This window comes from Puma concolor, chromosome B1 (assembly GCF_028749965.1).
Source record: "Puma concolor isolate L17-30 chromosome B1, mPumCon1.1.hap2, whole genome shotgun sequence".
Classification (NCBI taxonomy): domain Eukaryota; kingdom Metazoa; phylum Chordata; class Mammalia; order Carnivora; family Felidae; genus Puma; species Puma concolor.
In genome coordinates this window covers 26,956,488-27,100,666 of record NC_141670.1, presented here as the reverse complement: position 1 = coordinate 27,100,666, position 144,179 = coordinate 26,956,488, and the positions used below count along the sequence as shown (strand labels likewise).

General features: G+C 44.9%; 1 protein-coding gene and 1 long non-coding RNA gene across 4 annotated transcripts; one reads left to right on the top strand and one right to left on the bottom strand.

Annotated features, from left to right (window-relative positions):
• Nucleotides 1-23,123: 23,123 nt before the first annotated feature.
• LOC147581519 (uncharacterized) lies at nt 23,124-143,409 on the bottom strand. 3 transcript variants are annotated; one of them, XR_015249990.1, is made up of 7 exons: nt 143,030-143,409; nt 131,646-131,764; nt 123,207-123,313; nt 80,700-80,847; nt 36,025-36,174; nt 35,173-35,272; nt 23,124-24,322 (listed from the first exon to the last, which is right to left on the bottom strand). XR_015249990.1 is itself a non-coding variant. In XM_086703349.1 (4 exons), the coding sequence occupies exons 1-3, from the start codon at nt 88,245-88,247 to the stop codon at nt 36,025-36,027; spliced, it is 342 nt and encodes a 113-aa protein (XP_086559475.1). In that variant the 5' UTR covers nt 88,248-88,359; the 3' UTR covers nt 33,468-35,272. The 3 variants fall into 3 exon arrangements, 1 of the variants encoding a protein (XP_086559475.1); XR_015249989.1 differs by lacking the exons at nt 123,207-123,313; nt 131,646-131,764; nt 143,030-143,409 and adding an exon at nt 88,204-88,359; XM_086703349.1 differs by lacking the exons at nt 23,124-24,322; nt 123,207-123,313; nt 131,646-131,764; nt 143,030-143,409 and adding an exon at nt 88,204-88,359 and having other exon boundaries at nt 33,468-35,272.
• LOC147581520 (uncharacterized) lies at nt 85,304-96,445 on the top strand. Its single transcript, XR_015249991.1, has 2 exons — nt 85,304-85,754; nt 95,534-96,445. It is a non-coding gene; the product is annotated as an uncharacterized LOC147581520 (long non-coding RNA).
• Nucleotides 143,410-144,179: the final 770 nt, after the last annotated feature.

Genomic DNA, 144,179 nt, shown 5'->3' with positions numbered 1-144,179 from the left:
GTTGAAATATGTCAGCCAGAGAGCGACACATATCATATGATTTCTCTCATATGTGGGATTTAAGAAACAAAACAAGTGAACCAAGAAAACAAGAGGCAAACCATAAGACAGATTCTCTGCTATAGAGAACAAATTGATAGTTACCAGAGGGGAGGTAGATGGGGGAGGGGGGGAATGGATGAAATAGGTGATGGAGATTAGGAATACATTTATCATGATGATCACTGAGTAATGTATAGAATTGTTGAATCACTGTATTTAATACCTGAAATGAATATAATACTGTATGTTAACTATACTGGAATTAAAATAAAATTTTTAAAAAGTTACACACACACACACACACACACACACACACACACAAGGCAAGGTCTTCCACAAGACTGCCCTTACTTCGGATGCCAGTCGCAGGTGTGGTTCTCAAGCTACCTGCACTTCTGTCTGACTGGGCTACAAGTTTGGAGCTTCCCATAATGTTTTCCAGATTGTTGGTTTGCTAGAACAACTCACAGAATGTGGGTAAGTGCTATGCTTCCTCTCGCTGTTTCATTCTAAAGGATACCAATGAGCAGCCAGATGGAGAGGCACGGGATGAGCTCTAAAAGTGCCCCCAGAGCAGGAGGTTCTGTCCCTGTGGAGTCAGGGCACATCACCCTCCCAGTGAACATCAATATGTTCACTACCAGGAAGCCTCCTTGAGCTTTGGTGTGCAGAGCTTTTACTGGGGTTTCATGACATAAGCATCATTGATTATATCGTTAACTACGTGATTGACCTCCATCTCCAGTCCCTCTCTGCTCCCTGGTGATCGGGGGTTAGGGCTGAATGTGCCAACCCTCTAATGACATGCCTGATCTTTCTGGTATGGCAGCCGCTTCTTGAAACTATTTAAGGTCCCACCCGAGTCACCCTATTGGCTTAAACTTAGGTATGTTCAAAGAGAGCTTATTATAAATAACAAAATGCACCCCTATCACTCAAAATATTCAAGATTTTTAAAGCTCTGTGCTAGGAACTTGGAACAAAGACCAGATATATATTTTTTTACTATATCGCATGTATCCACATCCTCCCAAACTTGGCCTCCCAAACACAGTTCCTTAGAGTCTCATCTTCCCATCCCCCACCATGTACAGGGGTAGAGCAATTTGGCAGATTCAAATGCAGGCTGCACAGCCGCTCAGCTCATTAAAAAAGATGTTCTCCTCACCTTCATAGGAAGAGCCTCTGGGTTCCAATTCGGTCTAGCCCCCTGAGCAACTCTTTTTCTCTCTGGATGTGTGTAGGAAATGTGGCTCCCGGCCAGCCTGGTCCCACCTGTAACTTGCTCATTCCAAGTAACGCAGTTCAGAGAGACATATGTCTCTCAGTTAATAATACCTAACTTTTGTTTACTGCATTGCAACTTTCAAAATACTTTTATGTTTCTACCATAGGCCCCTCAACAAGCAACCTTGTGAAGTGAGTAGGGAGGAAAATAATGATTAGCATAGGATCCATTCAAAAACCACTCGGTGTGTACCACGGATGTGCCTGGCATTGTTGGAGCCACCGAGGGACAAAGAGAAATGAAATTTGGTTCCTGCTCTCATCGGATTGGGGAACCATTGTTCACATAAATGGAATGACTTGCTCAAAGCCGTGTGGGTCTTTTGGCTCTTTTCTCATTGCTCTTTCTATCACAGCGTGCAGGAATCTTTGAGGAGAAGAGTCCCCAGGCTAGCCTGGCAGCAGGCAGGGTGTGCTTCTCTAGGACGCACGGGGCGGGGTGCAAGGTGTCCTTGAACCTTAGGTTAATGTACCGTGGCTGCTGTAACAAATAGCCGCAAACCTGGATGCTTAAACCAACAGAAATGTGTCTTTTCACAGTCTGAAATCACTAGCTGAAAAAATAAAATCACCGTTCTTTGTCTCTTCCAGCTTCTAGCAGTATTCCCTGACTGTGGCCTCGTCCTCCAGTCTTCAGGGCCAACATCGATGAATCGCTCCCTACTCCGTCTTCACACCACCCTCTCTCGTGTGCGTGTGTGCACGTGTGGTGTGCGTGAAATTTTCCTCTGCTTCTCTCTTGTAAACACATTTAGAACAGCATTTAGGGTGCCTATGGGTAATCCATGGTAATCTTCCTCACCCATCTCAAGGTGCTCGATCGCAGGTGCAAAGAGACTTTTTCTATAGGTTCCAGGGAGGGTCGGGGACCATTCTTCAGTCTACTACACACCTGCTACCAAAGTACACTTTGAGAAGAGACTGTGAACATTTACGTTTTCATCTCCAGAGGAATCCTACTTGCCGGCCAGAATGCTGGACTTAGAGGGAGTGCAGAGAATCCAGTACAATGGAGGTCCAGGGAAGGAAAGGTCTTTCACAGTTTCCTTGTGCAGAGCTAATAACTATGGAAGGATCTGGTCTATTCGCCTTTCAGTCTAGGGCTTTTTTTGCAAAAACATTTCCCACGGAAATCAGAAATGGGCACTCTGTACCTACAGGCCTCCTCTCCTCTGCTATCATTCCCCTCTTGGGCCTCTCTTGATAGGCCTGTTATGACTGTATACGGGAGGAGAAAATTTTCCTGCACCCTTCTTGGTTCTTTGGCTGGTCTAATAATTACATTTAATGTGGGACAAATTAACAGGAGAAAACAAATTTAATTACATATGTATGGGGGTCTCCTAAGAAAATGAGACCCATAGGCAGTCAGGCAATAATGCTTATACACTGTTCTGAGCTAAGGAGAAGGGGGTAGGGGTTTGGGACTTCAAAGAGGAGGCAGACAGTTCACAGGAAGTTGGAAAGAGCACATGTTTGGTAAACAAAGAGTTGCCATGCCACTCAGAGACAATGAGACGCAGAGGAATTTGACCTCCAGATTCTGCGGAGCTGAGCTCCCCGAAAGCTTTCCACACCTTGCCGGTATTCTTTGTAGTTATCTCTGGTGATAGATCTCTTCTTGGACCCGGACTCTATTTAAATTCTTTTAGGCAGTTAAGGGAGAGGCTAAAGTGGTTCTTCCATCTGTTGGATCTTGATCGCTTTCAGCTCAGAACAGTCCACTTGCCAAAACGGCACATTTTAGGGAGATAGGTTCCTTCGAACCCTATCACTCACTTGCTTCCTCAACCACTGTTGCTACAGGAGGGACCTTAGGAGGCGAGGTAGGCTGTTCCAGCCTGGTGTGGGAGCAGAGAGGGACAGGGCAGAAGCTGTTCATCCGGCAGGAGGAAAAATCCTGGTTCTGGTCCCAGTAGACCACTGTCAACCGTTCCTTCCTGCCTCCACCTCTGAGCAGAACTCCAGCAGAACTTTCCAGGTGATCTATCTCAGGGCTGCCAAGGCTGACGAGCAGCTGGAGCAAAGGCACTGCCACATCTCATTAGAGCCAGGCGCCAAGGTTAGGTCTCTGCGAATGCTGAAACAGAGGAGCCTTTGAAGTGGAAATTCCGAACTGCTGAAGGGTCTTGGTTGTTTAAAAGATTTCCACCTAGTGACTGATTAGATGGAAGTTCTGGAAGTTTCACGTCACACAGCATAAATGCCAAGTACTAGGGGGCTTGCCTAGAAGGACACACATATTAGAAAGAAACCTCACCTTCCCCAAACTAGCTACTCCTGCAGATGTCTGGCCATTCTCTGTCACCCAGGCTGCAAGCCTGGGAGTCCTCTTCCTTTCACTATCACTCCTAATATCGAACCGGTTGGCACATCTTAGAAACTTGGTCTCTGCAATTCAGCTTACAGCAGTCCCTCCCTTTCATCTTCACCACCCTACTTGTGGCCCTCTTGGCTTCTCCCTTCTTTCTTTTAATCATAAAAGTAACATATACTCGTTTCAGAAGGGGCCAAGAGCCAAGGAACCAATAAATACAGCTCTAGGAGCTAGAAAAGACAGGAAACCAATTGTCCCCTGGCACCACCTAGATTTTGGTCCAGTGAAACAGATTTTGGACTTCTGACCTCCAGAACTGCAAGAGAATAAATGCCTGTGGTTTTGAGCCATACAATTTGTGGTAATTTGTTACAGCAACCATAGGAAACTCATACAGGCTGTTTCCAGCTGTTTGGATTTATAAATATTTTATTACCTTTTACCTCTTGACAAGAACCCCTGACTCCAATCTCCCCTAGCTTCAGCCTGTCCCACATGGCCATTCCTCTGCTCTAGGACCTTTAAGGAGTCCCCAGTTCTGGAAAACGAAATCTAAATTCTTTAGGTAGAAGGCCCTCCGTGCACTAGCCTTAACCCACTTTTTTTTAGCCTTAAAATTGATTATGCTATGACCACCCCCACTCTTAGCACAGATACTTCCTATATTCAATACTTGGCTTAGAAGATTTTCTATACACGAAACGCCTTCCCTAGCCCATCTATGTCAATGGTATTTGAAGCTCCAGCTCAGATGGAAAATCTCCCAAAAAGGACCCTCTCTATCCTCAGCCGACCCTCAACAAGGTGTGGTCTTTGCCTTCTTTGAACATGCATAACACTTTGCATCTCTCTTGTGGTAAATATCAGTTCTACCTTGTGTTGGAGTTGTGTATTTATACATTAGGTACCTAGCATTTAAATGATTAGCTGACTTACTTGTTCATTAAATATCTGTTGAATTGAATTGACATATGAGCCTTGCTACAGAATGAGGCTTATTTCCTGTTTGTGTTACAACTTGATACCCATGGTGAGATGGAAACACCACTGATTTTCATAATGGAAGATGGACATAAGAAAGGAGGACAGAGGAAATGACTGGGCTTACATCATGCTTCATTTTTCAAGTCTCATCCCTGTGTTGTGCCTTGAGAGATTCTAGAATAAATATGATAGTAGTTCATGAGTAAAGAAAGGACTTGAGAATATTTGTTGACCCCAAATTCGGGATGATTCCCCACTATGATTTGTCATGGAAAATGCTCATGCCATCTCAGGCTGCACTCACAGGGGTCAAGTTCAGAACAAGAGGGGATTGTCCCATAGTGCTTTCGGACACATCTACGGTAGGTTGGATCAATGTGGTCACTGTTTCCCAGACCTGGATCAGCACCAGAATAACCTGCGAAGCTGTTTGAAAAACGCAGGTTTCTGGATTCCACCTTCAAGAAATTCTGAATGAACAGGTTAGGGAAGAACTGAGGGATATGCATCTTAACTAGCACAAATTGCTTGGGGCTCACTAGGCTAAACCAATCTTTAAGGTTGTTTCTAATTCTGGAATTCTATTATTCAGAGTGTTCGGTTTCTGGTTCCATGGTCTCCAGCTCCCGGCTTACTGCCTCTGCTGGTTCTCATTATTGTTAGACTCGAGTTTGGGTCTCCTGATGCTCTACCTATGGGAAAGAGGACACCACTGGATTGGCCAGGAGGTAAGATTTGGGGTTTTAGCTAGCTGGTTATTTTAGTGTCAGTCACTTAAGGCAGCAAGCCTCAGTTTCCCCAATAGTAATGAGGGCTATAACTCACAAGCCTCAGCAACTCAGTTTATCCTCTAGAGATGAATGAAATGGACCTAGGATATTATCCCAGCAGAGGACCCACCAAAGAAAAACAAATATGCGAGGGTTGTATTAGATGATCTTGAGTACCTGAAGATGAGCAGATCCCAGGTGGCAGTGACACAGATAGAACTGGGATCTTGTCAGAGCTGGTTGTGTATTCTAGAAGGAGGCCTGAAAAGAAGTTGTGCTGCCCATAACCCCTTCATCACCCTAGAGGCAGAAGCAGTGTTAGTTGTGGGAGAAGGAAGCCAGCTTCTCTGGCTCTCTTGCTCTGTCCGTTCTGATTTCGGAGGTTTACGGCCGCCTTCTCGATAAAGAAGGCCACTGGAGCTTTAAAAGCCCAATCCAGACAGATGACCAAGAGAAAGGAGTTATTTTTTAGCCTTAACACTATTTGTTTATCGTGTGTCCATTGTCGTTAACCCCTAAGAGTGAAAGCAGACTGGGTCATTTCATTTTCCGTTATCTAGTTTATGATGTCGTTAAAATTAATCGAGTGTTCATCTCAGCATATAACGAGTGGGCCATGTGGAGGAGGCAGTGCTCCTGGAAGATCACTGGTGGCAGGTCTGAGTGTGTCCTCCCCTTCGGCACAGAACAGCCCGGGCCCTGCTCCCATGAAGGTCATGCAACCTGAGCTAGGACCGTTGTGTAGTTACAACGGTCACTACCTGCACACTGTTTCTTGGTAGAAGACACCTCAGGACTGAAGCACTGCTTGGAGTCAGAGAGGAGGAGAGAGCAAGACAATTTGCACACTTATTTCTTCTGGATTTAAGAGAAAGTGGAGAGCTTCTGTTTGGGACGATGGCAATGTTTGGGAAGTGGGTGGTGGTGATGGCTGCACAATATTGCTGAATGTACTTAATGCCACTGAATTGTACATTTAAAAATGGCTGAAAGTTCATGGGTAAGTTTTAGATTATGTATATTTCACATATGTATAGTTTACCATTTTTTTTTTTAAAGAAGTGGGTTGGCTTATCCATAGACTAGTCCAATCATTGGGCGGGAGATAGTTAACACTTGCCACCTTCCCTCTTGGTTTCAAATGGCACACTGAATGGGTGACCTTCTGTCCCTTCTGTGGGGTTGACTTATCTTGGGAGCAGTGACAAAAGCTGCCTTTTATTGTAGGAACCATACAGGTGTTTATGCCCATTCTAATTCTGGACCAAATGGAAATTCTCTAATTCATAATACCTAAATATGTTTTAAAAATATGCTTGAACTCCTTTTATCCTCCAAAAGATGGACCTAAGAGTTTGTCTCTGGAGTAGACCATCGTACTTCACCCGTGGAAATGATAAACAGTTCGTCCCATTTAGTATAGGTACACAATACATTTTTTTTTGAATGCCAACTCCCTCTACCCTGCCCGCCCCCCCCCCCCCTTTTTCTCTTCCCAAACTGAATACTTCAATGCAGAGCTAGAAAAGGTAAAGGCTTTGGATTTATGACCCAGGCTCATGCCATCTTTGGGACTATGAATGTCTTCACCGGCCAGAATTCAGAAACACATAGAATCAGAAGGTTGGGAGAGGACTGGATGGGCAGATTCACCACCCGTGTGATGCCTGCCAAATGGTCACAGTCTTTGGTCAGACACATGCAGAATGGCTTTTCTCTTTGATAAAGGTCATACCCTGTGACCATTACTCACCCTGTCTCTCTAGAGAGTCCTTCAAAGTTTTAGACATAAACATATTTTTAAAGTATCTTCCACTCATCCAGAGGCTTATAGTTCTGCTGGCTCTGGATTGGGTTCAGATTGCATTATTTTACTGTTCCCGGAAGCCTTTTTTGAATTCAGAAATTTCAGTTCAATTCACGTTTTCTACTTGTAATTTCTAGCTGGAAATTATACACAGAAGCTGAGTTCACCTGCCCTCGCTCCTGGAGCTTGCTGGTTGTTTCCAGGGCCTTCCTCATTATTCAAAACACTACTCATTCCCATGAATACCAAAAGCAATACTTGATGGTTGTGAAAGATTTTCATCCTCACAGGTCATGAAATGGAACAGAATACTTTCTGTTTATCACCTACACTAAGGATTTACGATTGCCTAAGTGTTATATTTCTAGACACTATATTCTGAAGGAAAGCATACTGCCCTGAGGTAAGGACAACTTCTTTATTCATATTGAAAATGACAGCAAGTAAAGGGAAAGAATTTTTTAAAAAATCCCACTTTTGGTATGTTCAGAATGAAAATCATATTAAAATAAGACCTTTAGAGTGCCTCCTTTCACTGTTCACTTGGGAAGATACTTCACAGACGGTACAGATATTCTGAAATGTTGCCTTGTCTGAAATGTTTTATCTGTAGTTTTAGAAGAGCAAAGGGTATGACATATGGAAAGGAGAAACCAGCCATGGGAAGGCATGGCTAGGGACAGAGACAGGAATGTAAATTATATAACTGATTCTCACCTCAGAAGATTTCTGGTCAGTTTCTAGCCGTGGAGTCTCACACTCGAGTACAGGAGGGAGCTTGCATATGGGGCAGTTAAGGGCAGATGTGATTCGCTGATGGTGACGTAGACCTGCAAACTTTGTAAGGCCCAGCCCTTGACCAAAGCCACATTGTTTTTAGGTAATCATGGTTGGCAAGGATTGAACTGTGTCCCCCGCACCCCAAATTCATATATTGAAATCCTAGCCCCCAGTATCTTAGAATATGACTTTATTTGGACATAAGGTCATTACAAATGTAATTAGTTAAAATGAGGTCATTCTGGAATAGGCCCCTAATTCAATATGACTGGTGTCCTTATACAAGGTGGAAATTTGGGCACAGAGACAGACATGCACGGAGGGAAGATGATGTGAAGACACAGGTGGAATCCCATCTACCAGGAACACCAAAGATTGCCAGTAAACCATCAGAAGCTAGGAGAGGAGCACGAAACAGATCCTTCTATTAAAAACAAGACAACGGCACCAAATGGAGTTGCTTACGTTAAGCCCCACATCACCAAACCAAGACTTAACTTTATTACAGTTTTGGCTCTCCAGAAATGGAATCTTAAATCAGTCGATCACAAATTGCTTAATGAGCATTAGTTAGGTAACATGATAGATCCCTGTCACCCCCTAAAACCTTGCAATAACCAGCCTGTTTTTGCCTGGTATAACTTCCTTGTTCCTGCTCCCTTCTGCCTAGAAAAGTCTTTCCTTTCGGATAGTTGCTCAGACCTGCTTTCTGTCTGTTAGACTGGGTGCTGCCTGATTCATGACTTGGTGAATAAAGCCAATAAGATCTTTAAAATTTATTCAGCCTAAGGGTTCCTGGGTGGCTCAGTGGGTTGAGCATCTGACTTTGGCTCAGGTCATGATCTTGCAGTTTGTGAGTTCGAGCCCCACATCAGGGTCTGTGCTGACAGCCCAGAGCCTAGAGCCTGCTTCTCCCTCTCATGTTCTCCCCACTCATGTTCTGTCTTTCTCTCAAAAATAAGCAAACATTAAAAAACAATAAAATAAAATTTGTCCAGTTGAATTTTGTTTTTTAATACCACACAGCACTCAGACGGAACCAACTCTATCCACACTTTGATCTCAGACATCTAGCCACCTAAGTTGTGAGAAAATAAGCTTCTATTGTTGAGGCCACCCAAGTTGTGGCACTTTGTGGTGGTGACCTGAGCTGACTAATGGTCAACCTGAAGGCACCCAGTGTGTGCCTTGTTTTGCAAAGAGTCGTAGAGGCCGCAACACCTAAAGGTGCAATTTTATTTTCAAAACATTTATGATTAGAAACGTTTCTTCTTCTTTTTTTAATTGTTTAATGTTTATTTATTTCTGAGAGAGAGAGAGAGAGAAAGAGGCACAGAAAGAGAGAGAGAGACACAGAATCCAAAGCAGAATCCAGCTCCGAGCCGTCGAGCCCAACGTGGGGCTCGAACTCGCCAACTGTGAGATCATGACCTGAACCGAAGTCGGACACTTAACTGACTGAGCCACCCAGGCACCCCAGAAATGTTTTTTAATATCTTGATTTCTAGCCTATTGCTCATGGACACTCCTCATGAGCCCATGTAGATTTTTATATAATTCGTAAGGTCTTTCTCTACTCCTGATTCCTTGAAAACTTTCCAAAGACTTGAGAATCTTGATATCTCAATGCTATCACCTTAAAATACCACATCTAAGATTCCTTAACACGTGTTCCACTTTGGGCATCCCTTTCTGCCCACCTTCCTTCTACCTTGAAGAGCTCCTTGCCCACCTGTGTCATTTTTAAAAGTCTGTATGTCTCTGGGGTTATACCGGACAGGTCCATGGGCACTTCCACAGGCAGCTGGAGGTGGGCTCTCTGCTTATGTGGTCCCGGTTGTTGGAAGAGGTCTGGTGTAATTCTGGGGCCTCTAGTGAGGTGACAGGGCAACAGGCACCCCACATTTATTATTTCCAGATCACGTTTGCTCTCAGGGAAGCCGCGGATTCCCTTCTCCCATCCCACTTCCAAATCTCCAACTGCAACTGCATTCTAAATCTGTATGTTTTTGCATTTTGCTCTCATAGCCTGAGCTGATACATCTTTGAAGTTGTCATTTCTTTCCCAAACAGTTTTGACGAGGAACAAGTTACAAATTTCATATTTAGAAATTTATGTTTCTGTGTGTACGCGTATTCACTAAGTTGGCAATTATTAGGCTAATAAGTTTGTTCCTATGATCAGTCTGCTGAGCTATACTCTGACTTTTTGAGTTTTGGGGCCAGAGTTTTCTGAGGTAAAGACATGGGCAATGACGCCTCTGTTACCTGGAGGTGGCAGGTCTCATCATGACACTCTTAGGTCATCGGTGTGACCCAAACAGAACTACAAGTCAGTTCTCCTAAGAGCATGGAAAAGTCATGCAGACTCTTGAAAAGGCATCGAAGCAGAAATTGCAAGGCACTGAATGTCATGTGGTAACATGTTCCAAAGTCTTTCTCACACAGGAGTGACCCTTCCCTTCGCCATCTCTCCCGCACAGCAGGGCAGGTGGACAAACAGACTAAGAACAAGGCCAGTCTGCCCCAGCCCTTCCTGCAATTCACACCCATGGGTCCCTCTCTGGGCCTTTTACTCTCGGGCTGACATTATCATCATATTGATTCATTTAGCATCTCCTGGATTTTTTCCACATGTCGTTTTCACTCTTATTTAAATTGGTGGTCTTCAGGGGCCCCTGGGTGGCTCAGTCAGTTAAGCATCCAACTTTGGCTCAGGTCATGATCTCATAGTCCATGAGTTCAACCCCTGCTTCGGGCTCTGTGCTGACAGCTCAGAACCTGGAGCCTGCTTCCGATTCTGTGTCTCTCTCTTTCTGCTCCTCCCCTGTTTCTCTCTCTCTCAAAAATAAATAAACATTAAAAAAATAAAAAATAAATAAATCAGTGGTCTTCAGACTTTTGACTGTTTATACCACGCACAAAAACGGATAAGCAGAGAGAGAGAAAGTTTTAAAATATGTAGATACTATTGAAGTATATGTGTTATCCATTATAAAATATACATCAAAATTTTAAAAGTTTGAGACAAAGGTCATATTTATAATCTCTTTCTGTGTATATATAATTTTTTTAATGTTTATTGATTTTTGAGAGAGAGAGAAAGGCAGGCACATGAGCAGGGGAGGAGCAGAGAGAGAGAGACAGGATCTGAAGCACGCTCTGAGCTGAGAGTGGAGAGCCAAGTCGATGTGGGGCTTCAACTCACGAACTGCGGGATCATAACCCAAGCCAAAGTCAGACGCTTAACCAAAGGAGCCACCCAGGCACCCCTTCTATATATATTTAAGGTACTTTATTGACAAATTAACAAAACTTTGCCCTCACTCTATAACTTATTAATAATAGCTTTTGATGAGAATGGTATGATTAAATATATTGCATTATTTTAAAATAAAATGATTTAGTACTTGTGATACACCAATTTTAATTCAGGTTATAGGTATAGTTCTCTCTCTCTCTCTCTCTGTCTCTCTCTCTGTCTCTCTCTTTTTTGGCTTTATTGCTTATAGCAGCTGAAAAAGACACACAGAACCAGATGGAAGAAATGGCTGTTTAAAGGCTCATTTTCATTCCATTCCACTGGTTATGCGAAGGTTTTTGTTTAAATTCTGCTAGTAAATTTTATCTTCTCCGACGTCAGTTGGTGGCTCTTCCTAAATCATCACAAGTTATTTCACTTTTATGCTTTTAATCAATAGGTTCAAAATCCACTAAAACTCTTGGAGAATTTTCAACAGATTTTTGATAGTCTCTCCAAGTGTACTGATATGGGGGTTTTTATGGGTGACACACAGATTTTTTTTTTTCAGGTAAAAACAAAATCACATAGACTTGGAGATGTTTCCAAATATCCCCTTTCAAATTGTTCTTTTCATAACACACGTCTCCTCAAAGAGAACTTTCTACCAGATTGACCAATGTCTTTTCAAATCCAGTAGGTAATATCTGATTTTTAAAATACCCCATGATGTGGGCAGATGAAGAATTCCCTTGGGGAGTGGGGAAAAGGATCAGCTCTCCCATGGTCTTGATATTCTCGTGCTTGCATTATTATTACCTTCAATTGGCTATTTGGGTTGTTGGGACATTTCTAGGCAAGCTTTCTGTGGTAAAGACATAGGCAATTCCTTGAAAGTGTCGTTTTAAGCCACTTATTCACTTTGTGAGGATAAGTTTACTTAAGTCTAGATGACATGATCCACAAATCCATGTAGCCAGGGACATGTCTCTCTCAGTGACCTGCCAGGTTGGGACTGTCATCAACCTCCTCAATCAAAGAGTCTCCATTCTTCTCTGAGGATATTGGGGATACCACGGGGGCTCCATGACCGGGTTTGAGACATACAGACTAAGTGAGGGTACCAATTCCAACATGCATATCAGTGTTGGTTAGGTTAATCTTCTTTATTTTTTAAATAAAACTAAATATACATGAAAGTTCTAACCTTTTCTACTGCATCCCAGTGGATCAATGCTGGACACCTCATTTTGGAGATCACTAATCTAGATCAACACAATAAAATCACAGGACCCAGAGAAACTCAGAAACCTTCTTATTGGGAAGGGTGGCTGGAACGGCTATAAAATGCTCTGATATATTTTTTTTTACATTCTGCTGTATTGTTTACAGTCACTTTGGGAAACACAGGGCGAAATGGATCACCATTGTCCAGTGAAGGAAACCCACAGCAAGGCATCCGGGGCACGTCCAGGAGTGTGCATTACTGGGACCATCTCTGTTATATGACCCTGAATCACTAATTGAGCTTTTGTTCCATTTTCACAAAGCTGTGCTGTCCTTCCCTTATGGCTCCAGTGGGGCTTCTAAAGATACGCCAGAATATCCAATAGCAAACCGTTAGCAACTGTATCAGACTCATTTGTTAGGATTTGTTTTTGGTCAATTAAAAAAATCGCTTTCCAAAGCTCTCACAAAGGCTTTTGCAGAGCTCGTAAAGGTAATGTTCAAACTGTCTCTAATGATTCCTTGACTATGATTAAGCAAAGCAAACAAAATGAAACAAAAATCTCTTTATTTCCCAGAACCCTGGGAATATCACAAATGCTGATGAGGTTCCATAAGGTTGGGAGTGATTATTATGCTTTATTTTTCTACACACACACACACACACACACACACACACACCCATGCACTGATTTGTTTCCGAGTGATTTGCAAGGATATTAAAAAAATCATTTGGTAAATATATGTGCTAGTGTGAGTGGGTAGAAGTTATTAGTTTTAAATACTTTATGTTATATGAATTGAAAGGAACAAGCCTCTCAACTAAAATGAATTTTTAAAAAGTGATACTGTAGAGGGGTGCCTGGGTGGCTCAGTCGGGTTTTGGCTCAGGTCATGATCTCAAGGTTCGTGAGTTTGAGCTCCGCATCTGGCTCTGTGCTGACAGCTTGGGATTCTCTCTCTCTCCCTCTCTCTCTGCCCCTCCCCTGCTTGTGTGCACGGGCGATCTCTGTCACTCTCTCTCAAAATAAGTAAATAAAGTTAAAAAAAACAAAGTGATACTGTAGAAACAAGCGTGGTCCCAGAAACTCCCGTATCAGTGTCACCTGGTGAGGTCCTCCCCCCAAATTCTGATGTAAGAGAGCAGTAACACAGCCCCTAGAGGTGATTCTCATGGGCACTGAAGCTTAAGAACCACTGCTTTCGGCTGTGCATCAACTGGGATAAAGATACCAATCCCGGTGGGCACACGGATCTGCCACACCAAGGAACAATCACTTCTTTCTTCCAGATCCATTCATGGCTTCTGTTCATGTCAGAATACCTTCCGAGACTTGGCAGTTATACAACAATGAATCCGTTTCCTCCAGATTCTTGGCTGTCACTCTCCTGACCTGCCACCTATGTCACATTCCATTAGGTTCTGAGAATGAGGCATGAGCACTTGTCACAGATTGACGCATATTGGGGCAGAAACCTGATAGGATAGGATAGGTTGAGCCAAAGAAAGAAAGAAAGAAAGAAAGAAAGATGAATCAAAATACAACTTTCCTAGAAAACCTTCTCAAACAAAACCAACTCTGTGACACAACACTTTGGGGAAAGTTTGGTCACTGATGGAGGTGAAGTCTAACAGGTCTGTTCTCTCTCTATCAGAGCAATGAGGACAATGATAGCTGGTTCAGAACCCAGTTTCTGTGACATGTGTATCTCAGCGTCTGTTCTGTAGAACACGAATCCTACCGATGCTGCAGGAACAAAGGGTCTCATGGTTAAAATCTTTTCTTGGACGTTTTAAATTATTTTTTTAAACTTTCTGTTTTGAAATAATTACAGAGTCACAGGAAGTTTCAAACTGGGACAAGTAATCCCATGTATCCTTCACCCAGTTTCCCTCATAAATACGTTTATATAGCTGTAGTGCAATGCCAACCAGGAAATTGACATTGGAACACTGTTATTAACCAGACTATAGGCCTTATTCACTGTTTCACTTTTTACATGCATTTATTTATTTGTGTGTGTGTGTGTGTGTGTGTGTGTGTGTGTGTAGTTCTATGTAATTTTATGACCTGTATAGATTTGTGTAACCATGACCACAATCAAGATACAGAACTCTTCCCTCAGTGCCAAGGGACTCTCTTATGCTATCCCTTGGTATTCATACACCACCCCCCAGCCCCCGCCATCTTTCCTCTGGAAACCACTGATCTGTTCTTTACCTTTACAATTTTGTCATTTCAAGAATGTTATATAAATGGAATCACACAGCCTGTAACCTTTTGAGATTGCCTTTCTTTCACTCAGCATAATAAATCTTAAGTTTGGTCTAGGTTGTTGCATGTATCAATAGTTTGCTCTCTTACATTGCTGAGTAATTAATATTCCATGGGAGGGACGATTAGTTTAACCATTCACCCAGTGAAGAATATCTGGGTTGTTCCCAGTTTGGGGCTGTGGATAAAGATGCTATGAACATTTGAGCACAGGTTTTTGTACAGACGTAAATTTCCATTTCTCCAAGATAAATGCCCCCAAATGTAATTGTTTGGTTGTATGGTAGTTGTGTGTTTAATTATAAAAGAAATGGCTGGCGTCCCATTTTATATGCTCACAAGGGAATTAGGAGACGTCCCGTGTCTCTGCGCTTTCTCCAACATTATTGTTTTTATTTTAGCTCTTCTAATAGGTATGTAGTGACATCTCATTGTGATTTTCATCTGCAGTTCCCTAATGGCTAATGATGTTGAACATCCTTTTTATGTGCTTATTATTCATCTGTATCTCGTCTTTGGTGAAATGTCTGTTCGCGTCTTTTGTTCATTTTATGCTTGCATTTTTGTTTTGCTTTATTACTGTTGAGTTTCAGAGTTCTTTATGTTTCTAGGCCCAGTCCTTTGTCAGGCATGTGCTTTGCAAATATTTTCTCTCAGGCTGTAGGTTGCCTTTTCTTTCTCTTAACTGGGTCTTTTGCAGCACAAAAGCTTTCAGTTTGATAAGGTCCAACTTACTTTTTCTTTTATGGATTAGGCTTCTGGTGTCATGTCCAATAACCTTTCACCTGGCCCTCTGTCCTGAAGGTTTTATCTTATGTGTTCTGAAAGTTTTATAGTTTTGTTTTTACATTTAAATCTGCTCAAATACAGTATAGAGTCATAGTTTTACATTTAGGCCCGTGATTCCTGTGGAGTTAATTGCTGTATAAGGCGTGAGATTGAGGTCAAGGTTCATCCTCAATGCTTTTTAACATTTTAAGGGCTGACGTTCTGTAATGACAGACATTTATTTTTAGATTTAAGTTGAGTTCCCCATACTTGGCCATCTACTCATGCAGCAAATATTTGTTGGGACACTTTCCGGGTGCAGGCACAGGTACATGCCCGGTCTCTGTTCTTTAGTAACTGTTTGCATACGCACAGTTTGCACAACATGCTCACGACTGTATTTTGTGGAAATCCTTCGGGAATTTCTACTCGAGACAGCAGACTCAGAGACTCAGTCAGATACCGGTGTAAGCAATGAGAGATGCAAAATTGAAAGAGCGCCCGGGGAAGAGGCAGCCTCCCTGAGAAAGCTGGACTCGAGAGCCAGAAGAGTAGAAAAAAAAGTGAGGACTCGGGAGGTGGGGAGAGAGCGCCAGGGACAAGGCACCTTGTGGCGGACTGTGTTGTCTGCACCCGCCCCCTCCTTCGCGTCTGAAGATATCAGGTGCCTTTTCTTTCCTTACTTGCTGGACTCTTCAACGTTAATGTCCGGCTCCAACCAGCTACGTCATAGATATATGAGTAAGTGTATGTATGTATACACAGTTGATCCTTGAACAGCACTGGGGGCGGGGCTCTAACCCTCTGGCAGTTCAAAAATCAGCCTATAACTTTTGACTCTCCCCCAAACTTAACTACCAAGTGCCTACTGTTGACAGGAAGCCTCATCAATGACATTGACGGTCTGTTAACACACATTTTGTATGCTATATGAATTATGTACTGTATTCTTACAATAAAGCTAGAGAAAAGAAAATGTTATTAAGATAACCATAAGAAAGACAAAATACATTTGCAGTACTGGATGCATTTATTGAGAAAAATCCTCATATTAGTGGCCTCGTGCTGTTCAAACCCATGTTGTTCAAGAGTCAACGGTGTATATACATATATGTAGGTGTATATGTGTATAACTAATATGTATATGTATATTTGTAAGTGTGTGCATATATACATATATATATATACATATATGTGTGACACATGTAATATACATATACATATACAGTAAAACCTTGGTTTGCAAGCATAATTCATTCCGGAAATGTGCTTGTCATCCAAAGCACTTGTATATCAAAGTGAATTTCAAGAACTGTTGGCTCAAGACACATGAAAAGATGCTCAATGTTGCTCCTCATCAAGGAAATACAAATCAAAACCACACACAGATACCACCTCACGCCAGAGTGGCCAAAATGAACAAATCAGGAGACTACAGATGCTGGAGAGGATGTGGAGAAACGGGAACCCTCTTGCACTGTTGGTGGGAATGCAAACTGGTGCAGCCGCTCTGGAAAACAGTGTGGAGGTGCCTCAAAAAATTAAAAATAGATCTACCCTACGACCCAGCAAGAGCACTGCTAGGAATTTACCCAAGGGATACAGGAGTGCTGATGCCATAGGGGCACTTGTATCCCAATGTTGATAGCAGCACTTTCGACAATAGCCAAATCATGGAAAGAGCCCAAATGTCCATCAACTGACGAATGGATAAAGAAGTTGTGGTTTATATATACAATGGAATACTACTTGACAATGAGAAAGAATGAAATCGTGCCATTTGTAGCAATGTGGATGGAACTGGAGGGTATTATGCTACGTGAAATAAGTCAGGCAGAGAAAGACAGATACCATATGTTTTCACTCATATGTGGATCCTGAGAAACTTAACAGAAGACCATGGGGGAAGCGAAGGGGGACAAATAGTTACAAACAGAGGGAAAGAGGCAAACCATAAGAGACTCTTAAATACAGAGAACAAACTGAGGGTTGATGGGGGGTGGGGGAGAAGGGAAAATGTGTGATGGGCATTGAGGAGGGCACCTGTTGGGATGAGCACTGGGTATTGTATGGAAGCCAATTTGACAATACACTATATTAAAAAAAAAAAAAAAAAGAACTCTTGGCTGAGTCGTGATCATGTGACATTGGGCGTCACATACTGCCCATATTGCAAGACATGGCTCATTTATCAAGTTAAAGTTTATTAGAGATGTTTGCTCATCTTGTGGAACACTTGCAGAACAAGTGACTCACAATCCAAGGTTTGACTGTATATATTACATATACACACAGTTAAACATCACCTTTAACGTACAATTGTTTCCTAGTCCGTATCAGTTTGGAGGTAAAAACCTATGGTCCCAGCCACCCTCACAACAGATTTATCTGGCATTTCCAGATGCCTCACATCCTTTCCCATCATTATAGAAGTGCTCATGCGTTGCCCTGTGCTCCCCGGTCCTTCCTGATGACTCTAAGAATGACGTCTGTATTCTTTCCTGTTCCCGCTCTCAGTGGCGACATCTTACGTGGATGCATGGACGTCGGTGTCAAGGGGGCTGCTGATGTCACCGGCTCCACTCTGCCCCCACCGGAAGCACTCGTGTCCCTGCTACTGTCCTGCCTCCAGTGCAGAAAGCATTTCCAATGCACTATAGCTGTGAGCACTTTCTCTGTTTTTTTTCCTTCTCTTTTTCTCTAAGATGTGGGCATTGGTCCATGGGCCCGGCCTGAAGTACGGCGTCCGATATTCAGTCACCTTGTTCTCTGACCTTGACTCATGGTCTAAAAACCAAAGTGTGTCCTTGCTTGTCTTCCTGAGGCACATCAGCCCCTCTTATAAATATGTTTCCTGTGGGTCCTCCTGTCATTTAGAAATGCTCTTACTTGTCTGAATCATAGTTCTGGTTCTAGTCATTTACAAGAGAACTGGCTGTTCCCAATTTACAAGAAGGTAAATTCTGGAAGTAAGTCGGGAAGCCAGTTCTTTAGAATGAGGGCCTCACATCCCATAGTTACAGAATTATACATCATGGCAAAGTTCCCAGGCCCATCCACAAAAAAACCTACTTATCCAAAATGTAGCTGAACCGAGGTAATAAAGCTATATGCAGTTTAACCATGCTTGGTAATGTGTTTCCATTGGAATGCGTGTCTTGTACCAACTGGGAAGCCAAGAAGGCAGAGTGAAATAAATCTTAAATTTGAGTCTATCTTGTTGTTGGGGATTTTGTAGCCTGTAAAACAGGATCCCGAGGGTGTTGAAATGTTGGATGTAGATGTTCATGGAGTCATTTATCAAATCCTGGGAGCTTCCAAAAGAATGTGCAAAATTATAATTTGGTTCTATGGAAGGAAAGCCTCAATTTAATACCGTCTACCAAAGCACTGCCACATCTATCATCTTGGAATGAGGTTGAAGTCCCAGAATCAGAGCGGATGAAGGCACAGCTCTAGGGGGTGGCGCCATGTTCTGGAACACGCCCAGAAATTGATGGGCAGAAATGCAGGTGGGACTCTGGCAGGGATAGCATACTGTTGGCCACCTGGTTTGGGAAGCGGTTTTAATCCATTTTGATTACAACTACATCATGCTCTCTGTTCCTAACAGATGGCTTTCTCTTATCAATTTGCCCACTCCCCATTTCTCTGTGCAAGAGCGTCTTTATCATACACTGAACAAGAGAACAGGCCAATAAACAATCTAAGGAAAAATAGCATTAGAGAGAGATTTCTTTAAAACCTAGCAGATGGCAAAGAAGCTTCTTGACCACGGGGAGGAAAGTAATGGACGGAACACCTACTATGTGCTGGGCATTGTGCTATGTCTTTTCACACGAGTATCTTTATCATCTTCCTAAAAATCACAGCACATGGACATTATTATCCTTATCTAGTTGTTGGAAACTGAAGCCTGAGGGGTTATGTTAGACCGAGAACCTTGGACCAATTGTGAGGATTCAAACACAACTTCTGGCTCTAGAGTGAGGCTCTTTCTCCAGCTCTACACCTCCTACCATTGGAATAGAGTATTTCACAGTCCTAGAAACAACTACATGTTACTCACTGGTTTTCAACCTGTAAAAAAAAAAAAAAAAAAGAGAGAGAGAGAGAGAGAAAGAAAGAAAGAAATTATTCAAGAGCAAGGATGCCCCCATTTCTTCTTAACTATATTTAATACAGGGCAGGTGGTAAGTGTGCAAAGTAGATTTGGCATTCAGTGGCTTAGCCTGACCCTGCTGGTCAGGCTGAATGAGAAGCCATAGTTTTCAGAGAGTCATGGCAGACACAGGGCTCCTTTGACATGGACCCCAAGCTAGCCAACGCTAAGGAGAAAGGAGCCCACCCACTTGTTTGACTATGTGGAGTGCCAGGCTCAGTGCCAGGAAGAAGAGAAGATTATATGTATTATTTGATAATAGAAACGGGGGAAAAACAAAAACAAAAGCAAGCCGGTGTTACAGAGAAAGCGTTTTGAGCTTTTTGGATTACAAAACAAAGGAGCTGTAACGTTCACCAAACTTAAATCTAGCCACAAAATCACATTGAAGCCAGTATACAGAAAAGAGTTGTATTTCCAGTGAGAAGACACACACACACACACACACACACACACACACACATCCAATTTTTTTTTTCCAATTCAGCCTCTTCAGTACCGGCTCCTCCTGCTGCCTGAGCTGCGTTAGACTCTCCCCTAGTGGAAGGCTGGGGCATCGCAGCCCTGAGGATCATCTGATTCAGAACAATAGAAAGGGCTCAGGATTTCCATTTCAAAATGTTTCTTTAGTTGGAATTGAGTGAAGACTGATGGATTTTTATGGAGTGGGGGAGACAGTAGAACTCTTTATACGCCCCCCAGGCTTATGCTCAGGAAATCCTAATGGAGCGCATGTTCTGGGAAGTACAGACAGATACTCTGCACAACCTCATTCATGCCTGTGCACACATCAGTTTCTCCCCATCCTTCACCACCAGTGGGACCCAACAACAAAATGTATCCCAGGGTGTGGCAGAGACAGCACACAGCGTAGACCTGCTGAGCTCTGACTCGGTTGGGTGGGTAGAATTCCATCTTGGCATCTTCATTTCCTTTCCGCTTGAGGGTTGACCTTGGTTTGCACTCAAAGGGCTGCTGACAAGATCTGTCAGGTGACAGTTTGCTCTGGTCCCTTCTCATTTTACTAACAGGCGGGCAACCCAAGCCAAACATGAGGAGGCTGCTTGCCCCAAGTCACGGTAGAAGGTTGAGCATATGATGGCTATGAGAAAGAATGGGACACAGTCATGGCTGCCAGCCTGGCCGTGGAGAAACCCTCAAAGGGAAGCGGCTGTCTCTCCCCTGGTGTGCTGGAAGGAGCAAAAGGTACAGGTCAGTCCGCTGGCCAAACCCAATTGTCTCTGGAGCTGTGCAACTCACTGGCTCTATGGACCCCTTCCAGAACACCAAACACCCTCAAGAAGGAATGGAAGAATGAAATGCACTTTCCAGGCTGCAAACTCTTTCTTTATGTCACAGACCTCAGGACAGGTCACCCATGTAAATTCAAAAGCAGTGGAGCTTTTAATATCAGAAAAGAAGAAAATGACTGCAGAGAAAAGGCCATTTGAGTAATAGTTGAAAATCTTCTGGGGAGTATCTATCCTCTTTAACTTGTTGGCACGGGGGGGCAGGGGGGGACAGAAGGTACAAAGAAAGTCATCACATAGTGGTCTGATAGAATTCCCAGATCCCACAGACAGAAAAAGTCTTAGGACATAGGTATTTGTGCAATATCAATACTGAAAGAAAGTTGATAATGCATTTCCGGCGCTGAAGGTTGGTAATTTGCCAATATAGAATTTGAATGTTCTGAAATTAGCACTTTAGCTTGGGTACAGCAGGGGCCACAGCTCTCCTGGAGCTGGAGATACAGTGGGTCACAGGAGCAGAGAGGCCTTGTCTCTCCAAGACGCTGGGGGCAGGGGTTAGCCCGGGGGCCCACCGCATCCAAATGGCTCTCCTCCTGAGTGGGGGGTGAGGAGGCAGGAAAGGCCCGAAGCCTCGTGGGTGAGGGCTCCCCAGGGTCCTTGTGGCAGAGACGAACTTGTGCCCACACTTGAGACACTGCAGAATCCGGAAAGCAAAGTCGAGCAGGAAGTTAAGGCCGGTGAAGCAGACAAGAGCATCTGAAGGGACCTGGGCATGAGCTGGTCTGGAGATGAATGGGCAGCCAGTGTTGGTCAAGCTCATGGACCAGGCATTAGAGCCAGGCCTGGCTCGGGTGAGTCAGCAGCAGCCGTCCCTTGGGGGAGCTGGCAGTATGTGAACCAATGAGGCATTTCAAAAAGTTCCACCCCTAAACTGTGGAGGTTTTGGCCAAACCTTGCTCAGGTCTGTCAAGGGTAGTGTACCTGAAGGAGTCCCCTACTGATTTTGGTCCTGGTTAGGTGTTTGCAGCATCCTTAAGTTAAGTCAATTACAGAGATGACCCCAAGAGCCAGTTTCATTCTTTTCTTGCCCCGTGCTGTTCCCCTAAATCCAGGCCGAATGGACACCTTGCAAATACCGTAAGAGGAGGTACGTGAATTTGGGTGGGTCCAGTTGCTGCCGTGGAATCTGTTTTGTTGAGCCATCAGGGATTCATTCTGATTGGGTTGGTTGGGTGGTAAATCAGTTAACCAGAACCCGAGAAGAGGAGAGAGCTTTGTAAAACCCACCCGGTACTAACACTTGGCACTAAACACTGGGGAAGTTCCCATCTCTCTCCAGGGGGTTCCTAACAGGTAATCTCTCCATTGCCCCTTCCCCGCCCCCTGCCACCATTTCACGGGCTAGAGGATAACAATGCACGTGTGCAAGCTCCCAGAATGCAGGGGCCGTGTGATGAAATCCTTTACGGCCAACACAGCATTGTCTCATACGGTAGCCACCAACCACATGTGGCTTTTTTTTTTTTTTTAACGTTCATTTATTTTTGAGAGAGAGAGAGAGAGAGAGAGACAGAGCATGAGCGGGGGAGGGGCAGAGAGACAGGGAGACACAGAATCTGAAACAGGCTCCAGGCTCTGAGCTGTCCGCACAGAGCCCGATGCGGGGCTCGAAGTCAGGAGCGGCGAGATCATGATGTAGGCTGAAGTCGGACGCTTAACCGACTGAGCCACCTAGGTGCCCGCGCATGTGGCTTTTAAGTACTTCAGAGTGGCTACTCAGAATTGAGATGTGCTGAATTCAAAGGCTTAAGATGAAAGTATCATGTAAAATATCTCATTAGTATGATTTTATATCAAGTACATGTTGAAGGGATAATGTTTTGGTTAAATAAAATCAATTATTAAAATTGATTTTTTTTCTATTCCCTTTTACTTCTTAGAGAATAGACTTTCTGTTTTAGAGCAATTTTAGGTTCACAACAAAATTGAGGAGAAAGTTCCTAACTACTTCCTGTCCCCACACACAACCGTTTCCCCCACTATGGCTACCCCACACCAGAATGGTACGTTTGTTACCGTTGATGAACTCACAGTAACTTTGTTAACACCCAAAGTTCATATTCCTTCACCTCTTTTTTTAAAAAAAGTTTATTTATTTTGAGAGAGAGAGGGAGAGATTGCTGGTGGGGGAGGGGGAGAGAGAGAGGGAGAAAGAGAGAGAGGGAGAGAGAGAGAGAGAGAGAGAGAGAGAGAATTCCAAGCAGGCTCTGTGCTGTCTGCACAGAGCCCAACGTGGTGCTCAATCTCACAAACAGTGAGATCATGACCTGCGTGGAGATCAGGAGTCAGATGCCCGACCAACTGATTCACCCAGGCGCCCCCTTTAACCTCTTAATGTGGCTACTTAAAAACTTAAAACTCCATTTGATGCATTACATTTCTGTTTTGTTTTTTTTTTTTTAAGTTTCTTTATTTATTTTGAGAGAGAGACAGCATGAGCTGGGGACAGAGGGAGAGTGGGAGAATCCCAAGCAGAGCCTGATGCGGGGCTCGAACCCATGAAACCGTGAGATCGTGACCTGAGCTGAAACCAAGAATCTGACGCTTGACTGGCTGAGCCACCCAGGCGCCCCTGATGCATTACGTTTCCTTTGGGTAACATTGTTTTATAACTTTTCAGGTGGCAAATCTAAAACAAAAAGTTTTCTATATGTTGGATGATCAGCCCACACCTCTACATGAATAAACTGATCTCAGAACTTTTGAGACCTTAACATAATTAAAAGCTGACCTTTGTCCCTTCTTTTTACAGCTAATTAGGAAGGAAATGACTCAGGAAGATCTCCACATACTCTATCAACTGAAAGTCTTGTCTCACACCCAGACTGACTTTCAACCCATTTTCTGACATTTGACCACCCATCAGCAGCTTGCTGTGGCTCACTGAACTGAGACAGGAATCCTCTGGAAAGCAGAGGAGCCCGTCTCAGGAATCTCTGCCGGCCTCTAGCTCCTGGCCCTGTTCCCTCAAAAGGTCAGTTTCAATCTCTAAGTCCCACAGGCCATGCACTAGAGTGACCTCTCCTCTTCCTCCCCTCAGGGGCCTGGTCGGCCAGAGAGAGTCCGAGAGAAGGTAGCGGTTGGAGTTGTTATTCTTCCTTGGCTCCCGTGAAACCTCACTGAATACTTATCTTGAAGATTGTTTTTCCTACATTGCTTTCTGCTTGGCTGGAGTTACATGGAAGACTGTGCCATTAGCAAATTGGCTTTCCACACCTCACAAACCAACTCATGTACTTACTCCCAGCGCGCACACAATACCTGCTCTAATTTCCAAAGTTGGCCGGCACTTCAGGCCCGAATCGGTGTGAGCCTCTGTCCAAGGCCTGGTAAGAAGGGCCCGTTTGCCTAAGAGGATTAAACAGAGCACAGTCAGCCAGGCATCCAGGAGACCATTTAATGACTTCGGCTCTAATCTCACACTGGTGCAGGCCTTGTCAGCCACCAGCGGTCGTGACTGGGTTTCTTTCTGACTGCTGTGTCTCTCCTCGCCCTTCACGAACTCCATTTTTATTCTTCTGCAGAATCCCCACCCCCCCTTCCTCAGAGCTCACATTCTGCTTCTCTCATCTATAGGGTTGGGCTTCTCAGTGACCCCCTTCAGAGCCTACTGAAATTTCAGACAGGAGGTAGAACTGTAGCACAGGCTCGCGTCATCACGTTGGACGAATTTGCCTAAACGGAACATCCACCTTCACAAAAGAAACATCTACTTGGCTGGAGAAAACAGAGTCAATGTCTGGGTTTGTGAGCCATCTCAGTCCCCAGCTTTTCTGTGACTTGGAAAACCCAGCAACCTACAGTCCACCTCTTGATTCTGAGTCAATATTCTCCCACCCAGTGCTTTGAACACCGACTCTGACCCAGAGGTCAGGCTCAAGAGTCAGTTTTCCCACAGTGCCCCTCTGTATTGTTGAGATCATTTAATGGTTTCTTTCTTGTGTTATAGGGCTGTCTTTCCCCCTCCGGTCAGGGAGAGGTTAGACAGTGTGTCAGTTGCAAGAAAGAAAATCCCAAGGAACATATCAGTATTTAATTTAAGATTTTTGCATTAGATTTATTAGTAAAACCCACCTGCTGTTTTTGTGAGTTCTGTGTGTGCATGATTCACCATCACTGCCAAGCTTTGGTATCAGGACTATGCTGGCTTTAGAGGAGAGGACTTTGGAAGCATTTGCTTTCCTTTCCCAGAAAAGTTCTTAAAGTATTAGAACGCTCTATGTCTTAAAGATTTAAAATAATTCTCATGTGAAACTATGTGGGCCTGGCAGCCAGACAATGTCTCAGCTTCATATACTCTTTAGGTTTTCACATTCGTTTGCTTAAGGTTGAACATAGAATTTTCTTTAGATTTCCTCCATCTTTGCGTTCCTTCCTGATTCTCCTTTCCAATTTTCTGTATTTGCATTTTGTCCTTCCATCTAGGGGAAGGGGGCTATTAAGGGTTTATCTATTTTGTTTAAAAAGCATTCTATTTCAGATTCTTTTTTTTTTTCTGCCAACTATCTAAGTTTCCAAAATTTACTCATTTCAACTCTCATCATTATTCATTCCTTCCTTTTGCTTTCTGTAATTACCTTGTGCTCTTTTTCAAACGTCTTGAGTTGAATAATGAATTCATTGTTTCAATTATTATTTTTTTATTTAGTAATGCTGAGTGCTTAAGCCTACAAATTTTCCTTGAAGCACTGCTTGCTTTAATCATATCCTTAGGTTATGAAGCATAGCTTTCACATTTATTTATAATTACCATTGTTTAGGTTTTCTGCACAAATGTTCTGGGCTTCCTGCTCTGAATACCTTCCTACTTCAAGTTTTTGGCTTTCCTCTCTTTTGTGGTGAGCAGGGCTGGGGTGGGGGTCTTAGAAGGCCCTGGTAGCTCTGGCCTAGGGTTCCATCCTAGGACCCCCACATGTCCCTACCACTCGGAAGTGGCAAACTTTAGAACACCACTATAGAAATGGCCTTCTTTCTTCTGTGTTCTCTCCAGGAATTTAAACTTAATGGCCCCCAGTCCAGCACTCTTGGTCGGGTTTTATGGAGTTCTTTTATTTACTTTGAGGGACTTCGGTATCCTGCTTTAGATCTGGAGAGTCAATATTTATCGAGTGACAAGTGCTGGTCTGATTGTTAGTCTTCCTTCCTCTTGTTACTCTGACTCAGACAGTTCCAGAGAGTCTCCAGAACGGTTTGGGGGTTGTAAGATATCATTTCCAGAAAGGGAAAGAGACAGGCAGCATTTTATTCCATCATCTGTTGTCAGATGTATCAGTTCTTCATTTGTCGAAGAATACCTGTGAAGTTTTCTAGACTCTTGAGGCTCATATTAAACCTAAGCTTGATTTCCACGTGACCACTTTCATGAATAGAAAAAGAATGCTCTCATCTTAAACGTTTCCTCAGTACTAGCTGATTTTTCATCTCGTAAGTCATATTTAGCCTCTATGCCTTTTACTTTCCATTAAGCAAGTAGAGTTTAACGGCCTGATTTATTCTGTTGAAAACATGGGGCACTGAGGGCTGGTAATAAAAGGGGGGATAGCTGACTTCTGCCCTTGCCCAAGGGGAGTACCCAGACTCCAGGCTTTTGTAGACTTGACTTTGAAAATGTGCTTAGTTTCTCCTGTGATTGCCTGAGGCTGTCTAAAGGGGTCCAGCCACAACAGCTAAATGAGGAAGGTCATTAGGTATGTCGATGTGCCTATTGTCTGGACTCTTTTTTAAACCTGCACAAATTGCTTTGGTCGGCAATGAGCCTGAGTAAGAGGGGCTATTGGTCTTTGGGTCATGCCGTTCCTATGACTTCCCTGGATAAGACAACCTTCAAAGGAAGAAAATAAAAAGCTAATCATAAATCACACTGGAAGGTTTACATAAAACCACAGAATCATCAGATGGAGTAGAGTGTGTCTCAGTCAGAGTTTTGCTTGGGGCCCACTAACTCATCAAGGTTTACGCCTCCCTCACCCTCTGCTGGATGCCATAGGCTTTCTGTGAGCAGCTGGGAGATTGAGGCCAACTCTGCATTCAGGGAAGCCAAAGGCAGTGCCAGGTAAGCGGGTTGACACTTTTCAGCCACCTGCCTTATGTTATGATGCTTCAAAATGCCTGCAGGCAAGAGATCCATTTCCTATGCTGGGTCAGGCTTTTCAAACAAACAATCCTCCTGAAAAAAGAGTTGGCAGGCTCTCCTTTAGGGATGTGGCAAATGCAAGAATTTTGGCCCTCTCTCCACACAGCTTTGGGTTATGTTATGTCTTTGAATTTTGCCGTTATTTCTAGCACTTTCTGAAAGAAGACAGTATAGCCAGGATATCTTCCAAGACAGATGGCTCTTCTATTTACTTTTGCAAAGGAGGGTGTAGAAAACAGAGAAAAGGCGATTAGAGAGATGATGGTAGGGATGCGTGATCTCCAAAGAATCTGGTGATTGTGTGAAGCGAGAGTTCAGGCTTAAGACATTAAATGCATGGACAAGGACTTTACGTACATTGCTTCCTGAAACATGGTACCGAGACACTATATGACTTTCATCCTGCAAGGTTTGTCAAGCTCCAGTGGCCCGGCCACAGGAGAAAATGCCTGGGCCTTCACAAATCACAGAATCGAGTAGACCTTCACCTAGAAAACTGTGACCCCAGTGGGTTGTATCTTTAATGTAAGCATGAGTTAGAGATATGCTAGCCCCTTCCCCACCACCAGCACTCCCCAAACAGCAAGGCATATTGCCTTCCTTCAATCTTAGCACTTGAGGAAGGAAACAAAATCTCCGCCTTGATTATTCATAAACACAAGACCATTGTGTAATTTTCCAGCTTCAAATCACACTACCTGAGTAGTCCCGAGAAACTCAAGTTGAAAATGGGTGGGGCACTTCTGGCCTGGAAACAGCCCTAGTCTCATGGCACTAGGAAAAGTGAAGCCTCTCAGATTTATCTCGAAGAATTTCCATTGAGAAAACTTTCAAAAAACATGAGCTCACCAGCACAGATCACAAAACTCACAAAGATACCAGGCTCCACAAGCATAATACCACTGGGGCAGAAAAAACAACAGATGGGATTCAGCTTCTGAAAGGTCTCAGATATTAGATTATCAGCCAAGGAATATAAAACAAGTAGTTTAAACTACACCTAAAGGAAAAACATCGAGGGTCTGTATTAGTTTTCCAGGGCCTCCATAACAAGGTACTACATACTTGGAGGCTTAAACAATAGATATTTATTTGCTCACAGTGCTAGAGGCTAGAAATCCAAGATCAAGGTGTCAGTAGGATTAACTTCTTCTGAGGGGTCTCTCCTGGACTTGTAGATGGCCATCTTCTCGCTGACTGCACATAGTCTTTCCTCTGTGTATGTCTCTGTCCTAATCTCCTCTTCTCATAAGGGCACGAGTCATTTTGGATTAGAACCCATCCCCATGATCTCATTTAACCTTAATTGCCTCTGTCAAGGGCTCATCCCCAGAGGCGCTGGGTGGCTCAGTCAGTTGGGTGTCCAACTCCTGATTTTGGCTCAGGTCATGATCTCACGGTTGTGAGTACAAGCTCCACGTTGGGCCCTGTGCTGTCAGCACAGAGCCTGCTTGGGATTCTCTCTCTCTCTCTCTCTCTCTCTCTGCTCCTTCCCTGTTTGTGTGCACTCTCTCTCTCTCAAAATAAGTAAATAAACTTAAAAAAAAGAATAAAGCGCCCACCTCCAAATACACTCGGCCCATTCTGAGGCACTGGGGGTTAGGATTTAGATAGATTAATGTTGAGGAGACACATTTCAGCCCATAACCGGCTGTATTCATATAGGCGAGGGACAAAAAAAATTACAAAAATTTTCAAGCAGATTTGAGAAACTATCCACCCAGAACTTCTAGAAATGAAAAACATTATGACGGTTTCTGTAAGCCTCAATGGATGGTTTCAGAGAGGCTTAGCACAGCTGAAGGAATGATTAGAAAACTGGAAGGCAGACCAGCAGTTTGTCTATTTCACAGAGAAATAAAGAGAAATGATCAGAATTGACAAAAGACTCCAAACCTCAGAATTAAGCATCTCAAGGAACCCAAGCAGGATTTGCAAAAGAGGGAAAAAGAGAAAGAAAGAAGGAAATGTACACCCAGATAGGGCTAAAACCCGAAAGCCAGGGAAAATCTAGAGAGCAGGCAAAGATCGATTACTTACAAAGGAATAACAGATTTACAACTGACTTCTTCATAGCAACCATGGGTGCTGGAAGACAGTGGAAACATTTTTAATATGCTGGGAGAAAGTAGCTACCAATCTCAAACCACACGTACAGGGAAAATACCGTTCAAGAACAAGAATGAAGTAAAGGCATTTTGGGGCAAGAAAAAACAGTCTGTGATGAAAAGAAATTCCAAGGACTTGTTTGAAGTGGAGGGAAGTTATCTTGTGTATAAATATTGAGAGGAAAAATGGCATAATGAGCCAAGAAAGTGGCAAATGTATGAGTGAATCCAAAAAATATTGACTGTATAAAACAATGGCAATAGAAATGAAATACACAGGACCAATAGCAGAGAAATTGGAAGGGATAACTGGGTTAAAGTGCTCTAATGTCACTAGAATGTGCAGAAGGAAGGAAACTTATTAATTAAATTTAGAATATAAGTGAAGCATGCTTGTCAACAGTCCTGGATAAGCTCTAGAAGAGAAGTACATTTATAACTTACAAAGTAGTAGGAATAAATGAGAGGAAATCAGCCTCAAAGAAGACGAAATATGAGAGGAGATGTGGAGATAGTTATGGAACACAACATAAGATAAAGAAAGAAAATATTTCAGTGATTCTGTTTAAATGAAGACCCACTAAATGCCTCTGTTAAAAGTCAAAGATGGGGGTACCTGGTGACTCAGCTGGTTAAGAATATGACTCCAGCTCAGGTCATGATCTCACGGCTCCTGAGTTCGAGCCCCAAGTTGAGCTCTGTGCTGACAGTCAAAGCCTGCAGCCTGCTTCAGATTCTGTGTCTCTCTGTCTCTCTGCCCCTCTCCCACTCGAGCTCTGTCTCTCTCTCTCAAAAATAAATAACATTAAAAAAAATTAAAAGTCAAAGATGGCAGACTGGATTTAAAATATCTAGTTAAAAGCTCTTTTAACAAGAAACACAGCTAAAACATAAGGATCAAAAGGTTCGAAGCACAGAATGAAAAAAGATACAAGAGAAAAATCTAAAGCATTTCTGTGTTGATGACTTTAATTTCCTGTTTGGAACTTTGTTAATTCTGTTATTCCTCTTTTAACCTCTTAAATTAGATGTTTAACCTATTAATTTTTACCCTTTCTTCTTTCTTTTTTTTTTAAACTATGAAGTTCAGTGTACTTTATTTATTATTTATTTATTTTAACATTTATTTATTTCTGAGAGACACACAGAGAGAGAGTGTGTGTGTGTGTGTGTGTGTGAGCAGGGAAGGGGCAGAAAGAGAAGGAGACACATAATCCAAAGCAGGCTTCAGGCTCTGAGCTGTCAGCACAAAGCCAGATGTGGTGCTTGAACCCATGAACTGCAAGATCATGACCTGAGTCGAAGTTGGATGCTTAATGGACTGAGCCACTCAGGTGCCCCTTATTTATTTATTTTTGAGAGAGAGAGAGAGAGAGAGAGAGAGAGAGAGCGAGCATGAGTGAGTGAGGGGCAGAGAGAGAGGGAGAGAGAGAGAATTCCCATGGGGGAGAGAGAGAGAGAGAGAGAGAGAGAGAGAGAGAGAGAGAGAGAGGAGTGCAGAGCTGGGCTCGAGCTCACCTGAAGCATGGTTCAAGGTCATGAACTGTGAGATCATGACCCGACCTGAAGCCGAAGTCGGATGCTTAACCTACTGAGCCACCCAGGTGCCCCAGCCTTTCTTCTTTTTTAATATAGGAACTTAAAACTGTAAACTTCCCTCCTAAATAGCATGTCAAGTTATAGCCTATACATCTGGGGGAGGGGAAAAGGATTATTATTTTTTTTTTTACTATATACCACTTTGCATTGAAAAATATTTAATGGCATGGAGATACACTTTTAGTAATGTGTTGTTAAATATCAAAACCAAATAAAGTGTGAACATGATTCAATTATCCCAAAAAAGATACAGCTGTATGTATTTGTGTCATACATGTATAGATACAGGACGAGAAGGAAACAGAGTAAATTATAAGCAGCAGTGAACTCAGGGTGGCAGGGCTCCAGCATTTTTAGTTTTCCCTCTACTTTTCTGTAATCCTTTTGTACCTTTCTGTATTTCCATAATGCAAATGAATTATTTTTATAACCAGAGAGGTTTACAAAAGAGGAAAAACAACCAATACACGAAGCAGGATGCTAGAGGGAGAAACGGTCTGTTCGTGTTGTCCCGAATAAGCACTATTGGATTTCCCGTTAGAGTCCCAGCCTCACGGACACGAGCAGACAACCGGGAGAGAATCAATGTGCCCTGGGACACTGGGTGGCTAAGAGCTGACCCGTGTCCGGTTTTGTGATCTCATGTGCCTCGTGCTGTGCTACATGCAGCCTCGTCCTCTTCTCCCTCAGAGACAAGATGTGAGGGTGGAATGGTCAAGAGTCTATAATCCGCATTCGAGACTGGGGTTTCAAAAGAGAAACAACAAATGCTCCGGGAATCTGAATGTTTCATGTGGCACATACACAATTTTTGAGCTACATTTGCTCTTCTGGGCTGTCTACTAGAGAGAAGGAAAAGTAAATGGCTTTTCTGATGAAATGCCAAGAGAAGGCTCTGATGACATTAGAAAAGATCTCCCTCGTTTATCCACTCATTGTTGACTTGGAGGATAGGTCTCCCCATCTTCAGAAGCAAGAACAATGCTTAATTCCTCTGACGTCCCAAGACGAGAAATGATATATCGCCAGAAAGGTTATTACTGAAACATGGCATTTTCTATCAGTTGCGGGTCTGAGTCAGTCCATCCATCCGTCCAATCATTCATCCATCCATTCGTTCATCCATCCATCCATTCGTCCAACTATCCACTCAGCCTAATGAATATACATATAAAAACAATTATGCATTATGCATAGTAATGCTGCAGGGAAGGGAATAAGATATTATCCTTGCCCTTGAGAGCCTCATGAGCAAACAAAGAGAACTATGTACAGAACTAATTATAATGCAAGTTAGACTAAGTGCTAGTGTTTATCATCTGTATGTGAAATGCTGAGGGGAGACAATATAAAAGCATAAGTTATTTCCCCTGCCTTAACGTGATGGACAATCTCACATTCTACATAGAGAATGTAACCCGAGAGACAGTTCCATAACAAATCCTGATGATATTCCCTTGAGTGACCCTGGACTCAGAGTTCAAGGAGCGCAAGCTAGGAGAAAGACATTCCCAGGTCCAGAGATGTGCTCTCCTCCAGGTCCTCTGAGGCAACAATGGTAGGTCTCTGTGAAAATGTGCGTCTCCTCTGTGTGTGGGCAAGTCTGCTGGCACAGGGTTTTACAAGCTGTTTCCATCAGCTTCTTACCTGCTCAACTGAGATTCCCAGGCCTCACGAGACCTATTGCTTAACCAAGATACAGCTCAGTTGCACTGAGGACTGACAAGACTGGCATTCAAGGCGGTAACATGAGCAGGTGGATGCCCTAACTGCCCCAGGAACCCATTTTCCAGACCAACTCTGCCCCAAAGAACTTTCTGCAATGATGGAAGGACATTGTGCAATACTGCGGCCACCAGCCCATGTGGTCCGTGAGTACTTGAAATGTGGCCAGTGAGACTCCAGGATGAAATTCTTAATTTTATTTCATTTTAATTTTAATACGTTGAATTCAAATTAAAATGCCTTAATTGTGATTAATTCAAATTGAAATCGTGGCTGCTGGCTTGGAAGGCAAAGGAGTTCTGGATTATGGAGCTCAAGGACATGTGAGGGAAAGAGGTTTCCTTAAGCTAATGGGCGCCCTGGTGAGTCACAGAATCACTCAGCTACCCAAGTGGGTCAGACTGGACCTTGACTTTCAGCAGTCGGATGGGCTCATGCCACAGGGTTCAGCTTCTCCATCCCCTCTCCGCTTCCACCAACAACTGCAATCTGGTGGTTTCAAGAATTTTTAGTCTGATGAAACAAAGGACTCACAAGACCACTGAATCCAAATGCCATCAACCTAAATGCTGTCCTCTACTCGTGCCACTGCTGGATTCTAAAGATTAGGATGCCTTCAATGGCACAGCAATAAAGCCTACAATGGGGCCCAAGAATCCAAATTACTAAAAAAAAAATGGATCGGGACTCCTGGGTGGCTCAGTCGGTTGGGTGTCTGACTTCGGCTCAGGTCACGATCTCACGGTTTGATTCGTGAGTTCGAGCCCCACATCAGGCTCTGGGCTGACAGCTCAGAGCCTGGATCCTGCTTCGATTCTGTGTCTCCCTCCCCTGCCCCCTCCTCCCTCCCACTCACACTCTGTCTCTAACTTTCTCTCTCAAAAATAAATAAACTTAAAAAAAATTGATCTAGGTACTTCTCCTGTGCCTTTAGAAACCACGTTGGCTCACGTCAGAAGAAGTGATACAGTATAGAACGTATTACAGTGGGAGCATTTACTTACACAACAAATATTTATTGAGAACACAATATGAAGAAGATATGAGTGTAGGTTAGGGAAACTGCAGTGAACAGGACAGGCCAGACTGCTGTCCTACGGTCTAGTGGGAGACAAAAATAACCATTAGCAAATAAAGAGATGATTTCAAGTAGAGGACGTTTGTTGACGTGTGGAAAACAAACTGTGTAAGGAGAAGAGGGGACCGGGTTTAAGAGCTGCTTTAAACTTGTGTGGTCATATAAGGTCTGTCTCCGGACGTGATGCTGAAGCCGAGACCTAATCAGTGCTGCGTTCATTATGTGGTGGTCTGAGGGAAAAGCATTCCCGGCAGAAGGAATAGCAACATGCAAAGTTCCTGAGATAGAAACAAGCCAGGGCTGTTGGAGGGCAAAGGGAAAGGAAGGCGAGAGGACAGAAGAGATCCAGAGGTTGGATCCTGGGGTGTCTAACATTAACAGGGAAATCAGGAAGAGAGTAGGAGAAAGCAATAGTGTGACAGGAGGAAAACTGAGAAAACGAGGTATCACGGGACCCCAGAGAAAAAAAACTTTAAGGAGGAGGGAGGAGTCAACTGTGACAATAGCTGCCGTTGTTTTTGTTTTTCTTTTTTGTAAGATGGATCAAAGAATGGACTTCTGGGTTAAGTAAGAGGAGGTCAGTGGTCCCACTCTCATGGGGGTAGGGGTGAAGAAGGTGGCTGGGAGAGAGTGGGAAGTGAGAAGATAGAGATGGTGATAACATGTAATTTTGGAGGAATTTTACTATAAGGGGAAACAGATGAGCCATGGTTGGATGGGAATTAAGGTCAGGGAAGTTTTTGTTTCATTTCTTTAAAATGTTTTATTTATTCTTGACAGAGAGAGAGAGAGAGCGTGAGCGGGGGAGGACCAGAGCAAGACAGGGACACAGAATCCAAAGCAGGCTCCAGGCTCCGAGCTGCTGCCACCACAGAGCCTGACGCGGGGCTCGAACTCACAAGCTGAGAGATCATGACCTGAGCCGAAGTCCGACGCTCAACCGACTGAGCCACCCAGGCAGCCCTGTTTCATTTTTGTTTTCAACATGAGCCATTTCAAGTCAGAGGTACATATCAGTGGGAATGATACTGGAGTAAGAAGGATTTTGATGGTGCAAAATGATAAGCAATTCCCACTGTCCTATGAGAAATGAGTCTGCGGTCCCCTGGAGAACCCTTCCTCGCCCAGGAGTCAGACAGTGAGAACTGCCTCTGTGAACACTCTTGAGTTTCCACGTATGAAAACAAAGGCTTTTAGTTGGATTGGACAATGGGAGTGTGGCCACTAACAGCTGACATCGTGGTCTTTTAACAACTCTTGGGGTGTGATATCATCAGTTGGCATGAATCTTACCACCCAGGGAGGCATACCACTCATGATATGGCCCCTGGAGGAGTGGGAAACACTGAGGGACTCCCCGACCCTGGTGCTCCCTTGAGTGAGAGCCAAACATAGTGCAGTCTCCTGGGACATCCACCTGCTACTACAACCTAGTGCCCGTGCTGTGCCCCTCCCGAGATGACATGGGCGGGTCAGAGGTTTAGGATCGTTGGCTTGCTCAGCCGGGATCAGCCTCCTTTTACCTTTATCACCCGTTGTCCTTTTTTGCCCTTACCAATCAGTCCCTTTTAGGCAGTGGACACTCAGGAGGCACCAGGAACTCGGTGTGGGAGGGCTGGTTCCTTCCTCCACCTCTGTCTTTCTCCTGAATTGCTCTGCCGTAGGTGGTCGAAAGGAAATGCGTGAGTGGAGATGAAACCCGTCGCACTCTACACATCAATAAGATACGTTGCTACAGAGTCTGGCCCATGAGATGGTTTCTCTAAAAGGGATAGAATATTTCTGCTTTCCCCACAAACCCCGAAACATAGGATTTTTCAACAAGTGCCTCCAAAGACCTGGTCATGAACTTGGCAGAGCAAATGGCTACCCTCCAGACCCTAACAGTGGGCAAGGGACTCAGATCCACCTGTAGAGTCCAGTTTGCCAGGAATCAACGCATATTTAAAAAAAGGCTGCTTCTGGGGCGCCTGGGTGCCTCAGACGGTTGAGCGTCCAACTTCAGCTCAGGTGATGATCTCACAGTCCGTGAGTTTGAGCCCCGCGTCCGGCTCTGTGCTGACAGCTCGGAGCCCGGAGCCTGTTTCGGATTCTGTGTCTCCCTCTCTCTCTGACCCTCCTCTGCTCATGCTCTGTCTCTCTCTGTCTCAAAAATAAATAAACATTTTAAAAAATTGAAAAATAAATAAAGGCTGCTTTTTAAACGGCATGACAGGTTGTACCTCCAGCCCTCCTTGAACAACTGCCTCATCCTTCCCAACCAAACTGCCAGCGATCCATGCTGGTGAGGGCACCCTCCCATATCAGGGTGTCTGGGCTGAGAAACGCATGTGCGGGTACTGTTCTAGAATAACTTAGAGGGCTACAACACTCAGAGCCAGGCATGGTTAAAATGAAGCTTACTTACTCAACACAGAGAGCTTTGGTGATCGCTGTTACTGGAGGAAGCCATTTGGGCAAATACTAGAAAGCACAGCTGTGGGGTGCCCTGCAGCGAAACTGCCTTCTCTTTGCTTTCACGGGAGCTTGTGTCTGAATGAGAGAGCTCCACTGGCCGCTGGGGGACAATAGAAAGAAAGATCAGATGTCACCATGTAAGCATTAAATAACCTGTGACTCCAGGAAATACCACTGAGGCAGGAAGTCCGAGGAACAGCCCTGAGCTGGCAGGTTCCGGACTGAAACCTTGCCGGGTCTTTTTTTTTTTCTTCCCCTTTTTTAATTCTTGAGGGACTGGGCTAAAGGCATTGTTTTGGAATTGCAGAGCAATTGATGTAATAATTCATAAGCAATATCAATTGAAATAGTGATTTGGCCATGGTTTGTGAGTCATAATAGAATAATAACATTGTACCCATCACACAAATAATTATGAATGGGAAAAAGCTTGACAAGGACAGAACATTTAAATCCGAATGAGCAAAGTAATAGAAGCAGGACGTTCTGGAAGGGTGCATTTGGCCTCTGCATGTTCTCATTGAAACGGACTTGCTCCTACCCCTTCAGCTCAATGTAAAACCTCGTGATGATGGTTGACCAGGACACCTGGGAAAGACTCAGCAAAGAGAACTTGGGGACAGTCACATCCTGCTTCCAGCACAAAGATCTGAGGGAACGTGTGAGGTGTTCTCAGGGAAGGAAACAGTCACTAGGCGGCTTGCTTAGCGAATGCGTTCAGCTACCATGGAATTTCTAAACCACTTTGCTTTAAACGGCCTTTTTGTATCCAGAGAGGACCCGTATGTGGCAGAAATGGTGAGGTTGATCTTCAGTAGCTGCCCTCCCCTTTGCCGTCCCTTCCCCCTCCTATAACTAGCACGCTCCTAAGCGCTCGTGCCTTTGATGAAGCAGAGGGGCCCTTTGAAAAGCAGGACTGGTTTGGGCTAGCAGCCTGGGCTTGAGACCCAACACCATGGACTGGTTGTGCGACCTTGAGTAAGTTATTTCACATCTCCGGGCTCAAGTTTACTCATCTGAGCAGATCTCCCAAAGGTGCCTGTGCATTAGGGACAGGGGGGTTGTGGGGGGCGCCTGGGTGGCTCAGTCGGTTAAGCATCCAACTTTGGGTCAGGTCGTGATTTCACACTTTGTGCGTTCGAGCCCCACGTCGGGCTCTTTGTTGTTAGTGCAGAGCTTGCTTTGGATCTTCTGTCCCTCTCTCTCTGCCCCTCCTTTGCTCACCCTTGCTCTCTCTGTCTCTCTTTCAAAAATAAATAAATAAACATTAAAAAAAAAAGGGACAGGTGAGTTGGGTAACCAATGTTGAACACAAAGGCATGAATACCTGATCCTGACTTCCAAAGCCTGTGCCCACTGGGAGGCCTCTTAGGCAGGTGCATTCAAATGGTGACCAAGTCTTTTCTACTTGGACATAAGGTCATCCTTGGCTCCAGATTCCTGGGTGCACTTTGTGTGATTGTTTGGGACACCTCATCTTGTCCATACGCCCTTTGAAGAGCCAGCGAGGAATCCAGAAACTGGATTTACTGAGGGCCACAGAGAGTGGACCTAGATTCTCCAAGAGCCCCCTCTCACTAGGAGTATGGGGCTCCCTCCAATGGCGAGGGGCCTCCTTCAGATATTTGGACTTAGCAGGGCCAATGCTCATACCCAACCTAAGTACTTTTGCTCTGTTCCCTTGTACACAAAAGGCACAGGTATCCCCCCAGGACTCGCATCGGGGGAAAAAACAACTAATTAATATAATTTGACTTTGCCTGGTCCTTGATGGCTGATTGATTGATTGACACTAGTGCTTTTTGAGTCACAACGGCAACAAACAAACAAAGAAACAAAGATGAATGACGTGCGAAGGTCGTATTTTCGTAAATGCTTATGAGCAAGTTGGAGGGGATACAAAGGGAAATCATGCTTTATACTCAGATGCATCCCTTCCCTTGTGCTGCCAGAACATGCTACAGTAAATTGGGTGGCTTGAATCGGCAGAAATGTATCCTCTCGCAGATCTGGAAGCCAGAGGTCTGAAATCAAGAGGCAGCAGGGCCATGCCTCCTCCAGAGGCCCTCCGGGAGACTCCTTCCTTGCCCTGTACCTCAGCTTCTGGTGGGCCCACGCATTCCTTGGCTCCCGGCAAAATACCTCCAATCTGTGCCCCCCTCTTCACATGGCCCTCTCTCTCAGTGTCCCTCTGTGTGCCGACCTCCTTCTCCTTTCTCTTACAAGGGCATCAGTCATTGGACTTAGGGCCCTCCCTAAAGCCAGGATGCTCTCAAGATCCGTAACTAATTATATCTGCAAAGACCCTATATCCTCAAGGTCAGAATCAGACCTATAAATAGAGAAGAAACTGATGGCTGTCAGAGGGAAGGAGGTGGTGTGGTGATGGGCAAAATGGCCACGGGGAGAGGGAGCTGGGGGCTTCCAGTCATGGAATGAATGTCACAAGAATAAAAGGTACAGCACAGGGAATATGGTCAGTGGTACCGTAACAGCACGGTGTGGTGACATATGGTGGCTACACTTGTGGGGAGCACAGCATAATGTATACATGTGGAATTGCTATGTTGAACGCCTGAAGTTAATGTAACATCGTGCGTCAACTATACTCAAATTAAGAAAAAAAATACAAAATAAGTCTTGAATTCTACTCCTGAAACCAATGCTACACTCCATGTTAACTAACGTGAATATGATTTTAAAAGATCTGGGGGGCACCTGGGTGGCTTGGTTGGTTAAGTGTTGGACTTCGGCTCAGGTCATGATCTCGCAGTCCGTGAGTTCGAGCCCCGCGTCGGGCTCTGTGCGGACAGCTCGGAGCCTGGAGCCTGATTTGGATTCTGGGTCTCCCTCTCTCTCTCTGCCCCTCCCCTGTTCGTGCTCTCTATCTCTCTCTCTCTCTCAAAAATAAATAAACATTTTAAAAAATCAAAATAAATAAATAAATAAATAAATAAATAAATAAATAAATAAAATTTTTGTTTAAAAAAATAGAAAATAGGGTTACGTCCTGAGGTTCAGAGTGGACACGACTTTTGGGAGAACACTATGGAACATGCTGCATGAGGGGACATATAAGTTAGTAAGAGAGATAAGACAATGGTGATTGGTTAACATACAAGGCAAAACATATGTTCTTTGAAAGACTTGTAAGGAAGGAGTTATGGGCATAAAAAGGAAAAGATGTTGGGGTGCCTGGGTGGCTCAGTGGGTTGAGCATCTGACCCTTGGTTTCGGCTCAGGTCACGATCTCACGGGTTCATGGGTTTGAGCCCCACAGCAGGCTGTGTGCTGGCAGCGTGGGGCCTGCTTGGAATTCTCTCTCTCCCTCTCTCTCTCTCTGCCCCTCCCCGGCTCGGTCTGTCTCTCAGAAAAATAAATAAATAAATAAAACGTAAAAAAAATTAAAAAAAAAAAAAAGGAAAAGATGTTCCCATTCCGCAGATCTGGAGGAAACTGGTAGATAAAGTAATTGAAGAAATAGGCCTGGTCGGAGGAGAGACATCTTATAAGGTAGGACATTTCTGGAAGGGGAGAAAGCCTAAGTACAAAAACAGAGAAAACGAGGGTTGCTCAGGAACTGTGGGATTCTACTTACGGTATTATTTTGAATAATCATTGGCCACTTTATATGTGACATGCACCTTGATCACACGTGCCCAGCACAGTGCTCTGCACACACGGGTCAGTTAATATTTATTGACCGGTAACATGGAAAAGCTTAACTCCGCCTCTCCAACCGAAATTCTTGAATTGGTAAGCTAAGCTCTGTGGTCCCACGTGCTATTTTTCACCAACAGGCACTAAATAACATAATCAATGTAACGATGACAATAAAACTAATTCAGACAGACAGCTAATTAAAGTTGAGCCAAGAAGGGTAACATGGCCCTCATTACTGAATTGACTAATTGTTTTCTCGATTCCTGGAACAAATTCCCCCTTTGCCGTCCTATCATGCAACAAACTGAGGGTTTACAGCGTGCAAGGGACTGACTAGGGAAATCAGCAATGAACAGCATAGACCGGTCCCTGTTCTGTCCCAGTCACAGGTGAACATGTAACCCAAACGCTCATATGTCATCCGCCAGTGACTGCAACAGGAGGTCCCGTGTCTTTTCATACCCAGATTATGATGACTCTGGCTTCCCACCTGTCGACTTCCCAAGGCCCTCGTTCAACAGATATTCCCGAACAGTCGTGAGGTTGCCTACTTTGGTTTGCTGACTGCCAATGCTGGAGGCCAGAAACCCAGGGACTTGAACTCTTCGCCTGACTCCTAACTGCTGCTTCCAGATTGCCCTGCGTGCAGGAGGAGGAGCCGGGGGCCATGGCCCGCTCTGCCTAAGTCATCCTAGCTTTCTGCAGAGACTGCCCTCTGCTACCAGGATCCCGCTGTCCCAGGCATGGTCCAGTCTCTGTTTAGCATCTGAGATGCCCACAGGCTTAAGCCTCTGCCTGGTCACTTGATGGTTTAAGCTCCGTCTCCTGCACTTGCGCTCGGCCTCCTCTGGGTGCATCTGTCACTTCTCCGCTCTCATTGGCAGGTGCTATCCATCACATGGCACTGAGAGGACAATATATCAGAATCTCAGGGAACCACAGGATGCAAGGGATTTCATTACTTGTTCCAGCTGCTTCGTCTTACAGAGGTTAAAAGATTTTTTCCAAGGCCATACATATAACTGTATAATTTTATTGATACTTAACTTTATTATCAGTCTCTTGTATAACCACCCTTGAGCTGATGTGAAAAGAGCACCGCAAACCGCGTGGCCTCAACAACATAAGTGGGTCCTCTTACATTTCTGGAGACTGGAAGCCTGAGGTCAAGGCGTCAGCAGAATCGGCTTCTTCTGTGACTGTGAGGGAGAGTCTGTCCCACACCTCTCCCCTAGCATCTGTGGTGTCCTTGGCTGGTAGATGACGCTTCATCCTGATGCTTGCCCTCGTCTTCACGTGGCGTTCTCCCTACGTGTACATCTGTGTCCAAATTCACCCTTTGTATGAGGCCACCAGTCAGATGAGATCAGGAGTCCACCCTACTCTGGGGTGACTTCGTCTAACCAGTTACAGACACAGGGACCCTATTCCCCAACTAGGTCAGCTCCGAGATACCGGGAGTCAGGACCTCAACAGCTGAATTTTAGGGGATGCGATTCAACCTCTAACATCTGTCCTCACTCAGATCAAAGGACAGCGGGTGTGGACAGTCCTCTCCACATGTGATCAGAGTCTGTCAAGATAAAAAGATCATGAGTTCATGGAAGCCCACACAACTGTTTTGTGGCAGAGGTGCCCTGTGTTTACCTTAAAACATGTGTCTGGGGCGCCTGGGTGGCTCAGTCGGTTAAGCATCTGGCTTCGGCTCAGGTTATGATCTCACGGTTCCGGGGTTTGAACCCCGCGTCGGGCTCTGTGCTGACAGCTCAGAGCCCGGAGCCCGCTTCGGATTCTGTGTCTCCCTCTCTCTCTGCCCCTCGCCTACTTGCACTCTGCTTCTCTCTCTCTCTCAAAACTAAAGAAACATTAAAAAAAAAAAAAATGTGTCAACCTTCCAGGCAAACTCCATCTTCTTTCTGTCGTTTAAACTAGTCTGCATCAAAAACGTGTACAGAGGGCTCAGCAGCACCTCTCTGGAAATACAGGTTGTCTAAGTGCAGAGGGTGCAGTCAGAACCCCGAGCCCTTTCAGGGGGCACGGCCAACGTAGACACTGTCTGTGGCTGGCCACTTCATTCCAGCCTCGCATTCAGAGCCTCCCCCAGAAGCCGCTGACATTTATTTAGAAACTAATTGCGCTGCGGTTTGGGACCCGAAATGGAAAAAGATCAGTTCACATTGCAATCCATCTTGCAATGAAATGGCTGCTGTGGCACCAGAAGAAAATCGTTCCATGAAGTCAAAGGCAAACCTCAATTCAAAGGACAGAAAGGCCAGAGCCCTGAGCTGAGGGGCTCCGTGTCTCAGCCATGCCTGCTTTTTAATAGCACTGCCATCACCATGGCATTCAGCTCCTGCGCCCGTAAAGCCCCCTTTCTCTCCATCTCTTTCCCATAACAGATACTTCTAATTATCTGTAAACACTTTTAACCACAGCTACATTCTATTCTCAGACTGGTTTGGCCCTCCTTTTCTGAGAAAGCGGTGCCTCCCCCTCTGCCATTCGGGGCTGTCTCCATCCTCAGAACCATGACCGCCTTTAAAATCTGGACCCCCTCATCCAACGCCCAGGAGAAGAGCTCATAGGACACCCGTTTGGCTGCACGCACACATATTCCTGGATTTCCCCCCCGGGGAGTGTAGTAGGAATGCAGAGTCTTGGGCTCTACCCAGACCTGCGGAACCAGAATCTGCATCTTAGATGCACTGTGAGTGGAATACACACTAAATTCTAGAAGTATGCTCTCGCAGGATTAGGGCTGGGTGCAGGCCCTCCATAGCTAATTGTCAAGCCGGTAAATGACTCCTTCTTATCTCTCTGGCACATATTTCGTCCTCACTTGGCTGGCTGCAAACCATCATTAGCATTCATTATTTGTCTCCCCAGACCCACTGAGTTCTCTACAAAACAATCAATATTTTAATATGACTCAGAGGATGGTCAATCTGAATTTCTGAATTGAACATAAACACTGGATTTTCTGCTGTTTTGGACTCTCTGTGTCATTGTTATAACAGCTCTAGTACACTGGGCACATATAGAAAGTTAAATGCAAACTTTCTATATTTTTAAAATTGAGGATTAGAGAATGTTAACTGTGAAAGGGAACTTAGGGATCACTAAGGTCAACCTCCTCACTTGACAGATGAGGAAACCAAGTCACGGTAGAGTCTTGGCCTTAGACAAGTTCACGTGTCCCAGAGGGTCAGGAACCTACACCTTCGGGCTCCAGTGTGTGGGTTCTGGGCCAACGGATTCATGCTGCTCTGGGCTGGTGAGCAGACTGCATTTATCTGGCCTGGTGGCCTCTCACCTCCAGCCAAGCGGAGAGGACTGGATGCTGAACAGGGCTTCTTGTGCTGTATCCTACCCTCTAAGCTCCACTCCGAGCTCCCTGATGCACAAGTGGAGAGTGAATGAAACGAGAGCCTTCATTGTGTGTTCTCGCTATCATAATAAAATCCTGCTTAAGGTGTCTGCAACCTGTCCCAGGTACAAGGGACCCTAGGGGGGAGCATTCTGATTAGACATCCAGAAACACTGAGAGGACCCACCACCTCCAGATCACTCCATCCTTTGTGAAAGAACCAGACTTCAGATATGGCTTTGCCTCTCCATCTTCCGTGTTTTCACAACACCGAAAAGCCACCAGCAGTGGGGACACTTGGGAATCAAGCTCCCAGGCTCTGAGTAGTTAACTCACTGGACTAAATAGAGGGCAAGGACTATGGGGTCTTCCTGAATGTCATTGCCCTTGGGCACGTCGAACTCTCTAAGTCTACAGCTCCCCAAAAGCCATTGTTGCCTCATCACCACCAGCCTCACATCCACCCCCATGATTCATTGAGTGCCTGCCCAGACCAAGCCTGGGCTAGCTGTTCTCTGTCTGTTTCTAATACCCATTAGCTTTATTCACTGATAAGCATCCTGAGGCCCAGAGGCTGAGCGATCTTTATCCCGACGAAATCAAGTGAAAATATACATTGGGGAGGAGGCAGAGATCGTGAAGTATGAAGCCTAAGAAGTACGTGAAAGGCAGAAAGGAGCATCTCCAGGTTGACCTAGAGATGGCCCAGGAATAAATATGTAATATTTATATCATGTCTTCCAATAAATATTTATTTAAATCCTTATGTATTTTATTTAACTTAAGTAAATAAAATAAAAATAGGGGTGCCTGGGTGGCTCAGTGAGTTAAGTCTCTGACTTCGGCTCAGAACATGATCTCACAGTTTGTGGGTTTGAGCCCCATGTCAGTCTCTGGGCTGACAGCTTGGAGCCTGGAGCCTGCTTCAAATTCTGTCTGTCTGTCTCTCTCTCTCTCTCTCTGCCCATCCCTTGCTGGCGTGCACTCTCTCTCTCTCTCTCTCTCTCTCAAAAATAAACATTTAAAAGAATTTTTTAAAAAGTAAATAAAAATAAATGTGTTGAATACTAACTAGCTGGAGCTCATTCACGCACACAACACGAATCTCGTATGTATAGACATATATCTCATATCTCATATATATTTCATATGTAAAAATAAACCCATGTATGTATATTTATATGCACACATAATCTCTAGGACTATGGGTCTGATCTGCTCACATTCCCTAAGGATATTTTTCTTGGGCTGTGTTTCCTTATTGGCATTCCCGTGAGCCTAGAAGTTTGAAGTGGATGTCAGGAAAGTTCATTTGCCCAGAGAAAAGTACTTACTAACAAAAACCAAACCAATGCCATCTGTAGTGAGTCGGTCTGTCCATGGGGTGGTGGTGTTAGTACAACTGACGCGGGAGGGAACAAGATCAGGGCACAGAGACATGTCCATCGAGCTGATTGTGGACTAATAAATCTATGCCACCTTCACCGACTCCCATCCCCATGTCCGACAGATGCCTGGCCTTGGCCTCAGGGATGTTGGAGATTCCATAAACAGAGCTTCCCAGCTCCTAGACGAGCCCAGCTGGAGGCTTGGAAGCAGCCCAAGTAAAGGGAGCCATGAAAAGCCATGAGGAGGGCCGGTCACGTCAAGTGGGCTTGAGCGGAATGCTCCCACGGTGCCCGGACACCCCTCTGTGGTCCCCGGCTGGTGGGGTTTGTCTTCCGCAGGCACTGATCGCCGCAGGAAGCATTCCAGCCGACACACCACGCCTGGCACGGAGACTCCTGCAGTCCTTAGCCTCCCTGGCAAGCTTCTTCTGCCTTTTCAGCACCCACCAGCTTCCACTGGGCTGAGTCTGTAGAGACAGGACCCAGGTCGATGAAAGAGCTCCGCGTATTGGAAACATTCCCAAACCCCGCTCTTTGTGAGCAATGGCTGCTAAAGTCTGAACCACGCTGAAATAGATACTCCCTCTCTGCAGGATCTTGGAGGAAAAAAAAGATGCTACGAAAATAATTCACTACTAAAACCTTCCCTGGGGCCACAGTCTTGTTTTCTAGTTTTATGAAGTTCCATTTCCATGGAAAAAGTACCCCGTGTCTTCACCACAAAGAAGGGAAAAGCCACGTTGGTTGACTCTGTCTGCTATGGGCCAGGCACTCTACATTATCATGTTCCGCTCATCAGAGACCCTGCCCTTTAAGATTTCAGAGAGGAGAGTCAGGCTCTGAAAGGCACCTGCCTGAGGTCACACGTGTGTCAGACACAGAGGTGGTGCAAACCCCGATCTCTTCGGTTTCCTTCACTCTATTGCCCACTAGGTAGATGCTAACAATTGGCTTTTGAATGAAAAGTGGTAACAATTATATAATAACACGCCTGCACATTTGGGTGGCCCTTTCCAGTACGCAAATGCTTTTCAGTTGCCCGAGACCTGCTCAGACAAATCCTAGTACTGAGGTGCACCCCCTTACGCGCCGCGTCTCTTCCTCTCTCCTCTCACCAGCCCCAAGCGTTGGGTAACCCCACTGGAGCTGGTCCTTGCTGCCCAACCCACTGTAAGCCTGTTGGTTGATTGCTGGCAGTGGCTGCCACCGATGTCCCTGCCCTCGGGGCTCCCAGGGTCATGGATCCCGGGTGGACCCAGCGTGATGGGGCACTAGAAGGAGGCTGCTCCATGTAAGTAAATTTGGCCTGTCTCTCAGTTTTATCCAGGGCCAGACTTGGCTGATCTGAGCAAAACGTCAGGGGTGAGGGCACTCCCCAGTCTTCCTTTCTTACCTGCCAACAAAGGTGGTCTTTTGGTTAAAGCTCTTAACTTTAGAAAAAAGTCTGTGTAACTCCGAAGTTAAATTGGACCCAAGAATGAATTGGATCTTCTTCGAAGAGGAGCCAGAAATCTAATAAGCTCTGGGGTACCTTGAATTTGTTATGTAACAGTTAATTATAACGGCTGATATTTTTTGAGTTCTTACTGCAGACCAAGCTCTCTTCTACGTGCTTCACTCTATCAACTTCTTGTTTCACAACCCTGTCCAATACGTACTATTTGTGCCCAGAAGGCACAAAGAGATGTAGTCACTTGGTCAAGATCCCACGGCTAGTAAAGGGAAGAGTCCGAATTAGAATTTGAAACCTGGGGCGCCTGGGTGGCGCAGTCGGTTAAGCGTCCGACTTCAGCCAGGTCACGATCTCGCGGTCCGTGAGTTCGAGCCCCGCGTCAGGCTCTGGGCTGATGGCTCAGAGCCTGGAGCCTGTTTCCGATTCTGTGTCTCCCTCTCTCTCTGCCCCTCCCCCGTTCATGCTCTGTCTCTCTCTGTCCCAAAAATAAATAAACGTTGAAAAAAAAAAATTAAAAAAAAAAAAAAAAAGAATTTGAAACCACCACTCAGTCATGCCAAAATGGCCCCTGACCTCCTCCCACAGCCATGCCTCACCTTTCCTCTGGGCTCCGAAGCTCCACTGAGATCCTGTTATTTAGGAAGATCTCAACTGAGATCTGACCCTTGGGAGAAGCCCCAGGACAAACCAATCTCTGTGGACCAAATGGGTGGAGACAAGTCCTCCTGGTGGTAGCCCATCATGAGTCTTGGAACCCTTATTTTCTCTCTTTCCTGCTGTTGCTCCCAAATCTTTCCTGCCTTGTCTGTCTTTCAGCTGCTCAACTCCAGTGAGGTCAGTTGAGAGAAAGAGGTCTGAGGACCCCAAGTTATGACTCCACATTGTGTCAATGTTTTGTTTCTTTTAAGGTCAACAGCAGCAAGAATGGGGCAGTGTCCCTCCTGAGCGACCATATCAACGTATATTCTTCGTCTTGGTCCGTTTGGGCTGCTTTTACAAAATACCACAGGCTGGGTGGCTTATAATAGACAGAAATTTACTGCTCACAGTTCTAAAGGCTGTAAGTCCAAGATCAGGGTGCCAGCATGATGGGGTGAGGGCCGTCTTCCAGACCGCAGATTTCCCGTTATAGCCTCTCATGGAAGAAGGGGCTGAAGAGCTCTCTAGGGTCTCTTTTATAAGAACACTAATCCCATTCATGAGAGCTCTACCCCCATGATCTAATCATCCCAAAGACACCCCCCCACCCCCTGCCTCCTAAAACCATCAACTTTGGGGGTTAGGACTTCAACATAGGAATTTTGGAGGGACACAAACATTCAGACCATAGCACTCTTCAGTCTTCACTCTGGCCTCCCGACTCAGACCCCAGCCTGCAGCTCACACAAATGGATTGTACTCTGTTTACCCTTATCTTGGTGATATGGCCATGTGGCTGTTTTGTATAGTGGCCTTTTTGGCCCCAGTACATAGGAAATGGGTTTAATTGAAGCTATAAAGTGTATTTGTCAAGAACACAGAATACACTTCACTGCCTATGCTCACTCTAACAGAGACTGTCAATCTAATTAGAAAGCTTGAATTATTAAAGCCCTAACCACTTAGAGCTGCGGGTCACCAAGGCATCACGCACATGTCCCAGAGCGACACTGGATTAGGAAGCAGCTGGCTCATGACTGGTTGTTATTGTGGACCCCCAAATTTGTCTGATGATAACTCATCTCAATCATGAAATCCCAGTCGTCTTTTCTAGGCCCGATCCTGCAGATAGAGCTCTGAATTGGCTCAGGTCCTGGATTCTGGTCCTACCTCCACAGTTGACCCTTGGGGTCTTTGGTCAGTTATTTTTCTTCTCAGTGCCTCCATATTCCCACCTGTGCTGTGTAGCTACAAATATTTGCTTAGGATCATTTTAGCAGCTGTGAAGTGTCCCGGGATCTTTGAATGAAAGACGCTCTATTAAAGCTTAGGAACCAAGTGACGACTCTGGCCCCATCTACACTGCAGAGCTCTGCAGGAGACAGACTGGACCCATTCATCCTTCATACAGCCCTAATTTTATTCTAAAGCCTCACTGTTGGCCAAGGCAGCAGGGCTTGTCAGAGAATGGAGCAGTCTGAACGCTTTCAAAGTACCTTCTATTTCATAGGGTTGCTTTTTCTTCTTCTTTTTTTTTTTTAACCATTGCATATTAGCAAAGGTAATACTATCATGCAGGAGAAAGAACAATCGTGAAAAGAAGAGGCCCTTCTCAAGGGAGATCTGCTTCTTAGGCCATTAAAAAGGTCAAGGGGGCCATTTTGCCCGGAGTTGGGATTTATACTATCCGTATGTTGGGCACTTCTGGGGCCCGCGCTGCATGAAGATCAGGGCGCAATTGTTGCGCGTAATTTTACAGAACTGTGCGCGTTGTTCCAGGGCACCCACTGTGCAGGAGAGCAGAGCTGAGAATGAATGGTTTGGTATGTCCAAGGCTGGCTAGGGTTAAGTGTGAGTGTCTTTGCTTCTCTAATCTGGCTCCATTGTTGCAACCCACAACCCGCAGTCTCTCGAGGCTGTAGTGACGCTGTCTTAGAGTTCGCATCTCTAGCTTCCATGAACCCTGGGACTCTCTATCTACCTTCCCACACCCGCGTCTCTACTAGCACTTAAGAAAGAACAGCGGGTCTGTACTTTCTCTTCTTGAATCTATTTAGCTTCCTTTTCCTTTGAACTCCTCACTAGCCCTTGGCCTCGGGTGTCCCACCCAGATACCATCCCCCGGCTGTGGACATGCAAGAAACTCAGCAATGACTCACTTCCTCAGGACCTGTCTCCACTCCCTGTGTGATGAGCCAGAACCTAGATGCTCTGTCACCATGGCCTCTAGCATTGCTCTGTTTCTGGGTGAGCATTGCTGTCAGGGGCAAATGCAAACATCTTATGCAAACTTACCGAGGGCTGACGTGATCTGGTCCGTGTCTTCCTGTTTGATTTCAAATCCTCTCACTCACTTCTTTGTTCACCAAGCCCAGCCACACTCTTCTTTTGTTCCTCAGACTCGTCCAAGTTCATCCCTACTTTAGGGCTTTTTACTTTTGCTGATCCCTTGACCTACCAACGTTGATTTTTTGGCTTCTTATCATTCAGATATTTGCTTCAATGTCATTCATTTCTCAGAGGTTAACTCCTTGAGTATCTTGTCTAGAATAGCCCTTCCCACTTACATTGTGAACATCTTAACTGTCTTCAGACTTTAAAGCCGCTGACAATTACTGATGCTAAAGTTGTCTCTGTCCTTCCAAAAGTAGAATAGAGATGCCATGAACAGGGACCCAGTCTGACACCCTCTGTGCCATATTGTCAATATTACGTAATGTATCTGGTACTTAGTAGCCTCTCTCTATACATGTTTGTTAAATGAATCAATGAATGAACAAACTAGAAATATTTGTCGTGGACTCTATGAGGTTGCCAGGGAGGTTTATGTCTCAAACCTCAGTCTTCAGCATCAACACTGGGAGTCCCATCCCAACCCCTTCTCGACCAGTGGAAGGCCACAGTGCTGGGACTGGTTTGGTTTGTGGTGTCCCACCACTGGACTGGTTTGTGGTGTCCCAGTCACCTGGGCCGTCTGGGACTTGCCTGTGACTAGTAGACCATAATACCAAGGTGAGCCAAGAGGCAACGTCCAGAGAGTCCAGCTGGGCCACTGCTCATTGGGGGATAGGCAGAACGGGAAGTTCTTGGGATGAAGCAAAGATGATAGATTGGGGAAACTAAAAGAGGGTGAGAGCCTGCCACATTGTCTAGAGTGAAGGGAACAGACCCGAGGGAATGTGGCCATGGGCCCTTTGTTGGAAGGTCCCTATAGTTTTGGGTGGGTAGGTGAAGCAGTAGTGAGAACCACTTGGCTCAGAGCCACAGCGACCTACACTCCGCCTCGTGAAGGCTTGAGTTGCTATAGTGGCATCTTGATCCATTGCTGAGGACGTGGGGTCAGCACCCAGCAGTGGGTTCTGGGTGGGGTGGCGGTGCTCACTGCTGACTACCTGTCATGCTGCTGGGCAGGGCGTGGGTTTAGAAGGAGGGAAGTCCTCATTAGAAGACCACCCAAAGAGATTACTCAGCTGTCCAGAAAAGAGGGGACGAGAGCAGGCAAGGGCAGAAGGAAGAGAACAAAGTGCAGGCCAGAGGAGTTATTGATTCATACCGAGAACATGTAGGTTAGATCAGATTCGATGGATGGAATGGAGAAGCAGGGAGGCATGTAAGGGCTGGGGGGTCTGACTTGTTTGGCTGCATAGAGGCTGTTGCACATCTTGACTAAGGACAGCAGGGGAGGGACGGAGTGGAAGAGGGTGATGTGATTTATTTCTGGACAGGCAAAATTTGACAAGCTCATAAGCCCTTGAGAAAGAGATTTTTTTCTTCTTCTGTAAACAGATGGAAATTTAAGCCTAGAGCACACGGGAGTTGAAGAAATTGTATTATTTGGAGTAAAATCAGGCTCCCAAAAGTAACCAAAAATTTTAGTGGAAGGAGAGGGAACCAGGAGCACATTTTTCCCTTGAATAAAACCCAATACTGATTGAGGTAAAGCCTGAAGCTGGAGGATGGTCTCTCATTCAAATGGAGGGCTTGAGATTTAATTTTCAGAATTGATCAGGTGGTTTCAGATATCTGCTTCTTGCCTTACAAAGAGAGAGAGAGAGAGAGAGAGAGAGAGCTCAGGAGGATCCCTTGAGGGGCAGAGAGGCCCAGAGGCCAAAATTCAAAGGACCGGATCAGGAAAATGTAGTTCTTTCCAGTAAAAACAAGGGAATGTGTTCCTGTTCAATGCAGCTGTCCTCACCATAACCACCTGCGAAGAGCATTCTGTCATGTCATTCTGGAAAAAAACAATCATATTTAAAAAAGAACCACGTTATGAATACTAAGCATGAAAGCAAAACCGAATTAAGGTCTCTTCTTGCTTCCATGTGAAGAAAAACCAAATGTCAGAAATAAAAACAAGTAAGATAACACACGAAGACGGAAAAGCAGATCAAACCTCAGAGAACACACACGAAATTAACACAAAGAATTATTAACGATGTGAACTGGAGGAATCCCGAAAGAATCCCTCTGCTCCCCAGCCCCCCAAGTTTTTAAATGTGAGAAAAGGAAATAATATTTCACAGGACGGTGTTCCAGAAATGAGAGACTATTCATGCTGTAGCCTGGGCCTTCTTGCTGCGTTCTTGTCCTAAGCTCAGGGCCGGGGCTGAAAACATCAAGGAATGGGAACAATCAGGAGTTAGGGGTGAAGCTCGCAGACAGGGCTGGTAAGGGGATGTGAGTGGGAGGTAAGACTGGGGTGGGGGGAGCGGGACAGGTCTTAGTGAAGAACAGGAAGGGAGACTCCCCAGTAGGGAGCAGGGAGCAGAGCTGATGGCCCTGGATGGCTGGATCCCCTACTGTGGCCTCACAGGCTACCTCCAACTCCCCCTCCCCCCACCCCAAGCACGGGCATTTTCCTCTAGAAATATAGAGTGGACTCAGGCAGTGTGGGCCAGGAAGTAGGAGGGGGTACGGTAGTCAAATCAACTTGGGAGATACTGGGTATAAAACCTGTTTTTGAATTCGTGGTGCTCATTTGCATATTCAAGGCTCTGAGAAGTTCTGCTTTTAAAGAAGCCAGTTTAACCCCAAGGAACATGCCAAAAAGCTAGAGATCCACAAAATATGCTTTATGTTTGCTGCCTTCAGGTTATTCTAAACAACAAGAACAATATTAATGATCACCAAATTTGATTTGGCTGATCCGGTTGACTGGGTCCATTCCCTTTCATTGTGCTCTGTTTCTGCCTTAAAGTTGCCTGTTACACTGAAGGGAACAACTTCCTCCGAGAAGGCTATCTGAGTAGGGATCTAGAAAACTGCAATACTGATTATCAGCGTATTTGTAGAACACCCTGTCTGTTACAAAGCACTTTTGTACTTATCACCTCTCACTATAATATGGTGATACCATGTAGGAAGCTGATCTGATTCCATTCTAGGAGCACAGCAAACAAGTTTGGTGCTTGGACAGTTTAAATCGGTGAGCTAAAGATTTAGGATAATTAGACACCTACTTTCTACAGCAACTTCGCTGGTCAAGAGCACACCCACTGGCTGCTTCGGAGATGTTTCTCCCACTGTTCCCTTCTCAGGTTTAACCTCTGATGACCACCCCTAGGAGGCTAGGTGGACAGGTGGTTTTAGAGTGGAAGACCTAAAGTTCATATTAATTTCCAGCTCCTTGCTGAGTTATGTGATTATTAGACCATTGCCAACAGGGTCAGGACAAAATGGTTCAACTTCTCTTCACATCTGACAGTGACCCAACCTCCCGACATCATGGCCAATCACTTTCCAGCCCTTGAGTATTGCATTCCGACTCCCCACAAGCATTTGGGGATGCTTCCTCCAAACCCCGCCCCTCGACACACTCTGCCTGTGTTCTCTTCCCTTTTTCTTCCCCTGCCTGCAAAATCTACCCTGGCACCCCAAGGCAAATCTAGTCCCCTTTTTTTTCTAGGCCCCATAGGACTCTGAACCTAGTTTTAGATAGTGGCCGAGCAGTTTCAAATTGTTCATGGATCTTTCTGGTGCTTCCTGAAGGCAGGGCCTTTGTTTCATGCATCATGGTAGCCTCTGGGCTTGCACAGTGCTTAATGGCGCATAGATGATGCATAAGAAACGTTTGACTGCACAATGTCTGGATTCGAAAGCTCACCAGTGATCAGTCACCAGCAATCAATAGAGAAGGGTGAGAAGAAGGAACCAGAGCTGGCACTGACCGTACCAAAGAGGTGGTGGGTAGGACAGGCTCGGGCCCAGTGGGTGCCTCTCACAACCTCTGGGGAGGGGGTATATATGAGAATTTTTTTAAAAAATGCTTTTCAAAAGGAGAATGGATTAAAAGAGTATGGAAAACATGGCCCAGAGGAAGAATGCACTCCAAGTGGGCCATACTGGATGGGAGAGGGAGGAAGAGACAGGACAAAGGGCTATTCCCGGGCCCAGCTGTGCGGTGGGGTGGGGGATGGGGTTCCTCCCATATCCTCAAGGGTCCTCTTTGGCTCAGGGATCCCAGGGCTGGGGGCAGACTGAACGCATTGCCCACCTTCAGCCTCCACGTCATGGATGGGGCTCATCGCTTCTCTTGGAGAGGAAAGAAAGCTAACAGATTCTTCATTACCTGCTTTTTACCTGCTTTTATGATGTTTCCTCCTCGTATTTAACCTTTGATTATTTGATTAAGATCTCTAGGAACGTCTTGATTCATTCTGAGCTCATCCACCCTTGCTAACTCTCCTAAGAACTTCTGAACTCGAAGGGACCTCACCCAAGTGTCCGGACGTTTAGCTCGGCCGTGCCAATAGCCCCTAGTAATTCCAAGCCAGTAGCAAAGACCAGTGGCAGACGGGGCAAGCTGTAGAGTCGGACTTAACTTTCTCTCTGAGATTATCCATAGCAGAGAGACAGAACGAGTCATTACATTGTGTTTGTTTTCAAAAATTGCTTTCCCTCTTTTGAGCCTAAAAACCCAGCTGTGCACAAAAGGGGACCACAGGCTATTGAAATTAAAAAGGACTACGGGGATTATTAGCCCTTCCTGTTTTACCTTGCGAGGTGGATATTGACAGTAGGAGAAGCAGAAATCGAACATTTATCGCCGATTTGATAGCATTCTGCAGCTCTTTTCCTCTAGAGACCTCAGACTCAGTTTAAGGTACTTATAGATAGCCACCGTTGTCTGATTTACTCCTTCAGAAGCAGGACAGCAAGTGCAAGGCTGGAAACGGAAGAGCGAGGAGCGCAAGAGAAGAGTGGGTACAAGAGCCTGCCTGAGCTTACTCAGATAATTGCACTTGAAACCAATCCTTGTGCAGAGGACACTCCACCAAATATTGAAGAATTAGGGGGAAATGCTGAGTGGCCCACTCCTTAAAATGTACCAATCGACAGTTCCAGTGAGAAGGATACATATTTTAATTGCTAATTCAGTAAACATCATTAAACATCCACTCCGTACTAAGTCCGTGGGGATTACATTAAAAGTAAGGCCATCAAAAGGAGCAATGAGCAGTGACATTTATGGAAGGCTGTGACATTCGAGGAGCTGGGCCAAGGATTAGCTCCTCTAACCTCGACGGTAAGTGCAATTGTTTGCCCATTTTATAGGCAAGGAAACCGAGACTTAGGACAATGAAGTCCTTTGCCTGAGGTCACACTGGTAGGTGTGGTGGCAGTGCTGAATGTCTGGCTCAGGTCGGCCTGAGTTCTTAACCATTAAGCTCTAGAAACTCCCGACTCCCGTGAGACCAGATCCCTGGAACTTGTAGTCGAATGGGTGGGGCACACCTGAACAAAGAGTCTGTCTGGTAAGGACTTCCGCTGGGAAAGGGAATGACTAAGGAAGGTCACAGAGAAGGTAACACCGAGCAGGAGCTTAAAGAATGAGGAAGGAGACATCCCTTGGGAGAGAGGTGAGGGAAAGTTCGCTTTAGGCACGGTGCCAGGATAAACCGGGGCATCCTATCTGATGCCACAGAAGAAGCAAATGGTCCTAGGGTCGGACCGACCACACCCCAGGGGCTCCGATCCCAGCCTGAAACCAGCTCAAGAAAGAGAACAATCTTGACACAATCAGAATGAGGAGTGATATCTGTAGAGCACTGGAGAGAGTGGCTGGTGGCCATCAGCATGCAATTGTCACGCAATCGTCACGTAGGTTGGTCCACTACAGCCTTCCCGGGTAGTGAACTGGACGCTGCTCTGGGGTAGACTTGACCCGGGAACTGTGAGGGTGGGTGCAGCTAGACAGATCTGTCAAGGACCAGGGAAGTTACTGAAGATAGTGTCAAGTTAGTGCATCTTCTCTAGAGCGGCCCATGGCTTTATCCAGCCTCACCGTTTGAGCAGGAGCCATGTGTGGCTGGGGCGTCTGGAAGAAAAAGTAGAGGCTGGGTCCACCGGGGCTCTTCATGCCCAAGGCTCTGTCCGTCACCCGGTGCTTGTTTAGGTAAGTCATCCGGTTCACACGACAAAGACCAAACATCGTGGTCCCCAATCATCTGCGTGACCCCCGGCTCCTGGTCATATTCACTCACTTCTCCTTACAGAGTCATTTCCTTTCTCTCCCCTCCATACGGATTTCCTTTTTCCCATTTTCTGCTGTTCATGGTCTCGAATGCTCCCTATTTCTTTCTTCTTCCAGTTTCTCCCATCAGCCTCAGGGGGACTAGCTTAATGGCAGGCAGCTCTAGACCCAGGCTTTTGCCCTGGTGGCCACGGACCACCTAAATCTGAATTCTCTCAGGGAGCTGGGCTAGTAGAGAGCCCTGGGCCCGCCCCAGAGCCCCCGAAGGCGACTTGCTGAACCAGAAGCCGTCTTTTAAACAATTCTCCTAGGTAGGTCACTTGTTGTGCACTGAAGTTTGAGAACCACTGCCCTAGAGTCAAAGACCCTGGAAAGCTTCCGGTCTCTGACAGCTTCCTCCCTCTTTCCCCTCAAACCTTCTCTGGCAAATGTACATGCAGGGTAGAGGCACAGGGACAATGCGGGGTTTATCCCTTCTCTTTTTTTTTTCCTTTTCTGTTCACTCACCTATCTCCTCTGCTAGACTGTGAGTCTCTGAGGATGGGAGTCATGTTCTACTCAGCTCTCGACCCCTGGGACTCGGGTGGTCCACGGTCACAGTGGACATTTCACAAATGTTTGGGAATGGAATGGATAAATTATTGATGTAGGGCACAACCACCGCCCCCCATCCCTTTTCCTGTCCTCTCCTCCTCTCCTTTATCTTGGGGCCCTCTTGGCCTTGGGCACCAAACACAAACGTTTTAAGAGATGGTTAATGTTTAAAGGGAGACAGTCAGACACAGGCATGGCAACAGCAGGTTGCTCAAATGACAAACAAACCCACCTTCTTCTGTTCTTTCCTAAGCCAACAGGAAGCAGCCAAAAGTCGGTCACTCACCCAGCAGCAGCTCAGACGGGCTGTCCCGCACGCAATTGCGCAATGTTGCTGCAACCGCCTGAGGCTATAAATAGTCTTTATTAGAAGCCCCATCTGGGATTGGACAGGCCTGATGGGTGGCCCTTATTTATGGCCCCTTCAAACAAGTGGAGGAAAAAAAAAATTTTTTTTTTTTCGAGTGTCACTTTATAGAATCTAACCCTGGGGCAAAGTATTTATCTTCCCCTTCCAGTTCCACCTGCTCTCTCGGCTTCTGGCTACATTTTAGGGTCCCTGTGGGGCTCTGACTCTTTCTGCTTACTATTAGCCAATATGATATAGTGGTGATAATGCAGATGATAGTAATGCTTTAGCAGGCCTTTCCTGTTTTCCTCATTTCTACGGTTCCTATACTGGTCTAGCCTCTTATCTCTTCCATGCGGGCCACTGTCATGCTTTCCATATTGATTGGTGGCCCTACTTCCCTCCAGTCTACAGGATCAATTCTCCGACACACTTGTGTTTTCCTTGCTCATCCCTGTTTGGAATTTCTCAATGACTTCCCATTGCTTAAAACAGTGGCTTGTAATCCTTTCAATGCATACCCTGCTCTTAAATCTTTAAATTTACTTATTTTGAGAGTGAGAGAAAGAGAGAGAGAGAGAGCAAGCAGGGGAGGGCAGAGAGAAAGAATACCAAGCAGGCTCTGAGCTGTCAGCACAGAGCCTGATGCGGGGCTTGAACTCACAGACTGTGAGATCGTAACCTGAGCTGGAACCAACACTTGGATGCTTGACTGACTGAGTCACCCAGGCACCCCATGCATACCTTATTCTTAATGTACATATTTGTTTAGAAATTAAATACATGTGCTGCTCATGGTCCGTACGAAATATCGGAGAGGCTTACACTTATTGTTAACTTTTGACAAACATAAATATAAATAGGAGTTCTAATATTTTCTACTCTAATGGACCATGTGGAGCACCCCACAGTGGGTACCACCGAGAGCTGAGATTGTATCAGTTTGCTGGGTCATCAAGGCCTTACAAGACTTAGTTCCAGGTCATTCGTTCACTCACTCAACATTTCTTAGAGACTATGATGGCCAGGCATGGGGTAGGCTCAGAGGGTAATAATAGTCATAGGCCCTATGGATAAGAAGCTCACAGATGAATGGAGGAGATAAACACATAAATAAATAACTCTCGGAGAGCCACGTGTCTCATCATAGAAGTTGCACAAGACCTTAACAGAGAAAAGAGAAAAGAAATAATTTTGCCTGTGCGAGTCAGGAAAGGCTTCACGAGGACTATTTGAACCGGGTATTGAAGGATGAGTAGCAGTTCTTCAGGGGACAAAAAGAAAAAGGGCCTTCCAGGCACAGGCAAAAGCAAAAGATTAAAAAAAAAAAAAAAAAAAAAAAGACCACGGTGCATTTGAGAAGTGACCAACAGTTCTCTGAGGCTGGTGGAATGTGTGGGGAATGAAGAAGTTGGGTATTGGAAGGGAAGACTGAGGTAAAGTCACAGAGGACCTTGTCTGCCATACTGATAAGTTTGGATTTTACCCTGACATTAGTGGGAGCCGTGAGACGTTTCGACAAGCTACCTTTCCCTCCGATGTGTTTTTACCTGTCTTCTCTATGGGAGTATGGGGAATAGGAAGTCGGAAGAAGAAAGTCAGCTGTTTCTCAGGGCAAGTGCGGCATGCCATCCCTTCTCTTCCCTGTACGTGCTTTTCACTTCTGAAGTATTTTCCTTCACACCTGAAAATGGTGCAGAGGACAGCCATCTCCTCAATGGGCACCGTGGGTTGTTCTGCCCCAGAGGATGCCAGACTCGTCCTAAGCCACCTATACTCTCCCTCTTGTGACCAGGGCCAGGCATTTATAAGACCCTTGGTCTACGTTTGTGATGGTCTATGTTCAAAGACTGGAACTTTCTCCTGCAGAGGAGGGCTTTACTCTGCACACTGCTAAAAAAAGTAGCGTTGAACTTTTGGCCCTATGCGCTAACAAAACGAAATAGTCAGAGGGAGGACATTGTGTCAAATTAGAAATGATAGAGATCCTCATCTGAAGTGGGAAAAGACCCCCTGAGGTCATAACGCTGAAAGGACACACATGAGGGGTAACTTTGTAGGGATGTGACTGTCAGGGCAGCTGACACCCTGGGAAACAGCAGGGTATGGTAGATGGTGGTCCAAACAGAGTCAGGGACTGCAGTGCTGGTCTCAGTTCTGAACACCGGTCATGTTCTTGAGAAGCTCACACCCTTTCTGGCTTTCCACACCTCGCTCTGTCAAAAGAAAGTACGAGGTGCTTGCTGGCTCAGAAACTGGTTCTAAAGTATTGCGCTTACTTTCTCATATTTCCACAGAGGACCAACTAAAGCAAGAAATATTAGGTCAACACTGCCTCTTTCTCTGAAACCTGGCTGCTTTCATAATTCTGGTCTAGATAATGATACTGGCCTGCCATCTTAATTTGGAAATTCTTCGGAAGGGAAGAGAATGAAACATTCTTTGCTCTCTGCCGTTCTCACCCAGGCTTCATCCTGCAGCTTTTCTAATATCTTCAAACAAGGAGTGAGGATAAGGAAAGAGGAAAGAGGCATGCAAGGGCAAGCAGGGAACTGATGCCTCGATGGGAGGCAGAAAGACCGAGAAACCATTGTTCCACCCAACCATGAAAGTGGATTGTAGCGCCTTGAGTACTTATGTTTAAATGGTCTCCTCTTTGCAAACGAGAGTGATAAAGCCAGTTTATGTCATTAGGGCATCATAGGAGAAATAATGACACAACTTAACAATGCATTGTCATCAAAGTGTGCCAATTGTCACAAGCAACATTAACTGCTTCTTATACGGGTAGTGGTTACCTCCCAAATAAAGCTCATCACCCCATTTTTCCTGTAGGAGACATGCCCAGGCAGCACTGGCTAGGGAGGGAGGATGGTCTGCACAGGGTTTCCTTGGGACGAGGGCCCAATGAACCTCTTAGGCCAAGTGGAGGCTGAAGGCTGGCCTCTGCTTTAAGACTACTAAGCAAGTCAGCATGGATGCTGTGGTCTAGGCCAGGAAGAGCTCAGTAAATAGCAAGATATTCTAGCGGCTTTTGAATAAGATGGCCTTAGGGCTGGGATACAAGTAATTTCACTACTGGAGGCCCCAAGTCAGAAAATACAATGGATACGTGTATTTAGTTATATTCATAGACTATTGATATATCATTTATTTATTAGTATTTTGATTTTGATTTCTCACAACCACTGGAAGGCAGACCTTACCTCCAGCCCTCACCTGTGCTTTGTCTTGAGCAGAGGTTGGCAAATTATAGCCTGTGCTCTAAACCCTGCCCTGGGTGTGTTTTTGTGCAACCGGTGAGCTGAAATGATTTTTACATTTTTAAAGGGCTGTAAAAAAAAAAAAAAATCCACAAAGAAGAACAAATAACAGAGACCTTGCATGATACACAAAGCTTAAAGTATCTACTACCCAGCGCTTGGTGGGAAACCTCGCCCACCCCTGGTCTCGAGGCCTTATTGGTTTCTCGTGTATAACCTGATTTACAGCTGTTTTCTCATTTCATCCTTTCAGCCACCCTGTGAAGTAGGTTGGACAATTGTTATGATGTCCATTTTAAAGGTGAGGACACAGAAGCCGGGAACAGTTACATAACTGCTCCAGGGTCACGGACATGGTCGTAAGGCTGGGAATAGACCTGAAGCCTAATCCCCCATCCAGAACTCTTATCAGGACATCACAGAATCACTGACCCAGCTCATCTTCACAGGGCAAAAAAAAAAAAAAAAAAAAAAAAAAGGTGGTACTGCATCCAAACTGATTTGAGGGTATTGGGTCTGTCCACCCTTTCTTAGCAGGCAGCTCACTGGGGGGAAACCATGAGTATTTGGAAATGCTAGAAATGTTTAACTAGCCTCATTATAGACTTAGGCAGGTCAGGTAACAAAAGTTCACGTTCCCTGGCAGCGGGGTCTCGGCGCCGCTGGGAGCTGAGCCCGACCGGACCGCCGCCCTTGCAGTTGCCCTAAGAGCAGCCCAAAGGGCGGCCTCCCGCTTGTGCTTTCTGCCTTCTGGCTTCCTCCTCGCCCCGCTGGGCGCGCCGAGAGCATATGCGCATGCGCGGCGCCAGCGGCTGGAGGGCTTGAATGACCACATTATCCCCCCCGCCGGCTGTCAGCCGCTTCCCTGCGCGGTCCGCGGTCCGGGCGGCCGGTGTGGAGCGCCCGTGTCCCCGATGTAAACAGCCGGCCCCGGCTGAGTAGCGGCTTGTTCTCCCTGCCGCCTGGGCAAAGGCTCCCTGACCCTGGGACACTCTCGACCTCCTCCCCCGCTGCCCCGGGGGCTGAAGAGGGGCCTTGTGCCCTCCATTCAGACCTTATCCTCTTGAATGCTACCAGGGTAGAGACCTGAAATAAAGACACGCGTAAGACTGGTGTCTGTGTCACCTGCGGGCAGGAGGGATTGGGGGCTGCCAAGACACAGGGCTTGTCAGGGGTGATTTAGGAAGTTTCCGTGCACATGGTAGGAGGCTGGACTCCGTGCCTTTAGGGGCTCTTCGAAGAACTTACAATTCCAAGTCCCCAAATGTCTTCCCACCCGCCTGCCATGGAGCGACAGAGTGCCGCTCCTGGAGATAGACCTCGAAGAAGCGAATTGGTTGGGTCATTATAATTTAGTCATTCTGGCCATTTAGTAATTTAGTCCTCACTATGCAGAGAACCAGGCTGCTGGGGAGGGAGAGGAGGGTGGGGGAAAGGAGGAAGACAGGCAGAAGTGGGCTCCTGCTGACTTAGTGAGGTCATCTGAGGATGTGGCTGAAGTTGCAAAGGAAGGTCAAGGTCAGGGAGAGGTCGTACCACTGAGGGGCCTGGCAGGGGTGACGTCTTGCTCTCCTTATACATGGCTTTATATATGGCTTTGAGATTCCCTCATATTTCCTCTTGTCCCTGCCTTGCACTTCTAATGACCCTTCTTTCTTTCCACCTTGAATTACAATTTGCAGGGTCCTGCCCTCCTTCCATCATTAGCTTGAAAGCCCCTTGAGGGAGGCCCCTGCCTGACTCAGCAGCACCCCGCACGGTCCCTTGTCCCTAGCAGACATGCAATAAATATGGGGCCACTGCAGTATTTCCTCGTGGTTCTTCTAGCCACATGCGAAGAAATCCTTTTAAAACCCTAAGTAAGGACCACCTAGGGGACTGAGAGCAGCTCTAAATCTAAGAGAAATTTCTTCTGGTCCAGAACATTTTTTTTTTTTTTTTAAATAATGTTATTCAGGACATCAGTTGCATCAGACACTAACAGACATTTCCAAACTTGCTAGCAATCCACCCATCCGATACTGCTGCCAGTGCAAACATTGCCAACGATGGGGGAGAAGAAGGAGCCTTCTTTCCCTCTCAGAGTTGTTCACATATAAAGATCAGCTAGGATTTACAGAAGACAATTCTTACAAAGGGGCTCACATGCTCGCTCTGAAACCACATTTTTCTCTCTCGCGCGCGTACTTTGTAGTTCCCTTATTATACCTGCCAAGAGAGGCAACCTGCTGTGTCTGCTTACTTGCTGAATCATTGCTGATTTAAACTCAGCAAATAGCGACAAAAAGCTGTTTTAATGAGATTTTCAAGTTCAGCCGTGAAAATTGAAAACTACCCACTCCCAAACCGCCCAGCCACCCCTGAAATGTTCTTGTCACTCACAGGGATTCTATTCCTGACCAGTCTGCAGTAGTGGGAAAGTGCCATGGGGAGGAAGGACAAGCTGAGCTGCTGTTGGCTTGCCTCGGCTTGCCAGGGACGCCTTTGGGAAAATTACAAAGCTAAAGTTTCCAAAGGGCCCAGCCTAGTGCCTGACAAGGAGGAGATGCTCGGTAAATGTCGGTCATCCTGTCTACACTCCCTTTTCTTACATCTCATCTGAGTCGGGTTCGTTTCACTGCTTAGCAGTCTTCAGTATGGAACTTGGAGAATGAATACATTCATCACTGTGAATAATTAAATAAATGCATTCACCCAGACGCGAAAAGAAACCATGCCTTGGCCAATGATGGCAGTGTGCCACAAATCAAGGGTTAGGGATCGTCCAATTCTATCGCTGAGATGTACTAAAAATAAAAATAAAAATAAAAATTAATCTGTCCTTTATTGTTTCAATCAATCACTTAGGCCCTGACTTGGCCTATTAACAGGAAGTCAAGTATCTGCCTCTTGAGAGCCTCCGTGTCTCATTCAAAAAGTATTCCCGCGGCTCGGGGCTAGCTCAGTCCAAAGGAGCTGATGCTCCGTCCTGGTTCCGAGGCCGGGCACAGGGGGAGGGAGCTAAAGACTTTTAGTGGTCAGCTACAGTCTCTGAATGTCCATGGCACTCAGCATTACGGACACAGCTTCGTGTGGCACAGACCACAGATGCTCACCCATGCAGTGGCCATGCCCCGAGTTTCTGCTTCTGAACTCAGATATTTAGACTTCAGCGTCAGTCACATGTTGTGCAGAAACTAGTCTTCCCTCAGGTTCAGGGACCCTCAGACTAGGGGTTGAAAGATGCATACCTATAGAGCAGGCAGGTTGCAGAAATGAGCAAAGTGGACTGGATTTGAGAACAGTTAGCACACAGGCTTTATTTTCTATTGAACTTTAATGCATACAGGTTATCCATAAATATGTGTAACATTGCTCATATTTTATATTCATAAAAATGCAAATTGAGAGAAAGAGGTATTTAATAATAGAGCAAAACTTTCTTTTTATAAACCATTTTTGTCTTTAATATAAATCTGGGTATCTGACACCTTTTCTTTCATACCAAAATGTCCATGTCTAGTCCTCTATTTGGTTCTCCAAACACATATAGAATATTTGCCCTGTTATAATTCTGGTACTTCCATATTGTTGTGCTTAGCTTTTACTGCTATTTTGCCCTACAATTCAATAATATCAGTCTATAGTGCTCCCTTTATCCTATTAAACTTAATTGACAAAAGCAAATTCAACAGAGTTACTTCATTTTCATTAAGCTTGAAATGCCCTTTTTGGAGTCCAGTTTTCCAATCTACAATTTTGAGAGTGAAGTTCAGGCTATGGCTTTTCTTTCTGGGAAACGTATTCCAGGGTAGGTAAGTGAGCCAGATAATTCCTCCACAAAGTGAGTTTGTTAGAGGTTAATTTCTTGATAAATGAGTGAATTGCAACTTACATTTTTATCAACGTTTATTTATTTTTGGGACAGAGAGAGACAGAGCACGAACGGGGGAGGGGCAGAGAGAGAGGGAGACACAGAATCGGAAACAGGCTCCAGGCTCCGAGCCATCAGCCCAGAGCCCGACGCGGGGCTCGAACTCACGGACCGCGAGATCGTGACCTGGCTGAAGTCGGACGCTTAACCGACTGCGCCACCCAGGCGCCCCGCAACTTACATTTTTAGACTGAAGTGTAGAGAAACATAACTCACGGACATTCTTGAAGAGAAAGATTCCAAGCTTTTCAATGGTCTAATTTTTTTGTGGGTTGGTGTGGAGAGTTTTCCTTGGGTCATACGAACAAGTCAGTTGCCGTCAACCACTCAAAAAACCCTCTCAACCAAGACCACCTAAAATGATCCAACCCAAACTCCACGAAATACAGCAGAATATGGTATCCATGCTTCAAGAGGATTCCACAACTCATCGAACTGCAAGCAGTTCAGGCCACAGAAGCATATCCAGTGCTAGTGTTAATTATTACCTCCCTGACGGTTTCCAGCGCTAACCTTTTATGACTAAGCAATTTCTGGAAATTAATGTAATGAATAGGCATTAGTTCTATGTCCTTATAAATGTTGCCTTACTAAGTTTCATAAAAAGTCAGACATCAACACAAACCAGATCACAGGATCACAGCCTGTAACCATGCTAATATTGACCAGTCTACACCCAAACTATCAAGACTGTCTTGGCAACTCACAATACGCCATTTTCTGATAATTATATTTATCATAATGGTATCCTATCTAAATGGTCTTCCAGCCCATGAGTCCTAATCCACTCCATGAAAAAAAAATGTGTATATACTAACATACTAACTCATCAGATGCAAGAAAACTCAAGAAATTATTTAACTTTCTTATGTAAATTTTGCTGTAGATTTTCAGCCATGCTTTTAAAACACTAAGCAATGGGCTTTCTGGTTGCTTCTGTTTGGGATGTATTACATCTATTGCATTTAATAGATACTGTTTAATAAACTCACTATCTATCAGCATCTATCGTCTGTCATCCTTCTTTCTTTTTTGGTGCCCAGGCAACATTTTCCTTTGACGTATAGTGGCATTTAATTATAGCCTCATTAAATATATGCACATTTAAAAAATGTTCTAAAAATGAACGTCCTCTTATTCTAGTTTAGAGCTTTTCCATCACTCGTCTTTTCCATACTGATCATAGGTACGACTGCATTTTATTGCACAACTTACATTCTTTTGACACAGAAACACAAATTTCTCAGAGTATCTTTCCATTCAGGAGAGCAGTGAGTGGGAATTCAGTCTAGCTGGTGTGTGATATTAAACTAGGCAACTTCTCTAAATCTCAAGTTACTTCCCCCTCCATGATGACTGGTGACCGGATTACCTCTGGGGTCTTACCAATCCTAATAGTATTTAAAAATATTATGACCCAAAGTCCTAATGGATCTTGTGGCCCCAGATGTCTCCTCAACCTTCAGGGTGAGCTGCTTGAAAGAGGGACTTTTCCCCCCAAGGAAAGTGAGCTGCCAGCTGTCACAGAGACTTGTAGCAAAGCAACAGAATTACTATCCGTCCTGGCGTTTCCTAACCTAGATGTGATCTCTGCAGAGCGTTTGGTTGGTTTTCACTTTGTGTCCAACCCATCTATAAGGCAGAGAAAGGGAAGCAGGAAGACAGGAGACTTAGATGTGGGAGAGGATCTAACATTGTGCACCTATGGCAGATCAGCAGTGTGAGTCCTTTTACGTGCGTCCTTTCTTCCTCTCAGTCAAGCTGTGCGTGCCAGGATGATACTATCCCCACCTTACAGATAAGAAAGAGGAGCTCAGGGGCGCCTGGGTGGCTCAGTCGGTTAAGCGTCCGACTTCGGCTCAGGTCATGATCTCACGGTCCGTGAGTTCCAGCCCCGTGTCGGGCTCTGTGCTGACAGCTCAGAGCCTGAAGCCTGTTTCAGGTTCTGTGTCTTCCTCTCTCTCTGACCTGCCCCCTTCATGCTCTATATCTCTCTGTCTCAAAATAAATAAACGTTTAAAAAAACATTAAAAAAAAAAAAAGAAAGAGAAGCTCAGAGAAGCCAAATTTCTGGCCAAGGTGATACAGTTAGCAGCAGATCCAGGATGTGAGCAGCCCAGCTCAGCAGCCCAAAGCCTACACTGTATCTACTAAACACTGCATGATTCTTGGTGCCAGTGCACAGCCTTCCTTGCTAGTGAGTTTTCTTGGGTCCCTCATCTCCTGGGTCATCTGTGCTAAACAAGAACACTCTACTCTCTTATGCTTATTGGACCCGGGGCCATGGATCAACCTTGGGTTGAGTGGATTGGAGGCCAAAATGAAGAGGGACAAGGCCAGGATGAAGAGCCTGGTGTAAAGGCAAACAAGATGAGAAGCTGAAGGCCGAGGCAGAGTCCCGGGTCCTCGCTGGGTGAATCTGAAGGAGGCAGGGTCAAGAAGAGGCTGACCCTCAGTGACCAACTAGGAGAGGGAGGGAGCCAGTCCGGGGCACAAGGCTTCATTGGACTTGGGGTCTGCAGCACCTCATGCCTCAACTTAAAAGCAGTGACTGACTGTCAGAGAGTCCAATCCTTCTCAGAAGGAGAAGGAAAAATCAACCAAAACCATCAGACTGATTTTATACCATCTGATACCTGTGCTGGTTTGTATTAATAGAACATCAGTGGTAAGATATGGTGAGAGGTAACATCCTGATAGCATTTGGCATTTTCTTTTCTCTCTCTCTCTCTCTCTCTCTTTCCCCTTCCCTCCCTCACCCATCTTTCCTTCTGTTCTTTCTTTCCCCTCTCATTTCCCTCCTAATGTTTATTATGAACATTGAAAAAAAGGAAAAGAAGGAAGAAAGGGAGGGAGGGATGGAGGGAGGAAGGAAGGAAGGAAGGAAGGAAGGAAGGAAGGAAGGAAGGAAGGAAGGAAGGAAAGAAAGAAGGGTCTTATAATAAGAAGCTACAATTGACCACCCATGCTTCTTAGGGCCTACCCTAGTTTCCAGAAGTGAATGCTTTCTGCTCTTAATTCTGGTGGCTACCAGCCTGACTTTAAATTTACACACGCTTCTTGACTTATTAATTTAAGACATGGTCTAATCATTCAGAGGATTTAATGCACTTTTTCCTCTCCTCTCCCCAATTTTTTGTGATTATTTTTATCCTACTATTCATGTCCGTTGTACCTCTAATATTGTAAACATATATTTTTATATCCCGTCAACTTTAGAAAGTACCTCTTTTTTCCCCAACTTTATTGAGCTATAATAGACAACTGTAAATTTAAGGTATACAACATCATGATCTGGTATACATACACAGTATGAAATGATCACCACAATAAGATTGGTTAATATATTCATCTTCACTTTTCACGTAGTTACTTTTTCTTTGTGTGGAGAACACTTAAGATCTACTCTCTTAGGGGCACCCGGGTGGCTCAGGCGGTTAAGCGTACATTTCGGCTCGGGTCATGGTCTCACAGTTATTGAGTTCAGGCTCCGGGTTGAGCTCTGCACTGACCCTGGAGATCCTGGAATTCTCTGTCTGTCTCCCTCTCTCTCTGCCCCTCCCATCCTGGCTCTCTATCTCCCTCGCTCTCTCAAAATAAATAGATAAACCTTAAAAAACAAGATCTACGCTTTTAGCAACTTTGAAGTATACAGTACGGTATTGTTAATTATCCTCACCATGCTATATGTTAGATCCCCGGAATGCAGTCCTCTTATAATTAAAAGTTTGTATCCTTGGACCAACATCTAGCCATTTCCTTGACTCCCCAAGCTCTGGCAACCACCATTCACCATTCTACTCCATATTTCTAAGAATGTGTCTTTTTTTTTTTTTTTTTAAATTCTACATGTAAGACTATGTACTATTTGTCTTTCTCTGACTTATTTAACAGAATGCTCTCAAGTTTCATCCATGTTGTCCCAAATGGCAGAATATCTGTCTTTTTTTTAATGGCTGAGTAATATTCAATATTAAGATTAAAAACTCAATAATATTCAAATATGTATATACATATATATGTATATATATCACATACATATACATACATACATACATATACATACATATATACATATATATGTATATATATTGTATATATATATCACATTTTCTTTATCCATTCATCTTCCAAAAGACACATAGGTTATTTCCATATCTTGGCTGTGATAAATAATGCTGCCATGCACACAGAGTATAGATACCTTTTCAAGATAGTGATTTTGTTTCCTTTGGAAAGATACACTGAAGTGGGATTACTGGGTCATACGGTAGTTCTATTTTTAATTTTTTGAGGAACTTCCATACTAGTTTTCCATAATAGCTGTACCACTTTACATAGAAAGTGCCTCTTGATTCCCAGCTAAATTGGATGAAGATGTAAGCGCTCTACTTTTCTTTTCTCTGTGTCCTTCTCATTTTCTGACATCTGGAATATGTTTTTACACTGTCAAGGTTGATCCTGGTATATTTTTTATAACCATATTTAAGTCTTCTGTGTTCTAGTAGGCTGATTCTCAAGGTTAGTAACCAATAAACTTTATGTTAATATAAACTGAAATGACTAATACCTTAATCAATTCTTTCCCTACATATTGAGGCAGGCACTGGGCTGATAATATACTATGGGGCCCAATATCATGCAGCATGTCCTGTGCCTTTAAGTTAAACGGATTTCCTTCATTAAATCCATCGGCGTCCGAATACCATGCGACCATTTGGTGGGGCTGGTTGATGGGCAGGCTTCACTTTGGTGTGAGCAGAAAAAGGATTCTGGCTAGAAAGCTATCAAATGTCAAAAGCAGGGGGGTAGTTAGGGATTCAGAAGCCTTAATTTTCAGAAAGAACATTCGACATCTGTAGAGAAGGGAGCTCTGATATTTGCCTGGCGTCTGGCCATCCAGGGGAGGAGAATGTGGAGTGCCACCAACTGGCCAATTCTTCTGCAGACAATTTCGGTGATCTCTGCAATCCCACCCCTCCACCCTCACCACCATTCTGGAACGTGGCTTCTTTGTGCCTCTTGGATTTCAGTGCCTGTTTCCTTCCCCAGATCGGGGAAGTTCTCAGCTATGATTTGTTCAAGTACACCTTCAGTCCCTTTCTCTCTCTCTTCTTCTTCTGGAATTCCTATGATACGGATAGTGTTCCTTTTGATTGCATCACTTAGTTCTCTAATTCTCCCGTCATGCTTCTGGATTTTTTTTTTATATATATACGTTTTTACATTTATGTATTTTTGATAGACAGAGAGAGACAGAGCACAAGTGGGCGAAGGGCAGAGAGAGACGGAGACACAGAATAGGAAGCAGGCTCCAGGCTCCAAGCTGTCAGCACAGAGCCCGACGCGAGGTTAGAACTCACAAACCGTGAGATCATGACCTGAGCCGAAGTCGGACGCTTAACCGACTGAGCCACCCAGGTGCCCTACTCCTGGATTTTTTTATCTCTTTTTTTCTCAGCTTCTTCTTTTTCCATAATTTTATCTTCTAATTCACCTATTCTCCCCTCTGCCTCTTCAATCTGTGCTGTGGCTGCCTCCATTTTATTCTGCACCTCATTTATAGCATTTTTAAATTCATCATGACTATTTTTTTAGTCCCTTGATCTCTGTAGCAATAGATTCTCTGCTGTCCTCTATGCTTTTTTTCAAGCCCAGCAATTAATTTTACAACTGTTATTCTAAATTCTTGTTCAGTGACATTGCTTAAATCAGTTTTGATCAATTTGTGAGCTGTCGCTACTTCCTGGGATTTCTTTTGAGGAGAATTCGTCCATTTCATCCTTTTGGCTAGTTTTCTGTCCCTTATGTGTTTTAAAAGCTTGTTGTGTGCTCTGCACCTGTGAGCACTGCTATATGAAAGGAGGGTCACACACTGTCCAGGGCCTGGCCCTTCAGGAGGTGTTTTTCCAGAGATGGGTATTGTTGTGACTGTGGTTATTTTATTGCCCTACTCGTAGTGATATTTTGGACCCTCCACTAGGTGTGCTTTGATTTGTCCCTTGGAGGAGCCCTGTGTGGCAGGGCAACGTTTCTTTACCACATATTTCCTTGTCTCATCTTCCTGTGATCTGCCTTCTTGCCTTTTGAAGCGCCCAGACCCCCTCTCCCTTTCCTTAGCTCAGGATGGTATATAAGGCTCAATTGCTTGCTTTTTGGAGTCTCGTATCTTTGTGGGGCTCCTGTACATAATTACAATGGCTTTTCTACCATTAACTTGACCGACTATTGTGTTTCATCTGTCGGAATGTGGCTTCTTCGATCTGATTATCCATCAATGGGCTTTTATTCTCTTCACCTCCACTGAAGACGTGTTGGGATCCCTCCTACAACTACCTCCACCATTTTGAGTTTATTCCCTCATTGTAGTTTTACTGAGGTCTCTGAAAAGAGGCATAAGACACGATCATGTGTATTTTATTTTGTACCTGATTATAATATAGTTCGGCTTTATTATAAAGAGAAATTTCAAACAATCAAGAAAGATATAAAAAGGAAGGGAAAATCCATAAAATCTTGCAGCATGGAGATAACCACTGTGAATATCCTGATGAAAATCCTTCCTAAATCCTCCAGCTCTTCTGGCTCGGCATGGAATTTCCAGAGGGAGTTTGCTTGTACTTTTATCTCTGAGTCTGCACTCCTTGGGTACCATTAAGCTAAAAGTAGGAACAAATAGAGGAACGCTCCTCACTTTCCATATTGTAGTCACCGTCCAGATCTTTACTGAAAGAAGGAGTCTGGGTATATTTTTCCCCCACAGGATGGTCCCCTTCTTTTCTACTTTAATTGCTTCTGACTTTTGAAGCCTCTTATGATAGAGATGTTGTAGCCCCTGAGCAGTCTTTGTGCTTCTTCAGAGAAGCCTTTCTAGAACAGATTCTTCTGGGTTCTTTTTTCCCTGAGTCAGAGTGTGGGCATGTGAAATACCAAATTTATTGGTTTCTGAAACCTCATAGTTAGATCAGGCTGCTGAGTGTTCTTGGGAGTTAAAAAAATAAATGCCCATCGAGTCTCCTTTTCCTGGTGAGTGGGCCTTCTCTCTGAATAGTGGCTGGGGTGGAAGGGAGGGGGTGCTTTGGGACAGATTTGGTCAAGATTGGAGGACCTGAGAGTAAAATGCTTGGGGAATAGCTATCCTTACCATCCTTCTCCTTAGGAGCAAGGTCATTTCCTTTCTTCCTGTTTCTCGGGAGTTGTGTTTGTTTGCTTGTTTATTTTGGATATGAATTGGGAAAGAGACAAGTTTGACTCTTCTCCAGTTGATTGCTGCACCAGCTAGAGTTAGCAGGAGGTTACTTTCCCTTCTGCTGTGCGACGTGACCCACAGGGTCACCCACCAGAGAACTCTCCACGGGCGTGGGCCTGCCAAACCCAGTTACAGTATTTTTTACATGAGGGGTCCACGCAGGAACCCATATAAAGACATCAGATGTTTTGTGCTTCTCTGGGCCATCAGTCAACTTGGCGGAGTCTGGGCTCCGCTTCTGACTTGGCCCAAGCTCCTGGCAGAGAAAGGGCTGCGGAGTGGCGAGGGCCTCGGTCTCTCAGCCACAGACTGGCTTAAAGGAACAAAGCCATCACAGCCTCTCTCTGAGAAGGACTTTGGAACCTTCTTTGAGTTCATTCTTTTCTCCTCTATCCCCTTGTGGGACACTTCAGACAGGACGCTGAGGCTCTGTGCCCGGGCAGGGAGCGCACAGAGAGGACAGGGTTCTGCCCCGGGGACAACAGCTTGGAAAGTGGCCTCACTCTCTTGCCAACACTTGATGACTGTCCCAGGGATCGGGAGGCAGAAGTTTCTCACCTTGGATACACAGATCATTGGAGTATTCTTTGAGACTTTGATTGAATCTCACTTTTTCTGAGTCATGGTCCTTGTGGAGATGGTCCATTCTATGGTTATTTTGGAAGTAAATTTCTCTATAAGAAATGTGTCTGTTCTAAATTTATTCTCATGGCCAAAAATTCTGTAGCTATAGCCTGGCAATGAACCCTTTCCAACATTGTTTTTTTGTGTTTTTTTGGCAATGCCTCAGGTGATTGAACCGAGAGATCAAATATGGACATAGAAACACAAAAATAAAAGCTTCCCATACCCAGGAAAGAACTGGTTATAGAACAAGGGCTCCTTGAGAACAACTACTTATCCTTCCAGACCCAACCCCCTTCCCTTATTGAGGGTAGGTTTCTTGGACCCCGAGAGACAGACCTGAACGTGCCGTTCTTTGTGCTACAGAATATATTTCTTGTTGCACCATTCTATAATTATTTATGTCTTTCTTCCCTACGAGAATTTGAGCCCCTCAAGGGTAAGGATTCTTAACTATTGTTGTATTTCTATCACTGAATATAGGACCTCCCTCCTAAACTTTTAAAAAAGTATGGTAAATGAACAGATGAATGACTAGCATGGAGGTCATACACTTTCCTTCCCAGCTCAAAAGTCCAAAAGGGTATTGTCCCTTGAAGCATACCAGTAATGACAGAAATGACAGCTACAACTTACTGAGCACTACCGTGTGACAGAGACCATTCTAAGCACTTTATGCGTAGTATTGCATTTAATCTGGATCCCTCCCCCAAATATGCATACATCGTTATATGATCCCAGAGTATGTTGTACTTCCCCATGTGATACTCATCACACTTACAAATAATTGTTTACTTTCTGTTGTTCCTCGTGTCAAAAGCCACTGAGGGCAGAAACGTTCTCTTTACTTGTATGACGCCGAATCATCCAGCATGTAGTCCATACGATATAACAAATACTAAATTCATATTTTCCTTTTAATTGATTCTTACAAATCCCTGTTGAGTGTTACTGCGAGTACTCTTTAGTATAATTCTTGCAATCCTGAGTGTCTCTGTTCCTTTCCATTCCTCAGACAGAACATAAAGGCAACTGGCAAGTTTTCCTCGTGGTAGTTGAAAATATTGATGACCTCTAATATCACCTCTGGGTTACTCTGTGCCTTGAAACGTGGAAGAGACTCTTCCCTGCTCTCTGACTGCTTATCCTCTTGGTCACCGTCGACACATCTGTGGTGTCGTCTCCACCAACAAGACATCGCTTCCAGGCATTACCGTGGTTGCTTGGGGATCCCAAGCACTAACAGAACTAGAATAAAGTAGGCACATGCAGGAACAAGGAAAGGCAGGGCAGCATTCAATGCAAAAAGTGCAAGAGTCTGATGTTGAGATCCCCAGTCCCGGGTCTGAAAGCTTAGAAAGCTAAAAGCGCTCCCACTTCCCTTGAAGGGGTGAGGTGGGTCCTCGGTCAGAGGGGATTTCGCTTTGACTTCAGCTGGCTCCCATCCCCAGCCCATTTTCCCTTCTGCCACATTCCACATTCCACATTTCCATCCTAATAGGATTGTCTGCCTTTGTCTGTGGTTTGTTCTGCTTACTGGGGCTCCTTGCCATCATCATAGATCCCAACTTCTCTTCACTGTTCTATTTCCAGAGGCAGCCATCTCCTTGTGGTCTATTCCCCATGCCAGGACAGAGTCGAGCAATCTCCACAAAGTGGGCTAAGAACATCCCCATTATGCCAGGGCGCGGAACCAAGTTTCTGAAAATGGTACGTTTGTTGGACGCTGTTCTCCCTTTCTCCTTCACGAATTCCAGAAATGCGGATTACCCCCACAGATCCTGGACACTCTGCCAACCTCTGGAGTTTTTGCCATTCTGGTTCGGGGCATCAGGAATCTAACCATTTCAGAACTAAATTGGCTGAGAGTGGCGGGAGTGTGATTTCAACTGGCACTGGACGTCTTTGGCATCCCAGGCTTGTTGTTGGGATCACGTAGGGGAACAGTGGCGACTCACAGTTTCCATTTTAATAATAAACTGCAGATGCCTATTTAAAGCACGCAGACACTTATTTCAAAGCTAGGGAGGCAGCCTTGAACAGTGCAAACAAACAGGACTAGGTGCTTGGAGTCTTGGTCACTCATTGTGTGACCTTGAGAGTCATTCAGTCTCCTTGGACTCAGTTTTATCAGCTATAACATGTGGCGTTTGACGGGATGGAGGTGTTAGCTGACGCCATGGTGGTTGGTAGTCATTTTGCAATATGTAAATGTATCAAGTCAACATGTCACACACTTTAAACGTACACAATGGTGTAGGTCAATGACATCTCAATAAAGCCAGGGAAGAAATGAGGGGGCTGACTAGTTCATCTCTGAGGTTCTTCTTAGAGCAAAAACTAGGGTTTGGGGAAGGACTTTTATTTCTCCAGTGAGGATCACTTCAATCTTAAGGCAAGATACCTGCCCATCACTGGCCCCTCTCTCCCATCCTGAGGTATTTATTGGGAAGTTACTTCTTCAGATCCATGCACCCGGACTTGAACCAGACCCCAGGTCTTCCACCTTGGAAGACGGTCTCCTTTTGTAAGTCACAACTCTGGAAATGGCCTTCACAGCCAATCTCCAGTATTGCTGAAACTACCTTGTCCATTGTGAGTCAACACACACAGCTATATGTCACGTAGGAGAACAGCTTCAAATGGGAGATAAGAAAGGTGCCTCATGAGAGATCATATTTTCTATTTACACAAGACTTTCTCTGATGCTTTTTAGAAAGATTGCTTCTTAATTACAAAACGAACTCATTCTCATTTAAAACTTGGAAAACTATGATCAATTTAGGGAAAAGGGTAAAATCACTTTTAATCTCATCATTCTACCCCTCCTATAGAGAAACCTTAGCATTTTGGTGTATTTTCCACTTTCTATGTAGTTTTTTTACATCGTTAAGATCGTGCTACCTGTATTATTTCAACCTTTCTTCCCACTTAAGACTGCATAATAGGCATTTCCTCATGCCATTGAAGCCATATCTAACTAATATTTTAATGGCTTCATAAGATTCTATGTTTTGGGCACTGCCCTGAAGTTGACCAGCTAAGTCATTTGTAGCTTTATTATTTTTTTTTTTTAATTTTTATAAGTAATGGTAAGATGAACATCCATGTTCACGTATCTCTGGAAATTTCCGATTATTTCCTTAAAATGCATTCCTAGAAACGAGTTGCTAAATTAAAAAGTATAAATAGTTTTTAAGAGTCTTGAGGCTGTTTAGGTCTTCATTTTTCCGGCACATTTTAAGACTTAATATCACCATTTTTTCTCTTAAGGACTATCACATCCATTTTCATCAGGAGAAAATTTCTAACATTTTTCTTGAAGCAACACAGGCCTACGTCTCCTCCCAGAAAACATCAGAACCCAGATCTTTGTCAGCAGCTGTCAATCAGCTTCGAGAATGCCTGTCTGACCCCAGGTGTCTCCAAGGCCCCAGGGTACTTATTCTCAATGCCATTGTGAAATGGGGGATTATAAAGAAAGCGAGACCAGGGCTCTCGAGTGTAAGGAATAGAAAATGAGTGCAAAAAATCCTAAACTATATTTATCAGAGCCCCGATTCAAAACCCTGTATTTGAGCCACCTTAAAACATCATAGGGCCAACTCTCACTAGGACAAGCTGTGTGACTTTGGGTGTTCTCCCCAGCCTGGCTGCGGTCCAGGCTCCTCCTGTGTAACGAGAGAAGAGTGAGCCAAGTGATTTATAAGGTGTTTGTAGGCCAGCATCAGATGATTCCATATTTCTTAGGACTGTGCGGACCGTGAGGTCATGCCCTAAAGCTACCTTGAAATGATTTTGAGGTTGACGTTTTCTTTGAAATGATAATTATTAAAAATGGCCATCTTGGGGGTGTGGGGTGTTGCAGGAGTATAGGTGAGGAGTTTGGATTGAAGCTTTGCTAATTATTAGCCATGTGTGTCTTTCGGTCAACGACTTAAATACCTTGAGCATTTGTTTCTTCGACTGCAAAGGGGCTGATAACACAGCCTCTTCCCCCAGACCGTTGGAGGATTAGGTAAATAATGTGTGTGACGGGAACACAGGAAACACACAGGAGATACTGTGAGTTTGCTGTGCCAGAACGAGCACCAGCCTGAGCGCAACGGGGGGAAAACAGGGTCAGGGAAGTTGCCCATTGACGAGAACCACACGGCAGGTTAGTAACAGCACCACAAAGCCAACTGCCGGCCTTATGCGTGTATAGTCATATATTATCCAAGCAAGATGGGAACGTCCTGAGTAGTCACCACCATCTGAGAAGGATGAGTTCTGAACTCTCCTGCCTGATGTTCGGGATCTCTCTTAGCTTGGCCTTGGTCTACCTTTCCATTCTCACCCCCCACCACTGCCCCTCAGGGCCCCAGGTTGCACTAAACCTGAGTTCGGCATCCTCCCAACACAGGGGTTTCACCGGGGCTCTCTGCAGAAGCCACTGCCTTCTTCCAGAACACCTTAGCCCTGTGCCACCTGCAACTTCCTCCTCATCCTTGGAGGCTTAGCCCAAATGATGGCCCTTCCTGGATGAAGGCTTCTTCCCCTGCCCAGACATATTCATTGCTCCTGGCCTTGGCTGAGTTATCAACATGCCCATGTGATATCACCATGTTACATGGTGTGACCGCTGTGATTTAGCTCCAGGACATGTGGGCAGAAGAGGTACTCCTCCTCTGGCAACTCCAGCCTAACCCCGGGTGGGTCGGATCTTCCAAAAAGTGCACAAGATTCGCTTCTGCAAGCCCTCAGAAATTCAGAGTCTGAAACTGAACACAAAGGCGTGGTTGCTCTTCTAAGAAGACAGCTAGAAGGAAAACGTTATTTCCATTTTTTTTGTTGTCTCATTCAATAGCAAAAGCAATTAAGAAGAAAATACCTTAAACACACTGCCACGCCACAATCATTATTTATATTTTTCTTCCACTGTTACAATGGGAATCTATTTTTGTTTTTCATCTCTGGAGCCCCGATGTCTACAGTAGGGCACGTTAGAACAGCCACGGTAGCTGCTCTGTGGTTCACTAAGGGCTCTGACAATGAGTCAATCACTTACTGCATGGCCATTACCGTGACCGGTAATTTGCTGGGTGCGCTGGAGACTCTAGGAGACACCTGCCTTTTCAGCTGAGCTCAGATGTAGCCACAGCAATTAGCCTTTTCAACCCCAGAGATGCTGACTCTGTTAAGTGTTAGTATTAAGGAGTTGGGGTGGGTTAAGGCCCCACAGGGGTCTCTGTGGTTCTTTGCACCTACATTCCAACCCTTCTGATCTGTGTTTATTTCAGTGTAAGCTTATCACCCCTCATTTCTGCCGGAGCACCACCGTGTCCAGATGGGTGTCTCTCCTCGGGATGCCTTCCGGTCACAGGTAGGCTTTCGAACACAGTCTCCTCTGTTTCACTCGAGTGGCTTTACGCTTGCATGTCTTATCTCCTCTGTAAGATTCTAGGTTCCCGCACAAGGGGGTTCTCATCTTCTTTTCAGCGCTTCGGTCCCTAGCAGATTGCGGGGCACACAGCAGGCACTTAATAAATAAATCATTCGTGAGGACAGACATCCTTCATGTTCCAACAGATGAAACTGGGATCCTCTAATCTCATTACTCAAGTGTGATCTGGACCAGCAGCATCAGCATCTTCTGGAAACTTGGTAGAAAAGCAAATGGAGGCCTGGCCCAGAACTACTCCCGTGAAATCTGCATTTTAACAAGACCTGCAGGAGAGTTGTATTCATGAGAAGCAGTGCACTAAATGACACTAATCGCCAAGGTCTCCACTGTTTCTTCCTCACTCGGTCCACCTTTTTTGCTTCCCTCACCATATCCCCTCACCCCTGTGCTGCATCCCCCACCCCCCCAGGGCATCACTCCATTTTCCCTCTGATATCCTCGTTTTCTCATTTCTCCAAGATCTCTGTTCCCATCCGCAAAATGCCAACAGCTCACTTTCTCCATCTTTTGCTATTGTTCTTTGAGCTTCTGGCACCTATCGTGCCACTGATACACGGAAGGTCCTCCTGTTTTGTGAAATCGATGCTCACGTTCCTCACTGAGCTTCCCCGGGAGAGGTATTCAGCAGGAAATCTGAACTCAGTCTTTTCGTGAATGGGTTATAGCTCTTTCTGCTGCCTTTTCTGTTTATCAACTGACTCCTAACCGAACATAAGTTAGGAATTCATTGGTCAGCAAAAAAAAATGTGCGGTGGCGGTGAAATCCGGGCTCTTCATTTAGAGATGCAGCTGCTAGAAAGAATTTGAGAACTGAGCCGTCTTCATTAGTCAAGCCTAAACCTTTGACTGAAAGAAAAGTATGCCTCACATTAAGGCAATCCAACACAGAAATCATACTTAGAAGAAAGACCGGCAGAGTTTGCTTTAAACAGTAATTCTTCTACTTAAAAAAATTCTGGGAGATTTTTAAACTCTCTTTAAAGTGACTTTGAAAATTACACATGTGGGGCACTGAGCTGAGCACTCGGCTGAGCTTCCTACTTTCGATCTTGGCTCAGCTTGTGATATCAAGGTTTGTGGGATCGAGCCCCGCGTCAGGCTCTGTGCTGACCGCATGGAGCCTGTTGGGATTCTTTCTCTCCCTCTCTCCCTCTGTCTCCCTTGCTTGCATAGGTGTGTGTGCATGCTCTCTCTCTCTCTCCCCAAATAAATAAAGAAAGAAAGAAGCATGAAAAATTTTTCTAAATAAAAATTACATTTGTTCGCATCTTGATAAGCACACAGATGACTCCAAATCCAAGGGAGACTTATTTTTAGTTTCAGTTGCTGTATTTATGTGGAGTCCGGGAAAAAGCAGGTCTGGGGCCTGAATAACAGAAAATTACTTCAATTCCCCACCCCCATATTTTATAGCAGGACCTAAGCAGTTAAGTACTGCTGTGAAGATCATATTACTTTTTGACTCATTTCCTACCTGAGGCTTGATTTACAGTGATAATTTTCTTTAGACATTTTAAAAAGCGATTGTTCATAACGAAAAGAGATATACTGAATAGACTTCCTTAAGGCCAAGGGCTGACAATAATTGGGTCGTTTGATTTCTATTCATTTTTCTTAAATCTCCGATTGCTTGCACAATAACTCCTTCCCCAATCAATTAGTCTAACAATTCATATCAATATTTTATTTTTAATGGTTGACTACTCATTTCATTAAAAATGTAAGTGCATTAGCTCTGTGTAGAATGATTCCATTGGGATAGGCTTATTTAAATATTCATACCATAAAAATTAATAAATCTGAGCACAGTGTTTGCATTTTAAGAAGTCAGGCTACTGTCAGGTGTATTTGGTCCTAGATGAGATTCACTAAATTAAAAACCTTGAGTGTCATCTTTTTATTGATTCTTCTTTATAATGAAACAATGCAACAGAAATGCTATGAGAACAGAATTACTACCCAATAATTCATTGGTTCTCTCAACTTCATCCACTGATAATGAGCTGCCCTTCCCTTTTCTTTCATGCTACTCCCCACTCTTATCACCTAGATTCTGACCACTGAATCAGCCTGTCTGAAAGCAGGGAAGTTGAATATTGGTGATGAATGTATTTACTCCCATTTTATTCAATCTCCCTCTTCTCCCCCTACTTCCTATCCCCACCACCAAAGTAAAATCAATGAATCATAATGGCATACGGCAAGAGCTCTAGGGACAAGTGCTCCCAACCGGAAGAAGAAGCATACCTCTCACAGGGGGTAAGGGCTGTTATATGTTGGTTCATGAGCACATATAGCCTTAGAATTGGCAGATTTGACAAATCTATACATTGAGTTAGGACACGGAAGAATCCAACTAGAGCAGGGCGTCTCTGATAAGCTACCAAAGGCTTGGAATGCCATTTACCTCATGCACAAAAATGAACTTCAGATGGATTAAAGACTTAAATGGGAATGTAAATTGGTGCAGCTACTATGGAAAACAGTATGGAGGTTCCTCGAAAAACTAAAAATAAAACTTGCATGTGATCCAGCAATCCCACCTCCAGGCATTTGCCCAAACAAAATGAAATCACTATTCTGAAGATAGATCTACAGTCTCAGGTTCGTCGCAGCATAATTCACACTAGCAAAGGTACAGAAGCAACGCAAGTATCTAGCTATGGATGAATGGATCGAGAAAATGTGGTTCTAAAATTCAGCCTTAAAAAAGAAGGAAATCCTACCATTTGTGACAACACAGATGAAACTAGAGGGCTAAGTGAAGTAAGCCGGACAGAGAAAGACATGTCTGATGGCATGGTATCAGTTACATGTAGAATCTAAAAAATAGTAATTATTTAATTATAGAATTAATTGTATTACATATTTAGGGTATAAATATATAATATGCAGATAACTCTATTATATATTTATTATATATATGATAATAATAAGTATTGTTGTTATATATCGAATAAATAATTATTTGACTCTGATAACGAAGTCAAACTCCTAGAACCAGAGCGCAGAATAGTGGTTGCGTGAACAGGGCGAAATGGGGAGACGCTGGTCAAAGGCTACAAACTTCCAGTTACAAGATGAAGAGCTGCTGAGGACCCAATCGATGGCACAGTGACTGTAGTTTCTAATACTGTGTTATATACTTTAAATTCGCGGGGCGCCTGGGTGGCGCAGTCGGTTAAGCGTCCGACTTCAGCCAGGTCACGATCTCGCGGTCCGTGAGTTCGAGCCCCGCGTCAGGCTCTGGGCTGATGGCTCAGAGCCTGGAGCCTGTTTCCGATGCTGTGTCTCCCTCTCTCTCTGCCCCTCCCCCGTTCATGCTCTGTTTCTCTCTGTCCCAAAAATAAATAAAAAACGTTGAAAAAAAAAATTTTAAATTCGCTAAGAGAGAAAATCTTAAGTGATCACAACACACACACACACACACACACACACACACAAAGTAACTATGTGAGGTAGTGTATATGTTGGTTGGTGATCATTTCATAATGTGGAGGTATTTCAAAATCATCACATTCGAACATATATACAATTCCAATATATACAATTCTATTTGCCAAATATACTTCTGCAAAGCTGTGGGGAAAATAAAAGGAAGGGGGGACGGGGAATCTGAAAAGTGCAGGGCATTACTGAGAAGCTACCAAAGGCTTCAAAATTCAGAAATAAGGACATGGGGGTAGTCAAGGCATGCTCTCCCCTCAGAACCCTCAACAACCTGGTCTGGGGTTGCTCTTTTCTCGTACTCAACCTCAAATCACTTCTGTTAGCAAAGCGTGGCTGGATTCGCTAGAAAAGGCCTCTGCTAGAACAGGAGTAGGCCCCTGTCAGAATGGGACCCAGGGGGTCCCATGCAGCCAGCCTCCAAAGGTCCCACCCGCACCAGTATGGATAATGCTTATGAAGAACACAGAACACAGAATTTGGAATCAGGAGACTGGACTTCTAACCTTTATTCATGAAAACTCTAAATTCTTGTCCAGTTCTAAAATTGTGTATTAAAAGAGTAGGCTTTTGAAGGAGAAAACTCAGGATTGGACTGGCAAAGAGGTGGTACAAAAGTGACCCCATCCTACCCCCTAGCGACCCAGATCACAGTTCCTCGTTTGGAGCACACAGAGGGCCCTAGGGTCCTTCTGTACCCACTCCTTTGGTCAGACTTTACAAAGCACTCACTATCAATTCATGAGTTCAGACTCACCTGCCATTCCTGAAGATGTCGAGTTAACAGAGGAGAAGATGTCCTTTCCACTTGGCCAAGGCCGGGCAAGGCTCTGGAGTAACAGCTTCTAGATCCCCAAAGCCTCCACTGGGCATCAGACTCTGGAGGAGAAAATGCAGGTTCGACGCTAAAAGGAAAGACAAGGACAGTCAAGACAAGGTCCCCGAGTCCTTTGGAAACAGTGCCTGAAGTTGAGTGCAGAGACACTTCCGTGTTGAGTTCTCAGACGCGGAGCGGTGTTTGTGATTCTGGTTGTCCTTTATAAATTAAATTCTTCTCGTCCAAGCGAGGAAAGAAAATACTCAAGTCTATACACCGTATTTATTTGGCTTTACCGGAAACTTATAAAATTCAGTTGTTCTATAATAAATGAAGCACCCACGGAATCCTTATACACAGAGGAGAGACAGATGGTACATAGTCTCTCTCTGCTTGTGTGCACAGAGGGGATGAATGTATAAGATATACAAAGAATTGAATGTTTAGAGATTGTGTGTATATTATACACAGCTGGAAAATCCTGGAGTCATCTGCTCCAGAGTTTCTTGAAATGCGGTTTACGAACCATCTGCCCCAGAGCCTCCTGGTGTCTGGATGGGGGCCCTGCTGCAGACCTTCCTGAGTGGGTCTCTCCCAGACTCCACCAAGACTGGTCCTGGGCAATGGTGTCTCACCGGCTGGCAGCTGTCTCTTAAAGCAACAAGCGCTACCCTGTGACTCTGGAGACCGAGGCACGTGCTTCCGGGCACAGCTGAATTTCATAGGCAAATGTACATGCATTTTAGACTCAACAGTGGATTTTATCCCTCGTTAGCCCTTTCTTCCACTCTCGGCAAACTGTGGCTTTAATCAAGTGTGCGTTGCTTTCTTTCATTAGTCCTTCCTTCTGGGTTTGTAGTACACTATGTTGAGCTATGGTGAAGCTTCTAGAAGCATCCTTTGTTACCTCTGGACTTGCCTCTTCCTCCTAAGTCATTAGAGTCTCTTTGCGGTTTCCCGGCTGTGCCCTTGACACCATTAAATGCTCCTGATTTTCCGAAATCGAATAATGAAATGGGCAAGAATGAGCTAAGGTAAAATGAACATGAGCAATGCTGCATATTTATACCCTTCTCCCTGCGTCTGGAGGCAGCCCACAAATTGAAGCTCATATGATTAAGCCAGAACGCAGCGGATCTCTTTATCATTACAGAAAAGCAGGCCCCTTGAAGGAGTACATTATGGCACCTGTTTAGTTGCATTACAATCACTACCCAAAAAGTATAGATAAGAATTAAGTAATATACCATAAGTGACAGAAACCGAAGGGAGAATTTTGGAAGTTAAATGTACTAAAGGTCTCAAGTTGGCCGGGGCCCCGAGCACAGAGCCTTAATTTGCAGAACCCAGTGACGGCTGCACCTGATAAAGGACGGACAGATTGAAGGGCCTCCTAGCATCATTTCAGGACCAGAGGGAGGAAGGTTGCTGTCCTCTGACGAATTACCTGGACTATTCTGCACAAACAAGGTGGGCCGTCAGCCTGAAGGTGAAAACGGCAGCCTCGGGATTCCAAATGCTAAGCCAAGTTCCTGAAAAATGCTGAACCACATCCAACGCGTTTTGGGGTGTGGAGTGATTTTCTCCCGGAGAGCTATTTTCCCTTAGCATAGGCGGGCCTCTCGGCCGTCTTTGGGAAAAGAGCCATTGGCAAAATTTCTGCTAATGGAAGAATCTCGCAGATCTTATTATGCTACAAATTGTTACATGCAACCTGGAGTAAAAGTTTACGGCCTGACCTGTGGGAGTCAGACCCTGATACAACACCTTGACTGCTGCCACCTCATCCGGGAGCTAACATCACCCAAACCCCACTGCAGTCGTGCAGATGGGACTCTCATACCTTAAGCCAGAGGATACATCAGGCAGAACTGAGTGAGAACGCGTGACTCAGACGATAATGGGTGGTCAGGAGTGGCAGAAGAAATCAGCGTGAGCCACAGTGGTCGGGAAAGATCTCCTGGAGGAAGGGGATTTGAGGTGCCTAGAAAATATGGTGATATCTGGAGATGCAGAGAGCCATTTAATATGCATCTTTGCACCTAATACTTCCATATGTTCTCCATGTGCTAGACATGGTGGGGAGGCTGAAGAAATATGAAATACACTTTCTACTCTTAAGCGGCTTAGAGCCTAGTTGGTGAAATAGAACATATGGGAAGTGACAGAGATCAATACTAACCAATATCCAATTTAGGGCTAAATTTTGCTCCATTATCTCAAAGTGCTATAGAGTTTCGGAAGACGAGAGATCAGTAAGGGGGGTGGGGTGGTCAGAAAAGGCTTCCTGTGGGAAGTGGCCCTTGATCTATGGATACAAGAATGCAGGGGCTGGAAGGAGGGAACAACACCCCTAAATGCAGGCGATGGGGACAGGACATGCTGTGTTCGTGAGTCAGTGAGCAGGGGAGGGGGCAGAGGTGCTTGGAATCTTCGGTAGCATCTCCGTATTTGCAGGTTGGGAGAAAGCAGGTCCCTCAAATTTACCCAGAATAATTTGGAATTAAGGTCTCTACTCTATAAGTTAAACCATGAAAGTCATATGCAGGGAATCAAAGCAAGAAGTACAAAATCACCCAAGAGAGACTGCCTCCAGCCCTGTGGCGCTCAGCAATGGCAGGGACTTAGACATGTTTTCTCTTCCTCTGTAAAGATAGGGCAGTCAGAAAGAGGGATCGTCGACCACAGAGCTAGGAGCCTCATCGAGTGAGTGTCCACTATACCTGTCTCAGGTTGTCCACTCTGAGTAGCCGGGGTAGTTGATATTTTTAATCACAGCAGCCTCTGCGAGCATAGCTAAGGTGGGTCCTTCCCCAAGAGGACCTCGATTCTTCTCACAAATGAGGTGGTCAAACCTCTGAAATGAATGGTAAGTCCAGACTGTGGCAAAATTGTCCCACAAAGCCACTCTCTAGGGATGTGCTTGTTAGTCACCAGACTTCCTGAGATGACCCCAGGGCCATTGCACATGCCTCCCTGGTTGTGCACTGTACAACTCCAGGTGTCATCACCCTCTCCCATGTGTGCACCTGGCAACCCTGTGGGATCCCTTAAATGAGGTTCTATTCGAACTTCAATGAATAGATGATGAAGGCCCTCAGAAATTCTCGGTGCTGGAGAGCAAGGAGAGCTAAGTTAGAGCCCCTTTCTGGGCCCCCCTTGGGCTCTGGCAGCTGATTGCTCTGAGTGCAATCACGGGCAGCAGGAACCACATATGAGGGAATGACTTCTCCTTTGCCACCACCACGGGGGAAATACTCCACATTCATGTCCTATCTTTCACAGAGCCCCGGGTCCTGGCAACTGTCAGAAAATCATCAGTGTTCCCAGGCTTGTGCACCAAAGAGACAAGATTGTGGGACCAGCTACAGCAGATACTTGAAAATTCCAGGCTGTGCTTATCTGACCTGACATTGACCTGATTTCAGAGACAGTCTTGTTTTCCTGATGGTTCATTTTGTGCCAGAAAACGCTGCTGTTTTATAAATGACCAGCCAATACCGCTTGGCAGTGCAGGGCTCCTGGTGTTGCGGTTGAGGCAAATGGCCCCAGGAATCTTGAATAGAAATGAGGCTAAAATGAACAAATCAGGAGACTATAGATGCTGGCGAGGCTGTGGAGAAATGGGCACCCTCTTGCACTGTTGGTGGGAATGCAAACTGGTGCAGCCGCTCTGGAAAACAGTGTGAAGTTTCCTCAAAAAGTTAAAAATAGATCTACCCTATGACCCAGCAATAGCACTGCTAGGAATTCACCCAAGGGATACAGGAGTGCTGATGCATAGGGGCACTTGTACCCCAATGTTTATAGCAGCACTTTCAACAATAGCCAAATTATGGAAAGAGCCTAAGTGTCCATCAACTGATGAATGGATAAAGAAATTGAGGTTTATATACCCAATGGAATACTATGTGGCAATGAGAAAGAATGAAATATGGCCTTTTGTAGCAACGTGGAGGGAATTGGAGAGTGTTATGCTAAGTGAAATAAGCCAGACAGAGAAAGACAGATACCGTATGTTTTCACTCTTATGTGGATCCTGAGAAACTTAGCAGATGACCATGGGGGAGGGGAAGGGGAAAAATAGTTACAAACAGAGGGAAAGCGGCAAACCATAAGAGACTCTTAAATACAGAGAACAAACTGAGGGTTGGTGGGGGGGGGGGTGGGAGGGAGGGGAAAGTGGGTGATGGGCATTGAGGAGGGCACCTGTTGGGATGAGCACTGGGTGTCATATGGAAACCAATTTGACAATAAATTTCATATTAAAAAATAAAAAAAAAGAAAGAAATGAGGACATCCCTGACAATAAGCAAGTGGCTCTTGAGAGTCCTGGGGTCTTTCACAGAGCAGGGGCTCAGTGCATCTCTGCACGTGGTGGAGGAGGCATGCCCACATTATCTGAGCAAGGGCATGATCCAAGCCACCTCGTCACTGATAACTTTCCCCTCGGTGGAAGGAAGCCAAGAGTCCTTTCGTGCCAGCTAATCTCGCTTGATGTGTTAGGGGCCTGGAACCTGGAGAGGAAGAGAACAGACTTTGGGAACGCTAAAGCAGGAGGGAGAAATCGTGTGCGTTGGAGGACGGTTAGGATAAGAGAAGGGTAAGGGGTTTTGTTGAAGCTGGCTGGGAAATGGCAGGAGGGCTCATACATAACACCCAGTTTCTCCATCTGAGCTCAAAACCCATAGGGAGAAAGATACAGTCAACGGCTGGAGAGCCACAGGTTGGCTTTATTACGAATAAGATGGCTACTCAGTGCAAATGTAGATCTGTAGCCTAAGGGATGTCCCTGAAATGCCCAAGCAGATGAGAGCTCAGCAGTCCTCCCCCATGGGGATGGGCCCCTCTGCAGGCAAAGGAGCACCAGGATGGATCCCCCCTGTCTGCAGGCAGATCTGGAGCAGGAAGGAGCCAGGAAGAGCTGAGCCACAAAGACCGAGATTCTTCTCCTAACACACCGACCAGACAGCCCGAGGGTTGGATGTAACTAAGGTACCTTAAAAGTAGCTCCCTCCTCATGGAAACATAAACCCAGGGAGGAAAGTCCCCCCAGCCCTTAACATGCCCTATGCAGGCACAAAGCAAGGGTTAGAATCCTCAGTCACTGCATGGCAAGGCTTCCCTCATGTGCGCCTGGTCTACACGGACTAGGATCAGGTACCTCTCTGAATGTCCTGGAGACTTCCAGGATGTGCATTGGTCATTTGCTGTCACCAGGCTTGGTTTTCCAGGCCCAGAGAGGCCTGTACGTTGCTATAGTGCAGACCAAATTCTGGGAACAGAAGAAGAAAAGTGTCTGTGTCGGTAAAGAGGGCAATGCCTGTGCTTACTGAGTGTTGGTCGTACCTCTAGACCAGAATGGTCGCTCCTTGAGACTAGGACACATGCATGGTCTTTCTCAAAATTATCGCTGTCTGTCCTCAGTTTGCACACATGATGGTTCGGTGATCTGGTCCCCATCTGTCCCATGTGACTAAAAAGTGGCAGACAGAGAGTCCCTAGGACCGTTCCCACCCATCATTATCGCCAACAACCGATCCCACAGTTGGAAGGTCACCTTGTCCAATCTCCTCCCCCATTCCCGAAAGATTCCCTCAGAGAGGCAGGGGCAGTGTGTGTGTGTGTGTGGAGGGGGGGAATTGGGGGAAGGGGGCCAAAAGGTACAAATGTCCAGTTAAAAGTTAAATAAGTCCCAGGGATGTAATGTACAGCATGGTGATTATACTCTATTTTGTATTTGAAAAGTTTCTGAGAGAGTAGATCTTAAAAGCTCTCATCACAAGAAAATAATTTTGAATATGTGAGATGATGAATGTCAACTTATTATGGCAATCATTTTGTCATATATGCATGTATCAAATCAATGTGTTGCACACCTAAAATGAATACAGTGTCATATGTCTGTTCTATCTCAATAAAATTAAACAAAAATTGGAGGCGCCTGGGTGGCCCAGTCGGTTGAGCATCTGACTTCGACCCAGGTCAGGATCTCACAGTTTGTGAGTTCGAGCCCCGCGTTCAAGCCCCGAGTTTGAACCCAGCCTCACTCACTTTGGATTCTCTGCCTCCCTCTTTCTCTGCCCCTCCCCTTCACATGCACTCTCTCAAAAAGAAATACAACATTAAAAAAGGGAAACTGAACAAGAACTTGTTAAAATTCTCTCAACAATCCCTTTCAGAGAGTTGTCTGCATAGCTTCTGTTTTCCATACCTCCTTTAGTAACGGTATTGAATCCCACATTCATTCTGGGACTATAATCTCAGTTAGCTGGACCCTTTGTGGTCGGATTGTGTTCAAGTTCATTTTAAGCTTACCTGGTGCCTCACCCCTTCTTTTAAAATGCTGTGGTGTTACAGAGCTTTCTAAAATATGTTGAAGGAGTTGAGGCTCTCTTGCTGAGCCAGTTTGGTGGGGTTAATCTGAGACAGGACGACGCTAACGGGCTGGGGTTGAATATTTCGATGTCGGTGGGGGTTACAGTGGGAAGCCAGGCGGAGAACATGGGGGGACCCTCTCGAGGTTGCTAAGTCAGGCTACAAAGAGAAGAGGTCAGAGTCAGGGAGGGTTTCCCATTAGGGCCCAGAGTCACAAAGAGAAGGCCCTCAGGGGCAGAGAGGGAGCGGTGGGGTCTCAAGCACCAGTGAAATTCTCTTCACGAAATGAGGCTGCCGCGTTACTGTTAGTCTCCAGCGTTCTGCTTCCTTTCCAAATCCTGGCACCCTGCCGTATGAGCACCGGAAGCTGGACCCAATTACTGATGTTGCAACACCCACCAGAATAATTCTGAACCTCGTTGTCCTATGCCAGAAGACTTTGCCTATATTAAGGCATTAATTACTTCCGTGAAGCACTTCCATGTACCTAACAATGGTAGTAAAATATTGAACGAGGTCTAGCGCACCACGGATACAGATGGAATGGAAACTGGAGTTTTTGGTGTCCACGTTACGGAAAGGTCAGTGTAATCGTATTTAGTCTCCTTTCCAACTGGCTTCTTGGCTATGCGGTGATGTTCACCAAGACTGGGAAGCTCTTCTTCTTACGGATCTCCACCCAGATCTGAGAAAATGCTGCTCTCCCCCTGAAGAAAGTAGATGAGGTTAATCTTGCTTCTCTGTGTGGCTCTGGAGGGCACCCAGGATCTAGACAATGTGACTTTAGGAAATGAGGCTGCCTGTGAATCCAGTTTATTTTTGGACTCCTGAGGCTGGAACATTCACCAGAGCAAAATAAACATGTAGGAGGTAACTAATTCTGTGAACTGCCTTCTGACCACTGTTTCTCTCTCTTTGCCCTTTAATATAGTTGAAATGTCCCAGTTTGAGCTAGAAAATGAGTCTGTGCTTGTTGATGAAATCCAATTGTGTGGATAAGATGGTGTTCATAAATCCCCTGAATTCAGCCCTCTGGAATTTTCCCAGATTGAAATCAAGTACTCACCCTCCTGCCTGGCTTTCCAATTCCAAGTCAGCAGAGTTTCCCATCACACACAGCCTGTACGTGACATTTTAGTGGGAGGTTATCATAGTGTAAGGACTGTGCGAGTACTTGGGGCTTATCTAATCGGGTTTTCTTGACGCTTGTTTTATTGCATTGAAATCTCACCACCTGATCAAGTGACTGCACTGTTTAGCCAGCTGTCGGAAAAGAGAGCTTCCTGACCAATCTCTGCCCTTGTTTTAAACCCATCCTCCCGCCAGGTAGAGGAGTTTCTCTTCCAGGTTTGGGCTATATCATTCATTCCTGCCTTATCACTGACCTGGAAACCTGAGCCCTAAACCATCTCTCCAGTTTTAGGAAACATTGCTGAATGGGGTAAGTGTTTGGTCAAGAAGATTCTTAAGCTCCCTTTCAAGTGCTGTTCTCCAATGCGGTTGCTACAGCATTCCTGCCCACTGCCACCAAAATAAACATTCAATAAATGTTCGTGGAATAAATGAATGAGTGAAAAAAGGAACGCATGGAGAATCAATGAATAGAATTGTCAAGTGACCACGGCCCCAAGTCCTTCTCCTAAGTTCTCCCCGGAAAACCATTCTGCTTTGGATAAAAATTCATGCAAATCGGTCCTCTGATTCCAAGCATGCTCCCTGATACGCCAGAGGTCCAGGTAGGCCAACAAATGTTACTCTGGGGGTTCTCACACCATGGAGATGTAACCGATACCCTTCAAAACAGATCGGGTTCCGGGGCGCCTGGGTGGCTCAGTCGGTTGAGCATCTGACTTCGGCCCAGGTCATGATCTCACAGTTCGTGAGTTCGAGCCCTGAGTCGGGCTCTGTGCTGACAGCTCGGAGCCTGGAGCCTGCTTTGGATTCTGGGTCTCCCTCTCTCTCTGCCCCTCCCCAGCTCATGCTCGCACTCTGTCTCTGTCAAAAATAAAAATAAACTTAAAAAAAAAAAACAAACAGATCAGGTTAACACTTCCCCCCATTAAGATGGCTATTATTTAGAAAAAGGAAAGCAAGTGCTAGTGGGGATGTGGAGAACCTGGAACGCTTGTACGTTGCTGACAGAGATGAGAAACGGTGCAGCCACTGTGGAAAACGTTCTGACAGTTCCTCAAAGAGTTAGACATAGAACTACCATGTGATCCAGCAATTAAACTTCTAGATCCTTATCCAAAAGAACTGAAGGCGGGACCTCAGTTACTTGTGCATGAATGCTCATGGCAACATCACGCTCAATGGCCCAAAGGTGAAAATGACAACCAACAGGTGAATACGTAAACAAGATGTGCTTAATGTCTACGCGAAATATTCTTCAGCTTTTAAAAGGGACATTTCAATACGTGGACGGTATGCACGAAACTTAAAAACATCGTGCTAAGTGAAATAAGCCAAACACAAAAGGACACGTTTCATATGATTCCACTTTTTTAGGAAATACCTAGAATAGGCATATTCACAGAGGCAGAAAATAGAATAGAGGTTATCAGGGGCTGAAGGGAGTGGAGAATGTGGAGTATTTATTTAAGGGGTACAGAGCCACAGGTTGGGATGATGAAAAAGTTCTGGAAATGGGTAGTGGCGATGGCTATACAATATTGCGAATGTACCTAACGCCCGTGACTTGTACACTAAAAAATGGCCGCAATGGCAAATTTATGCGTATTATAGTGCAATAAGAATTAGTGAAAATAACTAAACAAAACGAAAGGGGTATGTGAGGGTCTAGAGGTAGAAGAAGGACATCAGGTAACTTTTGCCTTAAAATCCTGCTAACCACAGGGGCTGGCATTTCATGGCACTCTCTCTCATATATACGACCTCAAGCCTTACAACATCCCTGGGGGGGATTATTATCCCATTTCCCCAACGAATAAAGTGAGGCTTAGAGACGTTGACTCACCCTACATCACGTCACTAGCCAGTAGCAGAGCCGTGACTTGAACACCTGTCTTCGCACTGGAAATGCCGAGCTCTTCCAGCCTCCCCCCAGCCGCCTCCCTAGAGTGGTCCCCACATCGCTTGCAGAAAGGCTGCCCACGCTTAGGACCAGCCAGCGAGGCTGATGAGGCAGGGGGGTGTGAGGACCCCGAGAACAAGAGCTTGGCCTACAACCCCCAGCTGACCTCACTCTCACCCCGCCCTAGGAGAGAAGGCAGGTCCCAAAGCCAACAGCTGCACCGAAGGCATTGAAAGGCGTTCGCTTTGAAGATATATCTCGACTGTAAAATAAACAGAACCCTCAAGCCCCCCTTCCTCCTTAAGGCTTATATATTCAGGGATCTCTTCAAGGCATTTGACATCAACTTCTAATCTTCTGCACATAGAATCGCACACTTCTCCCACGGCCCCACAGGCAGTCTTTCAAGAAAACTTTCCCACAGTTTGACGTTTGATTCCAGCATCCTTGGTGTGAAATCAGTATCTGTGGGGATCACGAGGCATTTCTCCCACCTGGTAAAATTCATGCATATCATTTTTACTTTCTAGGTGAGGTTAATCTTTTCAGGGCCCCATTTACCATAGAGATAGCCATACATCTCCTGATTTTATGGTCGCAGAAGTCACTACATCAAACCATCCCCCGGCTTGTTCTGAGCAAAATGATCCATCTGTGTAATTAATCTTGACCACTCTCCTGCCAAAACCGGGCATGTTCAGCACTGCCTGTTGCTGTCCATCGCAGCTTGAAAGGTGGCAACAAAGGCCCCTCCATCCTGATTTTCACCCCCAAGCCGTTCACCCGTGGACTTCTGTTGTTCTTGGCATTAACAGCAAGTGTGCTGTTAATTAAACTCACCAAATTGGTATTTTCAGACAGTGGCTGCCTCAGGGTGCCAAGGGCAGGCCATGCACACTCCGCCTACTGTCCATCTGGCCTTGATTTCCAGTACTCTCTCTGAAACAGTGAGTCTTGAGTTCCCAGGCCTGGCAGCATGTTCTCCCAAACACCCGCCCACTGCAGCCAGGGGGCAGTAGTGGTACCTAGTGGGTAGGAATAGGGGCTCAGAGACACTGCTGGGGTTTTAACCGCCGCTCCATCATGAACAAGTCCTGCGACTCTGTTTCCTTGTCTATAAAATGGTGACAGTAATAGTTTGCCCACCTTTGAAGTGGTTGGGGTTCAACAGATTCTACCGTGTAAAGCATTTAAAATAGTATTGGCAGCAAAGTAAGAACTCAATAGAGGCCAGTCCCTACTGCTCTTAGTATTATTAATACGTACCAGGATATACAGAGCAATTCACCGAAATGCTAATCTTCAAAAATTTCCTGGCAGCACCTTGTCAACACCCACGATTTAAGTTCTCAAGGGCAATCATGTTGACTGACCATCCTTGGCCTTCCCCAGATCCTCTATAAATCTTCAGAGGCTGCAGCAACTTGGAAGTCAGAGATTATGAATGTTCAACTGCCAGAGTTTTTGAGTCACTTACTCCTACACTGATTGTTTGAAGAGCACTTCATAATTTACAGGAAACTTTGCCCTCATAGCTCTCGTCTCCCGCCATATTGATTGAGCTCTTTGATGTCAGAGTTCTGGTGCTCCTTTGGCACATGCCTTTCTCTTTGTGTGGCATGGCTCCTTGAGGACATTTTGACTTTCCCCTATTCTCCATAACTCCTCATGTGGCTCATCCTTCTAGACCTTCATTGCCTGAGGTTTCTCCTTCCTTAGGGACCTTCCCAACAGGTCTTGGCCCAGTCCGCACGACAGCATCTTGTATTCGTCACATCCCACTGTCGTCGCATGTTACTTTTCTCTGCTAGACCCTAAGTTCCTTGAGGACAGAGACCGTTATTTCTTGTGTTCTCTCTGGTCCTTACCATAGTATTTGGCATCTCAAGAGTGTTCAGAAAATAACATGAACCACCCCTTGAGGGATACAGAACTGGACAGGGAGGGTCCTTGGAAAGGAGAAGCAGTCAACATGACTGGGAAATTTGGGAATGGCTTCCCAGCATAAGTGACATGTGGAACTGAGCCTTAAAAATTTTTTTTAATATTTATTTATTTTTGAGAGAGAGAGAGAGAGAAAGAGAAAGAGAGAGATAGTGTGTGAATGGGGGAGGGGCAGAGAGATAGAGGGAGACACAGAACCCGAAGCAGGCTCCAGGCTCTAAGCCTTCAGCCCAGAGCCTGAAGTGGGGCTCAAACCCACAGACCATGAGATCATGACCTGAGGTGAAGTTGGTGCTTAACCAACTGAGCCACCCAGGTGCCCCTGGAACTGAGCCTTTAAAGGTGAGAATGATTTGGCAAGCAGAAGAGGGAAAGCAAGGGTCTCCAGACTCAGCAACTGATAGGAGTGAGTGAGACTCGGGTTGGAGATCTGCTGAGGCCAAAACTTGGAGGGGTGGGGAGCTGGAGGGAGGGAGCACTGGGCTGGAAGGAGGTGGCCAGGGTCTGCCGAGAATGGGAATCTGTTAAAGTATTTGAAGCAAGATAGTGTTTTAATTTTTTTAAGTTTATTTATTTTCAAGACAGAGACTGCGCACGAGCAGGGGAGCGGCAGAGACAGAGAGGGAAAGAGAGAAAATCCCAAGCAGGCTCTGTACTGTCAGCACAGAGCCCGACGTGGTGCTCGAACTTCAGAGCCGTGAGATCATGACCTGAGCCAAAATCAAGAGTTGGACACTTAGCCAACTGAGCCACCCAGGTGCCTGGATGGTGTTTTAGAAAGACCATGCCTGAAACAGCCAGGTGTAGCGGTGCGGCCTGAGCTCACATCCGCGGAGAACTCGGACAGATAGGTCCTTGTGCTGATATAGGCACTCGCCATCTCTGGAAAGACATACTCCAGAAACTGGTATCAGTGATTGGCCCTTCACAAGGGAGCTCTTTGGGGAGAAAGGCGTGGTAGGAAGACAGTTTTTGCGACATTCTGTTTGCACGGTTTCCGTTTGCCCATGTGTTTTTATTATATTTTCTAAAAGAGTACAGGTTTTAAATAGCTGGTAAAACTGAGCATGAAAAATGAATTGACAAAAGGAAAGAAAGGAAGGAAGAAAGGAAAGGAAGACAAAAGGAAAGAAAGAAATGAATCATGCATGGCAATGTGAGAAAGTAAATTGGTGGGGAGACAGTGGGGACAGGGAGGGGGAGGGGTGGTCATCGCCCACCCAGGGCTCTCTTGCCCAGATGGCCAAGCCCACGGCAGCCTTGAGCTTGCACGCTCCCAGACGCAAATTCCCAACCATAAATCTTATTTCAGGGGCGCCTGGGTGGCTCAGTCTGTTAAGCGTCCAACTTCGGCTCCGGTCATGATCTCACGGTTCGTGGGTTCGAGCCCCACGTCAGGTGCTGTGCTGACAGCTCAGAGCCTGGAGCCTGCTTCAGATTCTGTGTCTCCCTCTCTCTCTGCCCCTCCCCTGCTCACACTGTGTCTCTCTGTCTCTCAATAATAAATGAACTTAAAAAAAAAAAATCTTATTTCAAACTGTGATCCCAGCCTCAAATGTTCAACAAGGCAAATTCCTCCTCAGTTGTCATCGGAGAGATGGCTGTCGTTCCTCTGTTGACCTCCGCTCTGCTTCACCCCCATCGGCGTCCCCATCGGTGTCCTCAGCTGACAGACCTCTGTGGGCAGGGTCTGCTTCCACTCAGCAGGTCACATTGCTGGGGCTCTGTGCTGAGGCCAGCCTCTCTTGGGGACACCAGTGGACACTAGCAGGAGGAAGGAGAAGAGGTGCTCCCTTCCTTGGAAAAGCACTTTGGAGTGTTGACCAGAGGCTTCCCCTCCCAGCCTCCAAAGCCTGCTGCTCTGTTTTCAGAATATTTGGAAGCTGACGACCAGGGTGAAATGCCATGTCATGTGAGAAGTCCACATTCAGGAAGATCAAATCAACAGGAACACCTATCTGGGCTCTTACAGTGGCCTTGGGCTTGTGACGAGCTAACAGTTTTGGGCTGCCAGTGAGAGAAATTTCCAGAAAAAAATATTCACCGTATTTTTCACTCAGGGACGTATCATTTAAGGTACTGATGGCAACACCAATACAGGTATGCCTCGGTTTAAGAAAACCCAATTTTAAAAAATCTGGACTTCGGAACTGGATGTTTTAAAAGGGTACATCAAACAAAAACGTAACTTTTCCAGGCCTGGTCTCAGGAAGGCCTCTCCGGCCCTGTCTCGCCAATCTTGAGCAAATCATTTCACCCATCTGGGCTTCAGGTTTTCTTTTAGATCCACGGGATACATTTCAGCTGTCTCCTTAATTCTAGCAGCAAATATTTGCCCTTGGAAAACTTGTTTGATTTATTCATTGATGCTGTTACCTGTTGACCTGAAATACATCCAGCACCGTTTCTCAAGCTGCTGGCAGCTGGTCTGAGATCAGGTCGGGGTGGGGGGTGGGGGGCGGGAGGGGGGGACCTGGGGCATTTTGATCACCCAGAGCTTTAGTCTTTCAAATATTGGGGAGGGGGCTGCTTCGTTTTGCTCTAAGAACACCCCCGGTGCCGCCCATCAGCTCACGACCCAAGCTGGGAGGTGCCCGTGATGGGGGCCCTCTCGGTGGCAGCAGGAACCTCCTCTTTTGCATGTGAATTTGTTGAGATGAAAACCACGCTTCTGACACTCCTCGCAGACCAGCGCTTGCGTCTGTCAGTTTTTCAAAAGCCTCTGTGGATGGGAGCTGGACTCCTGCTTGCTAACAGGGATCCGAAAGCGGTTTGAAAGAACTTGAACAAATTTTTCAAGATGTGCTTGCCTTTTAGGAATATGCAGCAAACAGTAAATATCATTAAAATTAATTGCGCCGAACACACTCTCACAATTTAAATGGAATTGTCAGCTTTGCATAATAAAAGGTTAAAATTATGCGCCGCACAAGGAATAAATTTGACCCGATTATTTGACTCAAAATTAAATTAAAGACTGAATGCACTTACATGTTAATATGTTTTACGTTGTTATATGAGTTCCCTTAGAGTCATTTATATCTCAGCCATATTTCTTTAAAGCAGGTAATGTAAATTTGCTACTTCTAGTGTCTTTTACATTCCCAAAGCCTACGATATTTCTTCTAAATAACTTTGTTTGCTGGTGATAATAGTTCATGCATCTTAGTATTTCTTTTTTTTTTTAATGTTTATTTCTTTCTGAGGGGGGAGGGTGGGAGGCACAGAGAGATAGGGAGACACAGAATCCAAAGCAAGGTCCGGGCTCCCAGCTGTCAGCAGAGAGCCCGACGCGGGGCTCGAACTCACAAACCGTGAGATCATGACCTGAACTGAAGCTGGATGCTCAACCAACTGAACCACCCGGGCGCCCCTGCATCTTAGTATTTCTAACATTTGCTCTCTCTTTCTCTCTCAGATTCACATGGAGAACAATCTATTTCCATATGGTCTTTAATCTGGGGTGACCCTACTGGCCATCGTAGCAAATGCTGAAGATACTGATCCTCACTCCTCCCTGTCCAACAGATCCTGTGGCGTGGAAAGACCAGACAAAAGAAAAGACCAACTGGCCTGGGCTTTTATTTAAGTCAGGCAACCCAACACGAGGGCCCTGCTCCCATTCTCAGCCCTCCACCTCTGCCTTGTTCTTCCCCTCCTCTCTGTATCCTCTTTGTACTATGCCCACTGTCCGTGGTCTTGATCACCTGCTTGCTCTCGTGGCCCCCTCCCACACTCACCCATCTTGAAGCGCTGACCCTGTGGACAGGGTGCTCCCCATTGTAGGCCTCCATCTCTAGCCTTGGCTAGACGGATGGATGGACAGCTAAGCTTCCCTCTCACTCCCTGGGCTCAGTCTTTTGCCGAATATTTCCTATGTCTGTCATGCCCACGTGCTCAGCTCTTTGCTGAGGGTGACAGGAGGGATTCACCCCGGTCCTGGAGCACCTTTTATTCATGGCGGTGGGTGACCAGAGCACATGGATGAAACTAACAGGAGACAGAACCAAAAGACCATCACCCTGGGGTGGGTTCCTAATGTACAGGAACTTCTTAATGTGAGCAGCCCTCGGCCAAGACCACAACCAAACCATCCTGCATGTCTACAGACCATCTAGACCCTAGAGGATGTGCATCTGCTTTCTTAGTACCGAGTCACTGTGTCACGAAACGAGCTGGACTCAGAAGAGCACAGGCAGAAGGCAGTGACACTATTTTCTCTGTGCTAAGTTGACTGCTTCTTCTTTGCTCCTGGATGAAACCCCAGGCAGGTGCTGTGGGATTAACAAACCTCATGTTTCAGATAATAAAGTGTCCAGGTCAATCCAGATATCCATTTGGCATACAATTTACAAGCCCTCGCTTCCTGCCAGATTGGGCCTGATACAAGATTAGGAACCGGAGGTGAAGTCAACTCCGTGATTGGCTTCCCTCACGACTTTCACTCCTCCTGTCGGATTCAGGCCACCCCAGAACCGGAGGAGAGTGAAAGGAAGGGAAGCGGGAAAGAAAGGACTTGCTTGATTGTCACCATTATCATCTGCTGTCAGGCTGATTCTTCATCCTGTGCAGCATTTTTGTGGGTTCTCTGGGGGGGTCTTCCCCCGGCACCTTGCTTAACCTCATGGGGCTCTCCAACTTGAACTCTTTCAAAGAAGTCACGGTCATACCCAGTTGGCCACGCACCCCCCATGCCCGTCGCCCCTGGTATACCCCACGTTAGGGTACCTTCGCCTTTTCATCTTGTCTCTTTACTCGGCTTCCTGGCAAGGGAATTCCAACCTCCCACCTTCTCTTTGGGCTTTCCAGATGGAAGGCAGACATCAGTCTACACCCACCCAATTCCGGGCCACACAGGTGAAGCTCTCTGAGTGGTGTCTGAAGTCTCTCTCACTTTGCTTAGGTTGAAGGGAAGATACCTTTTCTCTTCCTCCCAAGCCAGGGTGAGGACAGGGTGGTGGGGATGCCCAGCTACTGACAACTGTCTTCAAGCTAATCCTTGCTACTGGCTGCTTCGACTTCCTAATAAGTTCCTGGCCTCCTCTTTGAAACTCTTGAAGTGGGTGGCAGGCAGAGCAAGTTTCAGACCACTCCTTTGCCAGCCCCACACAGATGGTCTAGCACCCTCTTTGGGAGAGTTCTCAGCTTTGGGGGCTCACCCAAATTTCAATGCAGGAAGAGGGTCACGTTAATATCCTATTAGAGTCACTACTTAGGAAACTATAAGAGAGAATTGAAAAGTCATTTTTAGTCAGAGAGCTTGTAGAAAGCTAATTGTGCTAAATTTTGCCCTGTTTTTATCCTGCATTGATTTCTCAGGTGGGTGAGGATCACACAAAGACTACTGAACATACCAGGGGTGTTCGGAAGGGAACACTGGACACAATTACACGAACTCCTTCTATTTTTTGGAAAGGAGATTTCAAAGGAGGAAACGTGCATCTCAAATGTTCCCATGCGAGGCACTAAAAGGGACACGGGGCCTATGATACTCTGGAAGTCGGAGTTATAACAAATGCTCGGGTGACAAAGACAAGGGGCGAGTCTCTAAGGAAAGCCATGTGGTCGTAGAGTATGTCCCATCGAGCTGGGCACCCGAAGGACATGGGCGTAGGCTACAAGGAGACCACAGGCAGAAACACACGGAGAGGAGCAGCCCGAACCTGGAAGGGAAGTAGAGGGAGAGTCAGAGGCCACGATGAGTTGAAGCTTGTGAACAGTCAGGACAGCACATGTTCTGTGTTCAATGCAAAACAAACAAACAAACAAACAAACAAATCCACTAGGTTCCACTAGGCTCGGTTTTATGCACTTATATTTGAACGTGTCTGCGCATCACAAGGACTAGGTACTACTATTATCTGTATTTTACAGGTGGGGAAATGGAGGTGTGGAGAGTTCAAGCAATTTGCCCACAGCCAGACAGCTAGAACGTGGCAAAGTCACGATTCAAACCCAGGCACCCAGGCTTCGGAGACCGTGCCCTAGACTCCCACCCGCTGCCTCTCTGTTAGTTCGTCCATTCTGAGTTCTACCAGGAGCTCTGATCCTCTGAGGGGGGTGGATTGTGTTTTGCTCACATTTGTAATCCCAGGCTTTAGCTCAACGTCTGGCGTGCAGCACACCCCAAGTTTGTCCAATTGAATTAAACAAGTGTAACAGGTAGGATGAGCGCCTCCTGTGTCCTGCTTTTGCCAAAGCCTCCAAAGGCTTTTAGAAAGTATTATCTACTTTCTAAAGAGAGGGGCTGGCCACATCCACCTTGAACTTACGGGAGCCCGAGCAGACCCAGCAACCCCCTATGCATATGGCTCGTGGCTCTTAGGAGAGAAGATTTCTTTGCAGTTGTGGCCCCACAACATCTCCATTTCCCCACCTGTAAACATGGAGGTGGGGCCCCTCCCCTTCCTCCCCGCAGCCTCCTAGGAGAAGCGAAGAGGGACCCTAGGGAACCATTGGTGGATATTAGAGTTTTCTTTTAAGGAAGGGGGTGCTTACACCTCACTTGCTGGCCAGGTCCTGGCTGATCTACCCGACCTCTGGGGCCTTCCTTGTGCTATGGCTGGACGAACACAGGAGGGCTCCTGGGAGAACTTGAAATACAGCCCTTGGGTTTGCTGGTCATTAGACTCTTCCCTCAAGTGGCCTGAAGGTAGGGGTTGGCTGAAGCCCCTACAGGTGGCTGGGAGAGGAGAGAGGGCAATGGTAGGAATGCCTTGCAATGCCCTGGCTTGAAAAGGACCACAGCCAAGAGGGCTACCAGCTTGGACGAAGGGAGCCCAGGAGCAAACTGCAGAGAGGCAGAGCTGAGGGGCATCCTAAGAGGCCGTCTAAAAATGCATTGCCCCCACTGGATGGTAGTGTCTTCCTGAAAAATCCGTGTGCATCTGAAATAGAGTGGGTTGGGGGGTGAGGGGAGTGATAGTGGTAGGGAGGCATACCTAATGAACCTACAAAAGGATCCCCTGGGAATTTTCCAGTGTGTGCACATTAGCAGTAAGGGGGGAGCAGTACACAGCTGAGAAAAGTACAAACCCATAGGCCCTTTTCCCTGGCATTGGCCTTGGCCCTGGCTCTGGAGTAACCAGAAATAGCAGAGAGAGCACCGGAGGGGCAGGTCTCAGACCTGAGCTCAGGTGGTGGGCTGGAGAGAACAGAGAAGCTTCTGCTGAATGGAGGGAGCAAAGTTTTGATTGGATTGTGCTGGACTTTCTAATGCTTGAAAGTGACCAGGGCACGCTAAGATCTGCTAGAGATGCCACCACGGCATGGGGACAGGAGAGCCGACTGAATGGGCCTGAGGGAGACCGTGGAGGGAGGAACACAAAGCTACTTCCTGATTTCCTCCTACCAAATCTGGCCTGTTCAATAACCCATCACACAAGGAAGTTTCCAGAATGTTAACAGGTAACACTGAGTTTTCCAATTTTAAGACACACTTTTTTTTTTTTTTAACATTTTAGTATTTCTGAAATCTGGTGCCTTATAAATCCAAATGCACATTTACTATTTTTCCCCCTGAAAACATTTTTTGAACTTATGCTGTCTTAAAATATATTGCATTTGAGGACTGAGACTGTTTTGGGGAGCCATTTAGAGGTTTTACAAGTTTTCAAGTGCTCTCACTGGCATCACTGCAAGTTGAATGTCACTCTCTGACCTTCTGGCTCTAGGAAGTTGTGTTGTCCAGCCTCGGTTGGGGTGTCAGAAAAAGGGCAGGATAGGAATGAACAGTGAATGGCCGGAGACCGTAGGGCAGAAAGTACAAGGATCTCCCACGCCCATTCCCCGCAAAAGATGTCCCGGGAACCACAACACAACACAAGGTTTCAGAAACGGACCAAAGGGGGAGGTGGGGGTGAAAATCCAAGCTAGAGTAAAGGGTTGGTGGCACAGCATTGTGAGAGTGAGTCCAGAGAGATTTTAAAGGATGGAACCTTACAAATTAAAACGAAGCAAGACAAAACGAAACAACAACAAGTATCCATTCATCTATTGATGGATACTTAGGTGTTTCCTTATCTCGGCTATTGTAAATAATGCTACAGTGAAGAGGGAGGGGGGGCGTAGATATTTCTTCAAGATAGTGGTGTTGTTCCCTCTGGGTATATACCCAGAAGTGCGATTGCTGGATCATATGGCAGCTCTGTTTTTAATTTTTTGAGGACCCTCCGTACTATTTTCCACAGTGGCCGCGCCAGCTTACATTCCCACTAACAGCGCCCGAGGCTTCTGTCTTCTCCACATCCTCGCTGACATTTGTTATCGCTGTGAGGTGATGGATGTTAATTAAACTTACGGTGGTCATCGTTTTTGCAATATATACATATATCAAATCATTATGTTGTACACCTCGGAATAATACAACGTTATATGTGAATTATACCACAATAAAACTGGAAAAATAAGCTATGGCAAAAAAAAATTTTTTTTAAAAAGAGTTGTAAGTGCATTGGGTTGGTTCTATTGACAAAAAGGGAAGCTAAGGGGGCCAAGATAGTATAGATAGTCACAACTGTGTAAATTTAGCCTAAGAAACAGTTAAGTTGAACACTTTAAAATAAGGTTAAGCAATTTGCTCAAAGTCCCGCAGCTAATAGCCAACGTCATGAATCACCCCCAATTTTTCTTCAATTTTATCCTTTAATGCAAAAAGCCTTTAAAATGAAAATGAAATTAGACAAAGACACATAAGGAAAATAAAGCTTAGGATGGTAATGAAATCATGCAAAACATCTAGCTCCAGATCAGAAATACAGCCTTCTGACACAGCCACGCTTCTCATTGGGGCCAGTGACTGACCTTGACATTGCATGACAGCAGGACTTCTTGCGGAGCCTGGATAAGGCTTAAGAATCCTGCCAGGGTCGCGCCTTGGGCAATAACCACCAACTGGACCTGTCTGCCCCCACAAAGTTGCCTCTACTACATGAGTTTTGCCCTCCCCGGCCTGGATGTGATCTCACAGCGTCCAGGAAGAATTTAGAGGCAGATCCTAGAACCTTTGTCATAATCTCTGAGACATCATGGGGAAGGTGATCTCCCAAATTCCAAAAAGGACACAGGAGGATTGCTACTTCCTGGCAAAATTCTAGAATTGAATATTAAACAGAGGAACTGAGGCTTCTTAGAAAATAAAGATCTGAGAGTCCACAGAAACAAATCAGGCAATAATAACCTCTTTCTCTTTTCATAGTGTTTCTATCCTAGCACGTAAGGGGAATTCACAGACAGAGTCAGGCGTTGGATAAAGTTCCTTAAAAACAGGTAGAAATGTATTCATTGAATGAACGACGGTTTGGTAAACTCATACGTGATTGAAAGCCTATACCCAAAGAGAAAAAGCTGTTCCATGAGTAGGTATTAATAAATCATTGTCAAAAGAGAAGGAACATTCATTTATTTATTTTATTGCCTATATTGCAGTCAACATTCCTATTAATGATTTGAGGCGATAAAAAAAATATCTGTTGGCGGAGTTAACTGACATTTCTGACAAGAACATGATTACTTGGGGGAAAATAACAGATGTCTGATCTTTATTTGTGGGTAAGGATGATTTATACTCCTTGTTTATGGAGAACAATGGCTTGTAGAATATCCTAATTTATACCCCAAATCTTGTTTTTGGGTGAAGGGAGCAGGAACTTCCATGCTTGGAAGCTACTTTTGACTATCCCAGGTCCTTGGATGGTACATTATGGATGTTGCTTCATAGTCATAAAATTTGTATGAAGTTCAAAGTATCATCTGATCAATCTTCATGTAGCTTTTGGTTGTTTCTTCTGGCTAAACATCCTAAATTCTTTTAAGGTATCATATGTCGTGACATTTAGTTTTAGCCTCCTACACTCTGTGCTCTGAACACAGTCTAGCTTATCAATGTCCTCCTTAAGACATGACACCTGATTATCAATTCCAATACTCCAGGTGGGGTTTAATCACCTAAGAGCACAGTGTAATGATGTCCAGACTTGATCTAGAAAGTATTCAAAACAGCCTAGTATCACATCAATTCTTTAGTATGTGCTTCATACATTTGGTTTCTACTGACTTGTGAACTGAAGTTCTTAGATCTTTTTCATTTGAATTGCTGTTAAGACAAGTATTCTCCCCCTTGTCCCCGTTGATTTTTTGGAAACAGAATGCATGGCTGTACATTTACTCCTGTTACATTTGAACTTACTAATTTTAGCTTAATACATCAGTTACAAGTTTTTAAAAATGTATATGTATCACCAGTGTATTAGTTTAGCACAGCTCATCTGCAGTATTCAACAAAAATTTTTGTGCTTTGGATATTCTGGGCATGGCAAAAGCAACAAAATTTAGGTTACGAGTTCCAAATATTTGTAATCCGCCATAGAACCAGTATCTATTTATTTAAAGATTTTTATTTTCTATTTTTTTAAGTTTATTTATTTTTGAGAGAGAGAGAGAGCGCATGTGCGTGTACACGAGTGGGGGAGGGGCAGAGAGCGAGGGAGCGTGAGAGAGAATCCCAAGCAGGCTCTGCACTGTCAGCACATAGCCCGATGGAGAGTTCAATGTGGGGCCCAAACTCACAAACCATGAGATCATGACCTGAGCTGAAATGAAGAGTCAGATGCTTAAATGACTGAGCCACCCAGACACCCTAAAAGATTTTTAAGAAGATTTTAAAATAATCTCTATACCCAAAGTGGTGCTCAAACTTGCAACCCTGAGATCACCAAGCCAGCCAGGCACCCCGAACCAGTATCTTTGAGAAGACATGATGAAGGAATTCTAGACAGTGGGAATGTATCCCTACTTCCAGCAGATTTCTCTCCAAGCATCATTTTGTGAAGCAAGGTTGTCCTGAAACAGGCCACCAAGCGTCCCCTTGCACTCTGCTTACCAGCTCCCAACCCTGCTTATTGCAGACAAAGGTTAGGTTCACGTTTTCCTAATTGTCTAAACAAGCTCTTCCAAAACTAGATCTTCCAATGACCCCGGTCCTGTCAAATGTCCTGGATGCACATGTCAGCTCTCATGCCTTTGATGCTGGTGGCTTGAACTTTTTGCCCTACCATTAATTAATCACTGGAATGAATAAATAAGGAACAGTCAGGCATTCCTTGGGGGGGGCATGGTAGCAAGAAAAAAATTCTCAGAGTGAGGAGAGCTGATTTTTCCTAAAGCCTGGCTGTGTGACGGAGAGGAAGTCATGCCACATCTCCAAGCTTTGGTTTCTCTGTCAGCTGGGGTGGCGGGGGGGGGGGGGGGAGGGGGGGAGGAGGTCTGGCCAGGCGCGGATGCATCTTGACCATGGGATTGGCAAAATAACCACAACTCTTCCTTTTGCATGAGAGCTATTAAAGTGGAGCATAGAGAAAAATGATTATAGTTGAACAAATAGTTGTAGAGAGTATGCTCATGTAACCACTGGGAGATCCCTTGGGAACTGCTTAAAATGCTCAGATTAAAAGTTCAACGGGGCGCCTGGGTGGCTCAGTCAGTTAAGCGTCTGACTTCAGCTCAGGTCATGATCTCACGGCTCATGAGTTCGAGCCCCGCGTCGGGCTCTGGGCTGACAGCTCGGAGCCTGGAGCCTGCTTCAGATTCTGTGTCTCCCACTCTCTCTGCCCCTCCCTGCTTACTCTCTCTCTCCTTCTCAAAAATAAAATAAAAACAATAAAAAAAAATTAAAAGTTCAACGCCAAAGTGAACTCACCGATCCCAGGTTGTCAGCTCACAAGAGCTGAGGGCCCAGGGCCTCCGTCTGGCTGATTTCTCTCTTCCAAGGCTGGAAAGTGTAAATGGCCACCTGCATGCTAAGTGGTCCTGCCTTGCCCCGGCTCCAAAGGAGCAGGATGGAGAACCTCCCAAAGGAGCAGGAGAACAAGGGGCTTGCTGAGGTCACCGTAGGCTTCAGCCAGGGGTCCAGCCCTGCCCTCTGTCCCGCTGGAAAGGCCAGCCCCAGGAAAACTTGAGAAACAGGGACACACATCATTGGAGCTCTTCCGATCCCTCTCAGGTGTCCCTATTAGTTACCTAACTGTCTTCTTTTTGATAAGGACAGGAATGCATTCATTGCCGTTGTCACACACAATCCCAGTAAGCCGCAACCGAGAGTGAGCTGAAAAGGGCTTACAGAGTAAATGCTGGAGAACACCCTGCCAGGCCAGAAGGAAAGGAGGTCCGAAGCCGAGCGACAGGAAGAAAAGCAGAATATGTCCCTCTGCCCCCTCTCCCCTTGCCCCAGGGATGGCCGCAAGGTCACTTCAGCACAGGCACCTTCCAGCGGGACTCACCAGCTGTCATCCGTCCTCCCCTCTCCCTCCTCCAGGCCGGTCTCCCTCAGAGGTCCAGGAGTTTGGTTCATGGGCCTGGATGCACAGCTAACAAGAAAGTGCATCCAGCAAAAACTAAACCAAACCTAAAAGTGTGCGTTTGAGTTTGCTGCTGCTCCTCACACAGGTACTACAGCAAGTTCGTGGTGGAGTCTAGGCGAGCACGGAACTCACAGCAAGACACTTCTATGGACACCCCAAACCTTAGCTGTTGTCATCATTGTTATCAATGACGATTTAAGGCCACCTCACCGCTGAGGGCTAAATACGGCAACATCTACCACCTGCACTGTCTGTCCCTTCAACTGCTTCCTTTTTCTCCATGAGAATTAATACCATCCGACACACTGTATTTTTTCTCATTTGTTTGTGCACTGCCTGGCGACGTCCCATGGAGTGTCATGTCCATGAAGGCAGAGGCTCTGTTTGGTTCATTGCTATAGAGCATAGATCAGCGCCTGGCACACAAGAGGTTCTCAGTAAATACTTGTGGTGGATGAATGAATGAATGAATGAATGGTATTTATAACAATACTTGACATAAGAGGTCAAGCATTGGGTAAATAAATGAATGAAGAGCATTTATATTGGCACATAGGAAGCACTCCATGTTGAATGAATGGATTGAAGCATTTAGAATAGTAACAACAGAGTAAACGGTAATAATCTGTTTATTATTCAAATATCAAAATTCCATCAACACGAGCTACTCCTTTCCCCCATACCCTCGAAGGACAGGAGAAGCTCCTAATTTGGCAGTGAGGGAAGGTCACATCAGCCCATTCCTGAGATCTCCTGTTTCAGAGGGCCCCAGGATAGGAACTGGGAACACAAGGACCCTGTATGGGACTGAAGGCTTTCCTGGTATGTCCATACAGAGGTTTCCGTGATTCTCATCTAATCTGACTGTGGATCTCCAAATATTTGAGGGTTACCAGTATCATCTGCTATTCCCAGATGCAACATTCCCTTCCTATCAGATTAAGGAGCACAAGAAAGGGAAGTCTCAAGACGTAAAACCTTTTTGCTGTTGGTGTTAATGAATGAAACGCCACCATTCAAGAGGTTAGCTTTTAAACCCTGAAAGTGTGTAAGCAGGATGCTTGAATTCGCAAAAAGTGTTAGGATCGCTCCAAGGATTTATCAGCTATTTACTTGTTAGTGTGAATTCGTTCGCTCCAAACTCCTTATTGATGCCAGTCTGAAGTCGAGAATGGGGGTTTTGCTTGGGACGGAAGAAAGACTGAGGGAGGGGAATTTTATAGCCAAGCCAGCAGGGGAAAGAACAGTGGAGGCGTTGTTGCAAATATTTGGGTCTTCGAATGACAGAGTCAAGCGGATAGGAGGAAAGAAGTTTGGGGGCGAGGGTGGGATCGAATGTAAATTTCTCCCAAATGAAAACCAGGCATCACCAGCATTGACTGTGCTCATTGTGCGAGGCCAGGGAAACCAATTCTCATGACCCTGTTCCAGGGCAATGGTTTGATGCTAATTCAGTTGGGCAGCTGGAACCCAAGGGAAGCCTCTATGTAAATGTTCCTCCAAACTTATTTTTTCTTTTCGCTCCTTTGAAGGGTGTCAGTTTGCAAGACTAGGTCAATACTCAAGCAGTCCAACGGAAGCATCTAAGTATACCGTGCTCTGTGGCCAGGGATTGGCCTCGATTCAGTAAACGCACAGGCCTGGCAGCATTTGCCTGCCTCTCCCCTACTTGCACAGACTTTATTACTTCTGTAGGCGGAGCACATCCCCTCTGCAAATGCTGGCTCTTATCTGGACGCAGCACCACCGTCCCCTTGCCTTGACTCTGCAGCTACAGAGATGTTTAGAAAGCATCCACTATCCTCTGCAAGGATCAGGGGAGTTGCATGAATAAAGTTATACACAGGAACCACATTTCAAGAACACTCGCCAAAGGAAACCTGAAAGTCGACCAATGAGGGGGCTGGTTTGCAAAGTTTATTTCTAGATTCTGCTCCTTGATGGGTAGTCTACAAGACCAAAGAAACCTGAAGCAAAAATGATAAATCTCCAGGGCTGCTTAGAGACCTGTGATGCCCATTTGGGCTCTCAGAAAACTTAAAGTCATCAACACAAACAATTTCCAGGTCCTTCCATGTCCTGTGCTATGTTCTAACCAAGAGGTCCACAGCCCTACCCTTAAGCCATCACCTGCCGTGGTGATGAGCCCTCACCTCACTAAAGCAATCGGTCCATCCTTGGTTAATTTTGCCTGCCAGAAAAATCCTTTATGACTGACAAGAACAGGCAACTCAAGTTAATGATACATTTAATTTTACAGAATTAATTATGATTTTTTTTATGACAGTAGGGATAGCTCTAAGTACTCCCATTTTGGTTCTTACAAATCCATGGTGGTCACTGCTGATAAAATCCAAGTCTCAATGTCCATAAGAGTGGCCCCTCTACCCTGCACTGGATGCTGGGAGCCTTAAAAACAGGCAGGGCAGTTGGACTCTGTTAGCCATGGATAACTAACAGTTACCAGTGATGCAGTATTTACCACAAGATGGGCATTACGCCAGCTGTTGGCCCATACATGGACATTCCATTCCCACCATAGCCCGTTCAAAGAGAATGGCGTTACCTCCATGTTTCAGATTAAAACCAAAAGCCAAAAAACAAAAAACTGAGGTTAGGTGACAATGTGAGTCAGCTGAGACTTGAAGCCCAGTGGGTTTGATTTCTAAGTTCAGGCCCCACACATAATGTTCCCGCTGAGGGTGGTCCTATCCCCAGCCAGTCTGCATGGACCCTTCAGGGCTGGGCTGGATGATGGCAACAAAGGGAGTTCTCAGCTGACCACAAAATGCCCCGATTGCGGCCATCACAAGGTCATTTCCGTTCTGATTTCTCCGCAGCCTAGTGGAAATGTGACCTGCCAACTGTCAATGCCTGAAAGGGATTCCAAGAAAGCACTAATATGCAATGGCATTTCTGGATTCTCTTAAAACTTGTGATGCATACCTTTATCTTTTATATAACATTGAGTTGAATAACAGACTTGCCAAGTTAGTTGGGACTTTGAAGATCATCTAGTCCAGGCTTCTTCCTGAGGTACCCGTTGGGAATAACTTTACAAAGAAGGAACTGAAAATTGATAGAAACCAACCAAACATGAACGTGGACGTGAACGTGGCTGGCGGGGCTGGAATAATTGCTTTTGTTATCCAGCACCTTTGGGGAAGACAAGAGAACCTGAGATCCGGTTGTTTCCTTGGAAGGATTTGGAACGTGGGGAAATGAACAGAGCTGAGTTGGAGTCCTACTGAGCTCTGGCAGCCTGTCTCAAAGTCTCCACGAACCAGCTCCCATTCCACAACTCTGTATATTGAGGCAAAGGATAGAGAAATATCCCTGAGCATATAGAAGGTTCTCTGCTAGCTACATGGAGCTAAGAAGAAAACTATCACCCACACTTTTCCTAGAAACAATTCAAGGTGAGAAAGGTGGGGTCAGTGACAGTCCCTACTGTGTGAGGATGACCGCTACCCTTTCAGGAACCCCAGCTGTCTGGATACCCTTCCATTTCCTGAGCAGTTGTCTGCTTCCTCCTAAGTTAGTTCGCATCTGCGAGCCCCAGGTTTCTTAAAATCTGCAGAAAGAGAATAACAAATGTATTTCTCTCCCAGGATTCCCGTGAGGGTTAAATAAGACAATCTTAGTAAAACTTGCGAAAATAAACTTGGGAAAGACCTCGGCACGTACAAAGCCCTCAGCTTACACTGCCTGCCATCATTATTATCACTCTACCTACTGGCAAAAGCTAGACACGTCTTAGGGAAACACTTTTCGAAAAAAAGGGGGAAGCTTTATATTGTGTTTCACTTTCTTTTTTTTTCCCCTTGCATTGTTGTTGCTGTTGGTTTTTTTTTTTAATATAATGTATTGTCAAATTGGCTAACGTACTGTGTGTAGTGTGCTCTTGGTTTTGGGGGTAGATTCCCACGGTTCATGGCTTACATACAACACCCAGTCCTCACTTTCTCTTTTAAATTTTCTTGAACCATCTAATGTACCAGTTTTCTTATAATTCAGGCTATGGGGTATTTAGAACTGATGATGAGATTGAACTTGATTGAGATTGTAGATGTGACCCCAGCCCAACGGGGGTGGGGGAGACAGCAAGGAGAGGAGAAGGTGAGAATATAAATGAGGGAATTTTAGGGATTCTTGTCTCGTTTCCTAAATACCTCAACTAAGAGGGACTATTTCTGCAATGTTCTTTCCTAGGAGGAAATTTTACAGTGTCCTTAGTTAATGTTATTAATGATCTATCACTGATTGAGGATTTAATGTGCTTAATCCCTGCGTACATGATCTCTCTTGATCCTTACAACCACTGGTTGAGATGGGTTAATTTGTCCCATGCCACAGCTTGCAGGGCTGGGATTTGAACCCATTTTTATCTTACCCCAAGGCTCAGGCTCTCAACCACCCCACTATACTAGAAGCTCACTGGAAAGACAGTGGATCTGGGCCCTATGGTCAAGTTCAGACCAATGAAGCTGAGAAAGAAAGGAATATGTCACTGTGCTATTACCCAGAATACCTGCCCTGGGGAACCTAGGGATCTTTGAATAAATCTCTTTAATAAAGAATGGTTCTTTGAAAAACAGTGTTGCTGGAATCGGGCCCTAAGGAGCCCCGCCGGGCAGGTGATGGGAGCAGCTTCTATGGGGAAGTTCCACCGAGACAGACTTCAAACTGGCCAGACCTGAGGTGATTCACTTCTGGGAACAAGAAGGCACATCCAAACAGCCTCCAGGGTCACCTATTGTGAAAACCGTCTGGGATCCCGCCATCATCCCAGGATATAAGGGCAGGGGGCGCTGACAGAGGGCCCGCAGCCCCAGACTCCATCACTTCTTCCATCCACCCCAAATACAAATGATAAAAATAACATTTGATAGGGACAACTAATATTTTCTTAACCTTGTTTAGAGTAAATGAAATCATCTTGAAAATTTTTTTAATACATTGTTGGAAGCTTATCCATTTATTTATTTTGAGAGAGAGAAAGCATGAGTAAGGGAGGGACAGAGGCGGGGGTGGGGGGGGGGGGTAGCGAGAGAATCCCAAGCAGGCTCAACACTGTCAGCACAGAGCCCAAAGCAGGGCTCGATCTCCCGAACCATGAGATCATGACTTGAGCCGAAGCCCGACGCTTAACCGACTGAGCCACCCAGGCGCCCCTTGAAAATTTCTAGGTGGAGTAATATGAAATCTGTTTTTTCAAATGCAGCTTTAAGGTAAGACCCCAGGGCTGGCCTCCTTACTGCCCTCATCCATGTTTCTACTTCATGTCCCTCCTAGCTTCCAGAGCTGAAACCAGATGAAGCCTCACTGAGAACAAAACAGTTTGCTGACTATCTTCAGGATGTAGGGGAAGGCTGGAGAGACAAGTCGTCAGGGAAGAGAACTCTCTGGTCGCAGGTGGGGTACAGATGGAAGAGAGGTGACAACAGATGTACAGGGACAAAACAGCACTCATCACAAAGGCCCTGCTTTACGCACTTCTCTGAGAAGCGTCTGTGAAAGAGAGTTGGTACTTCGACAGCGACCACTATCCAATTCTTTCTACAAAAGGTAACATCTTGACCCAAGAGCTTAGAAACGTAGCCTGTTTTTAAGTGTCTTTATTCTGCCTTCATACATTTGGTTATGGTTCTTCTCTCCCTACATTTGATCGGTTGTCTACCAGGGTACGGAATTCTACTTTGGAAATCACCTCCTTAAGGCTCTCGAAACCTTGCTCCAATGTCCTCCAGGATCCCCTGTTGCTCCTGAGAAGTTTAGAGACATTCTGTTTCTTTTTTGTTTTTTAAGTTTATTTATTTATTTTGAGAGAGGGACAGAGAAAGTGCACGTGTGAGTAGGGGGAGGGGCAGAGAGAGGGGAGGGAGAGAATTCCAAGGGGGCTCCATGTGCTGTGAGTGCAAAGCCTGATGTGGGGCTCGAACCCACGAACCCTGAGATTGTGACAGAGCTGGAATGAAGAGTCGGATGGGCACCTGACTGAGCCACCCAGGCACCCCAAGAAGTTTTGTTTCTTAATACTTAGTGAGTGTCTAGTTCTTGAGGATCTTCTCTTTATTCCCAACTTCCGAAATCTGACAATGATGTGTCTTGATAAGAATCTATCTTTACCTACTGGCCTGGCATCAGGTGGGCCCTTTCCATCTGGGAATCTATATTCTTCAATGCTGGGAAACATCTGTCAGTTATTTCATTGAGTATTTCCTCTCTCTGCCTTCTTCGTCTGGATTTTTTTTTTTATTATTATTTGGATGTTCATCTTCCTAGGCCAGCAATTTTCAACGACTCTCCTACACTAATCCTTAGATTTTTCTTTCTTCTTCCTATTTTCTTTGTCTTTTGGCTTTACTTTTTCTTTTTTTTTGTTGAATCCTTCATTTCTACTATCATATTGTTAAATTTTCAAAAGCCTATATTTGTTGTTTCCTAAAGGACTCCTTTAAAAAAATAGCTACTTCTTCCTGTTTCACAGATGAAATATTTTTTTCTTACCTCTCCAAGAGTATTCATGTTAGTTCTTTCCCCAGTTGGAGTTTTCCCACATGGACTCTTTTTCCTCAAAGACTGTTATTTCTTCCAGTTTATTTTCATCTCCGTCTTTCTTCTGATATATACCATCCTTGACTGTCCATGTTTATAAGGAAGGGAAACTGCATCCACAATGAAATTTGCTAAAGAGCAGCTGTTCTCAACTTCAGGTACTTGAGGGTCTTAAGATTTCAGGGCCCCACCCTTAGTGGTTCTGATTCTGTTAAGTCTGGAGCAGGTTGCAAGAATTTGCACGAAAAAAAATTTTTTTAAGTTTATTTATTTATTTTTGAGAGAGCAAGAGCACTCACTGGGAAGGAGCAGAGAGACAAGTAGAGAGAAGATCCCAAGCAGGCTACACAATTTCAGCACAGAGTCTGATGTGGGGCTCGGACTCACAACCTGTGAGATCATGACCTGAGCCAAAGCCCGACACTTAACTGACTGAGCCACCCAGGGGTCCCAAGATTTTGCATCTTTTTAAAAAAATTTTTTTTTTCAACGTTTATTTATTTTTGGGACAGAGAGAGACAGAGCATGAACGGGGGAGGGGCAGAGAGAGAGGGAGACACAGAATCGGAAACAGGCTCCAGGCTCTGAGCCATCAGCCCATAGCCTGACGCGGGGCTCGAACTCACGGACCGCGAGATCGTGACCTGGCTGAAGTCGGACGCTTAACCGACTGCGCCACCCAGGTGCCCCCCAAGATTTTGCATCTTTATCAGGTGCCTAGGTGGTGGTGAACCACTGATCTGACTGGTTGTTTTCTTGGGGACTTTCCAAGATTATCCTGAGGTATTTCTCTTTGGGCTGGCCAGGTTCCTCAGACAAGGGCCTCCCAATCTCATGCTCAGGGTCCAGGCCTGGCTCCAGTACTTCCTTAGCCTAAGAGGGCCAGGAGGGAGGATCTCATCATTAGATATGTAAATGGCCATTTGACCCGCCTCTTTTATTGTGGTGTTCTTGCCACAGCTACTTCTGGAGTCTTCCAGTCCAGAGGCTCTCTGTTTCACACTCCCCAGAGGTAGACACCTCTCGACCTGTGCCAGTGTGGGGAGGGATAGTCCCTCAGCTGGGCAATGTGGAAGAAGAGATCTGGGGATCTAAATGCTCCCTAAGCAGACCGTCAGCTGATGCTTTTAGAGCCCCACCATTACTCCCCAGTTACCAGATCCCCAGTTTTGGGGGGACGGGTGCGAGGGACAGTAGGTTTGCTTCTCACTTCCCAGTCTGCCAGCATCAGATTCCCCTTTCTTGGGCTTACAAACCCAACTGCCCTTGTTTTCCAGCTTCCAGCATCCAGGATTCTGTTGTTCCTGTCAGCTGCTTAATTTCCTCTGACCTTATGGGTTTCTACCCCTTTTATGCCCCCAAAGGCTTTCAAGAGGACAAGGAAATAAATGAAAATGTTCAATCTATCTTTCCCCCAAAAGTCCCGCACCGCACTATGAAAAGATTTGGTTTGGTATTAACTTCAAACCATTCTGAGCTATTTGTATTTGTAAAGACAGATGTGGCCTCATTGTGACCATTTCGGGTTTATGGGCTATTTTTTTCTTTCTGTTGTAAAGAAAGCTTCCTATTTCAAAACTATGTTGTTTTAAGCACATCTCTAATAATGACCCCTAGAAGAAAATATGGAGACTCTCACTCCTCTGGCTTCTCAGACTTCTATTAATTAGCAAATGCCCTCAAGAAACAGTGAAGCTCTAAATCAGATTCATTTTGAGATTCCATGTAACATATTCAAGTTGTCAGAATTTTTACAATGCGTCTAATGAAGTGCTCAGCATAATGAATTGTACAATTATAACAAAATGGGGTTCTAATGAGCAATTCTCATTCCAAGCAAGAACATTCCAGGGTCTTTTTATTCTCCTTCTCTCAAACTGGAGGCTAACAAGTAGTTATGAAAAAAAATTAATGGGGAGTATGTAGCACAGCACTCAGTTGAAATGACTCTTACAAACTGAGTTTTGCTCTAAGTTTGTAGGTGGCAATATAGCTTTAAAAATGGGTTCTCAGGGCTGTTGGTGGGAATTTAAATTGGTGCAGCAACTCTGGAAAACAGTATGGAGGCTCCTCAGAAGGTTAAAAGTAGAACTACTATATGACCCAGCAATCCTACTTCTGGGTATATATCCAAAGGATATATATATCCAAAGGAAATGAAAATAGGATTACTATAGTTTACTCATATGTTTGTTGCAGGATTATTCACAATACAGAGACAATATTCATGTCTGTCAATGGATGAATGGATAAAGAAGATATTGGGGTGTGTGTGTGTGTGTGTGTGTGTGTGTGTGTGTGTGTGTGTGATGGAATATTATTTGGCCATGAAAAAAGGGAAACCCTGCCATTTACGACAACATGGATGGACATGTAGGGCATTTTGCTAAGTGAAATAAGACAGAGAAAGACAAATACTGTATGATTTCACTTGTATGTGGAGTCTAAAATAGCTGAACTCTTAGGAAATAGAGAATAGAATAGTGGTTATCAAGGGCTGGGCGGGAATGGGGGGGGGAATGGAGAGATATTGGTCAAAGGTTACAAACTTCCAATTATAAGATGAATAAGCTCTAGGGATTTAATGTAGAGCATGGTGATTTTAGTTAATAATTCTGTATTATGTATTTGAAAGTTTGTAAGAGAGTAGATCTTCAATGTTTTTACCACAACAGAGAAATTATGTGGCATGATGGAGGTATTAATTAATTCTATGGTAGCAATAATTTTGTAATATATAAGTATATCAAAATCAACATGTTATACACCTTACTACACTAAGGTCTCAGGTATGGTCCCAAGATCCTTCCTGATCCACATATATGAGACAGAGCTGTATGGATGCGGAGGTCAGGCAGAAATTATTCACTAGCTGCCCTTGGCTGTGAATTGTGTCTCTTCCATGGAACACACTACCCTTCCCTTCTGTCCTATGAATTTGTGGTCTCATGTGACAATAGAAAGGTAAATGGCCCAGAGGTTCTTCATTGCCATCAAAGATCTGAGGCTGAAATGTCTGTGAATCATTGCTCTAGTTAAAAGCTTCCCGTTGCTGAATACCCATCTTGTATGCACTGCAATCACTACATTAGATGATTTGCCAGGAGTGATTTTGTATTCTTACAATAATCTGCAAGGTGCGTATTGTACAGATGAGAAAAGCTGAAGCTTTGCGATGCTAAGGGAAATGGCCGAAGTCTATAGACAAAAAGAACCAGAGGCAGGCATGCCTGGCTCCACACTCCAGCCAAACTTTAAGGAGCCTCCATCTTGGCTGGACTCTCCCTGGTTTTCTTACTAATCCTCTCTGTGACCCAGATGAATCTGTTTGCTCCCTGCCTGCTTCCGGGACCCTGCTTTGTACAGCTCCAGGGGCGCTGATCACGTTATGGCCTAGACATTTGTAATGTGGGAGCTCTGCTTTGACCCGTCTGCTTTCCTCACTGGGATGGTGAGTAATAATAAAAAATTATCATTGTTATTGATTAGAGTGCTTCTACTGCAAAGAATAGGAAACTCCAATGTGACCAGCTTAGAAAAGTAAAGAAAATGGATTATCTCATGGAAAAGAAGTCTTGGTAAAGAACACCTATAAGCACGGTAAAGTGGATGACTTCACAATGCCACCAGAGTCCTATGTTCCTCCTGTCGTCTTGCTCTGCCATTCTCAGGGCACTGGCATTGCTTCAGCTGGGCTTCCCTGGGGCTGTAAGGGGGCGACTGCTATTCCAGGAGTCACATCCAGACACAACAGCAGCCGATTGAAGAAGAGAAACGATCGGTATTACCGCTCTTCCAAATCAAAGTGACAAGAAAACGTAGGAAAAAAGCTCCTTCGCATGGACCCTAGAAATGATTTTTTGGATATGCCATCTAAAGCACAAGTGATGAAATAAAAAATAAACACGCGGACATCAAACTAAAAGGCTTCTGTACAACAAAAGAAATGATCGGCAAATGAAAAGGCAACCTAGAGAATGAGAGAAAATATTTGCGAACCATGTATGTGTAAAGGGTTGATATCCAAAATATATAAAGAACTCCTATAACTCAATAGCAGAAATCAAAATAATCCAATAAAAAATGGGCAAAGGACCTGAATAGACATTTTTCCGAAGAAGACATACATACGGCCAACAGGCACATGAAAGGTGCTCACCATCACTAGTCATCAGGGAAACGCAAATCAAAACCACAATGAGGTACCACCTCACACCTGGTAGAATGCTTATTATCAAAAAAGACAAGACACAACAAATGCTGGCGAGGCTGTGAAGGAGAGGGGACCCTTATGCACTGTTGGTGGGGATGTAAAATGCTGCAGACACTATGAAAACCAAGATGGAGGGTCCTCAAAAAAATTAAAAAAAGAACTGCCATATAATCCAGCAATCTCACTTCTGGGTATATATCCAAAAGAAATGAAATCACTGTGTCGAGGAGATATCTGCACCCCTATGTTTGTTGTAGCGCTATTTAGAACACCAAGACATGGAAATAACCTAAGTTTCCATTGACAGTCCATTGACAGATGAATGGGTGAAGAAAACAATATACATAACAGATATATCCATATATACATAATGAATATGTATATAATATTTATTTATTTGTCTGTTTAGGTAGTTAGCTATGTAGTGAAATGGTGTCCAGCCACAAAAAGAAGGAAATCTTGCGATTTGCAACAACATGGATGGACCTTGAGGACATTGAGCTAAGTGAAATAAGTCAGACAGAGATAGATAAATACTATATTATCTCACTCATATGTGGAATTTAAAAAACAAACAAGCAGATAAAAACCCCAGACTCATAGAAGAAGAGATCAGATTTGTGGTTACCAGAGGCAGGGAGTGGGGAGGGGGGGACTTGACACAAAGGTGGTCAAAGGTATAAACTTCCAGATATAAGATAAACAAGTACTGGGGTCATGTACAACATTACAACTATAGTTAACACTGTTGTATGATGTGTTTGAAAGTTATTGAGAGAGTAGATCCTAAAAGTGCTGCTCATAAGGGAAGAAAACACATTTTTTTTTTGGTATCTGTATGAGAAGATAGATGTTACCTAAACTTATTGTAATTACTTTGCCATATATGTGAGTCAAGTCATTGTGCTGAGCATTTAAACTTATATAGCACTGAATGTCAATTATATCTCAATAAAACTGAAGGAAAATAATCAAGGTGCTATTTCCAAGAAGTCCCCACGTAGGCCTGTACTTACACCTCATCGGGCAGAACTGGGTCAACCTTAAGCCCATCACTAACAAGAGGTCCAGTTTTTGTGATTATATCAGACTAGTTTGGGTTTGCTCCTGAGTCAGGTTAGGAAGAAGTGGCCAGCTGGACAAAACCAGGGCTCTGACAGCAAGGAGTAAGGAAAGGACCGGCCTTTGGATTGACGACCGACAGCAACTTCTACTCAAGTGAAGTGTGTTTAAACGTCTCTGAAGACAGATCACATAAAAGTCAAGATTTTCATGTTTCTGTGTTTTCCACCTGTTCTTTTGATTGGGGAAATGGGTCTGAAAGGGATTGGCTGGGACCTCTGTTGAAGAGCTGCAAAGAAACTAGGGAAACTTCATCTACGTTAGGACTCCAACTAAATCTCCATGCGTTTGGAAAGTGCTGTCATAGAGAAGTGCATGTAACTATCAATATTTCAGGGCAGCAATAGGACTGAGAATCCACGAAGAAATGGATATTTGTCTCTTAGGTTAAAGATTAAGCTACAGGCTGTCATCAGCTGATGAGAAACAAGTTGAAGGCTGTGCCAAAGATGACATACAAAAAGAGTCACTGCAACTGCCTGAAATCTAATTTGGGGTTCTGAGCTACACCGTGGAGTTTCCAGTTGCTCTGGTTCTCCCAACAGCACTTGGACAGAGTTCTCTGCCAGGCTGACAAGTGATGCCTCCTGCAACTCCCCTTACCCATTATAGTTCCATCAGTAGGGGGTTGGCTCAGTTCAGTAAAGTGGGTCATATAGAGACATTTGATTCTCCTGTGTTACTCTTGCAGAAACTGAAGAGTCATTATCTGTCATTTAGATGTCCCCTGACCTCAGCCAACAATCAAATACATGGAAAAGAAAACATCTCTTTTAATAACATAAATCTGATTATGTTACTACCTATTCAAAAAGGTTTCATGGCATCCTTTTGTCTGTGGAACAAAATGCAAACTATTCACCCAAACATCCAAGACCCTTGGGAATCTAGTTTCTCTTCCCCCTCCAGTCTTGTTGCCTCCAGTCTTGCCAGATCCCTTGGTGTTTCTGAAGGTACGAACTTTCACATTTCTGTGCCTTGTCTAAACTCACTGCTTTATTTCGACCATTTTGATGATACCTAGTCATCATTTAAGACCCTGAACAAACTCAGTTCCTCTAGCAGACTTTGCTTATCCTGTGTTGATTAATCAGAATGAATCAATCTCATCTTTATGGGCTCCCCTCTGTGTTTCCACTTCTGTTTAATGCTTTTGACAGTTGTCCCCTAAGTGTCTTCTGGTCAATCTGGGCCACTAAATTCCTAGACAGGAGATCAGCTGTATCTTCATCAACCCTATTTCTTCTTTCTGGGCACACAGGGAGACCTCACCCAGTTTCCCTTGAAGTTAGTTTGAGGTTATGTGTTTGGGTTCTGACTGATGGACTTGGGTAGAAATATAAGTGTCTTCCAGGAAGGTCTTTAGAAAGCTAGTCTTTAATAATACCTGATGAGCCTCCAGTCCTGTTTTGACCTTCTGTGGATCAAGGCCAGAATCACAGGCTAAAAGGAGCCTGGATCCCTAAGCGATTGCTCGTAAGACAGCTACCTATGGGAGAGCTGCCTATCCTCCCTGGAGATTGTGAGTGAGGAATAAACCACTAGTACACCAGGCCGTGGAGATTTGGGGATTTCTTGTTATTGCCATATCACCTAGCTTTTCTTGACTAATACAATTCCTAATGTAGAGGGGATCATGTATTATTCATTTCTTATTCCCCCTGGTGCTCAGTGCTTTGCATGCCTTTCCAAAGCGAAACGCAGAGTGAATAAAATACCTGTCCTAAAAATTATATATTTTCATCTAAGAAAGAACTGAAATTCCCTTAAGAGCAACATGTCTGTTTTCTGTGAACATGAGATTAATGATTTAACAAACATGTGTTTCTGGTATTTTCTGGCAGACTTCAGCAATGAGAGTGAGGGGAAGGTGGGTGGAAAGGGTTGCTGCAAGGAACAACCCCATGGCGGTTCTCCCCGTGGTTGGCTTTCCTCCTCCTTCAGGACATGGCTTATCGTCCACCTCTGCAGCAAGACCTTTACAGGTCACCCCACTGTAGGAATCCCACTTCTCTAATATTCTCTATCTTAACGGTTATCTTCATAGAGTTTGCCCCGGACTTGAAGTATTTGCTTGGTTTGTTTGAATTCCAGATTAGACAGGAAGCTCTGTAAGGGAAGCAACCACCTCTGTCTTGTTCACTGTTGTTTCCAGGTACCGAAAGTATGTGTGGTTCATGGTAGGCACACATGCATGATGATGAGTAAGGGAAGGAAGGAGACAGAAGAACGATGGAGTAACAAAATCACTATCTAGTGGTGGTCGTGGTGGTGGGTCCCAACAGCTCACATTTCAAGACCCCCGAAGTCACAGTTGTACACAGCAAAATAACTAATGCTACTTCCCAGAAGAGTTAAAATTATGTTCAGGAAAATATACTGAAGAAGAAACATGACCGATGCACTAAAAATATGTCCACATGGCATGGTTCAAACACATTTTCACATTTATAGAAAGAAGTCTTAGTTAACTGGAAAAATTATCCAACCCAACACAATTCCTCAAAGGGTCAAAATAAGTACGATATCGCTAATCATTCGTTCACCAATCCATTATCATTGCTCAACAAATATTTACTCTGAGTCCAGTACACACAGAATGCAGAATATTTCCAGAAGTTGCTGGGAATTCTAAGCAATAGATGGCACGCTCCTTCCTCCTCCTCTTCAGTGATTTATATATAATTGAAAACATAAAGAGACTCTTGTCTCTTAGTTACATCAAGACCAGGTGCCGTGGTCCTATTTCCATTTTGAGTCCAGTGTTGCACCTGACCTGGAACCCTAAGGAAAGTGAATTTTATACTAACCACAATCCCTATTCTCAAATCCCTGCCTGTAGCCACCCCTACCTCCTTCTATAGTACTTTTCATGAAAAGATGCAATGCATTCTACATAGTAAATACTCAGTCAATATTTGCTATGTGGTTAAACAAAAACACCCACAGAGCTCACATTTCTATGGATTTCCCCTCGTGAAGAGAACACATCTCCCCTCTCTTGTGCTCTACCAAAGGAATGGTCTCCACATTGTCACTCAGTTCCTGTAATCTGTGGGTCAAAGGCCAGCAGTATTTCCTGAAACCCTCATGGTCACTAGGACCTTCTAGAGCCATTGCCAGCTTGTCTCCCAGACTTGCCAAAATGGCTGCCTGCCCCCTCTCCCCATTCTGAAACAGTGGCTCCATCCTGGAATCTGGAGTGAGGTTCTGAGCGGCAGAGGCTTTTCTTCCTTGATGCCTATCTCAAGTGTAAAGCAAGTTGAATATTTCTGTTGACTTTTTAAACTCAAGTGATTCCAATGTGTTCCCTAGGAGGCAGCTTAGTAAAATAGAAAGAACCCTGAATCCACAGTCCAGAAAACTTGTTTTCGTGTTCTGGGACTGCCCATAACTAACTGTGTGATCTAGGGCGCACAGGGTCTTAACCTCTCTGGGTTGGACCAAAAGGTCATCACCTTTCAGCTCTAAAAAACTACAAATATGTTTTTCATCCAAGAAAATATCTCATATGGCAAGGTGTGCCTTTGATGTTTCTTAGTCTCGGTATTCACTTGACAAGCGGGTCTTTATTTCTACGGAGGCTTTTCTAGAAAATAGGATGTTTATGGGGCGCCTGGGTGGCGCAGTCGGTTAAGCGTCCGACTTCAGCCAGGTCACGATCTCGCGGTCCGTGAGTTCGAGCCCCGCATCAGGCTCTGGGCTGATGGCTCAGAGCCTGGAGCCTGTTTCCGATTCTGTGTCTCCCTCTCTCTCTGCTCCTCCCCCGTTCATGCTCTGTCTCTCTCTGTCCCAAAAATAAATAAACGTTGAAAAAAAAAAATTAAAAAAAAAAAAAGAAAATAGGATGTTTAAATCAATAAGTCTTATGGTATTATTTAAGTTAAACAAACAGCAATTTTGAACAGAAGCTGATTTGAACGCCTTGAATTTATTTGCACGTGAGATGATAATTAGCTGCATAATCCACTGCTTTGTTCAAGGCTTGTGCTGAAATCCCATGTCCCTGGACTGTGATTAGACTTCCTAATAATCCAAAGGGCTGTTCAGAGATTATCTCCACTTCACTCTGGAGATGGGCATCTGAAGGATACTTTCCCCCGAGCTTCCTGAATATGAAGAAACAGCACTTACAAATCCTTCATTAAGTAACTATTTAACTATCAAGGTCATGAAACTGAATGAAATGAAGCACTCAGTCAATCATTAAAGATAGGCTTTTTAAGCAACGCTCATTGTTACTGTCATTACTTCTGCTATCAGGAGGGGAAAGAAATCACTACCTCGTTTCTTTTTGCCAAGGGGAAAGTAGCTTCAGTGGGTTCTGGATCTAGACCTGGAGAGTTTTTCGAAGTCATAGAAGTTAATGTGGAGATACAGACTCCCGGCAAGAAGACTGACAGGTGACCAGGGATGGTCTCTGCTCTGAACTAGTGGGGATGTCTGGCCCGTCCCCGTTTTCTCAGGTGGGCTCGTCTGGGGACACATTCTCCCAGTGAGCCTACCCTGTACGTTCTTTTTTGTTTCTTAAGCCACCATCTGGAAGCTGCTCATGATGCTGGTCCAGCCTAAGGGGAAATCACTCCCTCTCCATCAACACCCACCAGGCGAAAATAATCAGATATCAATTACTTGGCTGAGGGAGTGAACAGTTGCTAATTAGAAAGGGACTGCTTTCCTTCGTGAATTGATAATTTGGCTTATTATAGTAAAAATAATTTTTAAAGTTTGTTTCCTCAGGAGAGACATGGCATAAACTGAAGGGAAGAGTGGGAAAAGTCAGGCATGGGAGGTTTCTCCTGCAGGATTTCTTCCCAAAGCTCTCAATCCATAAAGCCTCTGGCTATTTCTCAGAGGCGTTTCAAGGGATCCCACCACCTGCCTAGGTCTCAGGATTGGTGAACGGCTTAGCCATGCTTTTGGGAGGCACAGGTGGACAGGGTGCCACCGTTGTTGTATTTTGCACATGCTGTGTAAATGACTAACGTAGCCACCCTCCCCTTCCTCCAACGTAGCAGAGAGACAAAGCGGTGGGTATTCCACTTTGGGCAGGAGGTCATTTATGCCAGAATGCCAAAATGACGTGATGAAAGTCACCTGTGGTTCACCGTGGCTTCGTCCTCACCTCACAAGGAGGCGGAGGGGGGAGGGGCGGCTAAGAGGCTACAGTGTATTGCCCCGTTTTCTCCTCTGTTCCTTTTCCTCTAGGAAATGGTATTTCAATGGGCTCAATATGTGCCAGGAATTACTTCAAGGGCTTAACACATATTAACTCCTTTTATCCTGACAACAGCCTATGTGGCAAGGGCCATCCCTGCCCCACTTTAAAGATGAGGTAAATGAGACACAGAGGATTTAAGTAACATGGCCAGATTCACAACTTGTAGCTGGCAGTGTCAGGATTCAAACCCAGGCTCCCTGACCCCACTGCCCATGCTCTCTACCATTTCACAAATTGAAATTAATGAGTAGGTGCTAACTTTCAGCTATGTGATGATACTAAGAACACCAGCGAGGAAAAACCACAGATACAGTCTTGTGCTTTCGGATCAGTTGCCTTTAGAGACTGCTCTAGTTGGCGCTGAAAAAACTACAGACGAACAAAGCTGGGCTGCTTTGTTCACTCCTTGAAATCTACCCTCCGCCTCCAGCCCAGGTCTCTGCTACCTGCCTACCTGGGAAGCCCACATCTCTTCACAGTCCTAACCTGTATCGTCCATCGACGCAAGTTCTCCCAATTGCTGGTCCTCGAGGCAACGATCTCGGCTCTGGGTTCTCCCCACTGGATGCGCAGGGACTCCTGATCCCCTCCCCTCTTTCCCGAAAGGCATTCAGCTGCTGGCTTTCTTCCCTCACTTCAAGTTTCTCCTCACTAAGCATCTCATCCCATACAGTCTCTTTTCTTTGACTATGCACTGTTTGCTTCAACATAAATAGAAAAAAGGCCAAATTCTGACCACCCAATCCAGGCCCCTGCGGGTCACGTGCTGGGGTCCATGACCCAGCTGTCTCTCTGCCTGTGGGTCTTCTTGGTCTATCTGGCCCTCTTGCTTCCTTTCCACCTGCAGGATAGATGCCCCGTGGTGGGCTATACAGGGAGAGAAAAGCCTGGCACAACCAGAGACCAGGAGGGGCATCTCACAGTGGGAAATGGGCACAGCTTCCTGAGTCTATTACATCATTGCTGCTATTAAGGAATGACCAATACCTGTCCACGAGTCACAGGCAGGAAGCTGAGCGGAGTTTCCAGAGCATGACATCGGAAATTCATTTAATTCAGACAAATAGAGGCAAACGTTAGACTAAATGAGAAAATGTTAAGAAATAGATGACTAACGGGCCGCCTAAAGTTGCTGTAGCTGCCGGACCTGGCAGTCCCCACCAAAGCGACTGTCCCCCAAGCCTCGACAGTTGCTGGCTTCCTTGAGTTCTCCTTTCCTTCACGTTCGGTTGGCAGGTCCTGTTGGCACCACCTCCAACGAACGTCCTAAAGCTTTCACGTATCTGCATCTCCGTTTCTGCCTCCCTGGTCCACGCCACCCTCCTCTCTGCCCGCACTCTCCCTCCAACGTCCCAGTTCCACATCGCCCCTTCCCATCCACCATCCACACAACGGCCAGAGCAAGCTTTTAAAAACACACAGTGGATCCTGTGACTACCCTGTTCAAGGCCTTCCAAAATCCCTAGACTGCATAACAGAATAAAATCCAACCTCCTTGCCATAGCTTGCAGGCCTCTGCAGTTCTGGACGCTGCCGGCCTTTCTGACCTCACCACGTGTCACTCTCTCTCTTGGTCCCCAAACCGCAGCCACACCAGACTTTGTCTCTTCACTGTGCTCACCTCTGGGCCCCTGCTCTGGCCGCTGTTCCCTCTGCGTGGAGGACTCTTTCCCGAGTAACCAAGCGGTTGGCAACTTCTCATCACGCGGGCCTCAGCTCAGACGGTGTCTAGAAAAATCACAACATTCCACAGGTTAGAACAGCACAGCTCCTGCCAGTGTTGGACGGCAGTGTTTCCTAAGTGGCTTCTGAGTAAGTCTACGAATCCACCGGTGAACAGCTAAAGAGTATCTACTCAGAGAGAGGCCTTTGACGATGTCAAGTCGAAACCACCCACTCCTGCCTGGCCCTTTGATTTATAGTATCACATTCTTGTAATTTGCTTTCTTCATACTACCTGTGCCCACCTGGAGTGCTCTCGTTCCTCTGTGTTCTGTCTTCCCCCCAAGATGAGAGCTCCCTAGCTCTTGCCCACTGCTCTATCTTTAGCATCCAGAACAGTGCCAGGCCCACGGCACAGCATAACAAAGGTTACACACGGACACAAGGTACAAAAGGGCCTGAGACGAGGCAGCATTGAGCTTTCTTCCTGGCTTTCCGTTTAACGAGCTGTGTCAACTTGGAAATGCCGCTTCGGTTTTTCCTTCACTGAGGCTTGGATGATAATGAAAATGCTGTTAAGATCTAGGTTCTATACATGGGAGGAAAAGGCTTAACCAAGTGGAGCGCTTGGTGCTGGGTCTTTCAGAAATGGATGGGAGCAGGGCGCCTGGGTGGCTCAGTCGGTTGAGCGTCTGACTTCGGCTCAGGTCATGATCTCACAGTTCGTGAGTGTGAGCCCCGCGTTGGGCTCTGTGCTGACAGCTCAGAGCCTGGAGCCTGCTTCCGATTCTGTGTCTCCCTCTCTCTCTGCCCCGTCCCCACTCGTGCTCTGTCTCTCTCTGTCTTAAAAATAAATAAAACATTAAAAAAAAAAAAAGAAACGGATGGGAGTTCTCAGGCCCTGAAACACTTTATGATTCAAGAGAAAATGAGCTTACGTTCTTTTTCAAGTTTTAAAAGTCACATGTATTATATTCTAATTTCTCCTTAAATTGTTCTCTGTGCAAGGCCTAGGTTGTATTTCTCAATCAATCCCAGCATTTTCTAGATTACATCCGCTTGTCTCCTATCAGCATGGGATGAGTTAGTCTGTGACTCCCTCAATGACCACGAAAAACCTGGCTCATCATCTGAGTCTCTTGTCTCCCAGGTGGGAGGCCGAGGTCCCGAGGGTGTTATGAGATACCAGGGAAGATCTCGAATCCAGAAACTGTTCTTGCCTCCAGCCCACACTACAGCAAATTTCATCACCAAGAGAGCCGCCTGGGCTCATGTCTTGTCAATGGGCTACCCTGGGGCCCAAACAATGGTCTTATGATTCTTCAGCCAATAAACGTTTGGGTGTCTACACTGCCAGATACCATCCTGTCTCACAGAGTTTTCCCTCTGTGGCAGAAACATCAAAGAGTCTCACTTCAAGAGCCCAGAGTTCTATAACCCAAAGCCACTTTGGTCTCCCCTTCTAAATCGTAAGCTGAATAAGACCAGAAACTGCTCTATGACCTCAAGCCGTTGTAAACATACGAGGGTCCATTAATCAATTAAAACAATAATAAATCTATGAATGAATACGTTGGAGGTGGGGGACAAGCAAATGTTTTCAAAGAACTGGCACACTATAATCTATGAAAAGCTGCATATTCAAGTAGGACACTTGAGATTCTTGTATGAATGGAAAGACTAGAATTTTTTTTTTTAAGCTCTTCCCAAAGTTGAGAGCTGGCCAAAGAGTTTTCTAGCCTACTGCCTCTTCCCTAGTTTCAGGATTCAACTGTATTTGATTTGATTATATAAGAAAAAGAGAGAAGAGACTTTGGCCTGAATAACTAACCACAGGGCCATTCTTATCTAAAAGTGCACATAGAGGTATTTTTTTCATCCCTAAAGTAAGGTCATTTCACACACGCACACGCACATGAAACATGCCAGCGTGGCAGGTGGCTCCTTTTTCCGGGTCCTCTGCCTGAGGATGCAGAGCTGGCAGGCTGGTCTACACTGCCCATAGACACAGAGAAAATCCAGGTTTCCTAGGAACTGGAGGGCTGCTTTGTCTTGGCTCAATGTCTTCAGCAAGCCAGCTGCCGCACAGGGTTCCCTGGTAGTAATTCAGTCACAATGCTCTATAAAGTGGTGGCCTCCCTAGGGCTCCAAGGATCTAAGGGATCAAAGACAGAAGTGGAACTTCTGGTTCCCTTTGTAAAACTATGCAGAGAGCCCTATGGTCACCCCAGAAACACCTTCACTCTGCTTGGTCCTGGGTTTAACCCTATGTGTCCCCTGGGGACTTCAGCGTCTACTGAGCCTTCTGATAAGCCTGCTATGGAAATGCAACTTGGATCCAGCCACTAAGATTTCCAATCCCAAATCGGGACCCATGGTCTGGAACATGATCTGGTAAGGAGTCCATTCTGGAGTATTAATTACTACATTTATCACTTTACCACTCATGGGAAACTCTACTGGTTTTAAATACTGAAATATGGGAATATGAATCCTGGCTCTGCCCTCTGTTAACAAATCCCTCCTGATTTGTTAATAATAATAATAAATTTTATTAGTTATTATAATATAATAATATAATATATGATATAATAATTATTAATTATTATAACATAATGATATATGATCTAATTATTAATTATTTAATATATGATATAATAATTATTAATTATTATAACACAATAATATAATATATGATATAATAATTATTATTATAACATAATAATATATGATATAATAATAATCAATTATTAATTATTATAATATAATAACATATGGCATAATTATTATCAATTATTAATAATTAATAATTATTATTAATAATAATGCCCCTGCAACCACTTCCACCACCCAAGATGTCCACACCTTAATGGAACCTATAACAATGCTACCTCACATGGAAAAGGGACAAAAATTCAATTAAGCCTCTTGAGATGAGATGGTGACCCTGGATTAGCCGGGAAACCCAGTGTAATCATCTGGGGTGCTAGAGGTAGGAGGCAAGAGGCAGGGTCAGAACCACAGGAGGAGATGGGACCATGAAAGATTCAGTCAAAGATTTGCAGATGCCATCTTGCTGGCTGTGAAAATGGAGGGCAGGGTCATGGGCCAGGGGATGCCGGCAGGCTTCAGAAGCTGGAAAAAGCAAGGAAGCAAAGTCTCCCCCCAGCCTCCATAGGGACACAGCCTGAGTCTGGCCAGCACCTTGACTTTAGCCACATACAACCCATATCAGATTTCTGACTTCCACACCTGTAATAGAGTACATTGATATTGTTTCAAGCCACTAAGTTTGTGGTTCTTCATTGTAGCAACAAGGGGACACTAATACAATAGCTAGTGTCATCACTTCTTCTAATCTATGCACAAATGCCTCTTTGACCATGGATTTGATAACCAAAACAGAATATTAACTCACTGGATGCTTGAGGAGATAAAGTCAAGAAGACCAAGAGAAAGATGAAGAACTCAAAAGTAGGGGACCAGGAGAACACAGATATTTCACGATTGCCCCTATAACTTGCTTATTAGATACAAAGTAGGTAACACTGATTCGTTTTGTTTTATTTCATTTCATTTTTAAATGTTTATTTATTTACTTTGAGAGAGAGTGTGTGTTCACAGGTGTGGAAAGGGGCAGAGAGAGAGGGAGAGAGAGAGAATCCCAAGCAGGCTCCACACTGTCAGTGCAGGGCCTGATGTGGGGCTCAATCTCACAAGTGTGAGATCATGACCTGAGCCGAAATCAAGAGTCAGATACTTAACCAACTGAACCACTCAGGTACCCCTTCACTTCTAGGTTATAACTGGAATCAGTATCCAATTTGGCTCAAACTTTCTTTGTAACAACATCAGTATCTGAAGCACTAAAGTAGGATCCCAGTAATTGACTTCAGATCTTACAAGAGGCTTTTAGTTCATTAGCCCTTCTTTCTACTATATTTGCTCCATCAGGAACATGAACCGAACACATTAGTATTTATAAACACCCTTCTACAACAATGTAAGAAAAAAAAAGAGTACTTGAGAGTTAACATTCTTTGGACTAGAAAATTCAGTTAATTAAAATATTCTCTAAGCTTCCATTTTAATCAAAGTTTTATTCGAATGTGCTAATGGGTATAGTAAATCACAAGGCTGAGACAAGAGGGAACTCTTTCTGCACTAGAAATGAATGGATCCGAGTGCAGATTTCATCACGCCAGAAAGCCCTTCTGCGACCCCCTACCCCATTGCCCTATTTGATTATCTTCATTGACAATCTGAGCTTACGTTATTTATTTCCTTATCTGGTCCTTGCCTCTTTCTTCTTGCTAACATGCTAGCCCTTCAAGGACAGGAACTTTATCTTGTTCACAGCTACCTCTGTAGTACTCAGAGCAGTGCCCAGCACATAGTACGTGCTCAATAAATAGCCATTGAATGAATAAACTGTTAGAAATTAGTCAAAGGGTCTTTGACTTCCATTGGCTTCCCCTATTGGGCCAGCACGGTGTGGAATTTCATGTAATCCTTGCAACTAGCATAGTAGGACGAGAGTGTTGGTCCCATCCTACACACGAGGAGATGAACGGACAGCACGACTTCTCAGCGAGTTAACACCAGAAGCCAGAAGAATAGCTTTTTCTCTCCAAGGGTTGGGTGAGGATGGAAGGATGGTGAAAGAAAATATGCAAGTGTCAGCCTGAGTTTTAACTGAGAGTAGCAGTGGGGTTAGCTGGAAACCTAGACCTTCGCACAGGCTCAGCCTAGTCACTGGGGGCCTCAGGTCTGCCCGGCTTACTTACCCTGCTCTGCTCAAACGTCCACTCCCACCCGGGCTTTATTTCTCCTAAGAAACCATCACTCAGCTCCCTTCCTTTCCAGGGCATTTCCTCTGCACACCCAGGCAGAGGGGGCCGTGGCTCTCAGAGACTGAGGGGACTATTATGTCTGCTGTATCCATGCCAACGTGGTCGTTGGCGCCTCCTGTGGGGTGAGACGTAGGTACAGAAAGGCCCCTTACCCACAAACCTCTTCTCCAGCAATCCCACAACGCCTACATTTCCGCTACTAGAATTCCACTTTTGATTGAAACATGGTGTTTTCAGAAGGTACTTGTTAAAATACAGATTTATTGGTTTACTTATTTTACCTTGGAAAGGATCATGGACACTCATTAATGATCTGACGTGAATTATTGTGTAAGATTAAACACCTGAGAGCAGATTTCTGAGACAACGAATGCTTAAATAGGTAAGTGTGGTTGGGGCAGGTGGGAAGAGGTGGGTGGGGGTGAGGAAAGAAGGAGAGGAACACATATGTGCCAAGCAAGGATTTCAGAGTCCTAAAGAAGACATGATCGAACATAAGGTGTGATCCTCATTATGGTGGAGTCACTGTATATTCATCAGGCACATTTAACTGATCTTAATTTAAAATGAGAGAAAGAGAGAGACTGAAAGAAAACTTAAATAAATCTACATACCATGGATACCGTGGGACCCCTGCCATCCCACTTAACGGCCCATGTGCCCCACAGTGCGTGAAATGAAGGAAGCATGAAATCCCTGGTCTCGTGTCCTGGGGGCCTCTCAGAGTGTGAGCAGCTCCCTAGGCTGTGAGGGATTCTAGTGTTTGGAGACACAAATTTTCCCCCATACAATATGGCCCCCAATTAGAAGACAACTACTTCACCAGGTGTTCCATTAAAGAAACATTATGGACACTGGAGGAAAAAACAACCTGCGTTGGATTTAGTGGCAAATAATGGTTATCTCTGACTTATTCTTGATTCCTTTCTTTCTTCCACACCCCATCCAACCCCTCAGTTACCCCCATCAACTCGCCCTCCAAAGCATAAACTCATCTGTCGCTACCCCCCCATCCCCGCCACCGCCCCAAGTCCGAGCTCCCAGCATCTCCTGCCTTCACTGCTACAAATTTCCTCCCCGGTCTTCGTGTTTCCCTCCTCCCACGCTGCCATCCCTCTCCATGCAGCTGCCAGAGAGAGCTTGAAAAGGGGTACCGGTCACATCCTGCCCCTGCTCAGAACCCTCCTGGCACACTTGGAAAACAAATGAGCCCGGAATGATGTAATTCCCCACCTTAACCGCCCGGCTTTAGTTTGGACAACTTCCCCTTAGCCTGCTTTACTCTGGCTCATTCTCTCCTTAGGAGCTTTATCCCGGCTGTCCCCTCTGCCTGGATGCTCTTTCCTTTAATCTTCACGTGGAGGCTCCTTCTTATCACTCAGATCCCCGCTGAAATGCTGTGCTGTTGGTGCTGTTGGAGGGGCCTTTCCTCATCATTCCCTCTTACTCCTAAGTCTGCGAGTAATGCTTAATGTTCACAGAAGGGTGAGGACTGTCCCCCTCCGCCAAATAGCTGGCCCCATTAAAGCAGTGACTTTGCCTATCTTGATCACCTTTGGAGAAAGGTCTCTGACATGCAGTACAGGCTTCAAGTGAATTCATCAAGGACACACCTAACTATCTTCGTTCTCTGCTTACTTGCTCATTTCAGAACCTGACCCCTGGGGGGAAAAAAAATATGGGTCCACTATGAAAATAAATAAACATTTTATAGGTGAGGAAAGTGAGCCTAAAGAGATTCAGTAATTTGCACACACATTTGAGGCACAGCACATGTGAGGCCACTTCTCATGACCTTTAAGAAAATATATTTTCCGCTTCAAGAGAGTAGACAGTGGCTCTTCTCAGCTGGAGACAGGGTACTTCAACAGGGTAGAGTGTCAGTCTCTACAGAATACAAGTCCTCATTTAGAAATAACACCTATACAAGAAAAAAAAAAATAACACCTAAAGTGTGTGTCCATTTGGGTTTAATCCAAAGGACCAATGACAAACGAGTCTCTGGTGTTCAGTGTGGGCCCTGGAGACCAGGGTCCATCAGCAGAGGAGGCTGGACTGCACGTCCCGGAGCCTGGGCAGCCCTCACACTGTACTCTCAGCTCGTGGTATCTCTAGAGCCCGTGACTTTCTCTAGAGGCAAACTCCCTTGGCTAGATTGTCAGGAACGCCCAGGAAAACATTGGAATCAGGGTTTGAGTGGCAGTTTGTTGGGTCGGACCAGAAGAGTCAAGAATCAGAATCCCAGGGCTACTAGGAGTCTTGAAGATCGTCTAGTCCAAGGTCCCATCCATTGCCTGGACCCTCTCTACTCCATCCCACCACTGCCCCTTCTGAGCTCGAACACCTGCAGCAATGGGGAGGCTCTTCCCCTTGCGGAAGCTCCCATCTCTGCAAAGATCTAGTCAAACTAGACTATTAGAAAACTTGGCCTGTATTGATTGGAGGATCTGTCTTCCTTTTGCTTTTCTGCTCACCCTCGTGACAGTTCAAGGCCTTTTAACATGGAAAAGCAGCTCTGTTTCCTCTCCTTCAGGCCAACCTCCTACTTCCTTCAGCCTCAGCTACGTTCGCAGGGATAATCTTGGGCCCTTTTGCTAATCTGATTACATTTTCCAGTCTGTCTAAATCCCTTTTTCAATGCCGTGCTCAAAATGGTGAACAACACTCCACGTAGGATCTGATATGTTGTAAACAGTGTTTCACACAGTGTGGAGATACCATCCCTCATTCTGTATTTCTCTTAAGGCGGTGCAAGCATATGGACGACCATGTGCCTCAGATGTCTGTTGCTGTGCTTACCATCCGATGGAATGCCTCGGTCTTTCAACACCCTCGCCTGCATACGTAGGTATCTCAGAGTCAAGGAACATTTTAGGGAAATTCGACACCACAGAAATGGTTCCACATGCATCCTGTGGACTCTGGTCAACCAGTTCTGATGTTCCAGCCTTTACCCATAGCAGGGGCCTCGTCAGGACCTCATTCTAGGGGCAGGGCTTGAGGACTATGGGCCAAGTCATACATAGTCATGGTCCTAAGGAATCCAGTTCAGGTGGCCAGGGCTGGTGCTTTAGCATCTGATCTTACAGGTGTGGGCATCGTCGGGAATTGTGCAGAGCTATAGGGTTGACCATGGGAACGTGAATCCAAAAATAAGTCAAAGCCTGAAGGGTCACTCTACATGTTTGTGATAAGCAAGACATGCTTATTACCTCATAAGAGCCCCAGACGTTGTCCAGTCCAGATCCTTTCTAGCAAAGATCCAACACACAAGTAAGCAATATCCAGAAGTCTGGGAACAGTCTGGAGAAACTGGGTTCTCAGATCTGAGAATTAGGACACTGGGGTGCACAGCAGTCCTCAGTACCAGAGAAACCAAAATGCAGGTCAAGAATCAGAACGGGAACACTGAGGTCAGACAGACACTGACTGCATGATGAATTGCAGCCTGATTCCAATTCAGCAACCTATTTCCTCACAGCCTGTAAGTGGAAGTGAGAAGGAGCCTCATCTTTGCTTGTTGTCCAACAGCATCAAATGCTCACCTTCTCCTATGTTCTCTGGCTTCCCCTGAGGAACCTCTGGCAACCTCATCTCTGGGTCCCAGGACACACAGTCAGGTCTGCATGTTCCCTGAATCACCAAACAGTAACAGCTGGTGGAGCTATAGATGCAAAATGCAAATTAGCCAACCGCCACTCGATCTTTGTTTCCATTTTAAAAACCGATACCACAATTTCCCCCTTGTCTTCAAGCAAAGTTAGGTGCCCCTTTAATAAATGTTCATTGTATGCTGTGTTTTCCTTTCACGACTTTCGCCACAAACACAAGTAATTGTCTGTGAAGTAATTTGTTTGGTATCTGTCTCCTTGATAGACGGCGAAAACAAGCACTATGTCCGTCTTATTCATTGCCTTATCGCCTAGTACCTAAAGCTATGTCTGGCACACAGTGTGTTCATAAATATTACACAAATACAATGAGCAAGACAAATCAGGGCCAGAGGTGGGATTCCACTTTGAGACCAAGATATTTCTATTACTCCCTATGTAGTCTTAAAGGTTAAAAGGTTTACCAGCTGGCCCATTCCATTGACTCAGACAGTTTGGGATCCGGTGCCTGATTCACTCCCAGCCTGTTGACAATATCCAGCCATCTTTTTTTTTTTTAATTTTTTTTTTCAACGTTTATTTATTTTTGGGACAGAGAGAGACAGAGCATGAACGGGGGAGGGGCAGAGAGAGAGGGAGACACAGAATCGGAAACAGGCTCCAGGCTCTGAGCCATCAGCCCAGAGCCCGACGCGGGGCTCGAACTCACGGACCGCGAGATCGTGACCTGGTTGAAGTCGGACGCTTAACCGACTGCGCCACCCAGGCGCCCCAGTCCAGCCATCTTTGATGTCACCTCCCTTATCCATTTTTCTGGTGTCCTTCCTCATTTTCCTGTCTTTGGATTCCAATTTCTTCCATCTCTGTTCTCTGGTATGGGTCTGACTTTCTTATTTAAAGGACTGTAGATACTGTTTTTTCTTGGTTTGTTTTCTTTCTATACTATAGGCTGTGGTATTCTTGTATTTAAGGCCACCAATGTTGGATTGTCTTTTTGCATATTTTGTGAACCCTTAGCAAGTTCCTACAGGAGTCCTTCTGCCAATCCGGCCTCCCTGAAAGGCCGGATGCTATGGCCTGGATGTCTCTGCAGAATTCAGTTGACTCATTTTTGTGATTAACCCAAGGGGACTTTTATTCAACATTTATTTACATAACGATACAGAAAATTTAAGACTTCCTCCTTCTCCAAAATTGACAGTAATTTTTGAGGGACGTGCTCTTTTACAACAGAATGGAGGAGAGAGAATTGGGACAATATCTAAGACAAAGACATCAAGAGAGGCAAAGTTAAATATCATTGGCTAGTTAAGAGGCATAGGCTGGCCATTTAATGAGCCACAGCTTCCAAATCTCTAAAATAAAGGAATTAGATAGTTTCTCAAGTCCTTTCCATTATGATTGTCTAGTACTTTGAATTTTAGAAAAAAGTTCTTTATAGAAATATTATTTTAAGAATAATTGCTGTCACAGTTTGAACAAAATCAGAACTTTGTGTTAATTTTTTCATAGTCCAAGTTGGATTTACATTTGTGCCTTTGACAAAATAAGTATTGGCTTTTTAGATTTTTTTAATTACCATGGGACTAGCATATTGACATGGTTCTCAGAGCAATCTTAGAGCACAGGGAACTGCTTGTAATTCTAGTAATCCCGCAGTAGGTTACTCACACTTTGGTATTTGGTTTGACATTTATTTTTCTTTTTCACTCAAATTGATTTAAATATCATTAGCCTCCCAAAATGCACCAAAGGGTAATTGCATTGACTATTTTGGCTCTGCCCAGCTATTACTTTGCAATTCATCTTTTACGGCAAAACTTCCCTTGTGAGCAGCCCAAGGAGGGCTGAGCTTGAAACTTGGTCACACCTTCTGAGCAAGCGTAGAGCCTATTTTAAATGTAACTGAAGCAAATCAAAGGATAGGACAAAACACTTGCTGGGGCGCCTGGGTGGCGCAGTCGGTTAAGCGTCCAACTTCAGCCAGGTCACGATCTCGCGGTCCGTGAGTTCGAGCCCCGCGTCGGGCTCTGGGCTGATGGCTCAGAGCCTGGAGCCTGTTTCCGATTCTGTGTCTCCCTCTCTCTCTGCCCCTCCCCCGTTCATGCTCTGTCTCTCTCTGTCCCAAAAATAAATAAAAACGTTGAAAAAAAAATTAAAAAAAAAACAAAACACTTGCTAAATGGCAAATGGCTGATTTGGAACTGCGTATGTGAGAGTGTATGTTAGGCGAGGTCTGAATGGAACTGTTGAATTGTGCTGCATGACAAAGGAAAAAAGGATAAACCAATTCCCATAAAGGCATCTTCACTGAAAAATCTCCCTGATTGATTACACATCTCACAACATGGGTTAATATGAAGATTCAAGTAGCCCAAAGGCTTCTAAGAGCCCATCAAAGAAGAGAGCAAGGACCTTTGGGACTGTAGGACTAACAGTCTCCAAATAAGATACTTTTCTTCCCAGGGGGTCAGAGCCTAGAAAAAAAGAAGAGAATAAGGCAGTCTCTGTCACCTAGGATTGCAAATATTTTGGGAAACCGGTTTTTTGAAATCTCCTTTTTCTAACTGAGATTCCAAATCTTGGGGAGGTTGGGTTTATATGGGAGGAATCTCCCACCGTCATCTTATCCTTCTAAATATCTGTCATGATATTAACGTGGGTTCTGTTGAAACTGAAAAGGAGCACTACTACGGTGGTTCTAACCCTAAACTGAAGCAGTTTTCCTCATGATTCTTCTGCTGAATTTGTGTTATGGATCCTACTTTGCTAATAAAGCAGCCAGTGCCCTGCCTTTAGTTACAAAGGAAGAGTCAGCCAAGATGGGGCACAAGCAGACAAAAGAATAATAACAAGGCAACAAGGGGCGCCTGGGTGGCTCAGTCAGTTAAGCATCTGACTTTGCCTCCGGTCACGATCTCACTGCTTGTGAGTTCCAACTCTGCGTCGGGCTCAGTGCTGACAGCTCAGAGCCTGGAGCCTACTTCGGATTCTGTCTCCATCTCTCTGCCCCTCCCCTGCTTGCTCTCTTTCTCTCTCTCAAATGTAAAAAAAAATAATGATAAAAATTTTAAAAACATCAAAAAAATTTTGAAAACTAAAATTAAAAAAAAAAAAACACACAAGGCAACCAAAGCAAAAATAAACAAGTGGGATTATATCAAAAAACCTGTACAGCAAAGGAAACCAACAAAAACGAAAAGGCAACCTACCGAATGGGAGAAACTATTTGCATATCTGGTAAGGGGTTAATATCCAAAATATTTAAGGAACTCATGCAACTCACTGGGGGAAGAAAGCAATCTGATTTAAAAATAGGCAGAGAAACTGCATGTACATTTTCCCAAGGAAGACATACAAGTGGCCAACAGGCACATGAAGAGGTGCTCAGCATTACAAAACACCAGGGAAATGCAAGCCAAAACCATAAGGAGATACTACCTTACACCTGTTAGAATGACTATTATCAAAAAGACAAAAAATAGCAAGTGTTGGCAAGGCTGTGGAGAAAAGGAAACCCTTTTGTACTGTGGGTCATAATGTAAGTTATGCAGCAGAAGCAGCAAGAGGGAAGCTCAAAAAATTAAAAATGGGGTGCCTGGGTGGCTCAGTCTGTTGAGTGTCCGAATCTTGATTTTGGCCCAGGTCATGATCCCAGGGTCATGACATCAAGGCCCCCTCCACCCACTCCCATCTGACTCCATGCTGAGTGTGGAGCCTGCTTGGAATTCTCTCCCTCTCTCTCTCCCTCCCTCCTTCTCTCTCTCTCTCTCTCTCTCTCTCTCTCTCTCTGCCCCTCTCGCCTGCTCATGCTCTCCTTCTTTCTAAATAAATAAATAAATAAATAAATAAATAAATAAATAAATAGAAATAGAACTCCCACACCATCCTAAAGCCCCACTTCTGGATATTTATCTGAAAGAAACAAAAACACTACTTCAAAAAGATACCTCTGTGTTGATTGCAGCATTATTTATAATAGTCAAGGGGTGGAAACAATCTAAGTGTGCCCTGACAGATTAATGGAATGGATTATTCAGCTAAGGAAAGGTAGGAAATCCTGCAACATAGATAGACCTTGAGGGCACTATGCTAAGTGAAATTGGTCAGAGAAAGACAAATACTATGTGATCTCCTTTTACCTGGAATATTTTGAAAAATGAACTGAAAGATACAGAGAATAAATTGGTAGTTGCCCAGAGGCAGGTGGGAAGGTGGGTGAAATGGGTGAAACTGATCAGAAGGTACAAACTTCCCCACAGAAGATAAACAAGTTCTAGGGATGTAATGTACAGCATAATGACTATATTGGCAACATTGTATATTTGACAGTTGCTATGAGAGGAGATCTTGAAAGATCTCATAACACACACTTAATAACTATGTATGTAACAAGATGGATGTTAATTAGACTTACTGTGCTGATCATTTCACAATATATACATATATCAAATCCTTATGTTGCACGTCTAAAACCAGTACAATGTTATATGTCAACTGTATCTCAATTAAAAAAAATTTTTAGGGGTGCCTGGGTGGCTTAATTGGTAAGGGTCTTTGGCTCAGATCATGATCTTGCATTCACGAGCCTGAGCCCTGTGTCAGGCTCGGAGCCTGGAGCCTGCTTCAGATTCTGTGTCTCCTCTCTCTCCGCCCCTCTCTTACTCATGCTCGCTCTCTCTCTCTCTCTCCCTCTCTCTCTCTCTCTCTCTCAAAAATAAATAAATACATTTTTTAGTGTAAAAATATTTTTAGAGAATAAAAACTCAAATTCTTGTAGAGATCCTATTTTGTGGGGAGTTCATATACTTTCCCTGTGTATTCCCCTCCCTTCTCAATCTTCCCTCTCTCCCTCCTCTAGAATTTCTTCCTTTTCTATAGGTCACTCTTTTCTTACCCAAGTCTTGAAACTTGACAACTCCAACCCTGGATTGGTAACACCGAGTATCTCAAGAAATGTTGGAATATTCTCCCAGGAATACTGCTCTATTCAAATTAAAGTTTAAAAAGTGTATTTTCTCTCTTAAAAATCAGAAGCAGTCTCTCTCTGGTTTCCAGGTCTGTTTGTAAGGAGCTTGGGAGTTTCCACCCCACTCTACCAACTGGAGAGCTGAGCAGACTGAAAAATTAACAACTCTTATTGGATCTGCTAGACATGGAAGGACACAGGGCAAACCACTGCCCCCCAAGATTGGGGAGACAGGAGAATACAGGGGGTCATGGCTTTCGGGAGCAGAAACTTGCCAGCGGAAAGTGCCCTGGGGACCAGTATCAGGGTAGGAAAACCTGAACTGAAATGGAGGAGTTGCTGGAGACTCAGTGTAGACAACACAGGAAAGTTAAAAACTCCAGGGGACCGAGTCATAGGGGAGCCCTCACAAAATTATGAAATTTAACTCAAGCAGCGCGGTCAGGTTCCCACAGTAAATATCAGGGGAAAACCCCCTTGTGCTTCTTGCAAGGTGGAAAGGGAACAAAACCATTCTCAAACATGCAAGAGCATTCTGTTCTCCTTAACAAGACCTGCCCTGAGGGGGAAACTAGTTAACCAAAGCCTAACTTACTGGGATATCATCAGAGCTGAACAACCATGAGGGAAAGAAAATACCCAACTGCAGCCCACTCCAGACAATCCCCCCTAAGGCATAGGGGAGTGAAGAGAAAAAAATCCAAAAACACTTGCAAAGTTTGAATTTAGCACAGGCTCAGTAAAAGACTGAGACCTAGGGGCGCCTGGGTGGCTCAGTCTGCTGAGCGTCCGACTTCGGCTCACGTCATGATCTCGCGGTCCGTGAGTTCAAGCCCCACATGGGGCTCACTGCTGTCAGCGTAGAGCCTACTTCAGACCCTCTGTTCCCCTGTCTCTGCCCCTGCCCCACTCCTGCTCCCCTTCTCTCAAAAATAAACATTAAAAAAAGAGAAGAAATGACAAGCCAATTGAGACAGAACAAGCATCAGAACCAGACATGGCAGGGATGTTGGAAATATCAGACGGAGAATTTAAATGTGATTAATATGCTAAGAGCTTTAATGGGTAGAGTAGATGGCATGCGAGAACATGTGGGCAACATAAGCAGAGATGGAAATCCTAAAAAAGAAGTATTCCTAACCCATTCTAGGAGGCCAGCTATCAGGCCATGGAAAAATATGGTAGAATCTTCAGTGGATATGACTAAGGGAAAGAAGACAATCCGAAAAGGCCGTATGATGCTGGCTGCATGATGTTCTGTAAAGGGTAAAATGATGGAGACCCGAGAAAGGTCAGTGGTTGACAGGGGTGAAGGAGGTGGGGAGGGAAGGGATGAGTAGGTAGAGCACACAAGGCTTCTGAGCAGTGAAAATTACCTTGAAACACACCATCATGATGGATACATGTCATTATACATTTGTCCAAATCTATAGAATGCTAAACACCAGCAGTTAACCCTCAGGTAAACTATCGAGTGTGGGTAATTATGTGTCAATGTAAGTTCATCAGTTGTAAAACATATAACACTCTTGGGGCACCTGGGTGGCTCAGTCAGTTGAGCATCCGACTGGTTCACATCATGATCTCATGGTTCATGGGTTCAAGCCCCACATCAGGCTTTGATGGCAACACAGAGCCTGCTCTGGATATTCTGTCTCCCTCTCTCTCTGCCCTGCCCCACATGCATACGGGCACGCTCTCTTTCTCTCTAAAAAAAAAAAAAACCATTAAAAAAACTTTTTAAATATATCACTCTGGTGAAGGGTATTGGTAATAGAGGAGGGTGGGGGTGATGCAAGGTGATATGAGAAATCTCTACCTTTCCCACAATTTTGCCATGACTTAAAACTGCTCTAAAAACAAAAGTCTAAATCATTTTTTTTAAGCTTGACCATAAAATACTTTTTTAATGTTTTCAAACGGGGCATAGTGAGGGATTTGAGATAGAAAATATAAGGAAGTTTCAGAAAACTAAACAAAGTTAATACACAACCACCATAAACGGATAGGAAATGGTTGAAATCTACAAACATATTGTAGAGTTGAGAGAAAAAGAACCACCAGATCAACATGCAGGGTGAAGCAGAATGGGGTGGTTGTTCACCAGAATCCACTCCCACTTGTTTTCACAGTGATGAGTGGAGGCTGGTGTGCAGCCCGGGGAGCCACTGCATCTTGTATGGCCCCTTGGAGGGGAGGGTGGTCATGTGACCACATTCTGGCCAATAGAAGGAAGTGTGCCATTTCCAGACAAGCCTGTAACATCTGGCAAGCACGCCTTTCCACATTCTTCCCACTTCCTGCTGGCTGCAATCTGAACTTGGAACACATAGAGACAAGCAAATGGTTTAGATGATGGAGAGTAAGACAGAAGCAACCTGGGTCCCTGAGCCACCACATGGACAAAGATTCTTGCTGACCTAGAGCACCCATCCTGGACTGTGAGGTGAAAAAAGAAACCGACTTCTATCTTAACTGAGCCATTATATTTTGGGTCTCCTTGTTAAAACGATTTATTCTGATGCTAATAATTTGGGTGCTAGTCTTTAGAAGTTAAATCCAAAGCTGATCAACAATGGGACTTTTTGTCAACAACCTTATCGTTGTTTTCTCAGTAGGGGGCTCTATCTCCGTGTCACTGTTCCTGACTGTGGGCCCTCTGAAGACTGGAATCACGCCTCCCCTCTACTTAACTGTTGGCACAGAAGCACTGAGCACGCACCTCAACAGCAGTCATGTCAGGTAATGCTCCATAGCGATGATGGGGTGACAACTCTCATGAACCCTTGTAAAATAAGTCTACGTGTCTTTGTCTCCCTGTCCATTTGCAAAACTGGCTGAAGTCAGCAGGAAGGAAACCTAGCGTCAAGGTCACTCGTTCTCTGTGCCCGCTGATAACCACGTATAACCGACACCCATGGTGCCCTTATTTTCCCTTCTTCCAGGATGCAGCAGCCGTCCTGTGGGATGCCACCTGACCAGTGGCAACTTCTTTCACCAAACCATTGTCCGTACGAACGTCCTATCGTCCTGAAGCTCCCTTGTGTCTATGATGATTGGCTTACCACAGCGTCTCTTGGGTCTCACTCCTTCCGTGCTGCTAGAATCTTCTTTAGTGCTTTTATAAAAGGCCTTGGATGCTCAGCCACCAACCTCACTTCCACTGCCTGACCACAGCCCATCTCTCCCTAAGAGTAACTTCGAGGTAAGTGGTTACCTTAGGATGGATCAATTCTTATCATTTTTGCAGAATATTGTAGATAAGGTAATTAACTATAGGAAATGCTAGAGGTCCAAGTAGCAGACATACAATACCAACTGTCTGTTCAAATCTATTTCTTAGTTGGCACGTGGCACGGAAGACAGCGCTGTTACAGTAAAGGATCAATCTTATTTCCTTGTGGTGTATTGGATTCAAACCATAGTAATAGTTCACATGTCCAGAAATTAGCCACCTGACAATCTCACTCATCTTGATCACAGCTCAAAGTCAGAATGTAAGGAAAGGGGCTTCTGGGTGACTACCGTAGAGGAGGAGATGGGGGTTGAATGGAAAACAGAGATGACTCACAACCTGGGCACTGAAGGGCACGTGTTTTGCTCAGAGAAGAGCTCCCAAGCCCCTCGATCAATGCCTGTGTTCTTTTAAAATAATAGTTAAGATAACTGATTTCATTTGGATTCCCAGTCCACAAGTAACCAGAAACAAAAGCTGATCACAACAAATGATACCTCAGAGGCCAAAAATGATGATAGAGACAAAAAAAAAAAAAAGCTATTAAAATGAGTACAACTAAGAAACCCACAGAGCCCAGGGGGCATTTAGTAAGTAACTCACTCACCAACTAGCCTTTATCCCCTGAGGACACCTCTGTATTTTTATAATTCAGTTCCACAAGTGATGCACCCAGTAGGTTTTTAAGCTTTGGTTTTAAAAACAACAGACTCTAGTTATCTGTAAATTTTAATGATGCTGAATTTCTCGCTACCAAGAAATGCCTTTAAATGAGATATTCTTAACTCATTAATAGAGATAAAGTCTCAGGATTAATTGGCCTGTGTTGTATATACTGCTTATCTAAATTAGACCGCCCATATCCTAAAATACACTCACTCCAGAGGAGGCCAGCACTGGGGAAGCATGAGTGTTCTCCTTGGTGACAAAAGAAGTAGTTACACGGGACGCCTGGGTTAAGCTCAGTGGGTTAAGCGTCCAGCTTCAGCTCAGGCCATCATCTCATGGTTTGTGAGTTCGAGCCCCGTGTCAGGCTCTGTGCTGACAGCTCAGAGCCTGGAGCCTGTTTCAGATTTCGGGTCTCCCTGTCTCTCTGCCCCTCCCCTGCTTGCACTCTGTCTCTCTCTCTCAAAAATAAATAAACATTAAAAAAAAATTTTTTTAAAGAAGCGGTTACATAACTTGCCCAGCCTGGACGTGACCAGGACACTTGTAAGGCACATGTGCACCTTCTTGAGGATGGCCAGATGGCAACAACCCCAAGATATGGCTGGGATACGAATCAGAGCCACCCTCGTGGCTTTTGCACTCACAAAGCTGATTGTCTTCTCTGCAAAGTTACTGAAGGAGGTAGTTCCCACCTAAAACACCCTTCCACTTCTACCCTTATCTATCACCTTCCTCTTCTCTTAGGTCAAGTTCAAGGCCTACTCTTGCCCACAGTGCCCTCCCTTACCACATACGCCCTTCCTGGTCTCCTCTCTCTCCTCTGCAGTCTGCTCATATTACTATCCGGAACATTCGTTTGGTGCTTGCCGTAACTGTTTTATACCATCAGCTCTCATTTCCTTGCAAACTGGTGAGTGAGGTCCTGGAAGCCACAGACTGTCTTAGAGGCCTTTGAATCTTCCATTGAAAAGAGCATGGGGCCTTGAACATGGCATACCTTCAATAAACACAGGACTGTTCTGTTCCCTGAGCAAATGTTTATTGACTGCCTGCTATATGTCAGCTACACAAAATCCCTGTCCTTGTGGAGTTTGTAGTCTAGCGGGTAAAGACAGACAGTAAAACACGCTTAAAATGGACTGGACACTAGTATTAACTGCTAATGAGAAATAACTATAACATGAAAACTGGGCGGTGGGGGAAGCTTTCAAATTTTAGATTGTGTGATCAGGGAGAAAGTGATCTTTGAGTGAAAACCTGAAGAAGTTGGAGAGTGAGCCATGGAGACACCTGGGGGAAACATGTTTCAGACGGGCATCAGCAGACACTACTGTTGAACCTCTTAGTTTTCAAGTTGGGATATTTATTTTTTAAATAAATAAATGTACATTGATATCAACTTTAAAAATGTCCTGCCTATTATATGTAATATAGATTTTATATTGTATATAATAAGAGTAGAATTAACATACTATTATTAACTTTTCAAGTATATGCATTAAGATATACATGTGTATATATATATATATATATATACATACATATACACATACACACACACACACACACACACACACACACACACACACACACGTATACATATAGTGATTTAATAAGACTGGTGTTAACAGCAACTCCTGTCGAATCCCCGGGAGCAGGACATTTTAAGCTGTAAGAACACGAGCCACATTAAACAAATCACTACTTATACCTTAGAGGATTAGACTGAGAGTCTTAAAATTTTTGTGCCCTTGGCCATATTGGCAGGTGATATCACTCCTTAGATTATCAGCCCCAGGCAGTTAGTTTACTTTGCCACAGAAGAAGCAAGATTGGCCCTAACGGATGGAAGAGCAGTCTCACTTGGGGCACGTTATCAATGACGCTGTTAGCAAGCACTTCCATTATTAGCTCCTGCCAGAAATTGTAGTCAGGATACCTCCTTAGCTACAAGATACACTGACAGCGTGAATTTTGCCCATCGTGAGGTTTGGTTTCCGGCTAGTCTGGAGTTGCCCCAGAGGGGCTCAATCTGATTGGCTAAGCAGGTTATTGCCTAGCCAATCAAAATACAGTTACGTAGTTTCCCCTTATCCATGGGAGATATATTACAGGACCCCCAGTGGATGCCTGACAGCATACATAGTACCAAACCATATATATATACTGTGTTTTTTTCATATATATATACACATATGTATATACATATATATACACATATATATATACATATACATACATATATATGTGTATATATATATATATATATGTGTGTGTGTGTGTGTGTGTGTGTGTGTGTGTGTGTGTATATACCTATGATAAAATTTAACTTAAAAATCAGGCATCGTAAGAGATTCACAACAATAAGAATAGGACATCTATAACAATATACTATAATAAACGTTACTCTGTCTCTCTCAAAATATTTTATTGTACTGCACTCACCCTTCTCTTGTGATGATGCGAGCTGATTAAATGTCTACTCAACGAAAGGAAGTGATGTAGGCATTGTGTCGTAGCGTTGGGTGACCTTCTGACGCTATGTCCCGGGGAGGATCGTCTGCCTCCGGATATTGGTTAACGGCAGTAACTGAAACCACAGAAAGTGAAACCACAACCACAGATAAGGGGGGACTGCTACAGTCGAGACACCAGTTGAAGAAACTTTTCCCAGCCCGGCACTACAGCGGCCTCTGGCAATGAAGGTCAAAATGAAGTGTGAACGTACTGTCCTGTCGTAACTTCTCTTTCCTTCTCCAATGGGCCAAACTATCCTCTTGCTTACTTTCCTTAAAGACCAGAGGTAGTAACCTCAAAGCTATTGTCAACACAGGATAGCATCAAGATTTTTGTCCTTTGGGAACAGCTGCATAAGATCACGTCTCCTCTCCATGTCCCTTCCCACCCAGAGCCCCTGAGCAGCCATAACGCTCAGCCTTGAGGGAAGGTCTTGCCTCTCCCTCCACCATCCTCTTTCACCGCTCCCCCCATCCCGCCCTTCTCTTCTGGAACTCCACAGCTGACTTTTGAGAGTTACTTTCTGCCAAGACTTTTTTTTTTTTTTTTTTAAACATCTGGTGTCTGTGCCACTGCCAAGCTGGGATTGACTTACCGAACACAAGGACATTCAAAATCCACAGAGTCAGATCAATCTTTAATGAAAAACCAACAAACATTCAAAAGCTGCCACTAAGCAGCTACGGGTTGAAGGCAACTCCAGCTTAATTGGCATCCATAGCACTTTCACCTGCTGCCAAGTTCCAGAGAACCGGCTCCTAGAACTGCTCCGCCAAATTAGGCCAGTTCTCCATCGGGCTCGTGTTGCTATGTTGCTAATTAGGGCAATGCAGAGCATGCTTGTCCAAATGGGGTTTCATCTCGGCATAGATGCTCCCTGAAACTGGAAGGTTTCTAAATGCTCCCTAAAACTCACTGCCATTTTGTAACTTGCATTGATCAGTGGTGAGGAAATCACTAAACAGTCTCTGTTCTCACCAAATGGTGTAATATCAACTCCCTGATGGTTGGGGGACTTGATGAGTGGAGACATCTTTGGACTAAGAAGTATAATTTATATTGGTGGGGTAATATAAAA

Coding starts and splice junctions, on each gene's coding strand:
- LOC147581519 (XM_086703349.1), bottom strand. CDS start 88,247: ATGGGAAACTCTGCTGACTTGGAATTGGAAAGCCAGGCAGGAGG. Junction 80,848..88,203: donor TTGGAAAGCCAGGCAGGAGG/GTGAGTACTTGA, acceptor CTTTCCTTTTAG/CGTCGAACCTGCATTTTCTC. Junction 36,175..80,699: donor GACATCTTCAGGAATGGCAG/GTGAGTCTGAAC, acceptor ATTGTCCCCCAG/CGGCCAGTGGAGCTCTCTCA.